The sequence below is a fragment of the Telopea speciosissima genome, chromosome 2, assembly GCF_018873765.1.
Source record: "Telopea speciosissima isolate NSW1024214 ecotype Mountain lineage chromosome 2, Tspe_v1, whole genome shotgun sequence".
NCBI lineage: Eukaryota > Viridiplantae > Streptophyta > Magnoliopsida > Proteales > Proteaceae > Telopea > Telopea speciosissima.
In genome coordinates, this window is record NC_057917.1 from 69,596,610 (window position 1) to 69,733,022 (window position 136,413).

Here is a 136,413-nt window from a genome sequence, read left to right on the forward strand (position 1 = left end):
TGGTAGAATGGTCTATTTGTCAAGGAGAACAAGCCTTTAATATCTTAAGTATCTTATGGTCAGATTTGAAGATACGAGGAAGTCTCAAAAATAGAAAGTCACCAAAAGAGAGACCATGGTTAAAGAACTCAGTCGAAACCAGTGGTTTCAACCGAGTATCTCGGTTTGCCAAGAAACCGAGTATCTCGGTTTCTCAAGAAACCGAGACAAAACTTACGAAACTTGGTACAAGTCAAGTTTCGACTGGTTTCGACCATATTTCGCACATTTCGGTAGTTTTGACCAATTTTGACCAGCCTAGTTTCGACAAGTTTTGACTAGGTTTTGACCAGTTTCGACCAGTTTTGACAGCACATGACATGTCGAGTTTTGCCCAAAAAAAAAACCAAGGCTCTATTACAGATTCCCCAAGGAAGAGAGGCACATTGTTGTTACCTGGGGCCTAGATTATTCTCTTTTACAGTCTCCTAGCCTGGCTTCCTAGGCTTTGAGACTTGTATAGTTTCCCCCCCCCCCCTCTCTTTCCTGTGTATTCCCCTCCCTCCTTTCTTTCCCTCCCCTTTGGGCCTTTGGTAATGAATTTTTTGTTCACCAAAAAAAAGTACCAAGTTTCGACCTGGTTTCACTCAAAACCTGGGAAATCTGGTTCCCTGGCTGGTTGAAACCAGACTCGGCACCGAGATGTAGAACCTTGGGAGAGACCAGAATTAGTAATTACCAGAAAATAGCAAGTAGGAACCAGATTTAGAACTCTGGTTCAAAGGGCACATTCCTCCGCAGAGCTTTACCGCTTGGTGTGCCCTAGCTAGCTGCCTCCCCACCCAAGATTTCCTCATCCATCGCCACATTCAAGTCTCACCCAGCTGCTGCCTTTGCTGGAATGGGCACGAAGATGTGGACCATTTGTTCTTCTCCTGCCCCTTTGCTGCCTCAATCTGGAACCGGGTGCTTCGCCATTGCTGGCCTGCTCGAAGATCGCCTTTGCCCCTGTCCCGAGAATGGGTTTGGATTGACATGACTTTCAAAGGCAATTCGATTTGTGACAAGGTTGGCAAAATTGCCTTTTGTGCCACTATCTCCCACATTTGGATGGAGCGTAACCTTAGAAGATGGACGTCCAACTCCCGCTCTTTCGACAGGATTTGGAAGGCCATCTTCTTTGATGTTTCATCTAAAGCTAGTTCCCTTCCCCTAGCTAGTGTTATGGACACCCCAAGGAACAGGCTCATTGTTGTCTCCTGGGGTCTCCCTATCTACATTTTGCGCCATAGCTAGTCTCTAGCTTTTGTTGTTGTTGGCCCTCGGGCTTGTATTTTCCCCCTCCTTTCTTTGTAATTAAATTTTTATTCATCCAAAAAAAAAAAAATAGAAACTAACACTAATATTGCATAGGCTTTAAATCCTTAATATTAAAAATCGACCCATTACAATAAAAAACCCAAAAATAGTCATCACATGACCCATATAACCCATAGGGCACTCAAAATTAAGTCTATTGGTCCATTTTTTGCCAGTTTGACCCAACCGATAGCCGAGTTTGCTGCTGTCCTTGTTCGTCTTAACTGAATCAAAAAGGTTAATTTTCAGACCAAGGTTTAAGACACCATGCTCCAATATCTTAAGAATAAAGATGTTTCAGAAACTCAAAGATCTAACTTCACTACCTTAGGAAACCATCAAGATTGAAAACATAAAGAACATTGAAAATCAAATGATCTCATTTTCTAAGACTTCTGACATTTAAGAAAGAAAAAAATTTCAGAGATTCAAATACACATGAAGAACTTGCATCACAAACTCATCAAAGGGATAATCTTGGCTTTTAGCTTGTTTCGGAATTCTCATGGAACATCAATACATTTTAATAAAACATTCAAATTTGTGGCGACGAAGCATTAAAAATGTAGGTTGCATAGTTGAGAATAATTTAAATTCTACCACTATCATCAGAATCATCAGACTGAATGAAATACAGATACTTGTCAATGAGGGTCACAAGTAGAAACTGTATACAGTTTTACATATAAATTCTAAACGACTTCATTTCAGTCAAGCTCTACTTTCAGTCGCAAAACAATAAATATACTATGGTCCAACATCCACTATAGTATCTACACTACATTGTCATACAAGAGTCGCATCAAGATATCATCTTCTTAATCTGGCGGAATAAATTAGACAGACGCGTATATATAATCACTAATCCTCACAAACATTATCCAATGGTAATTAGATTTACACAAATACACTTAAATTTTCTTATGTCTAAAAATATATTACTCAACCCAACACCCAATCCAAGGGCCAAATTCCAAACCATTGTCCACGTGAAGAAGAAAAGAATACTTTGGAGGTATTGGTGTCATCAGCTAACTTATGCACAACCCGCTTTCAGTCGCAAAACAAGAAATATATTATGGTCCAACATCCACTATAGTATCTACACTACATTGTCATACAAGAGTCGGATCAAGATATCATCTTCTTAATCTGGCGGAATAAATTAGACAGGCGTTGCATATATAATCACTAATCCTCACAAACATTATCCAATGGTAATTAGATTTACACAAATACACTTAGATGTTCTTATGTCTAAAAATATATTACTCAACCCAACATCCAATCCAAGGGCCAAATTCCAAACCATTGTCCATGTGAAGATGAAAAGAATACTTCGGAGGTACTGGTGTCATCAGCTAACTCATGCTCAAAGAAGTAGGACAGTTCCTCAATCCCACTACGAAGAACTGAGAACCATGCATGCTCTTTCTCCTTCAAAATGATAGACTTTAGGTGGCTGACATTGCAAATCTATTTCCCGAGCAGATAAGTTACAAAATACTCTCCATTTGGTTTCTTATTGAATCATTTCATGGATGTGCCCTCCATGTATTCATGGTTCACAACCCATTTAAGTTCCATGGTTAACAGAATATCTTACTGTTGTTAAAATGGCATACATTTTCTCCCGGAAGTCTCATCTTAATTGCTAAGTCAGACTTCTGAGATAAAACAATTAAAGACGTGAAAAACAGTAAAACACGCGAGAAAGAGTATTTCCCATTTTACAGAAAATTAAAAGATCATCTAAATCCACATCTCTAAAGTTGTTCATTTAAAATCCTTTAAGCCTACAGTTATAAATAACCCTAAAACAGAGAAAGAGTTTCAATTCCCACCATTGCATAATTTACTTGGGGTTGGGGATCGCCTTTTGAGCTTGATGCTACTCTCTATGCTTAAGCTCGATTAAAAACAAATGGAGATATCAAACTCATAGCAAAAGCATAATTATAACGATATAGAACTATCGAATAACGTAACCATAAAAGACACCCCCCAAAAAAAAAAGAAATACTAACAACAATCAAAATAATAGGCAAGATTACCGATTGCAAACAAAATAAAAACACAATTGTAGATTGATCAGAGCAGAAAAACACACAATTGAGAGAGAGGCGAACAAGTGAAATTGCTAGAAATGAAACCTGGTTGCAAGGAAGCCTGATTCAGTGATGTTTCAGCAAATGACCGGACATCTTGATTCGTGTCCAGTGTTGCATTCAAGCAGTTGAGCAGCCATTGCTGATCTTGATCAACAATATTTGCCATTACCACCAAATTTTTCAGTAGAAACGAGAAATGTCCCTCTAGTATTCTTCGTCTGCGTTTTCCCGCTAAAAAGCAGAATGCCTTGCGGAATCGAAGGGCGATGTCTTTAAATTTGGTTTACATATATATATATAGTTGTTCAGTGTGAGAGGCTCCAAGATTGCATTTGGCGGTCTGCGAAAAGAAACATAGATGTGTAGGGTTTGGACATCGTTTAGAGTGAACTTACAACTTTGCGCACATGGTGCGCAATGTATTAACCAGCACCATATGATTTGATATTTTTTTTATTTTTTTTTCGCACGGGGATTATTCATTTGATTGTTCTAACTAGAGTTATCAATGGATCAGATTTTTATGTGGATTTCGATTCAATAGGAGATTTATTGTTAAGGATCTAATTGATCGATCTCACCTTTGTAAACTCTTCTCTTATTTTTCCTTATCATTATTTCTCCAAATAAATAGATTAATTAGCCTGAATCATCACATATCAATATTAGAATTTTTTTATCTACATCAATCAATTTCACATGATCAAAAATTTGATTGAAATTTTTTAACAAATTTCTTTTATCAATACTAGCCGATACCAGAACTGATAATGCAAAACCTAGTCACTTTTGGCCGATTATGGATGATACAAATCGATTATGGATTATACGAATCGATATTACATAAGTATCGGCCAAGATCAATCCTAATCCAAGAATCGATACCTAAAACCATGCTCGTCATTCATCAGTCGTGAGTAAGGGTGTCAATTTTGGACAAGAATCAGGCACCTAACCAAATTTAAACTGTTACGAACTAAAATTGATTCACCCAATAGCTTATTGGTCTAATTCTAGATCTACCAATAAGTTAGTAGTCCAACTCCAGATCTACTAACTAGATTGTTGGTCTCTCAACGGTTCCAAAATCAATAGATCAATTAGGAACCCATGGAACTGAAACAAATCCATATTCTAACTCTATATATTATATAATTTTGAAGACTTAAGGTCACAAGAGCTAAGATTAACCCATTTGTCTTTTTAGTCATTCATTTTGACTGGTACCACTTGTCTTATATACTATTTTATTAAGTTTTGACTATTAATTTAAAGATCCATTTGAGAATACTAACTTAAAAACATATCTTAAAACAATCATAATTTACGCAGGTGGTGCTATTTTTACTTATTAATTGAAAAGACAAGAGGTAATATGAAAGTAGTTTCGAGATTTGAGGGAGGAAAATGAGAGTAGGTTGTATATCTCATGTGAATGAAATTAATATTTTATTATAATATTCTTAAATATATGTAGCATATGCTAAGGATTTTATTTTTTATTTTTTAGGTAATATTTTGGATTGTTTGAAACCATTTAAGAACTGGAATCGACCCATCCATTAGTTAATTGTCATGGATCTTACGTTTGAAATCGATTATCTTATTGATCTGGTTCTGATCTGACCCCTTAAGACCGGAACTGTTAAAGAACCGGACCAATTGAGACCCCTTCAAAGTTCAATCTGTATCCTGTTCTTCAACTTCCATCTCCTCCATCTCTCTTACCACAAACCTCGACCTTTGACCATCCAGAGCTCCGCCACGCTCGCTTCATCGATTGTGAAAGTGACCAAGAAGTTCACTGTCAAACTAGTGAAGGCGAGGCAGATATTGATAGCAGAGGTAACCCGACCGTTGAGGTTGATCTTGTTACTGATGATCTCTACCGATCTGCACTGCCAATGGAACTTCCACTGGGATTTACGAGGCATTGGAGCTCAGAGATGGAGACAAGAATGTTTATAGAGGAAAAGGTATTCTTAATGCCGTGAAGAACATTAATGAGGTATTGGCCCCGAAGCTGATCCATGTCGAAGTAAGCGGTTGGCTAAATATAATCAGGTAATCATTTCCTGTTTTTTCTTCTTGCTTGGTGCAATTAATGTCTGCTTTGTTGACTAAATGAGAAAAAGCCCAAGCTATAAGTGCTTTCGAGCATTGGAAAGAAACTAACAAATTCCTTCAAGGTTCAGAAATACAAAGACTTTTAGAACTGCCAAGACCTTTAATTCTTTTGATAACTTGAGGGCCATTGGATATGGATATGATATTTTGTAATATGATCCAAATTCTTTACAAGCTGTCGTTGGGACTTGGGAGTACAACGAATGAAATCTCAGCTATGCATCCAGTTATGGTCCTAAACACCCCTTACTGTAACACAATATACCTGCATTTTGCTTGTACTTCTTGTTGGGTGTTTGACCTAGGTGATCTCCTATCCCAAAGTTGTTCAGAAAGATGATCTAAAAATCCAATCTCTGGTATTTCTTGGTGGTTCAACAACAGGACAGCAATGTGTGTGTGCGTGTTGGGGGGGGGGGGGATATGATGACATGTGTATGACTAAGACTATCCATTTGGATTGGTCCTAGGCTTAGAATACTAAATATATGGCATGTATGGACTTCAAATTTCAAAGTATTTTGGAAATGTAATTTTTTTCCCCTAATGTGATGTCATCTGATGAAAATATTAGTGCTGGAAGCTAAGCAGCCTCTGATCAAAGAATTGAAGTAGTTTGTGAGACATGTTTATGTCCTCATTTCTCCTTCTTTATTTATGATTGAACCTAGGTACCTAAAATTTCACTTTGTGCTATCTCCCTATCCTCAATTTTCACCACCTCACTTTCAGCCCTATTGTTACTAAAGTTACACACCATATACTCTGTTTTTGTTTTACTTATCTTAAAATCTCTTGATTTCCATAATTCAAGCTCCAAATTTATCCCTGCTTTTGTTTCATACACCAAGACAACATCATCAACCAAAAGCATACTAGGGATCTGATCTTGAATGTTTCTAGTCATCTCATCCATGATTAGCTAACAAACAAATACATGTTTAGAGATTGATTATCTTTGATGTCATCCAATTGCAATTGGAAATTCACTACCCTACGTCCCATAGTCTTACACTAGTCACTACATCATTATACATATCTTTATAATCATGTTCACATATTTACTCGAAACACTTTTCTTCTATAACACTTGCCAAATTAACTCCCTAGGGACTCTATCATATGCTTTTTCTAAGTCAATGAAGATCATATGTAGATCCTTCTGATAATTTCTAAATCTTTCCATTAACATCCTAAGCAAATAAATTGCTCTTGTGGTTGATCTTCCTAGCATAAATCAAATTGATTATACAAAATATTAGTTTCTTGTCTCAGGTAGGTTTCAATTACTCTCTCCCATAATTTCATAGTATGGCTCATAAGTTTTATTCCTTTTTAGTTATTACAGCTTTGAATTCACCTATATTTTTATAAATCGGAACCACAATGTTTCTTCTTCATTCATCTGGCATATTTCTTGTGCTCATAATCTTATTAAGCAACTTAGTTAGCCAAGTTATTCTACTAATTCCTAAGCTCTTCCACACCTCTATTAGAATCTCATCTGGACCTGATGGTTTACCTATTTTCATCATCTTTAAAGTTTCCTTTACTTCGATAATATAACCTAATTTTCCCTAGATATCTAAGATTTGTGGTTTCTTGTTGGTTATTACAACCTTCTAAAGCACTATTTCTAGTATTGTTTTCATTTAATAAATTGTTAAAATTGATTTTCCATCTATCTTTAATCTCTTCATCACTTACTAATACATTATCATCTGCACTTTAATGCATCTAACATAGTTGAAATCTCTACTCTTCCGTTCTCTTATTTGGCTAGTTTATAAATATGTTCCCTCCTCTTTTGTGCTCAAATTGTTATAGAGATTCTCATATTTCTTAGTCCTTGCTTTCCCTACTATCTTCTTAATTTTTTTTCTAGCAAATTTGTACCTTTTATCTTCCCATTATTTCTGTATCAAAAAATTGTTTCGAGGGTAATATTATTCTACCATCATAGTTATGATCTTTGTACTTCAATTTTATTAATTTTCTTATGAGGTTCTTCATATTATCCGTTTTCTTGATCAACAGATATTTCCAGAATATTTTACATTTTTCCTTCTTTTTTTTTTAATAACCAAATGACTCATCTAAGCGTTCCTTTTTGTCCACAACTTTGATGCAGCTTCTGCGCATTGGAGAGGAACTTGGTAATGTGTGCTATGCTGGAGAAGCTTTCAGATCTCCATAGCAAGAAACAGGGTGAGTCAACAGTCTTAATGGAAATAAGCTACTGGTCAAATTGGCTCAATCTGTGGGGATGACATTTAGACTATGTAATGACTTGCAGGACCTTAACCATTGGTGGAAGTACATCTAGCGAGACCATGTATGTTATTGCTAGAATTAACTGCCTTAGTTAGCTTTAGAAGTGATTTTGTGTTCTTTGAGGTTGCATTTATTTTTAATGTATTTAAACTAATTTATCTTGTCATGTGGTTGGGAAATCTTGAAACTGGTTGAATCAATTTTCTTTTTCCCGCGTATAGACTCATTTGTAATTCTCAGGCTTCTATTGAAATTTCTTTTCCAGATCTAGTTGTGTTCTTTCTTAAGTTAAATTGTACTTCTAATCTTTTAATGTTTACCTTGTGGAAATGCTGACCTAAAAAACACCACCACATGGACACGTTTGAGTGTCAGAGTGCATTATTTAAAAGGGAAGGATGGTTAGTGATGTGGAGGAAAGAATTGCTTTTCACTCTAGTATTATTACATTAGCTCTGCCCACTGTTTGCTTTCCTGTACTTGTATTGCTTGTTCACAAGTGTCTCATAGTAGTTGACAATAATCGTAACTTGTGAGTAAAGGGCTAAAAGCTCTAGGGTACATTAGGTTAGAAGGTAAGTGAAATGAAATTTCATATGTAGAACTGAAGTGTAAGTACAATGGAAAAAGAAAATAATTTCTCCTGGCTGACTGGTTAGAAAAAGTGAAGTTATGTGACATTCATGTCAAACAATGAGTTCCCAGTATGAAAGAAAGAAATTTACTCCCAAATGTGTTGAAAATTTTGGCTGTCAAATGATAAAAAAGTTTTGGGAGGGGGGTAAAATTTAGAAAGCTTCACTATTTTTTTTAGCAAAATATGACGAAAACTATCATTCCAAGTTAAAAAAAATTATAGTAGTTTTTGCAATTTTCATTCACTTCACATCAAACCAAACGTACCCATGATGGCATCTTATCATAGTTGTCGTGGCGCTTAGGCGAACCACAGTGGTCGACCGGGGGGGGGGGGGTTCACACACACTAAGGCGACACCAACAAGGCACCAAAAAAAAGTAGCCAGGATGCCTAGACGACACCTTAATAATTATGCATCTAATGCAACTTAGGCTGGGTTGTACTGCACAGGCTGTTTGAAGCTGGGGTCTCAAGTCTAATCCACTCCACTGGTTAGGGGTGGGGAGAAACCAAACAAACAAACCCGGCAAGCCCACATGAGACCCGTTTAGCCTGGCTCAGATTCCACACCATACTGGGTCTCCAAATTGTTCAGGTGGATGTTTCCAAAGTCCAAACGGGTGGACTCATAGTCTTTCATGTAGTCACAACCCACTCCCCTTCTCGCCTCCCCCCTCCCCCCAACCCAAAAACAAAAAAACCATTCATGCATTGAACAGCAAAAGAAATTCTTGAATGTACATCAGCCAAGAAAGAGAACAAAGTCAACTGAGATGAACACACTTTGCCTCATTTGACACTGCTATGCAACTGTGCATGGAAAGCAGTGTCGAGAGTTATTAGTACTGTCAATTAGACTGTGGGGTGGTTAACAACACAATGGGAAGTCTTAAAATCGGGGATTTTTAGGGACATGAGTACATAATACATTTCTACAAACTATTATACATAGGGAATGAAGGTTCTTAACAATTTGTCAATATACAGAATCACAGAATTGAAAGTCCCTAACATGATCTCTTGATAGTTAACAACACCTTATTGGCATAATTGGCTACCTGTGAGGAATTGGGTGTTAAGTGGTCACTCCCATTTGCTTAGGATATGATGGGTGTGCCTAAAATCACAAGTTAGCAACAAAGTTCCATCTGATCTTCTTATGGCAAATCTCTCCACTAACACATAACAACCAAATTTTTTCCACCTATTTTCTCCTCTAAACACTTCCACCTTCTCTACCCTGGCCTCTCTCTCTTCTCCAATGACCCATTCTGCTTTTTCTTGCAACCATTTCATTTTCTCAACCATTGCTGAAGTCAACCCCACACCCACACCTCTTCTCTTATTGTTGGCAACTCTATAGGCTTTGAACCATGTAACCTCATCAACTCCACATTCCTTGATGGCTTCCATTCCAAAGATTGAAGCTACTTCCCTCTGTACAGTAACATTTATAACCACGACATTGCCTTCACTGCCATCATTCTCACATGCATATATCTCTTCCCACCACTGCTTAAGAGTAATCTCATATAACATAGATTTTTTCATCTGTCTTTTTAATCTTACCTCCTCCTTTATGAACATAAAAGGACAATACCATTTTCCCACAACAGCAGTTGCAGAACACTTATTAGATACTGAAAAATCAACTTCTGGAAGATTCATTCGGAGAGAGATGTCAAGGCCAGGGACCATGCCTAGTTGAAGCAATGTGAGGATGTATAAACCTCCCATCCTTTTCTTCTTAGAAACGATGGAGGAAAACCATCTGGTGCTACAGACTTTGCAACAAAACCTTCATGACATACATGGATTTCCATTTGTTGATATATGTCTCTGTGATCTAAGGCTCTTGGCTTTAAATCTTTAGAATAGCTGCTGCAACAGAAGGCTCCTATATCCGCTTCTCTTGTGCATATGCATGCTTTCCTTCAAAACCATTGAGTGTGAATTTAATTTGTAACCTGAAATTTATCTATAGTTCTGTACCAAAAATTATGAAGTTTCACTTGAATTCATTGTTTGAGGAATCAGAATCGGATCGTTGTTTCCAGCTGATCCGAATCGGAATTAAATGATACAGATCCTGATTCAGCATTATTTTCTCTGCTGATTCCCGTTAAGATTTATAGGGTTCATATGATTTTGGCCGGTTCCTGGCCATTTCCGTCCGAATCGGTGCAAAATCAGCAGAAGCCGATTATACATTACTAAATATGTAAGTGCAAAAGAGAATATCTATTTGGTCTTCTCCAAGTATGCCGTATGCCCCTCCCTAACCTGAGTTTTAGATGCTTGGATACATATGGCACATGCCAGTTGATGCAAACCGAGTCAATTATGGGATGAATATTTACTGCTTCTAATCAATTATTGCAACAAAAATGATTCTATAATGTGACTTTTCTTGACTGCCAACTAGTTTATACTCATAGTTGGGATTTTTCAATCATTATGTGATACTGTATTCTGTCTTCTAGTAATATTTCTGGAAGTGGAAACAGGGAGGGGGAGAGAGAGAGAGATTCATGCAAGTATTATGTTACTTCTGTTGAATTAACCTTTCAGTAAAGAGGAACATACCCTTTATGTTTGCCTGCTGCTCTTATAATGTAATATCGATTAGAAGACAACGGCTGATCAAAGACTGGAACAAACCACACCTTATGATGATGAGCTAATTGTTTTTCCACAATTGTTGATGGATGAACAATGGTCAAGATCTTGTTTTGGGGAAATGGGAGCTTCCTAACCTGCTTGTTCTTGCATGCACCCCAGCAATACGTATCTTGTTCTTCTGATTCTTCCGTCTGTTATTATGAGATAACCTGAATTTGGTGCTAGTGGTGGAGGTATTGATACGCTACTGAACTCCCTTCTGTACATAGAGAGAGGCCTTGTCACATACTTTTTTTTTTGGGTATGTTTGTTTTCTCTGAATTCTAAATCCTTATCACTCTTACAGTAGTTGGAAAGTCTCTATTGCTTTCGATATTAGTTATAGATGATGTGGAAAATGTCTCTTTTTCTATGATTGAGAAAATGGTGGTACCCATCAAAAAAGCAATGCTCGTGTCTTTAGCTAAGAGAAATTATTGTTAAAGTTATCTAATGGTTGCTTAGGAGTGAAGAATTGTTGGGTGTTTGCAATCATAAGGCTTTCAAGATTTAAGGACTTGTCACATACATTTTGTAACTCAAAATTCTAACTCTATGTACCTACGGTATTATGTGCTGAGGCACCCTTATATAATATAGTAGAACATACAGTGATTAGGTTAACTAGTGATTTCAGCAAAATCATAGACAAGGTCCTAGAGGTGCTTGGTCAATAAACTTGATTCGAATGGAACTTTACTTAAAGATGTGCATTGGTTTTTACCCATTATTTCTCAGCACATGAAAACTTTCACCCCATCTTTGAATCTTTCAACCTCTATAAACCAAGACTAACTAAAAACAAAATGAAAAAGCAAGTTTGAAAAGAGGGAGAACCTGCCTTCCCACCAAAATAAATAACTTAAACATGTCTGATGTAGAACGGATTGAACCCACCAAAATAGGTTTCTGGGAAAGAGATTGCAGGGACCAAACTCAGCATAATCAGATAATCCTTGAACGTTATATACTATTTTTGCAGCAAGCCCCATAACCTCTAATGCTCATCAAAGAAATTAGTTATCCAAACCATATATCATTCTACAACCGCTTTGACGAGCTTATCAGAGTTAGCAGCTAAACTGAGCTTTTTTTTATTCTATCATATCAAGTATCAAGCACGTTTCATCTTAAGAACAAACCATCTGAATCATGGATTAGAGCCGGAAAGACAGAAAGAGGAAACAGGGTCCATAGCCCAACAAAGCTACATTATTCACAGAAACTGTCCATTGAAGAGGATCTAAAACTGTCCTTAAACCATAAAAGAAGAAAAAGAAAGCAGACTAGAAGAATTATTGTCGCAAAAGGGGATCATCTAAACACTCCACTCAGAAGTCAGAACCACCACGGAGACGAAGGACAAGGTGAAGAGTTGATTCCTTCTGAATATTATAGTCAGCGAGTGTGCGCCCATCCTCGAGCTGTTTACCAGCGAAGATGAGCCTCTGCTGGTCAGGAGGGATACCTTCCTTGTCTTGAATCTTCGCCTTCACATTGTCAATCGTATCCGAACTCTCAACCTCCAATGTAATAGTCTTCCCAGTGAGTGTCTTCACGAAAATCTGCATTCCACCGCGCAGACGAAGCACAAGGTGAAGGGTCGACTCCTTCTGTATGTTATAATCTGCCAATGTGCGACCATCCTCGAGCTGCTTCCCGGCAAAGATCAATCTCTGCTGATCAGGTGGGATTCCCTCCTTGTCCTGTATCTTCGCCTTGACGTTGTCAATCGTATCCGAACTCTCCACCTCTAGTGTAATAGTCTTGCCAGTGAGGGTCTTCACGAAGATCTGCATTCCTCCCCTGAGACGCAGCACAAGATGAAGGGTCGACTCCTTCTGAATGTTGTAATCAGCCAATGTGCGACCATCCTCAAGCTGCTTCCCAGCAAAGATCAATCTCTGCTGATCAGGTGGGATTCCCTCCTTGTCCTGTATCTTCGCCTTCACGTTGTCAATCGTATCTGAACTCTCCACCTCCAGTGTAATTGTCTTGCCAGTGAGGGTCTTCACGAAGATCTGCATTCCTCCCCTGAGACGGAGCACCAAGTGAAGGGTCGACTCCTTCTGAATGTTGTAATCCGCCAAAGTGCGACCGTCCTCAAGCTGCTTCCCAGCGAAGATAAGCCTCTGCTGGTCAGGGGGAATGCCCTCCTTGTCTTGAATCTTGGCTTTGACATTGTCGATCGTATCTGAACTCTCGACCTCCAAGGTGATGGTCTTACCGGTTAGGGTCTTAACGAAGATCTGCATGCCTCCCCTCAAGCGAAGGACCAGATGGAGAGTAGATTCCTTCTGGATGTTGTAATCGGCAAGAGTACGGCCGTCCTCGAGCTGCTTACCAGCGAAAATCAAACGCTGCTGATCCGGGGGAATTCCTTCCTTGTCTTGGATCTTGGCCTTCACGTTGTCGATTGTGTCTGAACTCTCGACCTCCAAAGTGATGGTCTTACCGGTGAGGGTCTTAACGAAGATCTGCATCTGTAAAGTCCAATAGGAGATGTAAGCGATCAAATAAATTATAAATCCCTGCAGAAGAACTAGATCCACAAAATCCTAACCCCAAACCCTAGCGGAAAACAAGAACAACTAAAGAACGAAGATAATCCACATAAAAATTGCGATCTGGTTTCTACTATGGTATTTATTATTATTATTATTATTTTACTCGCATATAAGAAATCAGAGTAGGAACCAAAAGACTATTTTCCGTATGGAACCAAAATAAAAATAGCAATTGCTTCTTAAGAACATCGTATAGGAAAGAACAAGATAATTCCTCTAAGAGACCATACGCCCAGGAAAAGTAGAGGAGAGAATATTAATGGAGATTTGAGTGCAAACCTTGGCGGATATCTAAGGAGGCTTCTTATCAATAAGACGCAGAGAATGAGAACTTGAAAAGAGAGAGAATGAAGAAGGCAGAAGCGAGGGCTTCTATTTATATATGCGGTTTGCCGACTCAAACACGGAAAAGGATACGCCCTGTCGATTGCCGACTCAATCACGGAAAGTCTGACAGCCAATTCTTTCGGTTCAAGTTAAACCGATTAACCCAAAAGTATAAGAAGGGAGGAGACGTGGAACGGGGGAATTCACTAATATATATTTTTTTTGATAAAAAGAATTCACTAATATTAAGGTGACCATTTATTAAAAAAAAAAATAAATCCAAAATTTAGTTGTTCTATAACATTATTTTTAATAAATCATATATATATATTTTTTATACCTTTTTACTTACTTAAATTTAAGTAAGCAAATTGCTACTTACTTAAATTTAGTTGATGCATAACTGCATAAGTAGTCATCAAACATTATTTTCCTTCAAATTCTAATTATTTTATTTCCTACATATCTTTTTTTTATTTTTAGAAGTTTAAAAATCCCTATTTTCCATTAAGTTTAGCATTACTTAAAACAAATTAATAAACATGCAAAAACTCAAAATTTAGTTGAAAATGTATTTGGAATTAAGTTTTTTTTTTAATTCATAAAATTTTATTTTCATATAAATTTTATTTTTATATATTTTCACTATTAAAATAAGTATTTACTTGCCAAAAATAAATTAATAAACATGAAAAAACAATTTTTTATATATCATGCATTCATACACATCATGCGTAGACGGTAGATCCCCTAAATTTGCATGAAATTTTATTTTTCCATATTTTTTAGTTACTTAAAAATTCCAAAAAATCACTGTAATGCATTTTTGGTTTTTTTTTGTTGCTAAAAAGTCACTAAAATCAAAAGGTCCAATAATCAATGTTGCAGATCTCATTATAATCTACAAGATATTGAGAAATCAACCTCAAATTTTACTTTTATGTTACAATTTTTTTACTGAAAAATAAAAATACATTGAACAATACCAAGATGTTTTAACGTATACATATCAGCCAGTACTTATCGGACGTATACGTATCAAATATCAATGGATACGATACCAATTCCTAAATCCATGTTTTGGATAAGTTATTCCCTAGCCCATAACGAATCCTAAAAACCCAAATATAGTCCAGCCCATTCCCAGCGTAATCTGACTTTGGACATGGATCTCGATTTTCAAAACCAAAGCCACCGATTAAAGTTAAAACACCTCCCACAATAGTTTGAGGAATCGGTATAGGATCGGTCGTCTAATCTTTATTGTACTCTTTCCTGTGATTGCCGACCCCATTAAGTTGGGATATGACTGAAGTTTGTTGTAAACTTTTTCCTGTGATTGGATTGGATGTTTACCATTTATGATCGCAAGGTGGTGCTTGGGTAGAGGTATTCTCTAGGTTTTTTCGAATGTGACAGGGAAGCCGAGGACAAGGGTATCAATTTAGGACCAAAACCAAAAATTGGAATCGATCCAAACCAATAGGAACTGGAACTGGACCACCCAATAGCTTATTGGGACAAATTTGGTCCTAGTGATATACTATTGGTCTGGGTCTCCCAACGGTTTCAAAACCGATAACCCATTAAGGATCCAGTAGCACCAGAATTGTCTATTGAAACCAGATGATATGTAAACAAATCAAATGAGAAATAAAAAATCTGAAACCCTAAATAGGCTTTAAACCCTAACTTATGCATACTATTACATTGCTCGAGACTTTTAAGTGGCATTCTTTTATTGTTCTTTAAGTCATCAATATATGAGTTGAGTTTGAGATGGAAATCATGAGCTCTAAAAGTTGTCTACTTTTTTATATATGCATCAATGTCTTTATTTTGGGGTCTACAAGACTATCTATGAATGATGAAGCTCCCGTTTTCATAGAGAAAACTCTTATTGCCCTTGTTTTGGACTCAATAATATTTGGAACCGATTGGGAATTGAAACCAGACTACCTATTAGTTAACGGTCTTGGGTCTCAGATGTGGATTCGGTAAGCTTATTGGTCCGATTATGGTCTTGATACCTTAGAGTCAGAACTGCTAAGGATCCAGACCGATAGTCCAAAACCGGACCAATTGACACCCCTAGCCGGGAGGGACATAGCCGACTGAATCATTCCCCATCAATCACTTAATCGGATCGGCTAATTCGTATCGATATCGGTGGAAAGTGGAGACTGATACCAATTCATGATCGATTTGTATCGGTAGATCGGTACAGAAGAAGGGTAAAAATGCAGAAAAGAAAAATGGATTTTTTTTGAAGTATGCAGGGGTAAATTTGTCTGATATGGACCGATCTAGATCGGTTTCAGAGACAATCCTGCCGGCTGCCTCCCAAGTCCCACCCACAAAATAGAAAAAGAAAAATATATAATGTGAATTAAAAGGCCCCGTTTGTTTGATAGGGAGAATGGTGTGGGAATGTTGTGGGACTGAGTCCCATATTGTAGTGGGTTAGAGAACAGGGTAGGATTTTTACTTTTCATAACCAAAGTCTTTGTTTTTTGTGGGACACTTAAGAATCCAACCATCCACCCAATACTTAAAGAGGATAAAAAGATACCACTGCCCATGTTTTAATGGTTGGATTCTTAAGTGTGGTGCACTAGGCAGTGGATCGCGATAAAAATCCAACTTTAAATAGTAAAAGGGTGAGATTTTCAAGTGTCATATCCGCAAACAAAATATTTAATGCTATCCAAAAGGTTTTGTAAGTTTACCACCCCCATTAAAAAAACAAGGTTTCATAAAAAAAATTATAATGATAAAAAAAAAATTAAATAAACAAAATTAGAATAGGATTTTGAAATGCTCACTATCCCACCCCAGGACCCATCAAACAAATGGGGCCTATACATTGAATCCATTTCCATGGAAATTGAAAACTTGAGATGCAACATGGAATTGAGTAAGAGAGTTATAGTACAGTAGCTTACTCTCATGAGAAGAAGAAAGTATAAAGAAAGGAGTGATCAACACTGAATCACTATAATATTAATCAGAGCTCCATTTCACCAAAATATCTTTCTTCAGATCCCTGACAACCCAAGATCCAAAATTAAAAAAATTTTCTATTTATCTCATGAGAAGAGACATGCTTACAAGTTACAAAAACTTTTTGCACTTTTCCATTTGATTAATGATGCCTGAATACCCATCTCCATACTTTCAGGCTTTTGTTCCTCTTCTTTATCTCCTTCTCGTTAACTGTGATCCTGCACGAGCCTCCATTACTCCACAGTTCAGCTCCACTCGAATAACGAAAAGATTGACACCCATGTTTCGAGATACCACCAACTCTTAGACTGCTAAAACCATGGTCTGATTCAGAGAAACCATCCATCTTTATACCAGAGAGCTCTGTTTTTAATTCCGGCGACGAACCAATCTTCAAGTCAATAAAGCCCGATTCCTCCAAGTCACTGAAATCAGCTTCAGCTTCTACTGGGCATGAACTTCTACTATTTATAGCTCTAAAACTATTCTCAAATTTTAAATTCCCACCCTTCGAAGTTGAATCACTCTCTGATTTGAGAGAAAGACCATGACCAGCTGTCTTCACATCACTAACACCAGCCCCCTGTGATGGCTCTGATAAACCACTTAATTTGAAACTTTTAAGGCCACATGCTGAGAGATTTTTCTCACTAAACTCTGAAACCATATCTCCATTGCCTGAGACAGGAAGGCCATCGATGCCTGCTGGCTCATCAAGACTAGTCCTGAAACCACTAACAGACCTGGACCTAGACATACCCATATAATCAAAAATCCACATCTGACCTTTATCTTCAGATACAGCACTGTTTTTCTCTGAAATCTCCAGACTCTTTTCTTTTTTCTTCCTGAAAAACTTCCTAAACATCCAAAGGCCACTCTTTTTGACATCAATAGAGTTACTGCTGCTCCTCTTGAGGAGCACAACAGCTTCAGACTTCTTCTCATCACAGATTGGCTTCGAATTGGTACGAAACAAATCAGCCTTCTCGTTTTCAATAAGGAATGAAATCCGGCCAACACTACCAACCTCAACGGTGCAAGAATTGGGGTAGGAAGATATGTCAGAGCAGGAGCAAGAGGAAAGGCGTTGCTCTCCACAATCAGAGCATACAAGCTTTACCAATCGATCCTTGAGGCAGTAAGCGCAAATTCCAACTGCTGAGGAAGAAGGGTGTTTTCTGCAGGGAAGATCTGACGAAGAAGAGTACTCTGAGAACCAGTTACCGCTAGAGACTTCAACAGCTTTGCCTCTGTCTTTCATTGCTTCCTCTGTTCTTTTGCTTTCACAAATTGGGTTTAAAAGGGTCTGAAAGACGTTAGCAGAGGGAGAGAGTGAGAGCTAATTGAGCTGAGGGATCAAGTAACTACAGAAGAGAAGGGAAAGAGAGAGTGGCCATGAAAGTGGAGATCCTATCATTTGAGGACATCAAGAAAAGCGTATATATGTGAAGGAGAGGGAGAGGGAGAGGAAGGAGTCATCTTTACGTTACCAGAACAGTGATGACGAGTGATTAAAGCCACTAGAGTATGCTGGCGCGATGTATATCGTGTCTGCAAGGAGAAATTGAGTGAAAGAGTAGACAATCGTAATTAAAGCCACCACTGTTACTTTCTCCTTAATGGGTTCAACTAACATCTCAACCATAAGCTTTTCGTGTTTTTTTATTTCTTTTTACCCTGATCGAGACACCTAGTCCGAGAGAGAGAGAGTATAAGCTATGGCCTAGTTTTGCTAGAGAGAGGCTTAAAATGGCTCAGTAGATATTAGAGTATAATTAGATGGATATGCACGAGGACTTCTATCTATGCTACTCTAATGTCTAATCTCTTCCACTAGTCTTTTCTCCGCCCATCTCATGCTCTCAACACTCAACGTTCACTCTTCCCCACTATCACAGACTACTGGCACACTGCACAACTTAATCAAGCTTCCCTCCTAGGCTCTTTATTCATCTGAGCTTTCCCTGCATTTTATTTCAGATGAATATATATAACTACTCTCTTTAATTAGTAGCTCAAATTACATAAATTCCCTGCACTCATCGCTCACTTTTTGTTTCACTAGTCATTCACTTCGCTCCAACTAATTTTCACTTGTCGATAAATGACACACTTGAGCATTAATTCGAACATCTTATGTTCAATAGTCCTGCATAGTTTTCTTCCTTCATCACGCAAGATCTAAAGCCTGTTTTCATTTGTAGATCATTGCTTCATGAATCATGACCCACCTGGATTTCTTTTCAGTCCAGTCCTTCAATGGCTTTTAAGCTATTATCAATCATTCACCCAAAAAAACAAAAAAAAAGCTATTATCAATACTGACTCCTGAGTCCTGACCCCAAACACAAAATTGAACTGCTAAAAGAGATATCTGATTCTCTGTATACTTTGTTCCTTTTTTTTTTTGGAATGTGGAAGGACAGGGAAAATGTACTATTACATCAAGGATATAAATGTCAATTGAGACAACCCTTTTAGGGAGAATATTCTCTGTGCCGTAGCGCAGCCAATGCAGGGGGGCAGGGTGGTCATTGCACCCACCCCCAGGTGCCTAGGCGCAGGCTGCCCTGCGGCACAGAGAACAGCACCCCACCCTTTTATTAGCAAAACCGGTTCTATGATGGGCACACGCACACATTGTAACATTTGAAATTACAGCTTTCCTTTAAGCCATGGCAAGAGCTGGAGGTCCAACCCAGCAAAACAAGGGGGTTTTGGTCATTTCACAGGTGGCACCTACATGGGCCCACTATGAAATGACCATACCCCCCCTTGTTTTTGTTGGGTCGGACCCTTTGGTTCCCACCACCGTTGGAGGAGAGCCAGATCCCTACCCTGCCCCTATGGAAGACGAAATCCCATCTCCCAGATGTTAGTGTACGAGTTCATTGGCTGCCGTGCACACGTGGTCCCTACACACCCCCTTAAGTAATATATAATCTACTGGGCTAGATCTGGGTGTTAAGCTTCCTACCTTAGCGGCTAAAGCAATGACTTTCATAAAATTGGTGACCGGTGATCAAGATTTAATGATGCTCATATGCGGCGGAATGTGTGCGGTACAATTCAACCGGATGGATGCCTCGTGGGCGCTGGTTTCCCTGTAGAGGAGCCGGATCCATCGTTCCATGTCAAATAAAAGGTTGCCGAACTCGAGGTGTGTGCCCTTCAGATGCGCGTAAAGGGTTGGCATGCTGGAGGGAGAGAAACTGGGTCCTATGCTATGTTTTTAGTAACGGTAGAGAAAATCATGTGTTTGATGTTGAAGAGATGGAATGATTAGGAATAAATTGTGAAGTGAAATTGTAGGTTAGGAATAATGATGATGGGTTTGTGCAATGGTGTCGTGACATGGTTGGTGACAACAATAATATGGGCATGAAATGGAATTGAACCCAATGGATGCCTCATCCATTGCTTTCGTTTGCTTTACCTTTAGTCTGACAAAGTGATAAACCGGTAGGCATCGTAGCTGGACCCTCCAGGCTCTATGGGACATTCATCAATTTAAATTTGGAAGAGGGTTCTTTGCCTGGCAGCAAAGCCCCAGCGCCAGTGCAGACCAATCACAGCACATGGGTTATGGGTACACATAAAAAGGTTGGGGTGGTCATTTCGCTTTCCTTTTCGTCTGGATACAAGGGCACGCTATTGGGTTCTTTTTCCTTTCAAATTTTGTGCCTCGGTTTCTGTTTCCTTGGATGCAACTGGTTCAGAGTTTGTGTGAACTCGAGTTATCACTTGCTTTTGGGTTATTAAGGTTGGATCAGACACGCTAAATTGAGCTCGAGTTTGTGTAAAGAATCTGAATTCTTGCCAACGTTTTAAAAATCGGTTTGGAATTGACCAATCCTACAAGACTCTTTTCCATTCTCATTTGGTCTGGAGGCACGACGGGGATAGCTAGTCAAAATATCTTGATTCTTTGCTTATTGAGTTCAATTTGATTTCGACTGAGTCCAATCCACATATATGGGTCCTAAGGTATGTAGATTCTTACACTAACTCTCTCTCTCTCTCTCTCTCTCTCTCTCGTGTGAGTTATAAAACATTAATATTTTAAGTAACTGATCTCTGGAGTGGAGACAAACACAGAGAAGAATGGTGTGTACGAGAACCTGAACCATTCTCTTGGCTGTAGGTAGCGGATGATCTTGCTGCTGAGAATGGTTCTCATAAAAGTACACCGTATTATTGATACCTCTTCTTGTTGCTGTTGATCTTGCTGCCGCCACTCAGCACACTATTTCTATTTCGATGGGACTGGAGGATTGAATGTTGGTGCTTCTTCGAAGAAGCAATAATGGTGAATCACAACATAGAGGAGAGATGTGTTGGGTTACTAGGGATTTGAAGGAGGGAAGGGTGAAGGCACTGCAAGAACACCCCATGTATGATGGACAAACTACCTCAATTCCAAGGATTCTCTTCGCTGCAGGTAGCTGATGATCTTGCTCAAGAATGGTCTGCAGCTAATACACTCATGTAAAAACATCAATTCTTATGTCTTGGATTTTGAAGGTCTAATCCTGCTTTGCCCATGGAAAGAGGAAAACAAAATAATAAGGGAAAATTATATTGCCACCCCCTAAGGTTTGTATTAAATACAGAATGACCCCCTGTGTTTCTAAATTATACAACCACACCCCCTGAGTTTTGGTTAGTTATTACAGTCAGCCCAACTCCGTTATATCATTCCCATTAAGTGATAAGGTGTTGATAATTCATGACATAAAATGACTAATAAACCCCTATTAGGGGTGTGACCTTATCACCCCCTTCCTATCCTCTCATTACTCCATCTCCGTCGCTCACATTCTGCAGTTTTGTGATTCTCCATCTCCATTAGTGTCTCGCCCATTCCCTCTTTCTTTCTCTCGTTCACACCCTTTGCTATTGAAGCACAGTGTCTCTTGCAATTTTTTTATTCAACATTCTACAGAACAGAGATGTATAAATGAATACTTGCAACTCCATCGCTGACCTGCAACTCCTCGCAGAACAGAGGAGTCCCTCACCACTTCTCTCCCCTTCCCATCCTTTCATTACTCCATCTCCGTCGCTCACATTCTGTAGTTTTGATCCTTCACCTCCATCAGTTTCTCGCCCATTTCCTGTTTCTTTCTCTCGGTCACACCCTTTACTATAGAAGCATAGTGTCTGTTGTTGAGACTTGGGAGAAAAGCATAGTGTCCGTTGCAATTTTTTTATTCAAATGCATTCTCCTTTTTGATGAATCTGACCAAAAACCTTACCCTTCAACTGACTGATATCCTTCGGCGAAGTCTTCGGGGTTTTCAGATGGGAAATCTCAACTGGAATTAGCCAGAAGACAAGCGATTGTTTACTCATCAAATGCTCCGAAAGTTAAAAGCATCATGGAGTTGGAGAAGAACTAAATCTCTTCTGGTAATTCGATACTGCTCTTACGACTTCATTCCCTTACCCTGCCTATCGTCAAAAACTTTACCCCATGAATCATTATAAGACGAGTTTCTCAGATTAAGATTTTGGTTAGTAGAAGGGAAGAGGTGAGGTCTGGTGGGGGTGTTCTCATGTAGTGGAAGGAAAATGGAAGAAATAGAAAGAGAGAAGGAGAAGGTTCGGTGGTGATGATTGTTGGGAGTTAACGGGGGAAAGCAAAATCAGAGAGACGGACGGTGAGTGAGGTTCTTGTTAGTGGAAGGAAAGAGAAGAAGACTATAAGAAGGGGATGGATTAAAGGGTTCAATTAGTGGAAAGAAAGAGATGAAGTGGATCGGTCCAGAGGCAAAAGGAAAATAAGAGGTTTCGATTTGGACTGTGAAATAGAGAATGGGATTGGATGATTTCAGTTATGAAATGGAGATGGTGAATGACCGATTAAGTTTCAGAGGATGGATGGAGAAGTGAGATTGGAAGAAGATTTGGCTGGGATTTCAATTAGGTTTAGGTAATTGAATTTCACGGTCGTAGTTTGACCTGAAGATCAGGGCATCTAACCGGGTGAAAGAAGAGGGAATAACAGATTGGGTTTGTAGATTTTTTAGGGCTACTAGCGAATGAATGAGAACGGGAAAAAAAAATCCAAGAGAGAATAGAGGGAGAAGAGATGAGGGAGAGATGACATATGCATTGGAGTTGCAGGTCAACAATGGAGGCAACTTCAAATTTGGGGAAGAAGACAACAGTAAAAAGGGTTTTTCTATTTTAAAAGAGGGCAAAGTTGATATTTAAAATGTATAATTTAACACCGTCCACTCAAGGGGTGTGGCTGTATAATTTAGAAACACAGGGGGTCACTTTGTATTTAATATAAACCTCAAGGGATGGCAGTGTAAATTACCCTAATAATAATAATAATAATTTTCTAATTCCATGGGGTTACAAACATGGTTTGAGGTATTGGTATTATATCGCCTGTATCGGGTGGGCAAAACGTAAAGGTTTTGCTAACGTCAATCCCGACACCATGCCAATACTGTATCAATGATCCGGTATAGACAAGGGGTTAAACAGTCAAAATTCCTATTTTTTTAAGGGAAGTCAAGGGTAAATTTATCCGATACGATCGATCCATACCGATAATGTATCGGTTTTGTAAGTGATCGTACCCGACTCGATACAGTGCAATAAACCATGGTGACAAACCAAGTCCCCCCCCCCCCCCCAACACACACACACACACACACACCCCAAAAAAAGAAAAAAGGAAAAGGGAGACGACCGAAGAAAAAACATACCTCTAACTAAAATTTCCATTAAATCGAAACTCCATTCATGTTCCCATAAGATCATATTAGATCAGGGAGCTGTTGATTCAATAGGCAGAATCAGTTATTTATTTCCTTGGATCCCTCGGTAGAACTTTCCAAACCTTCCCCATAGAGCTGCTCACGCTCTCAGGTCAAGAATTTCTTTATTATCCCCATCATCTCGCTCCCTGGAAAGCGCCCAAGACAACCCTTTGCTGCTGCAATCTCATTAAATTCAGCAACTAAATCACCACCGAAAGCATTCTGCCTTGTGCATCTTCGTTCTCCTAAACTTGCATCTTTGAGGTCATCACCAGCTTCAACAGTCGGAAGAGGAAAAGGATCAAGTGAGGTTCCCATCACCATTGCCTCACCTCCTACAGCTTCCACAAAATCTTTTAATTTGCAAATTGTAAAAGGGACGGGTTCAAAACTATGATCTCCGTACTCAACTGGAGTAGAATGGTCTCCAGTGACACACACGGAATATTCAAAGTTTCCAGTTGATTCTGCCTGCCATAGGAGCCTGGCCAGCTGACCTATTGTTCTGTCAACGGCTTCCAAGGCTTTGACCTTGAAAATAACTGCCTTGTCGTGACCGGCATCATCTATTGCCTGTGATAGTCCCATCAAAAGAAATAACAGAAATCTTTTAGGTTCATGGAATTAAGTATTATTCTGGAAATCAATGATTCTAATAAACAAGAATATGAGGGCACTTAGACATCGGTTTGCATAAAGTGTTTATTTTTCTTCGAGGGCTACTTGTTTTAAAGAAGTTGAATGCAAGTAAAATACAAAAGGGAAAAAAGAAGAAGAAGAAATATTCAGCGCGTTACCACCTTGATGTGTAGGAAACCAAAATCATAGCCATCAGCTCGGCCAGGTTTGTGATCGTCCTGACCAGGTACAAAAACATGAGGGCTGGGCTGAAGAGGAGCTGAGAGTGCCTTGGCAATTGCTGTTGCTTTGGAAGTTAGGAGTGTTCGGTAGTCTCCAGTCGCTCCAGTCGCTTCTAGGATATCAATACCTAGTGACAGGCCAAGCCCTGCTATAATTTTAGTGGGAGCTACCATGCATGGCCATAACCCATGATTATTTTCAAATGGGGGAACCTGCATCACAAGGAAACACAGAGTAGATTTTCAAAGATTTCCTCCAAGTAAGCAAAACCAAATGTTTGAAATGGTTTTGTTCCTGGGGTTTCAAGTTATTCTTTCTTGGTTTGGAATCCATTCCTTGCTCTGAAAGATGTATTGCAACTACAATAAATCTCATTACCTAAACCATCATTTCATTGCATATATGAAAGAACAAGGAAGCACAGGGTAGGCATGAGGAGGGAGAAAAAAATCAGTAGTAATGTTTCTTTCTAAAATGAATCAAGTAATATATGGAAATGAAAATTTATGGAAATCCAACAATATTTCCTCTTTAAGTTTGACAGACCCACCAAATCATAAAAGCTTAAAAGACAAGGCACTACTTTTAAGAGCTTGAGGTAACTAACCTCAAGTCGTATACCACAACCTCGTAGAAGGACAACATTGGCAACATTCTTTCCTTCGGCAGCACGTTTTGCATTCAATGGATGAGAGACCAGAATCTTTGAGATTTCCTTGGAAAGTTCATTGACAACTGTTGCTGTGTGCTTTGCTTCATCAGTATTATCCAAAGCTTGAGCTTTCAAAAGTAAACGGTTATCTTTCAATGGATCTGTTCCTGAAATATTTCCACTTAATTTTGGACCTTTGACAACCACCCCACATCTGTGCTCTGTTGCATATCTGCAGGAAAAATATCATTTCAACCTTTTTCCTTCTAGAAATCTTGATGGACATCAACAAAATCTTTTTAATATCTTTTATTAATTTCAGTTTAAAGTAAGGTACTATGGAACTACATAGACCTCGTGACTGGGAAACACTAGAAAGCAGGAAGTACCTGTAAGTTACGATGGTATTATATATACCTGAAAACTGGGAAACAACAATTGAAAGCAGGAAGTATACATTACAGATTTTTTTTTTAGAGAAAGCATGTTGAGCTAGCCAATTGCATTCTTTATAAGATTTCTGACTATTTTTGACCACCTGATTAGATATTCCATCTGGTTAGATCTCAAAACTTCTGCAAAGTAGTATATGTTGGCTACAGTGATAAAGAGCATGGCTTTTTCTTGTTTATTTTTCGGAAAGCATATAGATAGAGTTTAGCTACTGAATTTGGTTCCTCATCAAGTAAAGTTTTGAGCCCCAACTTTGTAGAAAACTATTTGGAAATTTTTCGGGTCCCCTTGGATTTTGAAGTACTAGAACCTTCAGAATTAATTTCAGAAGTAGACGTCACACCAAATATCATATCAGAACCAATATCAATTGCAGCCCCAAATATAGAATCAAAACCAGATCAGAAATATATAGCAGACTTAGAAGCCAAATTCCAAACTGCAGGCAATAGAATACTCGCATCATGGGAGAAAAATCCAGATTTTAAGAGAAATCTGATAGAACCAAATCAACAGATCTGATCTTAGTAACTTTCTGATTGAAAGCTCAATTAAAAAATGTATAATAGCATACTAAAACTTCAGATCAATCCAATTGCTGGATGACAAGGTACTGCAGATTCCTACAGAAAGTAGGAAATCTCATAACAGGATACTACAGAGAAGAGAAATCCATATTCAATCAGAATAAACAGCCAAAGTAACTCATGTAAGATACATCAAGATCAGCAACCAACATCACATTCAGACCTCAAGTCAGAGAACCAGAATACCAGAACGGCAGCTAAGATAATATCCCGGATAGAAAAAAAACTAGAACCGCATGGATTCTAAAATTCAAGATTTGGGAAAAATACATATCAGAGTAACATCAGATCTGATCAGGTCAATCTCCTGGTCAAAAGTCCATTTAAAGATGGAAAACAGCCCTGCAAACTTTGGTGATAATTTGAAGGTTGGATTTTTAGATATGGAAGAATCACAGAAATAGAAGGTTTCCAAAACCTGCATCAAAAACAGATCTGATGATCCCTCACAGGATCAAAACACAGCCATAGCTTGATTATATCTCATAACACATCAAGCCTTGTTTCTGTATTTAAACAACAATGTAAAATATCATGAACACATGCAACAATGGTTGGTGCACACACCAGACGTGTTTCTTGAAGACTCTTAAACCAAAATCGATGAAGCTATATAACACTGGCTAGATGTGCTCTGATACCATGTAACGGAATCAGATCACAAAATAATCAGTATCTAAGGTTGCGCAGGAGAGGAAGAAGAAGAATAGAACATGTGACAATATAAGAATAAAAAACCAGTAACCAAAGTCGAGAGAATAAGGGGAAATTGAGGAAGAAGAGAGGAGAATGCTATAGGAAACTAACAGCCGATAATTGTAGTCTCCCATCCATATCATTATATAAGAATCAGGTTACATATAGTTTCCTAATCAAACTAGGAAAGTAAATCAGTAGCCTAATACAGAAACAAAGTATTCTAATCTAATAAGGAAACAACTAAAGAGATAATAAATCAACATCTAAGCAATCTAGAATACTACCGCTGGGATATATCAATAATGATCCATGATCCTATCATGGTATACAATAACATAACCAATCCCACGATTTAACACTCCCTCTCAAGATGGAGTATACATATCAAAGGCTCCAACTTTGACCAACAAGAACAAATATATTAAAGGCAGCACCAGTCTTGAATAACAATAGTAGACGCAATATCAGCTCAAGCATACAAATCATTAGCAACATCAGTAGATAATAATCTTTGTGTCGAATGAATCCAATCATCAACGAGCAAAACAAGTAGTAGTGAACACCAACCGCAATCCGCAATATCATAGTAGCAACAACAATATCAAAGGCACTTCTCAAAGAATGCAAGTAGTAGGTATTAATCTTCCCAAAGAAAGATAAAAGTCCAGCATCCAACAACTACATCATAAACGGGTAGGTAGTAGGCAATAATCTTTCCAATGAAAATAAAAGTGCAGCATCCAACAGCTAAATCATAAGCGATAGGTAGTAGGTAGTAATCTTCCTAATGAAAGATAAAAGTACAACATCCAACAACTACATCATAAGCCCTTCCCAATGAAGGCAAGTAGTAAGTAGTAACTCTTGAACCCCAAACAGAGATCTCAAATAAAACTCCACTAATTAAAATGCTATATAGGTTACTACGAACTAGGTAGCAACATCAGGTTGCTGAGGACCAAACAAAATCAAGTTGTTGTGAACCAGACAGCATTAGATTGTTGTAGACCAGCTAAAGTGCACTATTTCTGAATAAATAACCATCTTCAAAGATAAAATTGTTGTTGAGATCACGAATAATAAATAATAATAATCTCCAACTGATGACTTGAGGAGATAAGAACGATATAATCTTCAATCTCCCCCTCACGTGTAGCATTACACGTGGAAGAATAATGAACAATAATCAGCATCTCAAAGGATGAGCATCATAAAAAATCCAATAATCAAGAATAGCTGGAAATAATCTCAAGCAACCCCTCAAGGTAGCAAATAGAAGTCCAATAATAACACTTTCAAACCTCCCCCTCATGGTAGCCAAGAAAATACTAGGTAAATCAGTATGTTGGGCAAAGCAAATTAATCAAGCCTGATGGCAAATTTGTAAATAATCAAGGCAATCCCAAGTTGAAACCTAATTATTGGCCACACCTATGGGCCCACCCAAGCAAGATAAGACTTAAATCAAGAGCTTAGTGGCAAAGTAGTAACTATAGCAAATGCAGCAAAGGGGCTGGTGGCAGAATTGTAGCTATCAAGGCTCCATGGGTTACATGGGTGACATTGTAGACATGTGGGATAGGGGAAATAAGTAGGGCCGTAAATGGATAACCGAAAATCCGAATTCGATCTGCATCCGTATCCGTTTAGGGGCATCCGTATTCGATTAGAGATATCCGGCAGAAAATCCGAATACGCCGATAAAAATCCGAATCCGAATACTTAATTATAAAAAATTAAGTAAATAACGATCTTGAGGGTTTTTGAAGATTCAACAGGTTCTAGAATATGAGGAAAAGAGAATCATGATCTAAAACTATGTATTGAGAGTGAATTGTATCCACTAGGGGGAGGAAGGTTCAGGTTACACAAGGCAGAGCTGTAAACGGATGGTCGAAAATCCGAATTCGATCCGCATCCGAATCTGTTTAGAGGTATCCGTATTCGACCTAGAAATATCTGAATCCGATTACATCCGATCCGTATCCGAGCCGAATCCGATCCGTTTACAAGCCTAGAAATAAGTGACCAGGGGAACAAAGGGGATATGGGAAGGACAAATAAAGAAAATATCTAGCGTGACATCAACTAGGAACAAGTCATGGGAAATGAATTAAAAAAATAAAGAAAGGAACTAATGTTGTGGATGGGCTTTAAGTGGAGGGGCAATAATGGGAGAAGAGAATAAAAAAGATTAAAAAATTAAATCACAATAGAAGCGAAAACCAATGTTAATCTTGCAAGGCGGCATAGTTGTCATGGCGTCCTGGCCCTGGAGAGGGTTGCATGGCGACCTACGCCATGGCGTCCCTCTTTGATTTCTTCTTCCTGTCTCTCTTTCCCTCTTCGATTTCTTCTTCCTTTCTTCGATTTCTTCTTCCCTCTTCGATTTCTTCTTTCCCTCTTCAATTTCTTTCGATTTCTTCTTTCCCTCTTCGATTTCTTCTTTGATTTCTTCTTCCTGTCTTCTTTCCCTCTTCGATTTCTTCTTCGATTTCTGAATTTTCTTCTTAAAACTTGAGAAACAATAGAGAAAAAATAAAACATGGCTTGAGTATACATCTATTAACACATTAAAAATAAAGAAAATAAAAAATAAAACATGGTCGACATGCTCGCCATGGCAACGCCATGGCGGGCGACATGTCGATATATCGACGTGACACCCCTCCACCGACTTGGATCGCCGTGATGCCGTGACAACTATGCAAGGCGGTAACTTCAGGTAGAGGTCGCTGCAATCTTCAACAGTTCAAACAAACGAAAAGGAAGAAAAGCCCTTAGCAGAAAAATCGAAGCAAACAATACCAAGTAACCTGAAATTTCAGCAAATCGATATTCCTCAACAAATCTTCTGGCGGTAAATCGATTCCTCAACTATCGACAGCAAACATGATCGAAACCAGTGAATCAATTCAGTAATCTTCGACTCAAAAGTGAACTCGAGCAGCAGTTTACGATACCCATGGAAAATCGATCATAGCAGCAAATCGAACCAACAAATCAACAAATGCAGGTAAGCAGATTTCCCCCCCCCCCCCTTCATCGAAGGAGCAGAAACCCTTTCCCTTTTTTTTTTCCCAGACTTGCAGACACCTTCCCTCTTCTCAGACTTGCAGAATTTTCTTCTTCTTCTTCTTCGCTTTGATACCATGTGACAATATAAGAATAAAAAACCAGTATTACAGTCAAGAGAAGAGAGATAAATTGAGGAAGAAAAGAGGAGACTGCTAGACGAAACTAACAGTCGATAATTGTAGTTTCCCCTCCATATCATTATATAAGAATCAGGTTACATATAGTTTCCTAATCAAACTAGGAAAGCAAATCAGTAGCCTAATCTAGAAACAAAGTATTCTAATCTAACAAGGAAACAACTAAAGAGATAATAAATCAACACCTAAGCATTCTAGAATGATCCATAATGATCCACGATAGAGGGACTCCCCCTATCATGGTATACAATAACATAACCAATCCCACGATTTAACAAAACAAAATGAGGTTAAGTAATTACAAGAAGGAACATTATGTGTATTTACACATAAGCCCTTCATAACTATAGAACATTACAGAAACACCCCTACGGTTCATAACTTGTAACTCTTAACTCCCCCTATCGTGGTATACAATAACATAACCAATCCCACGATTTAACAAAACAAAATGAGGTTAAGTAATTACAAGAAGGAACATTATGTGTATTTACACATAAGCCCTTAATAACTATAGAACATTACAGAAACACCCCTGAGGTTCATAACTTGTAACTCTTAACACTGATAATGCAAGATTTTAACACACATGTAATGTGAAATTTCCAAAAAACGACAGGTACTCTTGATTGCCTAAAATATCACCAGCAATAAAACCAAAAATCCCATTAACAATTGTCAATATTCCCTTTTATTTTTACCAGTACCTGCTCCTTAGCCTAAGAAAAGCCTCTCCAAAATCAAATTAGAGAATAAAGACAAAAGAGAGAGAAGAATAAAGAATTAGGGGAAATGGAGAACTCATGAAAACCCTTCTTTTCTCCACGATTAGAATTATTTTTATTTATCCTAACTAGAAAGTATTTTTCACCTTACTCTGACTTCATATTCAGGAAAAGATGGCAGCTTCATTCCATCCAGTGCTGCACAAAGGATGGGCCCCTCTTCCTCGAAGTGCCGGTCAGCCCTCCTACTGGTAACAATTTCAGTTTTTTCATCCCATGTGGCAAAGTTTGACTGGAGGTCAAAAATAATAACCAGTTACAAAGTGAAACAGGAAACAACAGCAAAGATCAATCATTTCAGAATTCAAGGATCCAGAAAATTTCTACAGTAAGTTCACCTAAAAGGCAAACATGAGAAACATAATTGGAAGAACGAGAAACTTTTATTGGGAAAATTTCGATTTCCAATACTGCTCATTTAGAAGGCATGACAGTTAGTACTTAATTGCAAGCAATTTCAACTAAGGATACTCCTTTCTTGTCATTTTGATGGGAAGTGAAGTGCATGAAAGATTAATTGGCTAGAGGTATAATTAGAACTAGCTTTCATTTGATGAGCTTTAAGGACAACTTGTATATAATGCATGCTGTGGAAAAAAAAACCATAGATATAAAACATAAAGCCCAGCAAACCCTTTTTTATTTCCTTCATCTAAATCAAGGGAAAATGATAGTACAAGACAGGTTATGAGGCAAGCCATGGTACAAAAACCAACCAGACAATCAACAACGAAATACTGCAGTTTAGGATATTGAAGTTAGGGATAGATGCTTAAGAAATAAATTATTCACATAAAGGTGAAAAATCGTTTTGCTTTCTTTTTAGACAGAACTGCATTGGAGAGTTGCCTTGAAGTTACACTACTGTTGATAAGATTTTACAGTGGTTTCTTCTTTCTTTTCTCCTTTTCTAACAAGTAACATTCAATAAAATGCTTGAAAGACGAAAAGGGGAAATTGAAAAAACAGTTAGTCTTCCACCACAGTGCCTGCTATACCAAAAGAAATCACTTCGCCAGATCCACAATCAGCATCCCCCAACTATACTTCACAGAAGACTACCTGCAGATACCATGTTACGTGCCAATAAAATAGTTGGGCATTGTGATGTAGTTATCGTAGGTAAGTATGAGTCATTATTTTTAATATCATGAGTTGTTGTCGTATGAGTAGTTAAGAAATGTTGGGAACTTAGTTACCTAATATAGTAGGAGAAGTGGGGGAAGTTACTTAGTAGTAGTTGTAAGTTACGGTAATTGTACGTGGATTACCTTATTTATTGGATGATATTGAAAGAGATGACACAATGAATTATCCTAAATTATCTCTCTAGATTTATCTTGAGAAGAGGATCGGCGGCCTCCCAATTGCACTAGGACGTCCGGCGGCTTCGTCTGTAAAGCATCAAAACCCCTATCCCGTATTATATATCTCTCTCATCTCTTTCTCTCCCTATTATTCTTTCTTTTCTTTTTTTATTTTTCTAGATAATCTTGCACGTATCATACCAACCCTCCAAAATCCATCTCAAACACCAATCTACTCATACCCCCTGGAAATACACAAACAATTAGCATCTCCTAGGGCTACTACAACAATTTATTTTTCTAGTACATTCAGCAGAGCTAAAACTACGTAATCCACAACCCTATCCCCCAAGTTACAAAGGAATTCATTATAGGTGTTTTTCATAAAGAATCATTCACAAAATAAACTCACACCAAAACCAATATGTACCTATTAGTTTTGAAATACGGAAGGCCCCATTATGATACTGAATTGATGATACTCAAAACTTTGGTACATCCATTATGAACTTTACTCCCATTTTTCCATCTTTTCCTTTTTAATGTTTATTTTATCAGCCATTACTTATCTAATATTTCTTTGAGAACTAATGGGTAGGATGAAGCCCAACAAAGGTATCCGATATTTGTATGGCACCATCAAGATGTCATCCTCCAGTTTATTCCATATGCATATATCATCAGCAGACACACTCTTTGAACATAAAGTCTGTGAAGAAACATCTGATCGAAGAATACTCATTACCACGTGATGCAGAATGATCACCAAATAGGGCTTATTTCTTTAGAAATAGGCCTAGGGTTGGGTTATATCCATGTTGGGCCTTTGTTCCCAAGGGTTTTTTATGTAATAGGCCACTTTAATGAGCCTAAACTAGAGGTACTTAGGTTGCATACGGGATTAGCCCAATACTTAGTTATTTTTATGTTTTTAGATTGAACCGGTTTAAATTTGGTTGCATCCAATTGGTTCAATGGGTCTAATTTAAGTGAAGTGTTCCTATTGGTTAATAGGTTCTTTTATCCTATTGGCTAATATGGAATCTTCTTTTAATTAGTTGTTTTTAAGTTAGATTCTTTTATTTTAAGTTAGTAGGGGTAGTTAGGATATTTTAGTATTTTAAATTAGTAATTTGAATTTGATTAGATCCCTTTCACGATTTAAGTGAGGAGGAGATTAGATTGTATTAGGATTTGGCTTAGGCCTTTAATTATAAATAAAGGAATCGTGGGAGGCTCCCCCAGAACAGATTTGAAATTAAAAAAAGAGATTTTCATGGCTGCTTGCTGCTCCTTGCTCTCCAAGAGTGTGTGCATCCTTGTGGGCTTATCAAGGTGGAGGGGTGAGTGGAATCCTGCGACTCCTTACGCCGTGACGGCTGGGAGGATCCCTATTTCGAAGGTGGTTTCATCCTTCAACAATCCAAGCTGCTGCCAGAGGAATCCAGTGTAAGTTTGGGTTTTAATTTTCTGTTTTATCCTTTCTTTCCTTCCCCAATCAATCCCCTTTCTTTTCTGTCCTATTTCTCATAAACCCTAGATTGCTACATTTCGCCGAGATCTGAATCTCGTTCTGTCCAGATCTGCTTACCTATCAGAAGCCATCCAAATTCTGACCATAGCCTCCCCTCAACACCTTCCCTACTCGACCCAAGTTGCTGCCCCTTCCCATCACTCCAACCCTAATTTCTGTAAAAAGTTCTATTAGCCATTAAACCCTAAAATTACAGATCTCCCACTTCGGACCATCAAAACATGCCCATATTAGGATCGAACCTCCCTCCCACAGTGCCCTAAACCCCCATTAAAAACCCTAGTTTTGGCTATTTTCCTTAGTTTTAGAACCTGAAACCCTAACCCTAATTTCTGCAGGAAATTAAAACTGATTCAAATTCAGATATTTTTATACCATAATGACCCTCCAAACCTGCAGATTAAAACCCTATAAACCCCATTCCCATTCCCATCCTAAACCCTAATTTTGCCCTAAAACAGCCCCAAATCAGCCCTAAACAGAAGGCTTGACCAAAGCTTGATTCCAATTGGCTCCTAGTAAGATTATCACCTATTCTAGGACTACATTACCATGCAATTTAGATTTTACACTTTTATTTTAAAACTATTAAAAAACTATTCATTTTTATTATTTTAATCAATTCTTAAACAGCCTCTCCTGCGAAGAAGAGGGTAAGGCTGCGTGCATTTGCCCCTCCTAGACCCTGTAGTAGTGGGAGCCTCGGGCACTGGGACGCTCAATCAATTCTTAAACAACTCCCAACAGCTTTATACCATTTTCCTTTTCATATATTTTACCTTTTACCCAAGAAGTCCAACAGAATTTTGTATCAGGATCCACCAAAAATGTAAACATAGTGTTTTGGGATAAAACATGAATAGCCACTGAAACAAATTTTACAATACTTAAGTTGATACGAGCTGAAAAAATGCAATTAAAAGAGTAAAACGGATCAGGAGATAATTAAAATGAAAAAAAAAAAAAATCACCTTGAATGCAATATCCCCAGGGGACATAGCCAATCCAGCACCCATGGACTCAAAGGCACCTCGACCTCTGTAGTACACTCTTGGATCATAACCCAATAAAGAGAGGTGAGCTGTGTCGCTACCACATGCCAAGCCAGCTTCTACAGGGTCCATCAGCCCATTAACTCCAGCAGAAGCAATGGCATCCAAATTGGGTATTTGGCCCACCTGCAAAGGCGTCCGGTGTCCGAACTTCGGCAGTGAAACGTCTCCCAAACCATCTATCAAAATAAATGCTACCCTTCTCTTTGGATGCTCAGGATTACCCATCTTGATTTCTGTTCTTTCTTCTCTCCCCCTCGAGTGAAATTGATGAAACGTGCTAAATAACCAAATTTCCCCTAATGGATTCTTAATAGAGAGTTAACACAACACTGCACTCAACCATGGCAGGAAAAGATGGCTTTTAGTGAGGTAAAGAGAAGGGGGAGGGATGAATAAATCTTTCGCATAAGATCTAATCTGAAGCGAAAAACGAAAATAATGAAATAAACAAAGAGAGAAATGAAGTAGAATTTGATACTCCAATCCATTGATTTCCATTTATGGGTTATCCAGGATTAAATCCAGCAATTGATATGAATCCAGAAGTAGAGCAGAAAAACAAGATTTTTCTTCCAAAAAATTTACTATGGAACTCAATCGCAGAATATTACCTCTAAAAGCTCTGCGTGATTCTTCCAATTATCCTTGGTTTTCGAAGAACAAAACTCTTCTCAATTGTTTCTACTGTTACTTAGCTCATAAAACTTCACATCTCCCGTGGGTGGTGATAGTAATGAGCGTCGCCCCAAAGCAAAAGCCGAAAAGCATCAACAGATGCTCTCTGTGCTTTCCTCGCTTTCTTCGGTCCGTTTCTGCCTGTTTTCCTACGCATGGGCAGATAATGCTGCGGTTAACCGTGAACCTTAATCGGTCTCGAATCGCGAGTCGACTGAGTTTTACTCTCCTAGATCGTGTAGGCAATTCGGAGTTCCAAACTAGACAAGTAGGGTCAGCCGGTGACCCGGTCAGGGTTTATGGAATCGGAATCGTGTAGTATGGACTTGATGGATTCATGGATACCGATCCGATATCGATCTGCATCGCTCCATATCGATCAGGATCGGACAGTATCGATCCATTGATACAAGATCAGCTAGGTATCAGGATTAGGGACCGTTGATACCGATACGGATCGGACAATTCCTCCGATCTGCAACCAATTCCTAAAACCATGAGTGGGGTTTCCGGATTGGGAATGAAAGTTATTAAAATTAGAATTAGGATCAAATTGTCTTTGTTAATCATAAACATAAAAGAATAAATTACACATCACCCCCTGATTTTTAAATGAAACTCAAATCACCCCTTGAGTATGTCGCATTGCTGTGAAGGCACTGACGACTAGCAAATGGGGTTGTTACGATTAGCCAAACAGTGGTTCACTCCACTCTCTCTTTTTGGATGATGGAGGAAGTCATGATGGTCTCCACTGGTTCATCATCAACTACAGGTCCACTCTGCGGCGGGGCCAACAGGCCGACGTTCATTTATCTTTTGACCTCTTCTTTGCTTCCCTCACATGGAAGCAATGGACGGAGTTGTAACAGATAGTGGGTTAGCGACGCAGTTGTAGCTGTGGGAGGTCGCAAGTAGCGGGCACATTGCAAATGGGTTGTAATAGAGGGACGATCACAATGGATGGTGAAGGTGATGGGTAGGTGTTTGGGATACTCAAATTCTGGTTTAGAGGGGTAAAATTGAAAACAATTATAGTTTAGAACAAAACTTGTTAATAAGGAACCCCAAATGTCACTTTTCAAACTTAAGGTACCTTAAACATATTTTTTGTAAACTTAAGGCACCTCAGGTTTAATTTACCTTTGTAATTTTACGAAGAGTATCCCTATCCATTTAAGAAAAAGATGGCTACACTACCTTATACAGATTCCTTTATACCCTACACATAATAAATAGTGGGATCTACATTGACATTCTCTTTCATATTCTACCCACGTGGGGTCCATATGGATGATATCATTTTCCAATTCCTCATTGGTTGTAATATGCAGATTTCTTCTTACATTGTCCTTGTAGGAAACCCTCTTCCCACCCACATTTTTGCATCAAACAAAGTTCTATTATATTCAGGAGGATTTTTGTGAGGATGACGGGATATGGATTATATTATTATTGGGCAAGAGATCATTGTCTGATCGTTTTGCCCATGCACCAACGCGGAGGCAAGGAGAGTGCATGCAATGACATCAACATGGATGGGATTTTTTATTTCATAGGGGCGGGGTGGTAATTTCATGGGCTCCTGTGTCTTGGCACAAGATCCATACAATAATTTTTTTAGGGAAAAAGAACATTGCTTGGTTGTGTAGCCTGCAGCCAAACATAGCCCCCCTGAAACGATCACCCCACCCCCTTACAAAATGAAAAACCCCCTAATTGATGCCCATGTGCGTCTGTCTCTTCATTGGCCCCCGAGCTAGTGCCAGGGTCAAACAACTGAGCAACATTCTTTTTCCCATTATTTTATTATGGTACAAGAACTGGGGGGGGGGGGAGTGTGCGTGCTACACCTAGACATAGAGGGGATGAAATGACCACCCTGCCCCCATTATTCTTCCACGCAGACAAGGCCGCAAGGGCCATGCTCCCCCACAGGAAACACTGTCCCATTTTATTATTCCAGGTCATTATTTACTATCATTTCCTTTCCTTGCCTTTGTTGGCCCTTGCTCTCGTTACATATGGGCCTATGATTTTTCCTTTCATGGCGGCTTACTCTAAGAAACCCATCGAGTTTTTTTTTTTTGGTAATAATACTTTATTAACGCTCGAACAATGTTCCAGAACAGTCAGAGTACAAAGGAAGGTGAATACACGAAGGGGGAGAACCTTGCTAGACAGAAATTGCTTGAGAAGAAGCACCCAGTGAAGCCAAACAATCGGCAACAGAATTCGCTTCTCTAAGAGAATGAACAAAAACGACGATCTCAAAACATAACGACAAGATCCTACAGTCCGCTATTATAGGAGCAATTTTCCACGGGATAGAAAGCGTAGGATTTTTAAGAATGTTCACCACCAGCAGATTGTCACTCTCTAAGACCAACTTTGGGAGACCCATTTGGCTAGCTGTAGTCATGGCATATCTAATAGCAAGAGCTTCAGCCACCAGAGCATAGTTCCAACCAATACCAACTGAAACCCGTAGATGAAAGAAGCGCTTGATGACTTGCAAATGCCATTGATGCCAGCGTTGCCTGGATTACCTCTACTTGCACCATCAACGTTGAACTTAACAAAAGGGCTGATTGGAGGGATCCACTGGACCAGACGAATATTAGTTCTCATTGGATTCTGAAAATTATGAACTTGCTCCTTAGCATTAGCAATAATTCTTAGAGTAATGTCCCTTAGATTGAACGGAGAATGTCTGAAGATGAGATCCCAATATCCATTCCATATATGCCGAATAATGCTACAGAAGAGAGAAACTTTAAGCCTGTTGTCCCCGTTAAGCTGAGTGGGGATATTTGTTGCAGCTAAAATCCCAGACTTGATATTTTGGTTAGAGAAGAAATTGATTAGCCCAACTTGGTGCCAAATGCTCTTAATAACCGTACAATCGAAAAAAAGATGGGAAGTCGATTGGGCCTGATTTTGACAGATGAAGCAGATGGGGTTTAAATTGAACCCTCTAAGATTCAATAGATCAGGCAGAGAAAGTTTTTGGTGTAGGATCTTCCAAATAAGATGCGGAATTTTTGGCGCAGTAGGGAGGTGCCAAACTTTAAGCCACACAGAGCTAGAGGGGTGAGAACCTCCATTAATGGCTAGACTATAGGCTGAAGCCACGATGAATCTTCCCGATGAGGTACCTTGCCAAATCAGTCTATCATGACGAGGGAAAATGGGAATAGGGACGCATAAAATTAAAAAGGCAATGTCGGGAGGCCACCATTGAAATATCAGTTCTCTTATCCAAGAGTTAGAATGAGGATCAATAAAATGCTCAACTAAATTGGGAGCGTCCAGAGGAAGGGGAAAAGGAGCAACAGAAGGGGGGTAATTGGGGATCCAATAGTCAAGCCAAGGATTAATGGATTGACCATTCCTGACTTAAAAGAAAGAGCCTTGACGGAGAAGATCCCTCGTGGAACACACTGATTTCCAACCCCAAGAGGCAGTAGGACACTTAGCATGAAAAAAATTTTGAGGATGGAAAGTACTTCTCTTTCATAAGTCTAGCCCAAAGAGAACTAGGAGACTCGAGCAATTCCCAGCCTTTTTTAGCTAAAAATACAAGGTTCATTGGGGTTGAGAGTTTCACATTACGACCGCCTAGTCTTCTAGGAAGACAGATGGTACTCCACGAGACAGTAGGAACAAGAGAATTGTTATCCCTTGACCAAAAGAAGCTTCTACTGATAGAATCCAAAGACTTATGAATTGAGGCTGGGATCTTAAAGCAAGACATTGTGTAAAGTGGCATGGCCGATAGTGTTGATTGGACTAGCACAATCTTACCCGCCGGACTGAGAAATTGGGTTTTCCAGTGCTGCAGTTTCTTAAAAACCCTTGAAATGAAGTTGGCACAATGATTCTTTGATATTTTCCCATTGATAAAAGGGATTCCCAAAAATGAATCTAGAGAAGATGTGGGGATGATCTGGAATAACTCTCTTAATTGTCTTTTGATTACCGAATTCACATTGGGGCTGAACTGAGCTCTAGTCTTATTGAGATTGAGAGCCTAACCAGAGTACTTGCAATATGTTTCCAACACCTCGTTGAGAGCTCTAGCTTCATTCATGGAGGCTTCCCCAAACAGAATTAGATCATCCGCAAACCCCATGTGGGAGATCCATTCTCCACCTCTGCAGATTTGAAGGCCCTTGATCATGTTCTCTTGGAGAGGGATTGCAAGATTAGTTTATAGGACATACACACAAAGAACCAAGAGGTAAGAAGAAAGAGGATCCCCCTGTCTGAGGCCTCTAGTAGGTTTAAAGAAAGTGAGCAGGGAGCCATTCAGTAAAATACTTAGCTGAGTATTTTCAACACAAAACATCACCCGTTGAATCCATGAAGAATCGAAACCCATGTTGGAAAGAGTGCTCCTCAAGAACTTCCACTCAACTCTAGCAATAAGCTTTTGCATATCAACTTTAAGAAAAAAGTACTCCTTATTTCCTCTTATGGTGTTTTTTTATTTTGTGGAGTAATTCATGGCAGATGAGGACATTATCCTGAATATGTCGCCCTTTAATGAATCTGTTCTAACTGAAAGATATGATCCGATTGAGAATAGGACGAAGGCGATTAACGATGATTAAAAAAATGATCTTGTAGATAAAATTGCACGGACTGATGGGCCTAAACTCTGAAATTGAGGAAGGATGGTCTACTTTAGATATAAGAGCAATATACGTCTGATTGAAGGAGAGACAAAAGGTTCCTGTTGAAAAAAACTTTTGGATGCATGATGTAACCTCTCCTCCAATAATAGACTAAGAGCTTTGAAAGAACATCCCCGAAAAACCATCTGGACTTGGAGCTTTGTTGGAAGGCATAGACTTAACAGTGGAGCTAACTTCCTCATCTGTGACTAGTCTGTTGAGCCTGGAGTTATCTTCCAAGGTAACTTTCCCTCGAACATTCTCAAAATAGGAATCCTTCAAAATGGGATTAGAAGTAGAATAGAGATCCTTGTAGAAATTTGTGAATGCATTGCCCATTTGATGCTCATCTATAAGGGTGAGACCATCCACATTAATAAATCTAACTGCATTCCTGGCTCTTCTTTTTAAAGTTGAGAGATGAAATAATTTGGAATTGCGATCACCCTCTTTAATCCAATTTGCTCTAGATTTCTGCTGCCAAAGAATCTCTTCTTGATGTGCAAGTTTCTTCAAAGTGGCTAATTGGTGCTTCTCATTTAAGAACCACTGATCATCTCTCAAAAAAGGATTGATGTTGTAAAGTGTTGTTAACATTGCTTTAGTCATCTCTATATTCTGGAAAACATTGCCAACTTGATATCTATTCCAATCCTTCAGAGTATGTTGAAGAGATCTAAGCTTGTTGCAAACTTTGAAAGAGGGAGAACCATGAGAGCTGAATGAAGACCATGCCGAAGAAACCACTTCAGAAAACCCCGGTTCATGTAACCAAAATGCCTCAAAACGAAAAGGTCTTGCTGACCGGGATCTGTTCCTTTCAGTATGCAGAATTATGGCTTTGTGATCGGAGGAAGCAACTATTTCAGATGTAACCATGGCATTAGGAAACAGATTGAACAAGTCAGATTTTGAGAAAAACGATCTAGCCTTGCTTCAATTCTTCTATCCCCAAATTGCCGATTATCCCACGTGAAAAGATGATCCATTTGATGTATTTCTGATAGGCAAGCTTCGTTGACAAAATTATTAAGAGTTTGCAATTGGCTTTGGGATAGAGGTCTACCCCCTGCTTATCCTCCATGCAAAGATTTGAATTCCAATCCCCAACTAAAAGCCACGACTGATTGATGAAATATGAGATATTAATAATTGAATTCAATTGTGATCTTCTCAACTGTTCGAAGCAACTCATGTAAACAAAAGTCAGAGTCCAGCTTTGATTGATATCATTAAACAACATGTTTACATGTAAGCACCAATTACTCCTCCACAAGATGTTACAATCGATGCTGTTAGACCACATAAGCAACATGCCACTTGCTCCATTTATTGCCGGGATGCACTCAAAATTAGAGAAATTAAGAGACCTATAGAAGTAGAGCAAATTCGGGCTGGATTTTTTTGTCTCAGACAGGAAACAAACTTCAAGTCTATGTTTATGAACTAACTGGTGGATTTACCGCTTTGTCGAGGGGCGACCAATCCCTCAACAATTGAGAGCTAGGACTTTCATTTCCTTCCCTGTGATTTTTTGCGGCCAGTCACCATAGCCTCAGAGACGATCATCATTATTGTGGGTTTCGTAGCCATAGCAAATAGGGAAGATTCACTATCACCACCAGAAAACAGCTGCAATGGAAGAGGATCCTGAACTTCAATGTGCACACTAATATTCGGCAAGTCGAGCCTGGTAGAGAAGTCAATAACTAAGCACTCAGTAATAGCCGTGATGCCCGAACTATCACCCGAAGAAAGAAGAGAGAAAGAAGGAGAGTTTGGCTGCAAGTCGATGGAAAAGATACTTGCATCACACGACTTAATCACAGGAACCATCACATAAACCAGGAAAGTTGCAGGGATTGTTGAAGGTTTTGCAGAACTACCACCGAAACCGAAAAAAAGGAGATAAAAAAAAGCAGGGTGTATGCTTGAACAGGAAGACTATACTGACCCCATAGGAATAGAGTTCATGAATTCCAGATAGAACATAGCCATTAAGAAAAAGACCAACAAGATGATAAAAGACCCTCTGAAATATCTTGCAATATACATCAAATATATAGAAAAGAGAAAGAAGAGAAGCCCAAGCAGCATAAGCTTACAATCATGACAATCACTCAAAAGGCCAGAGGAGATAAGAAGACTCACAAGGAGATCGTAGAAAATGCTCATAACTGAGAACAGAGTGTTTCTTGGCTCATCTGGGGATACCTTGAAACAAACGAAAAGCCCCATAGTGCTGTAAACGATAAGTGAAGGGATCTCCTTTTAGGTGTCCTTCATCTTGGAGAATAAGGTACACTTGACCCAAACGAAGCTCTTGCTGTATATCCTTCAGTATGAAGAAAACTTCTAGGAACTGCAGAACTTGAAGCTGGAACGAAGGTAGTGATAGAAAAAATAGAGATTTGCCTTCGAATCATCGGATTTAGGCGAGGGTAGCGGTGGAGAAAGCCAACCTAGGTAACTCCGCTCACTAACCTTGTTATCTCCGCTCTCTCACTTTTCGATCCCATCGAGTCACACAAACAATCTACCACATTCAATCCGAGTAATCAAGGCGAGTTACTAGCAATCCAGATCCTCAACTGTTGAGCTGCCCAGTAGGACCGTACAGCCCAAACACAGTGAGGCGTGTAGTGACCACCTTGGCCCTGCCCAAACGCCTTGCCCGAGTGGGGGTAAGGCGGTCATTGTGTGCCTCACTGTGTCTGGGCTGCGTGGTCCTCCCGGGCAGCTCGACAGTAGAGGATCAGGATCAAGTTACTACGTGAGCAACTAATCGTGAACATGGTTTGAGGATTCGGTATTGGATCGTCCATATTGGGTGATTCGTATTGATATTAGTAGAGATCGATACCGATTCATGAACGACACGATACCGATCTAGGGGTATTGATCAAGGGTAAAAATATGAATAAATTTATTTTTATTAAAATTTTGGGGTAAAACCATCTGATCTAGGCCGATATAGACTGATCCAAATCAGTTTGGTATCGATATCGGCTGAGACCGATACCAATACCAATTGCCAAAACCTTATTCGTGAATGCTTCAGCCAATTTTGGAGTTGATTCTCCGGGTTTTAAAACTATGGGAGAGGATTCTTTGAGTAAGAGGGATGCGGGAGTGTGACCAATGATGTGTGACAAAATGATATTATAAATAGGAAAGTAGCAAGGTCATTCCAAATACAAAGGAGAGAGAGAGAGTGATAGACAGTAAAGGTTTTAGCGTACCCTGCCACAGCAGTTCACAGACTTTTCCCAAAACTATATGCTGTACGTGTAACGTCTTTCCCTCGTGTCCTTACCGTTAGGGGTTTTTTTCCTCCTCTTTGGCTCGGCACGTTTCTCTCCTTCATGAAGATGGCATCTCCTAGACGAAAAACGAGACTTTCATCTCCTCCGATCAGAATCAGGTAAGTGTTTTCTCTGTCACTTCGTTTAGAGTTTCCAGAAAAGATTTCACTTATGAGAGGTTGAAACCCCTTCCACCCCCACCCCCCCCAAAAAAAAAAGAACTCCACCGTTTTGGCGAAGAAGAAAACATAAAAACCCAGTTTTTTTTTTTCTTAGTTCACGATTAAACATTTGTTTTTAGTTAAAAAGATTACCCCTTTGATTTCCCTCTGTGGTAATGGGTCAATTGGAAGATAGGCCTGAAGATTCAATTCATTGCGCAGGCATGAGCAGGCCTTTACGTAGCTTTTCCTTCTTCCCTTTGTTTTTTGCTCGCTGGTTCCTTGTTATATAACTCAAGGCTTTAAACTTTTCATGGTACTAGGCATTTCAATTGGCATTCCTCATTGAATGTATTATCTATAACTTAAAATCCCCCCCCTGGGGGGTGTTTGGGAAATGGAATTAGATTTGTTCTTGTTATTCCCAGGTTGACACTGAGAGGGGGGGGGGGGGGGGTTGAATCAGTGTATTTAAAAAGTTTTATTCCGAGTACACCCTTGTCTACTGATGACATTGTTTCTCCAACTGATTCTGTTAATCACTACACTCCTGACATTAGTCCTAGCAACACTGATAGGCACACACACGAAAGCACTTTCTTACCAACACTCCTAGCACACACATAAATAATCACTGCGCTCCCAGCACCAGCACTGACATTGACACTCACACAAGCAATACTAACTGCACACCACTGTCTCAAGCTCAAACCTAACTGACTGGGGCATTCCCAAGTTTACTAGTCCACCACACTGTCAATCATGGCACATGCACACACAAAAATAATGACACAATTGTGTGATACACCTTGCCTCTCAATCACAGACCTACATATCATCTACCCCTGTGGCAAGGTCTACCCGGTGTGCACTCACATTTTGCAACAAACACACTCTAATATCCGTAACAATAAAGTAGTCACATGCACAAGACATCAAATACATGTGATTCGGCAATATGCCTACATCAGTACATCCACAGGGTAATACCCCAACCAGGGTTTTGTATTATACCCAATACGCTACACAATTTTGACTGTTGCAATGGTGCAAATGCTTCTACACCTCCTTCAACTCTTGCTTAACAAGAGCAAAGGCTTCAACCCCAAGATTTACACTGCCTCAATAATGACGTCGCTGCAACGCCTATTTGTCTAGCTGCAACTGAACACACCCAATTGCAGTAAAGTGGGCTTATATCAATGCCCTACAATGTAGCGCAATAGCAAATGCTAATCCCCCCAAATACACTAAACACATTCACATGGGCATGTTCACAAACACCTAGCCCACATGTGAAATACAATAAAATAGAGAAATGCGAAAGTGGATTACCTTAATCAGTGTAATCCCACAATCTCCAGAGATGCCGGTGATGGACGTCTCCATCACAGCCTTGCAATGCTCTCTTGTTTCTTTTCCTTCCTTTCCTGTTTTTTCTTACAAAAAACCCTCCTAGGTTGGCTTCAATGCTCATAGCTTCAATGGAGGCGCTTGAATGATGGTTTGATGGAGTTTAATATATGGGAGACTTTCTTCCTCTTCTATGGCAAAACCCTCACCATATGAATATCTATGCACACATACCTTGCTTGAGGTCTTCAATGGAGCCAAAGAACCACCAAGAATGCTTTCCAATCATCAATGTAGGTATCCACCATAACCGCCTCAAAGATTTAACATTTCAGCCCCCTCACTTTTTTCTCCTCCTTTTCTCTTCTAGGGATTTCTTCTTTTTGTTGTTGAAGAGATTGTGGAAATGAGCCCTAAAACTCACTTAAGAAGCCCAACAAAGGACTCAAACCCGAGTATGGTCCAACCATTCAGTTTGAACCGAAAACCAGTCTAACAAACTGACCTTTGCTCACTCTGGCAGGCATAGCTCCCTCTCTATAACTCTGATTGGGCTGATTCTTTTTAAATCTGGAAGAAGGCTTAAATTTTGATTACGACTTCTCTCTAAAATTGGATGTGCTGACTTAGTTTTGTGATTTTCTTTTCACTATCAAGGTGATCATTGTCATTCCTTTTTTCCTTGGTTATTTTTCAGGTAGATTGATCACTTTTGAAGTTCATTTGCTAGCATTTGCCTCAAATGGGAGAAATCTGTCTCAATAGTGAGCCATTGGCTGAAGATGGAGCAGATAAGCCAGATGCGGAAGAAAGAGATTGTGGAAAGTCGGAGTCCACCGGTGAAAACCATGTGAGGAATGTGCCACCAGCTTTAGGGATGGAGTTTGAGTCATTTGAAGATGCTTATGAATTTTATAATAAGTATGCTGAAAAAGTGGGATTTGGGGTTAGAATAAGAAGTTCTTATTTTAAGAAACAGAGTAAAGAAAAGTATGCTGCAGTTCTTTGCTGTAGTTGTGAGGGTTTTAAAAGATCACTACAGTCTCACAATAAAAGGCCAGAAGTAAGGACTGGTTGCCAAGCAATGATGAGGATCAAATTGAGGGAGTCCAAGGGATGGCAAGTGATTGAAGTTAAGCTTGAGCATAATCATGTGACTAATCCAGCAGGTTCACACTTCTACAGATCACATAAGGGTGCTGGTTCTGGAACTAAAGGAAAATTGCAATTGACTTGTGATGCAGGAATACATACATGTAAGTATCAGTCACTTAATGGAAAAGATGTTAGTATGTGCTCAAAGCTTAAAAAAGGAGATGCACAAGCTGTTTATGATTTCCTTTGCTGCATGCAACAAAAAAGTCCCAACTTCTTTTATTTGATGGATCTTGATGAAGATGGACGGTTGGGAAATGTGTTTTGGGCTGATGCAAGGTGTAGGGCTGCATGTGGATACTTTGGAGATGTTGTTGCATTTGATACAACATATCTCACGCACAAATATGATTTGCCATTTGCACCATTTGTTGGAGTGAATCACCATGGGCAGTATGTGCTGTTGGGTTGTGGTTTGCTTCTAGATAAAACATTTGAGTCATTTATATGGTTATTCAAGGCATGGCTTGCATGTATGTCAGGTCGCATTCCTGACGCTATAATAACCGATCAATGTAAAGTTTTAAAAAAGGCAGTTGTGGAGGTATTCCCTAGAGCCTGTCATCGACTTTGTTTATGGCACATCATGCAAAAAGTTCCAGAAAAGTTGCAAAACTTGCGTGAATATAGAGCAGTTAAAATGGCAATGGAGAGAGCAGTCTATGATTCGTTGAGAGTGGATGAGTTTGAATCAGCTTGGGAGGACATGATTCAGCAAAATGGAGTTGGGGATAATGAATGGCTTCAAACGTTATATGAAGATCGACATCAATGGGTGCCGGCTTTTCTCAAGGAAACAAATTTTGTAGGAATGTCAACCACCCAAAGAAGTGAAAGCATAAATTCATATTTTGATGGATTTGTGCATGCAAGAACCTCATTAAAGGAGTTCCTTGATAATTATGAGCTTGCTCTAGAGAAGAGGCGTTCTGAAGAATTCCAGGCAGATCTTTCATCAATCCACTCAAAGCCTGTGTTGAAGACAAGAAGTTATTATGAAAAACAACTCTCTGAAGTGTACACAATGAATATGTTTAAGAAGTTCCAAAAAGAGGTGGAAGAGATGCTTTCGTGTTTTAACACAACACAAGTACAGGTTAATGGGCCAGTCATAACGTACACTGTCAAGGAACGTGTTGAGGGTAATGAGAGTGAGATCAAGGATTATGAAGTTCTTTATAATACCGTTGAAGTGGAGGTTAATTGCATTTGCAATCAGTTTAACTTTAAAGGGTACTTGTGTAGACATGCACTTAGTGTCCTCCACTATAATGGAATTGAAGAAATCCCGTCTCGATACATTTTGCCTCGTTGGAGGAAGGATTTTAAATGTATTTATGTACTGGAAAATAGCTCAAATGATGTTGATTTTGATAACCCCGTGACATGGTATGATGAATTGTACAAACGTGCTATCCAAGTTGTGGAGGGAGGGGTGATATCTCAAGAACATTTCAAGGTTGCTTTGCAAGCACTAGAAGAGTCATTGGGTAAAGTTTATGATATAAGGGCTTTTGGCTCAAAAAAGGCATCCACAGTAAAAGAACCTTCACAAGTAAAGCGACGAGGTCGGCCAAAGCAAAATGGATCCCAATGTCTCACAGATACGGTATTTCATGGTTTTAAGAAATTGGACTTATCGTTGTTGATTCTTTTCATAAATTTATATATCAGGGTTCCTTTTTTGTATATGTTGGTTCTGCTTTAGTTGGTAGTTTTTATTTTTCCAATGTCTATTGTAGGGAAAAAGTACTCGAGGAGTACAAGAGGTTGACAACCTATGTGCAGAATCCAATTTTCAAGTACTACCAAATCTTGGCACCCCTATTAGTACGCCGGAGAGTATATTTCAACCAGTAAGTAGTCTTATTTATTTCAATACTGGTCAGTTTACAATCACTTTTCTCTTTTGGAAAAGGTTGTAGACTTGCTGGCATGCCCTCACCCACAAGGGTTTGCAGCACAAGCCTTGTTTTCCTTCCTTGTAGCATGAGTTTTGACAATTTGACCGTTGGATTGATGGAAGACCAAGCATAACCTTGAGTTAGAAACTAGATGAGGATTGATTCTAGTAAAGGAACTAGGTTAAACAGCAAAGGGAAGTAGAAGAAGAAGTAAAGGAGGAGGAAGAAGAGAGAAAGAAGAAAGAGAGTTGGGAGAAATCGATAGTGAGTTGGATGATTCTCCACTCACCTATTTCCTTCATTAATATATTCTAGTAATTACACATAACTCCCTAGGGAGGTAAAAAGAAAAAGAACACAAGATAAAATTACAACTTAGCATGGCTTATAATAAGGTAGTGCCCAAAGTACCCTTTACAATATAAACTCTAACACCTGTTACAGTTGTACTGCACTGTCTCTCTGGATTTCTATGGTCCCTGTTTCACAGCAGGAATTAGTTGGGTTGCATTGGGTTATAGGTTTCGGGTTTCATGGTTTCCATGTTACAGGTTGCAGGTTTCATGGTTCCAGGTGGTCTAATGTCTTTTTCTGGTGATCCTTCTCTCTCTCTGGGCATTTCCCAGCAACTCTCCAGCCAGCATAGTGGAAGCCCTTCCAGGTGAGGGTGTGTTAGCTACCAGTGACCTGTCTTGTATATAAGATGAATTATATATTTTACTTCTGACCTTGGCAAAAAGGAGAGGAAGAAAGAAACTAACACATGCACATTACAGGGACAATTTTCACTATCCAACCAACCCTCCATGGTCCACTTGATCTCATGCGTCATGACCAGATTTCTTGGTTGCGGTGGAGTGATCTCTAAATCTAATTGTTTTATCTTGGAAATTGAGTGAACTTGTCTTATGATATTGAATGCTATATTTAGATAATTTGAAACGTGGATGAAGGAAATCTTTAATAATGGTGGAAGCACAGATCATTGACCATTCAAATTTGGTTCTATTTTTGGGTCCTCCATGGAAGTCTAACAAGTGCATGTTCACAAACTGGAGATACTCATGGAAGCATGTGCTTGGTTGTTTGAAGAGTTTACCCTTTCTTTTAACCATCAGTTGTATAGGATTTTGGAGAAGTAGATTTGCCTTGTGTAGGGATCTTCAAGACAGCTTGTAAGACTAATTTTTTTTGTTGTATACCTTGTGTATAGCAGACAGATTATACACTGTACAGATCCTGCAAACTTTTGTTTTACCAATGGGATTGTCCCTTTCTTTAGTTACATCAATAGAAGCAGCTATGTTATCTACATTATCTTCCTTGGCTCTACAAGCACTGATCAATCTGTAGTAACAGACTTTGGAAAAAAATAAATTTGTAATAACAGTACTACACCTCTATATTATTCTATGGGCCAACAGTATTTGTAAGTAGTGGAAACAAATTCCATTTCAAAGTCCTTATCATCTACAGTGAATATGCACTTCCATCAGTTGGGACTGTATCTGTGAGAATCCCAAAACATGGGACTTTCATAAGGTGTTCTTTCGTCTCTACCTTGGTCCAAACCAAGTATGATGTTCTGGGTTTAAACCAACGGCATACATGTAAATTGGTAGCTTTCTCTCTTCCTTGATGCATTATATGATTTCTCATCAATTCTTTGTTTTACTTTTATGTGACATGAAGAAGAAAGAGCATAATTGGTTTTAATATTAGGGGATCTTGGTGGATTTGATCCATCAGCATCTTGGGGTTTGATGGAGAACACCCATTCCCCAAAGTGGATCCAATTTCAAAAATAAAGAAACCTCAGGTTGCTTGACACTCTTTTTAGTGTTCCCCATTAATCCATCTAGTCTTGGTAGAGGAAATAGTTCTTCTAATCACATTGATCTACTTGAGTCCCTCTATTTTATCTACTGATCTGTAGCAGGATGTATTTATTCTTCTATGTTGCTCCATCATGTCTCCATACCTTTATCTTTTCCCAAAGTTTGCCTTTCCTCCTTCAACCCCTCTTTTTTTGTATTCATAGTCTGGAGAAATGAATTATAAGTTTCCTTGAAAATAAGAACAAATTGTGCTTCCCACAATCACATCAGAGGTTTATGCCTTTATTCATGTGTCTCAATTTATTGGAAGCTAATTATCTCTGGTAAATTGCCTTATCTCTGATTTTAATTTTTCTTCTCACCGAAAATTTTGAACCATTTGCTTTGCGGGAACATAAAATCATTCCAACTGCAATTACAGTGCCGAATTGTTCCCCCAGTGCAAAAAAATCACCAAAATTACTCCCACAAAATGTTGTCAGAAAGTACTTTTGATCCATGAGTGTTTTTTTATTTTTATTTTTTATAATTCTGTTCATAGAGAGTAATTACATGGAATAGATTGCGTTAAGTAATCTGACAGGAAAATTGCTCTCGGAACAGAATAAAACAAGTTTAGTGGGCACTTAATGGAATCACTTCTAACACTTATCAAATTGCTAAAATCTTTAAACCAAGGGGTGTTGGCTAGACGAGCGGGGACAAGCCATAAACTCGAACGTCCTAAGTTCGAATCCCACTGCCCTCACCAATTCATCAGAGGGAGTCGAACATTTGTGCAATCCATGAGAGGGAATACTTTGATTCGTCTCTCACACGAAGAGAGAGTGAGGGAGTTGGGACTAAGGGGTGGGGGAAGTCATCAGCGTTTTTACAAAATTACTCATGAATTGTAAAAACATGAAAATTTTGCTGTCAGATATGCCTTTTTTTTTTTTTTTTGGGTTAAACTTTGTCAGACATGCTCAGTAGGTTCATTTTGAACAAGAACTGCTCTCTGTGGAAAAAAAAAAAAAAGAAAAAGAACGACGTTGATGAGTAAGAAATCAACGAAATCACTTCCACAGAGCTTTACCCAAGGCAGCCTAAGTTGTGTGAACTTTTCTAGTTTTTTTTTTAATTGTTATAATGGACTATGTTCTCTCAGGTACTAGAGAATGTTTTCCCCAAAAAGGTTGACTTTTCAAACTCCACTGCCACAATCCACATTAACAATCGTATGGCTAATCCTCATCATACAGGTGTCTCTAAAGTGGTTCAAATGTCATTAGCATCAAACCAATCATTGATGGATTAGTCAATGAATAATGCCATTTTCAATTATGACCAACCCATGGCCGGTCCATGGGTGACCCATAGGAGGGTGAAACCCGTTTAGTGAAAGAAATTGGCACATTAAGTGATAAGACACAGCTATAGTTTCTACTTTCTACTAAGAACTCTTGGGAGTGATCATCCCATTAACCTAAGCACCTCTGCGAGTGTTGTGAAGAAAGGGAAACTTAACTATGTATTAACAACATACCACAGACAATAGTTAAATCTCATGTCTCCAAGCCACACAAAGCTGTAGTGTTCAACCTAAAAAGGCCCCAAACAGGACCCACTTTCTCCATCTTAAGGATAGACAAAAATTCCAAATCAGAAAAAAATTCAATCACTGTTAGCAAGTGAGAGAGCTAAACTTGAATAGTGAACCCCTTATATTCATCCTTGATAACACACAGAGAATTTGGTGAGGGGATCACCTCCAGCCATGCATAATCTTCTTCCTTTCCATCAATTATGCCTGCTCCATCTGCAATTTCTGCAACAGTAGTCAATAATTCAGTCCACTACTCTCTTTGTAACATAGAAATATAATCTTCTCGAGTTTTAGTTATAGGCAACTTACGGAAGCTGGAATAAGGATATTCACGGTAGAAGGTACATGTCCTGCCAGCAGCTTCTTGGAAAGAAGGTGTGAGAATGTTGAATGCTGCACATGTGGATATTGCAGTGAAACAATGGATATTACCTCCAGATTTGGGGTACAAGACAGAGGTGCCACATGATGCTGTTTTAACTTTGTCCACTGCCAATTTTGCCAATCTAACTGTCGAGGAAAAGGGGAAGTTTTGTCAGAATTCACCTAATCATCTACATGAATAGTTTCAAAAGCAAGTCATATGAGCTACTGGATATTGTTGCAAGCCTTTGATGGCCATGAATCTCCAGACCACAAGATAAGGACCTTTGAAGAGGTAATTAACCAACAGTAAAAAAGCATTGATGCAATCATTGATTTGAACCATTTGTTATATGTGCCATAGGTAAGAGTCACACCAAAAGGACAGTAGCACTGCTTCATACTTCCTTTTGTTTGGGCAGTCCAAAAGGATAAGTGCAGAATACTCTACATAGGTTAGTCTGGAGGTAGTGTTAATGGTATGTATGGCCAATCTAAGTTCACTAATGGGTAACCAAACTAGCCAGTACCTAACAAGTTCACTAACAGGAAAACACCAAAAAGCAAGAGAGTTTATCTTTCAGCCTCTGTTTTTAGAGTTTTACGGCATCCAAGTCTCTGAGAAAAACTATAAAGCTGACTTTGGATCTTGAGAACTCAAACTCGAGATTTTAGGATAGGCAACTAGCAGATTACGATAAGGTAACATCTGAGCTGGTGGTTTATTTGAATTGAAGCTCCACAAATTTAGGCGGAAGATTCAACTTCTATGTAATGTATGACCGGATTAAGAGTAATCTAGTCCCAAATAACCCACAACAGTCAAGTAAACAACCAACAAATAACCCCAACAGCAGGATGCATACTAGGGCTGAAATTAGGCTTTAGGATTCAACTAGAACTCAGAGTTTACAGCCAAGAACAGGGGCTGTGATAGGGAACGAGTACAGGCCTAGATAGGCTGAACCAAGCATCCAAACTAGGGTTGATTTGAATGGTCAGAACACAATTATCCAACAGGTCATGAAATTAGAAAGTATGAAAGAGAGTGTAAAAATCAAACCAGCCAGTGGAATGCAACCAAACTCATGTTGAGTGGTGCTTGCATGGAGGAGAAACACTGCTGAAAATCTCACCTAGTTCTGATGGTTGAGTTGAGAGATATGAGGGTGACACCAAAATAGAAGGTTAAGGCCTACAGACAAACCAGCCAGCAACAGTGGCTGAAACTGGAGTCGAGTGGAGCCCTTGGTGGTGTGGTTCTGCTCTCCAAATCTCAACAGATTCTGATGGAGGGTTGTGAAGATATGGGACTCAAAAAGTTGCAGCAACACATCAACTTGCAGGAGCAGCAGCAGCCTTTGGTATCAACTGAGGATGGATTCTGATCTTCAGGTTGAGTTCTTAATGAATTGTTGCAGTCACAAACAGTAGCAGCAGTACTAAAGGAGATCGAGCAGAACAGGGAGAAGATAAAAGAAAGGGGATGCGGGAATGGCTTTTTCAGCCTGGGTCTCTCACCCACAGCTATAAAAGCTATCGAAACAAGGATATTCTCCCATAATCGATGGTTAGCATGGCCTGAAATTCTATTCTTCAAAATCTGTTCCTTCCTTACAATAGGGGCCTATTAATAGCTTAGGCAAGCTTACAATAAAAATAGAAACTAATTCGAAAATAAAAAAATAGGGAAATAGGAAACTACTAAAACCTCACTAAAATAGAAGGTAAATAAAATTAGAAACTACTAAGGCTTTATAGTTCAGCCAACATGCAAGGAACAAAATTAGAAACTAGTAAATTTAGTAACTACGAAAGGCTGCAGTCATGAAAATAGAAACTAAGGTGTAACAATCCTAGTTGACTTGGTCAATGGAAAAGGCTGTCAAAATCGTGGAGCATCTTTGGGCAGCTTCTAGAAGTCCAGATGGGGTGGCTCGAGCTGGTCAAATTCTGGCCCAAAAGGATCTGGTTCTAAGGGCCAGCTGGGTCTTGTTATTCTGCTTCTTCCTCTGGCCAGGATCTACATCACTATGGTTGCGGGAATCAGATCTGGGTGGTAGAAACATGCAATTCCCATGATACCAATCATCTTCATTTGATTCAATGTAACAGGTCATATTCCCAATGAATTGGATCCGGAAGATCCAAACCAAGCCTAACTGGAATTTGATTATCAGAGTGACTCGAGCTCTTCTCTTCTTTTTTCCCCCAAAAGTACTTTTGCAAATTGGGGCCATATATTGCAGAGACATTGTGGTTTCTCACCCCTTCAACTGATTCTTGTCAAAACAAAGGTATTTTCTCAGGTTCATTCATTCAACAGGACAAAAGAGGGCCATTCAAGTACAATTAAACTTCAATGAACTCGCGTCTTCATTGTGAAACAGGTTAATGCTTATCAGATCATGTATTCCAAGTTTCCAACAAACGGTACAAGGCAGATCACCTTAGACCAAGAGTTGGTCAGATTGAACGATGATTAGCAGCTGATGAATGTGCTCCTTCGCGAGACTGCAACACTCATTAATTGACAGAAATCCATGGTTAAACTCATTTGCTCAGAATGAAGTCAGATCAAACAGATCCCTTAGGCAGGGAATGTCAACTGAATTTTCCGTATTGATAAGAGTGGATGGCACCAATTCTGAATTCTGAGAGAGGATGGAATACCCAAACAATTGTATTATTGAACATCTTATTGTTTCAGATAATTTTTAAAGTAGGATATGCTAAAACTACCTCAGGCAATATAGAACAGAAGCTCTAGAAATTTGTGCTCATAATTTGAATTTTTTGGAAGCACACCTGGACGGCACCCTGGTCCCCTACTTTTTGGTATGCAAGCTGGCTCAACCCAGTCGTAGGCCTTTACATGCATGGACCCATAAAGAAGTTTGCTCAAGACAGTCATCCCTGGATGATCATGGAGTTGAAAAACAGTTGACTTTGGCATGCAGAATATAAACGTCTGCAAAACAAACACCACTCATGCTAATAATTAGAGAAATATAGTAGTCAGATATTGCAGAATCATATGGGAGTTTCAAGTTAGGATGACATTCTTTTCTTTGTTCCATTCTTTTCATAATGATCTTGCTTTATGGAACCTATTAACCACCCCAAAACAACAGAGCTTACCCTATTAAACTACTTCAGGCTCCTCCTAACTATAAGGTATTGGCTTGGGAGGTGATCCATGAAAAGGTAAGCACTTGTGACAGATTGCCGACGTGAGGGGGAAGGGACGAAGGGTTAAGGAATTTTATCTTTTCACAAGTTTGTACCATGTGTGTCAGGTGGGGAGACTATCGACCATTTTTTTACCCATTGTGCGTTTCTGAGAATTATCTGTGGCCACCTATTGACTTCCTTTGGTCATAACTGGAACCTCTCACAGGGGATCTGAGATCTGATGAATTTCTGGCAGTCTAACCATTTGGTAAGAGGGATTAATGTTGATGGAAGCTCAATGTCTACCCTAGGACCAGCCGGATAGATGGCGTCATTAGGATGGTGAGGGTCTCATCCGGCTTGTACTCTCCAACCCCATTGGCTGCAATTGTTCAGTTATTGCTGAGTTTAGAGTGGTCATTCAGGAGCTTTAGATAGCCATTTCCAGTGGTTGGTTGGACGTTATTGTTGAAGGAGGTTCTAAGTCCATGATTGGCTGGCTGTAAGATAGTAATAGTGGACCTTAAAGAGATACCCATCTCATTAGAAAGCCAGGTCGTTGTTGCTGCAAGCAAACTTTTCCTTCTCTTGGAGGCTTCAGTTGGCCAACTCTCTTGCTGATGAGCTTGCTAGGGAAGGGAATTAACTGGGAAATCCCATATACCAATAGGGACTCTGAGGGGTTAGTCCCTTGGGGTTCTTGTTCTTGGTATACTACTGCTCCTGTATATCTCTTTTCTCATTTCAATAAATTTTGTGTGTTGTCTCACCAAAAAATAAAAAGTTAGACAGGGAATTAATGAATTAACCAAATACTTCCTCATTTTTTCAATGTTGGATAAATGTAAAACCTTTCAAATTAAATTATCACATACAGTAAAACCCAGTGTCTACTTATGAATGCAGAGTTATGATTACTCTAACAAAAATGACTTTAAACCCAGATAATTTTTTTCCCCTTTAGAAGAGTACAATTCAGAATGACATTGGGCTCATAAACTTTTATGCAGTTTATTTTATTACCATTGACATGCTCAAATGAAAAGGATATTCAAATTGATACCTCTCCGGCTCTCCCTCTTTCACTTTGACTGACAGCAAATCGCAGATAATGTTTCAGTTATTCAACACTTTCAAGCCATTTCTTATAACATTTCAGATATGGTGTGATTAGTTTTGTGATAACAAGAGTCTACTTAAATTCCCCATGCATATATGCAGCATGGAGACAGGCATACCTTCCTAGACATTAAACTACATCTATGTACAATACTTATATTGAGCTCCAGTTGTTGGAAGATCAAAACCAAATGCTTATAAAAGGTCAGGTGTGAAGAAGGTGGTGAAACTTACTGTAAAGCTTTCAGTTTCAAATATTTGCAAGTATCTAATGGAATGAGCATATCGAGCTATCCTGTCGAAATCATCATCTGCATTGGGCCCGAAAAAACCATGGCTCCGATCTTCATCTGAGTTGTCCTCCTTGAGCCCAACATCAGCAGGACTAGTTTTATCTACAAAAAAATGATCATTTATCATCTGCCAGGCAAACATACAATCTGAAATATATGAGTAAAATGTATCACAAAATAATCAATCCCCTCACTAAACATCAAGAGAACATCCTTAAAAACAAGGAAGTCTAAAGACCTTTTGCCACTAATCCTTTTTATTTTAAAATGCAATCTCTCTCTTTTTCTAAATAATAATTTAGACTTTCTTTAACTCATATTCATATTCTTCACAATCCAAGTCACCTCCTAATTACTTGGGTTCGGCTAATTCATCCTATTTGTCCATTTCTTTCTATCCAGGGTCATAAGCATGAACTTCATAAAACATATTGGGACTCATTTGAAATGAATTCTACCACATCAGCTTCTCTAATGCTCCTCCTTGTTGATGTATACATTGACGCTGCCCTTCCCTAACAGTTTGAGCTTTTAGGTGAAACGGTAGCAAAGATGGTATCGGAGCAGGGAGGTTGAGTGTTCGACTCCTGAAAAGTGCATCGGAAGAGTTTTCCCGACATTTCTTCTCCTCCACATGCAAAGGACTACGGCATGCACGTGTGGGGGAGTGTTGACGTATACATTAGCGCTGCAATTCCTTAACAGTCAGAGCTTTTAGGTGAAACGGTAGCCAACACTCCTACCTTCTGCACTTAAGTTCCTTGAGCTACATTGATAATTGTATCCCTATATGGTCACACCCTCCTTGCTAAATTCAAGCTGTGACGAGGCATCACAATATGAATGTTGATTCTAGTGTAGAATGGTTCCCAAAGTGAACTCATAAGGAAGCTCTCATTCTCCTTGGTCTACACAGACCATTTTCTTTTGAACTATCTGAGTCTGTATGCACACCCTTGCTTTATTTATACGGTCCTGCTAAGCTTGGCAGGATGGGTAAGAGATTGGCCACATGGCAGCCAGGGTAGCACCCAGTAAAGGTCACACGTACCCCAGGTCACCAGGTACTCATATGGCAAGATTCAGCATGAATGAAGTTTGCCGCGTGGAATAATATGAAAAATGCTTGAAGAGTTGATCTATTAAAAAGTAGGTTGATGGCATACAGTTAAGGTGGGCCACCAAATTTGGCATGTGGCCAATTCAAAGGGTCCCCCTTATACAGATGAACTGATAGCTAAGCCATACCCTTTCCTCCCCGCCCTCCCTTCCCCGTCCCCCCCCCGCCCCCCAAAAAAAAATAAATGATGTCTCAAACTGATGGGCATCTTGGTAACCTTCGTAAGACAGTTACTCCTGCAAATATATTTCCTACAGATCCTCGAGAAAGGAAGCATTTCATGACACTTGCCTACCAAGGCTCCTCTTTGTTCAAGAATTTCCTTTTATCCTTAACAGTGTAGACACCTGATTTTGGTTTGACCAACTTGTTTGTTTTATTTTCTCTCTCTTCAAATATCCATCTCATTAAATAAGTGTAACTCCGGCAAGGAATGTGAAACAAAAATCTTGAAAGGAGACATCATGATTGGATTTCCTTTGTTAAACAGTTCAAACTCTAAAATGCCTTTTCTTTCCTCATTTCATATTTTTACACTCTTTCTTGACTTGGCACAACGGTTAAGTTGTGCTATAGCAACCATCAGGTTGCGGGTTCGACACATGCAAACAGCCTCTCTGCGAAGTGCGGGGGGGGGGTAAGGCTGCGTACATTTGCCCCTCCCAGACCCTGCAGTTGTGGGAGCCTCATACACTGGGACGCTCCTTTTTTTTCCCCTTGATTTGGGAGAACTTTCACTCCATCAACCAAATGGAAAATCCTAAAGACAGTGAAATGTGAAGACAGCCTATCCAAAAAAAGGGTCTTCAAAACCACCCAACATATGCATGCATTATATTTGCAGTTCTTAGGCTTGATAAAAAGGAGACTTCTTCAGCATTCTTTATTAAGGCTCAATTTTTTTTTTCACATAAAGCACCTGGACGTAAAATAAAATAAGTGATTTTTTTCACTTTTCCTGAATTATATTACAGATTTTGGCGTAAAATTGAGGGGCCATAAAACTTTGTATTTAAAAAGAGACCATTGGAAGACCTAAGGATAGGCATGGGAAAGTAAATTGTTAGTGATGAGTTTATTTATTTTGCATAGATAGTTACAGTTTTTCTTCTTTGTCAAGCTTCAAAGAACGGTAGAGAATCAATGAGTAGGGTGCCATAAGCACTTGGATGAATCATGCTTATTCCTCTATCTCATAGATGAACTTTCTTATGAGACCCATCGCCTGGTTTGGATGCCATGGAATAGGTATGTTGAAACTGTTGTGGTTTGAAAAGTTAATAATGCAGGACTGGTTTGGTCTAGATTTTAACTTTTCTGGTTCAAAATACAATTCAATTCATTGGGTGACCAGGTTCAATGAACCAGCAGCAGTTCTCCCATTGGGGGACCCATTTGAAGGAGGTTTTAAAGCTTGTGATTCTGGAATTCCTGAAAATCAGGAACTTTATCAACATACAGCTTGTGGGACCAGTTGGAGGTCATTTAAGTGGCTTACAGAATCCAAAATTCCAGGATTTCACAAGCTTATCTTCAGCTCAATCGTAGGCTAATTTTTAGGAGGATATTTTTCTTAGTTTTATTATTTTTAATTGTCTAGCAGTTTCTTTCTTTATTTAGTGTTATTAATGCATTGGGACACTCTATTCTTAGCCTATACAGCAAGAGGAGTTAGTTTTAGTTTTATTAATTATTTATGTTTCCTTTCTCAATCATGATAAAGTTTTATAGCTGGTTATAAAAGCATGTAAAGGGGAAACCCTCCTTACGATTTGAATGATGAATTTGAATTAGTTTGTTTGGATCGAAAGAGTTTTATCACTTCTCTCTCCTTTCTTCCCTCCCACGATTTGTGGGTTTTCCTTTTCCTTTCTTTTCTTTCTTCCATCCCTCCCCTCTTCTTCTTCTTCTTCCTAGCAGATCGAGCACCTTCTTATTCTCTTCCATCAATCAAAATTTTCCTTCTTGCGAATAGACCTGTTCTACATCCCAGCAGTTACTCCATTCTGTTACAGATCTGCATATACATTCAGATATCAGATCTAAATCCATGGGCCTATCCTGCGGTTGGGATTCACTTTTTCGTAACTGTGATTTGTGGATCCAGACTGCATCAGGTAATCTTATTGCCAGATAAAAAAACAGACTAAAGAAATGGCTACAATACTATTGAAGGCCAGTCATGGAACAAGAACTTGGCGAGATCTTGCCGAGATCTCGCTAATAACTCGGTTTTTTGAAATGGCGAGACGAGATGACTGGAGAAATGCATGTTTTAGGATATCTCGGCCAAGATCTCGGTCGAGATCGAGATCTTGGTTCACTTAATTATCTGGCCTATATGAAAGGTGGAGATCTTGATCGAGACCAGTCGAGATCTTGCTTCTCTTGCTGGTCTCGACAAAGAACACACAGAAAACCTAAATTGCATGGTTTTGCTCCCATTTTCCATTGAGAGTGATGATGGTGAAGATGATGGTGATGGTGATGACGATAATGGTGGTGGTGGTGGTGGCATGGCGAGTGGTGGTTATTATGATGATTGTCATGAGGGGATGCGTGAGCAGTAATAATACGAGTTGGGGATGGAGGCGGAGCCTGTGTGTTACACAGGTGAGAGTCAATTTACTCATGCCACACAGGATCAGGACCATGGTGCGCCCACTACGTACAAGAGACGCCCACGTCGCAGACAGTTAGAAGCTCAGGATGAGGACATGAGTATGAAGACCATGCTTGAAAGTTTCGGAAGCATGAGTATAGATACTACAAGTGAGCGTCAGTCATGGCATGCATCTGAGCCTCAGTATGATTATGAGTATGGCCATGAGAGCACCATAGTTGTCACAGCGTCACGGCGATCCAAGTCGGTGGAGGGGTGTCACGTCTATATATCGACATGTCGCCTGCCATGGCGTTGCCATGGCGAGCATGTCGACCATGTTTTATTTTTTATTTTCTCGATTTTTAATGTGTTAATAGATGTATACTCAATCCATGTTTTATTTTTTCTCTATTGTTTCTCAAGTTTTAAGAAGAAAATTCAGAAATCGAAGAAGAAATCGAAGAGGGAAAGAAGAAATCGAAAGAAATCGAAGAGGGAAAGAAGACAGGAAGAAGAAATCGAAGAAGAAATCGAAGAGGGAAAGAAGAAATCGAAAGAAATTGAAGAGGGAAAGAAGAAATCGAAGAGGGAAGAAGAAATCGAAGACAAGAAGAAGAAATCGAAGAGGGAAAGAGAGACAGGAAGAAGAAATCAAAGAGGGTCGCCATGCAACCCTCTCCAACGCCAGGACGCCATGGCGTCGCCATGACAACTATGGAGAGTACCGGTTCTGAATACAATGGCTATGGTCAGTTTGGGCAGCCACAGTCAGTACACTTTGCACATGAGTTTGACAGTCGAAGCACTGTATCAAGTTTTGTGGATGACATATTCACAGTCCCAACCCAGCCATACATGCCAATGGTAGTTTAACAGCTTGGTGGCAGTAGCAGTGGATCGATCTCACCGCAACTACCTCTTCCATACCCTAAGATAGGGCACCTTTAGTTAGTTGATGACAACACATATATGACTCGTGTGGAAGACTATGTGCGATTCTTCAGCACCACTATGACAAGGGAATCCTATGTGGCACATTCAGAGGAATACTTGATTCGGCAATATAGCTTGGAATGATAGATGTATATGTTAAGATTGATGCATTTTACACTTTTACATTTCTAATGCTTATTTAAGTTGTTTTATATTAATTGTATGCTTAGATTGCTTTCTATTACTAAATTATGTATGGAATAGGATCTAATGTTACATTGTAGCCTACCAAACTAGGGTCCGAAGTCAAACTCCTACTTGGACTTTGATTTTGGACAATCCGATAGTACCATTGTGTTTAAATGGCCCAAAATAGGCTGTATACCAAGTTTCATGACCAAACTTGGTCAAAAACCCACCGAAACCAACTACCGACTTAAAAAAAAATATGCACCAACTCGGTTTTTTGGCTGGGCGAAACCAGTACCGAAACTGAGTTCTCGAACCATGAGGCCAGTCAAACGGCTATGAATGAGTGCTCTACGTAAGTGGGCTTACTATACAAAGAAACTACTCTACTAGTCTACTTAACAGAAAATGTTATAAGTACCTGTATCTTCAAATGCTTCACAAATCCACAAATACCATCTTAATAATTAACTAATCTTTAGAAGCTTCATAATTACTAGCCTGAAAAAAAATACTAAGTCCTTTATATATAAGCCGGTTCCTATTCTTAGAATTCCTTTTGTTCCTTTCTTGCCGAAGCACCAAGAAATGCTGCAGGAAATAAGCTCCATGATTTACAGCAGTTGAAACCTAAGGCTGGAACGAAACTGGAAGTTTCACACAACCAACAAGTTTTCTGCATCACCCAAATGTCCTACCAACTAATCAAGGACAAATGGTGACTCCAAGAATATATTCTTTGCCATTTTTTCCCATAGTCAGATCTAAACTTAAATGAAAACATTGTCATTGGACAGCTGCATGATCATAGCAACATTTTTTTGGGCAGCCTTGCTTTGGCCAACTAGACTAACCTGAATTACTCCCTCCGTCCCACAAAGACTGTCTGTTCTGGAGTCTTTCTATACCCCAATTTGTTTGTGTATTATAACTTAAATACTTTAAACTTTTCTAACTTGCATATGCTACCCTTAGTGTGCATAATGCATTAAAAGAGGGAGAGAGGAAGGAGAATTTAATTCAATCGAATATATATGAAGCAAATCTTGGTGCAATGATGTGAGTGTAATAAAGAGAAAAGAGTGCTAAGTTGCATCAGGATGCGTTTCTTTAAGCAGGACTGGAAAGTTTCACAACCCATTCAGCCAGGTCACAACCACTTCCCTAAGTACTAACAACATCTGTACACCCTACCCCTCCTAAATTCATTTTCTTTCGTTACTGAAAGTTAAATCCCATCAACCATAATGTCCAGAAGGAAAACGAATCCAAAAGCTAGAGATTTCCCCATGAAGAAAAGAAAGGATACTAGCATTTAGAAATCGATCCACATCATAATACACTATATATGCTAGAATAGATAACTCAGAGATCATCCTTAATGTTAGATTATCAACCATATAGTCTTCGTAAAATGAATGTCAGGTCAGTGGCAGAGCAAGCGCGGGTCCTCTTCTAGAAACAGAGACGGAGTAGGAAAACAGGTATGGTGGAATGGGGATCAGCAGGCTCCTCCCAAACAGAAAAGAAATAAACAGTCAAGAGTCTTGAGTAATATCACACAAGCATCAGATAGTAAATCCTGCAATATATATTTAACCCTAATTGCACCATATTCATTATTACAAAAATAAATAAATAAATAGAGCCATTGCAGAAAGAGGGAAGATATGAGTGTGTTGAGGTCTCTAAGCTACAGAAAGAAGGTGACTAAATTTTTGAACACCGGCATAGCATCAGAAAAAGCAGTAATGTTAACAACATATAAGGTTAAAAAATTGTGTCACCATGCAATTAAACATTTGGTCCTTAGTAACCTATACCAGTTCAATCCCTCCAGAGATGTTTTAACGTGTCAGTACCAATACAAGCACACACAATGAAGACCTAGAAAAAGCTTTAAGTCCCATTACCCAGAGACTCGCACAAAATAATGTGGCAAAGCTTCCTCTTTGTTCTCTTCAATTAGAAAGTAATAAATTCTTTACACTTTTTATTAGTAATAGTTGTGTGAAACAACATAAATCTTTACAAGAGTCTTCAAGATATATATTTTGATTAAGAATGTATATAGGGGCAACAGGATGTGGGAACCATAGGTATTAGCAAGGAAATTGGGTTTCACGGTAACTATGATCCACAACATTGGGGCCCATCCTAATTCATAGAGCCACTCTGAGCACATACCATACATGAGAATGACATCATCAACATCCTGCACAGTTAACCCATTTCCATGATAGTACTAAGGGACTCTTCAGATAATAGACATAAATTCATGACTGTTCTCCCTCCATTAGCATCACTTACCTCAGTCTATCTCACAAAGTATCAAATTTTCAGAATGTTCAAAATCAACTGCCATACTACTTTGGCCAGTGATACCAGATACTTCAAGCTCCATCAGTCCATTTGTAAAGGTCAATCGATGTACACCATTTACAGCAATAATCTCAGTTCATCTCACCTAAAAAAATGTCAAAACTTCAGAATGAGCAAAATCAAACTGCCATACTATCTTCAGCCAGTGATACCAGATACTTGAAGCTCAAATAATCCACTTATGCTGTTGGTATTGGGGAACTAATCTAGAAGCATCCCAATTGAATGATAATGAAATAATATTCTTCAAAATCAGAACCATGAGGGCAGCGAAAATACTTGAATCGAAAATCAACAGAGTACAATTCTAAATATTAGGCACAAATTTAATGCGATCCCATGATTCAGATTCACCGTTTTCGCATAACCCACTTGCAGAATTCAATTGGATTCTAACTTTCTAAGCTAAAACTAATAACACTGAAAAGAAAGAGATGAAAGTCGATACCCATAAGAGAGGAAAGCTTTTGGATAACAACTTGACAAGGAGGAGGAATTCCTGAAGGGGTGCAATCCTTCTTGCACAGGTCGTAAAGAGCCTGAACTGGAGAGATCTTGGACATCGGAACGTGCTCTGTGTTGTAACTCTAAACACTGCCACTGCACAACTGTTCTTCCTTGCCACGTAAAAAAAGCCTTTTTATTTGTTCACTGTGAACAGAAAAGGACGACTTTGACTAAAACCAATAGGAACAGTTCTCCAAGCGAAGGAACCGAGGAAACGAGCGGAGTTCTCTAGGGAGGCCTTCTCCGTTGCTTTTCTTGCCTGAATCTCTTGATTCAAAGGCGTTTTCTCCTTAATCTCTTTAAGGCTAAGTGAAGCAAGGTTGTGTTACTCATTTTCTTCTTGAAACGGCTCATATTCAACCATTCAGCACCGAGCATGCCCCATTATCATCGATTTCTCCCTCATTTCTCTCTGTGAGTTTCTTCTTCTTCCCCTTCCTTATCCTGCTGGTTTGAGATTTGTTTTCCCTTTTATTATATTTGGTGTTTCCCTAGCTAGTCTCGCCATTTATGCTCACTGTATGTCATCACCAGCATCATTTACCCTATTTCTTCTTCATTATGAACTCTACAATTGTTGCTTGGTGGAAGCCTACTGGTTTTGTTGCAGTCATTCTTTATTTGTTCTATTTATGTTCGGATTTGGAGGAAGAGATGTCTAGCGGAAAATCCAACTAAGCACAGACCTGCAATTTGGTTTTGTTTTTTTGTCGGAAAGGAACAAGTCTAGTCCGAATCTTCATGGTTTTTGTCGTTCCGTATCATACTCTCATTTTGTATGTACGCCAGCAATCAATGGGGGCGAATTTTTTTCCTGTCATGTTCCTTCTCGTCTGGTTGTCCGGTTCTCTTATAGGGGATGGAAATGATGACCTGACTCCTTTCCAAACACATTGCCTGGGTGTGATTAAATTATCATTTCTATGCCCTATGAAAGGAACCGGACAATTGTACTGGATAGGGGACCTAAGAGGATACAAGTTGATCTTAAAAAAACTGGAGATACTCATGGAAATATATGCTTGATCGTTCGAAGAGTTAAAATTGGTCGTTCGAAGAGTTAAACTTTCTTTTAACCATCAGTTGTATAGGACTTTGGAAAAGTAGCTTTGCCTTGTGTAGGGATCTTCAAGACAGCTTGTAAGACTAATTTTTTGTGTGGGAGAATGTTCTCTGTGCTAGGGGCGCAGGCTGCTCCCAGACACATGGGGTGGGCACAAGGACAATTATCGTCTACGGTTCCTGATCGGTGCGGTTCCCTAGTTCCTCTCACAAGAGGGGGGTGGGACCCACCCAGGGCACCTGACTGAATAGTCTACCCAGGTGGGGTCCACCCTCCTCTTGTGAGAGGAACTAGGGAATCGCACCGGTTAGGGAACCGTACATGAAAAAAATTCTTGATCACCCTGCCCCCTGAGTGGCAGGCCCTTGTGTTTGGGCACAACCTGCGCTGTGGCACAGAGAACATCAGCCCTTTTTTAGTTGTATACCTTGTGTATAGCAGATTATAAACTGTACAGATCCTGCAAACTTTTGTTTTACCAATGGGATTGTCCCTTTCTTTAGTTACATCAATAGAAGCAGCTATGTTATCTAAATTATCTTCCTTGGCTCTACAAGCACTGATCAATCTTTAGTAACAGACTTTGGAAAACAAAAATCAATTTGTAATAACAGTACTACACCTCTATTTCATTCTATTGGCCAACAGTATTTATAAGTAGTGGAAACAAAATCCATTTCAAAGTCTTTATCATCTGTTGCGGGTGAAAACCTCCGATGCTCGGTTCACCCACGGATGAGCCTGCAAAAACCAAGCGATGAGCACAAGAGAGCCGATGTGGCTTCGGCCAAGGACTCTCCGATGCTCAAGTCAGGTCTCCAATGCAACAACGTAACTGCGTGGTGAAAGCAAGATGATGAATGATGCTCCATATCTGGGTATTTATAGAGTGAGGATGAGATGAGGCGGTTGAGAGAGTCCTAGTATGGTAGGAGTCCTTCTTTTGGAAGGCTCTCTCGTGTAAAGCGGAGTGGAGAGCTATTTTCGGGGCCGGACTCTTATTAAGATAAGAGTCCATGTAGAGTGTGACTTCGTATTGCGCTGGGATCGTGACTCGATTCTTATTCCGTGATTCTCGAGATGCGCTGACGTGGCCCCGCGATCCCCGGTGGGGCGCTATGGTGGCTTCCGTGGAGGAGGGCTCGACCTGGGAGGTCGGCTTAGGAGGTCGGCCTGGGAGGTCGGCCCGAGAGGTTGGTCTTGGCAGTCAGCTCGGCCAGGGGTTTATGGCTGACCTGTGTGAGCTCGGCTCAGAGCTTGGCCTCAGCCACCGACTAGCTTGAGCGAGTCCGGCTCTGTCAGGTGACTTATCGGAGATGGGGTCGGCCCGATTTCCTGCTCGGCTCAATTCGGTTCTCGGACTGAGGTCAGGTCGGTCATGTGGCAGCCTCTGATAGGTGGGGTGTTTTATGCCTCATCATCATCTACAGTGAATATGCACTTCCATCAGTTGGGACTACTGTATCTGTGAGAATCCCAAAACATGGGACCTTCATAAGGTGTTCTTTCTTCTCTACCTTGGTTCAAACAAATGGCATACATGTAAATTGGTAGTTTTCTCTCTTCCTTGATGCATTATATGATTTCTCATTAATTCTTTGTTTTACCTTATATGACATGAAGAAGAAAGAACATAATTGGTTTTAATATTAGGGGATCTTGGTGCATTTGATCCATCAGCATCTTTGAGGTTTGATGGAGAAACACTCATTTCCAAAAGTGCTGAACTGGTTTTAGCTAAAGATCCAATTTCAAGAATAAAGAAACCCCAGGTTGCTTGGCACTATTCTTTCCTCCCTCAACTCCACTTTTTTCCCATACATAGTCTGGACTCTGGAGAAATGAAACATAAGTTTCCTTGAAAAATAAGAACAAATTGTGCTTCCCACAATCACATCAGAGGTTTATGCCTTCATTCATGTGTCTCAATTTATTGGAAGCAAATTATCTCTTGTAAATGGCCATGTCTCTGAAAATTTTAATTTTTCTTCTCACAGAAAAATTTGAACCGATTGCTTCACGGGAACATAAAATCAATCCAACTGCAGTTACAGTTCTGAATTGTTCCTCCAGTACAAAAAAATCACCAAAATTACTCCTGCAGAATGTTGTCAAATGACACATTAAGTTGTTGAGGTTGCGTTTGGTAGCAATTCTGCTCTCAGAAAGTACTTTTGACCCATGAGTGTTTTTTTTTTCTGATTCTGTTTACAGAGAGTAATTATATGGAATAGATTGCGTTTGGTAATCTGACGGAAAAAGTGCTTTCAGAACAGAATAAAACTTAATGGAATCACTTCTAGCACTTTTCAAAGATCAGAAGGAAGAATGTGGGAATTAAAAGCAAAATGTAGGATAAAGAAAGAAAGAAAGAAGAGTGAATTCAGCCAAAGAAATTATCAAAGTAGAATCGGATTCAAAACCTCAATAATACCCAAGCCCATCAGTCTCACACACTGAAGATCCTTCGTACTCCACCAACCTCTGCAACTTCTCAAAATCACCTTACGCTGCTGCAATGTACACATCGTTCTGAAGATTCTCATTGCTTGCACCGATGGAGGTCATCTTCATCGAAAGTCCACTGTTCAAACCTGTCTGGATTTCTTCTTCATCAACAATCTCGATCTCAGATTCCATCTCTATTCATAGAGTTACACCAATTCATCAGAGGGAGTCCAACATTTCTGGAATCCGAGGGAGGGAATACTTTGATTCGTCTCTCGCACCACCACAAAATTACTCATGAACCGTAAAAAAATACTTTTTTGCTAACCCAGATTTTCAACTCCCTGGTTTGATGTGCGCAGACATATATATGAAACTTAACTAGAATTAACCGGTTGGGCATTTTGCATTTTTATAGCTGGGCATAATGTTTTAACATATGCAACGTGCCTATCAACTCACCACAAAATGAATGTTGAATTGTTTGGACTTCTGCAAGAGTGGAAACATGCTGCGAGGGCTAACATCAAACCCGAAGTTTTTTGATGCCATCATGAGGGCAGGACCTTTATCCGCTGTTGTAACTGTAGCGTTGCTGTGCGCATCATGTGGTGCAGTAGTGGCCATGTGTGCATAGTGTGACCTGCTGTACACACATGGCCGTTACTGCGCCACACGATGCGCACAGCAGCGGATAAAAATTCCATCATAAGGATATTTATCCTCTTCTACTCCCATCTCCTCAGAAAAATTTACTTAGGGCCCAAAAGCTCCCGGTTCGTGCATGGCGCCGGGGTCATGTACGAGCCCAGGGGGATGTAGTCGGCCTAAAGTTGGATACCCCTCCTGTCTCCCAAAAAAAAAAAATTACCTTGAAACATAATTAAACTTTTTTTTTTCAACTAGTAGATGAAATTGACAACTTCACTAAAGTTAAAGTTAAATGGTGTATGGATGAATCTGTTTCTAGTAGGATGAAAAACCTAGCCCTGAGTGCAATCTGGAATCATTGTAATATAGCGTACTCTAACCCGTCTATACATTTCTCCTTTTAAGTAATATTTTGCTAGTTTCATTAAAAAAAAAAAAACTATGCTCAGTAAGTACATTTTAGACAAGAACTGCTCTCTAAGAGAAAGAAAAAAAAAGCACAACGTTTCAAATACAATTCTGCTCACAATATGCTCTGGATGAATAAGAAATCAATAAAATCACTTTCAGAGAGCATTATCCAAGGCAGCCTAAATTGTGTAAATTTAGTTTTTTTTTTTTTTTTAAAAAAAAATTGTTATAATGGACTATGTTCTCTCCGGTACTATTTACACCCTATTTCGGTCATCTGACCGAAATACCATTCACCAATCATGCCCATCTTCGATCAACAGAGTTGAAAAGAAAAATTATTTATTAACCATTGCTCTACACCCAAAGGTGGTTACAACCCATGAGAGAGATGGGAGAGCATGAGAAGTTACTTAACCACCTAGTAACTACAAGAGATTTCCAACACCTATATAAGGTGTTAGCATATGAGCATTCCAATCCATTAATCTCAGAGGTTTAGATCTTACCTGAATGGAGTGGAGATGCAGCGGAAGGGATGATCAAGCACGGCTTGCAGTTACAAGCACTTCAAGATCATGATAGGCTTCTCTCCACGAGAAAACTCCACACCACAAAACCCTAGGCAACTGAATGAAAACCCTAGGAAAAACGCAGAACTTGAAAGAGAGGGAGAGAGATTCTATTTCTGATCTAATCTCTCCAGGGTTTTAGGCTGTCTATTTATAAAGCTATAAACCTTGGGCCAGCCACACGTTTGAATCCCATTGGGATTCTCCAAGCTAGATAGAGGCAAGAGGAGTCGGTCACTTAAAGTGACCGCCTCTCTCTTCCTTTTGCGAGGGTCTGGCCGGTGCCCCTTGTGGGCGGTCTAGACCGGGCCCGTGGCCCAATCGTTCTACATAAGTAATGCTTGCGATGAAGAAGGCACCCTAAAAACAATCAACACGACAAGTCTTTATCTTTTATCCTTTTCTTTTCCTTTTTAGATGTAGTTTTTGTTGGGGTTGGTCCCGATTCTAATGTCTCATTGGCCCGTGTTTCAATATCAGAATCCTTGAATGTTCATCATGTGCCATTGTCAAACTCCACTGCTCATTTTATTTGTCTGTTATTGGATTCAGTCTCAGCTTTTATGCTCAACAATCCACAATAACAATCATATGGCTAAATTTCTTTGATCTCTTTTTTTTTTTTTTGTGTGGGATTGGGAGCTTTTATATATATCTTTTTTTTAGGGGTGGGGGGAATAGAGAGGGGGAAGGTGCAAGCCAGGAGACTTGAACTCGAAACCTCCTGCTGAGCATGGGCATGAAGCGCACCACAACTCACCAATTGCACTAGGCAGCTATTGGGTATAGATAAACTGCATAAACAGTCAAGATGATCATTCTTCAAGATGATCATTCTTCAGAGAAAAAGCGAAAGGACAGTCCTCATCATACAGGTGTCTCTAAAGTGGTTCAAATGTCATTAGCATCAAACCAATCATTGATGGACATTTGTGCATTAGTCAACGAATAATGCCATTTTCAATTATGACCAACCAACCCATGGCCGGTCCAATGGGTGACCCTTAGGAGGGTGAAACCCATTTAGGGAAACAAATTGCCACATTAAGTGATCAGACAACTACTATAGTTTCTACTAAGAACTCTTGCGAGTCATCATCCCATTAACCTAAGAACCTCTGCAAGTGTTATGGAGAAAGGGAGACTTAACTATGTATTAACAACATACCACAGACAATAGTTAAATCTCATGTCTCCATGCCACACAAAGCTATAGTGTTCAACTTAAAAAGGCCCCAAACAGGACCCATTTTCTCCATTTTCAGGATAGACAAAAATTCCAAATCAGAAGCAAATTCAATCGCTGTTAGCAAGTGAGAGAGAGAGAGAGAGAGAGAGCGCTAAACTTGAACAGGGAACCCCTTATATTCACCCTTCTTCATACAGAGAGAATTTGGTATGGGGATCACCTCGAGCCATGCATAGTCTTCTTCCTTTCCATCAATTATGCCTGCTCCATCTGCCATTGCTGCAACAGTAGTCAATAATTCAGTCCACTGCTTTTTTGTAACATAGAAATTGAATCTTCTCAAGAGTTTTAGTTATAGGCTACTTACGGAAGCTGGAATAAGGATATTCACGGTAGAAGGTACATGTCCTGCCAGCAGCTTCTCGGTAAGAAGGAGTGAGAATGTCGAACGCTGCACATGTGGATATTGCAGTGAAACAATGGATATTACCTCCAGATTTGGGGTACAAGACAGAGGTGCCACATGATGCTGTTTTAACTTTGTTCACTGCCAATTTTGCCAATCCAACTGTCAAGGAAAAGGGGAAGTTTTGTCAGAATTCACCTAATCATCTACATGAATAGTTTGAAAAGTAGGCCATATGAGCTGCTGAATATTGTTGCAAGCCTTTGACGGCCATGAATCTCCAGACCCCAAGATAAGGACCTTTGAAGAGGTAATTTTTTTGGATAAAACTTTGAAGAGGTAATTAACCAACAGTACAAAAGCATTGATGCAATCATTGATTTGAATCATTTGTTATGTGTGCCACAGGTAAGAGTCCCACTAAAAGGACAGTTGCACTGCTTCACACTTCCTTTTGTTTGGGCATTCCAAAAAGGATAAGTGCAGAATACTCTACATAGGTTAGTCTGGAGGTGGTGTTAATGGTATGTATGGCCAATCTAAGTTCACTAATGGGTAAACAAACTTGCCAATACCTAACAAGTTCACTGACAAGAAAACACCAAAAAGCGAGAGAGTTTATCTTTCAGCCTCTGTTTTTAGAGTTTTACGGCATCCAAGTCTCTGAGTAAAACTATAAAGCTGACTTTGGATCTTGAGAACTCAAACTGCTCTCCAAATCTCAACAGATTCTGATGGAGGGTTGTGAAGATATGGGACTCGAAAAGTAGCAGCAACACATCAACTTGCAGGAGCAGCAGCATCCTTCAATCGATTGGTAGTAGCAGCAGCAGCCTTTGGTATCAACTGAGGATGGATTCTGATCTTCAGGTTGAGTTTTTAATGAATTGTTGCAGTCACAAACAATAGCAGCAGTACTAAAGGAGATCGAGCAGAACAGGGAGAAGATAGGAGGAGAAGATAGAAGAAAGGGAGTAGGGGAATGGCTTTCTCAGCCTAGGTCTCTCACCCACAGCTATCCCAGCTGTTGAAACGAGGATATCTCCCATAATCGATGGCTAGCCAATAGAAAGTAGGGAAATAGAAACTTACTAAAACCTAACTAAAATAGAAGGTAATTAAAATTAGAAACTACTAAGGCTTTATAGTTCAACCAACATGCAAGGAACAGAATTACAAACTAGTAAATTTAGTAACTACTAAAGGTTACAATCATGAAAATAGAAACTAAGGTGCAGCAATCCTAGTTGACTGGTCAAGGGAAAAGGCTGTCAAAATCGTGGTGCATCTTTGGGCAGCTTCTAGGAGCCCTGCTGGGCTGGCTCGAGCTGGTCAAGTTCTGGTCCAAAAGAACCTGGTTCGAAGGGCCAGCTGGGTCTGGTTCTTGTGCTTCTTCTTCTGGCCAGGATCTACATCACTATGGTTGCGGGAATCAGATCTGGGTGGTAGAAACACGCAATTCCCATGATACCAATCATCTTCATTTGATTCAATGTAATAGGTCATATTCCCAATGATTTGGATCCGGATGATCCAAACCAAGCCTAACTGGAATTTGATTATCAGAGTGATTCGAGCTCTTCTCTTCTTTTTCCCCCCTTAAGTACTTTTGCAAATTGGGGCCATGTATTACAGAGACATTGTGGTTTCTCACCCCTTCAACTGATTCTTGTCAAAACAAAAGTATTTTCTCTCAGTTTCATTCATTCAACATGACAGAAGAGGGCCATTCAAGTACAAATATACTTAAATTAACTCACGTCTTCATTGTGAAACAGATTAATGCTTATCAGATCATATGTTCCAAGTTTCCAACAAATGGTACAAGGCAGATCACCTTAGACCAAGAGTTGGCCAGATTGAACGATGATTAGCAGCTGATGAATGTACTCCTTTGCAAGACTGCAAGACTCATTAATTGTCAGAAATCCATGGTTAAACTCATTTGCTCAGAATAAATTCAGGTCTAACAGATCCCTTAGGCGGGGAATGTCAACTGGATTTTCCGTATTGATAAGAGTGGATGGCACCAATTCTGATAGAGGATGGAGTACCCTAACAATTGTATTATTGAACATCTTATTGTTTCAGACAAATTTTAAAGTAGGATATGCTAAAACTACCTCAGGCAATATAGAACAGATGCTCTAGAAACTTGTGCCCCAAAATTCATAAATTGAGTTTTGGAAGCACACCTTGAGGGCACCCTGGTCCCATACTTTTTCGTATGCAAGCTGGCTCAACCCAGTCGTAGGCCTTCACATGCATGGAGCCATAAAGAAGCTTGCTCAAGACAGTCATCCCTGGATGATCATGGAGTGCCATAACAGTTGACTTTGGCATGCAGAATATGCACATCTGCAAAACAAACGCCACTCATGTCATAAGAGTCCAAAATTCTTCCCAAACATTTGCTGACTAAGAAAATGTTAATAAATGTTTTGACCACAAGAAATAGCTCTATTTTGTATCTATAAGTGGTTGTACTGAATGATGCTGAGAAATAAGGAAATTTGGCATGTTATGAGCCAAGATGAACCAGTGTCAGTAGAACTCCAAAAGGTCAAATCAGAAAGAAGGCATTGGAAGTAACCCCCACCCTTTCCAAATCACCTTGTCAGCTTTCTCCTTCATCTGCCCTTCTTCTTGGAGGCAGAAAGCCTCCAACTTCAACCTGATATGCTGACACTGACGTTTAATAAGTTGATTGTTTCCACTTTCCACCCTTCCCCAAATCACCTTGTCAGCTTTTCTCCTTCATCTGCCCTTCTTCTTGGAGGCAGAAAGCCTCCGACTTCAACCTGATATGCTGACACTGACGTTTACTCGGTTGATTGTTTCCACCAACCAGCCTGGTGGATTTAATAGAATTGAGATTATTTCACTTCTAATATCATATCTTGTGCATCATTCGACTCTCCTTTAAAAAAGAAGGCATACCCAGTGCACGAGGCTCCCGCCACAGCAGGGTCTGGGGAGGGGCAGATACGTATGCAGCCTTGCCCCCGCTTCGAATTTCCTTAAAGATGCTAAAAATTAGAGAAATGTAGTAGTCAGATATTTCAGAATTATATGGGAGTTTCAAGGATGACATTCTTTTCTTTGTTCCATTCCCCCCATTGGAGTGCAAGCTGGAAGGAGACGGACCTTCCAGGTACATACTTGAGCCCACTGCCCTCCAATGAACCTTATGTGCACCTATGGATCCTCACAAATGAAGGTTCCTTTTCATAATGATCTTGCTTTATGGCACCTATTAACCATCCCGAAAACAACAGAGCTTACCCTATTAAACTACTTCAGGCTCCTCCAAACTATAAGGTATTGACTTGGGAGGTGATCCAAGAAAAGGTAAGCACTTGTGACAGATTGCAGACGTGAGGGGGAAGGGACGAAGGGTTGAAGGAATTTTATCTTTTCACAAGTTTGTACCATGCGTGTCAGGTGGGGAGACTCTCAATCATTTTTTTTACCCATTGTGCCTTTCCGAGAACTATCTGAGGTCACCTATTGACTTCCTTTGGTCATAACTGGAACCTCTCACAGGGGATTCGAGATCTGATGAATTTCTGGCAGTCCAACCATTTGGTAAGGGGGACCAATGTTGATGGATGCTCAATGTCTAACCTAGGGCCAGTGGGATAGGTGGCGTCATTAGGATGGTGAGAGTCTCACCCGGCTTGTATTCTCCAACCCCATTGGCTGCAATTGTTCAGTTATTGCTGAGTTTAGAGTGGTCATTCAGGGGATTTAGATAGCCATTTCCAGTGGTTGGTTGGACGTTATTGTTGAAGGAGATTCTATGTCCATGATTGGCTGGCTGGCTGTGAGATAGTAATAGTGGCCCTCATAGAGATATCCATCTCATTAGAGAGCCAGGTCATTGTTGCTGCAAGCAAACTTTTCCTTCTCTTCGAGGTTTCAGTCGGCCAACTCTCTTGCTGATGAGCTTGCTAGGGAAGGGATTAACTGGGAAATCCCATATACAAATAGGGACTCTGAGGGGTTAGTCCCTTGGGGATCTTGTTCTTGGTATACTACTGCTCCTGTCTATCTCTTTCTCATTTCAATAAATTGTGTGTTATCTCACCCAAAAAAACAAAAACAAAAAAAAAATCTAATTTACTAGACGGGGAGGATAATGAATTAACCAAATACTTCATCATTTTTCAATGTCGGATAAATGTAAAATCTTTCAACTGAAATTAACACATACAGTAAAATCCAGTGTCTACTTATGAATGCAGAGTTATGATTACTTTAACAAAAATGACTTTAAACCCAAATAAATTTTTTCCCTTTAGAAGAGTGCAATTTAGAATGACATTGGGCTCTTAAACTTTTATGCAGTTTATTTTCTTACCATTGACATGCTCAAATGAAAAAGATATTCAAATTGATACCTCCCTGGCTCTCCCTCTTTCCCTTTGACTAACAGCAAATCGCAGATAATGTTTCAGTTATTCAACACTTTCAAGCCATTTCTTATAACATTTCAGATATGGTGTGCCTAGTTTTGTGATAACAAGAGTCTACTTAAATTCCCCATGCATATATGCAGCATGGAGACAGGCATACCTTCCTAGACATTAAACTACATTTATGTACAATACTTATATTGAGCTCCACTTGATGGAGGATCAAAACCGAATGCTTATAAAAGGTCAGGTGGGAAGAAGCCGGTGAAACTTACATTAAAGCTTTCAGTTTCAAATATTTCCAAGTATCTTATGGTTTGAGCATATCGAGCTATCCTGTCGAAATCATGATCTGCATTGGGCCCAAAAAAACCGTGGCTCCGATCATCATCTGAGTTATCCTCCTTGAGCCCAACATCAGCAGGACTAGTTTTATCTACAAAAAAAATGATCATTTATTATCTGCCAGGCAAACATACAATCTGAAATATATGAGCAAAATGTGTCACAAAATAATCAATCCCCTCTCTAAATATCAAGTAAACATCCTTGAAAACAAGGAAGTCTAAAGACCTTTGCCACTAATCCTTTTCCATTTTTAAATGCAATCTCTCTCTCTCACTCTCTATAAATAATAATTTAGACTTTCTTTAACTCAGATTCATATTCTTCACAATTCAAGCCCCTCCTAATTATTTGGGTTCGGCTAATTCATCCTATTTGTCCATTTCTTTCTATCCAGGGTCATAAGCATGAACTTCATACAACATATTGGGATTCATTGAAATGAATTCTACCACATCAGCTTCTCTAATGCTCCTCCTTGTTGATGTATACATTGATACTGCCCTTCACTAACAGTTTGAGCTTTTACGTGAAACGGTAGCCAACAATCCTACCTTCTGCACTTAAGTTCCTTGAGCTACATTGATAATTGTATCCCTATATGGTCACACCCCTCCTCGTTATATTCAAGCTGTGACGAGGCATTACAATATGAACGCTGATTCTAGTGTAGAATGGTTCCCAAAGTGAACTCATAAGGAAGCTTTCATTCTCCTCGGTCTACACAGACCATTTTCTTTTGACCTATCTGAATCTGTATGCACACCCTTGCTTTATTTATATGGTCCTGCTAAGCTTGGCAGGATGGGTAAGAGATTGGCCACATGGCAGCCAGGGTAACACCCAGTAAAGGTCACATGTATCCCAGGTCACCATCTACTCATATGGCAAGATTCAGCATGAAAGAAGTTTGCCACGTGGAATAATATGAAAAATGCTTGAAGAGTTGATCTATTAAAAAGTAGGTTGATGGCATACAGTTAAGGTGGGCCACCAAATTTGGAATGTGGCCAATTCAAAGGGTCCCCCTTATACAGATGAACTGATAGCTAAACCATATACTCCCCCCCCCCCCCCCCCCCAAAAAAAAAAAAAAATGATGTCTCAAATTGATGGGCATCTTGGTAACCTTCTGATGCAGATACATCATCAAAAGAGACTTATTTTGATGGGAATAAGTTTAGGGTTAGGTTATATACATGTTGGGCCTTTGATCCAATGGGTTTTCTATGTAATAGGCCACTTTTATGGACCTAAAATATGGGTAATTAGGTTGCATACGGGATTAGTACCACTTAATGTAGTCCTAGATTGGTAGAAGACCAACTAGGAGCCAGTAAACCAGGATCTGTTATGAACAGGTGAATCGGCTAGGTCAAAATAGGGTTTTTAGTGAAATTAGGGTTAAGGTTTGGCTAGGGTTTCAGGTTTTGAAAAAGAGGAAAAGAAGGGGATCTAGGGTTTAGGATGGGAATTTGGGGCTAGGATTTGGATAAATTATTCCTAGTGTAGGGAATGAAATTAGATTTAGGTATGGTGTGTTTCTGATGGTTGGATTGGTCTATGAAGAATTTGGGTAATAAGATGATCTCCAGAAATAGGTGGGATGATGTGGTTTGAATCGGGTAATGGAAAACAACTTGGTTTGAGTATTCCAATTGGGCAGGAGATTACTCGATCCAATTATGTGAAGGTGTTGCTAGCTGAATGGTTTGTTAAGAATTTTGGGAGATGAGATGGTTTCAAGAGATGGGTGGAAAATTAGGGTTTTGGGGTGGTTTGGAGGATTAGGAGAAGAATGGGTATCGATGGGATAATTCAAACTTTCTATTGTTGCAAGGGCAGCTCAGTTGGTTAAAGGATCTTGAATAAATCTTGAATCCTGATCTCGAACTTGAAGGAGATCTTTAAAGAATTGAAAGAAAGCTTCAAAGAACCACCCGGGCTTCACACCGCAAGGTGTTGATTGGATCAAACACCAATCCCACCAATGAACTACCCGGGCTTCCCACCGCAAGGTGTCTATCGGATCAAACACTGATCCCACCAGCCTTGATCAAACACAAAACAAAAATCTTCCATGGAGAAGAAGAGCAACAAAAGCTTTTCATTAATATCAAAATTCGTGTTCAATGCTTGCCCACCTTACAATTTTATATAAAAGACTCAAAAATAGACTCCTACACTAAAAAGGAAAGGCCTAACCCAATCCTTAACCTATTTGGTAACTTAAATTGACTAGGAAACTGAAATTGACTCAAAACAGAGCCCTAATCCAACCCCACCCCACTAAACACTTAAATTGAACCATTGGTTGAACAGATTTAATTTATGAACAAAAATACCAAAATAAACTAAGTACGGAACTAAAACAACTGATCCCGTATGCAACCTATTTACCCATATTTTAGGCCCATAAAAGTGGCCTATTACATAGAAAACCCATGGGATCAAAGGCCCAACATGTATATAACCTAACCCTATACTTATTCCCATCAAAATAAGCCACTTTTGGTGATGTTTCTGCATCACCTTCGTAAGACAGTTTCTCCTGCAAATATATTTCCTACAGATCCTTGAGAAAGGAAGCACTTCATGACACTTAACTACCAAGACACCTGATTATGGTTTGACCAACTTGTTTGTTTTATTTTCTTATATATTAAAAGCAATTTCTCTCTCCAAAACTCCAACTTGTTAAATAAGTGTAACTCCGGCAAAGAATGTGAAACAAAAATCTTGGAAGCAGACATCATGATTGGATTTCTTTTGTTTAACAGTTCAAACTCTGAAGTACCTTTTCTTTCCTCATTTCATATTTTTACACTCTTTCTTGACTTGGCACAACGGTTAAGTTGTGCTATTGCAACCATCAGGTTGCGGGTTTGACACATGAAAACAGCCTCTCTACGAAGCGGGGGGTAAGGCTGCGTACATTTGCCCTCCCAGACCCCGCAGTTGCGGGAGCCTCATAAACTGGGATGCTCTTTTTTTTCCCTTGATTTGGGAGAACTTTCACTCCATCAACCAAATGGAAAATCCTAAAGACAGTGAAATGAGAAGACAGCCTATCCAAAAAAAGGGTCTTCAGAAGTTTAGAACCTCCAAACATAAGCATGCATTACATAAGCAGTTCTAAGGCTTGATAAAAAGGAGACTTCTTCAGCATTCTTTATTAAGGATCCATTTGTTTTAACATAAAGCACCTGGACGTAAAATAAAATAAGTGAATTTTTTACTTTTCCTGCATTATATTACAGATTTTGGCACAAAATTGAGGGGCCATAAAACTTTGTGTTTCAATCAGAGCCTATTGGAAGACCTAAGGGTAGGCATGGGAAAGTAAATTGTTAGTGATCAGTTTATTTATTTGCATAGATAGTTACATTTTTTCTTCTATGTCAAGCTTCAAAGAACGGTAGAGAATCAATGAGTAGGGAGCCATAAGAACTTGGATGAATCATGCTTATTCCTCTATCTCATAGATGAACCTTCTTATGAGACCCATCGCCTAGTTTGGATGCCATGGAATAGGTCTTTTGAAACCATTGTGCTTTGAAAAGTTAAAAATGCAGGACTGGTTTGGTCCAGATTTTAACTTTTCTGGTTCAAAATACAATCCAATTAATTGGGTGACCAGGTTCAATGAACCAGCAGCAGTTCTCCCAATAGGGGACCTATTTGAAGGAGGTTTTAAAGCTTGTGATTCTGGAATTCCTGAAAATCAGGAACTTTATCAACATACAGTTTGTGGGACCAGTTGGAGGTCATTTAAATGGCTTACAGAATCCAAAATTCCAGGATTTCACAAGTTTATCTTCAGCCCAGCCGTGGGCTAATTTTTAGGAGGATATTTTTCTTAGTTTTATTATTTTTAATTGCTAGCAGTTTCTTTCTTTAATTAGTGATATTAATGCACTGGGACACTCCATTCTTAGCCTATACAGCAAGAGGAGTTAGTTTTAGTTTTGGTTTGGGTTTTATTAATTTATTTATGTTTCTGTTGAATTATATAACCTGAAAGGGTATTTTGGGTATTTTTGGGTATTTTTCCCCATAGCCAGTATAGTTGGTTGGCTATATGCCTATATGGGGGGTTTATTTGTAATTCTGTCCTCTACTTGAGAGTTATAAATATATTGCTTGATGATCACATTGATCATTCAAGCCATTCCTAAATTTCTGTTTTGTTAACATGGCATCAAAGCCAAATCTCTGATCTAAGTTTTCAAAACCCACCACCCTCCCATCGTTTTTTCCTCCCTCCCCCTTTCCGTCGTTCTTCTCTCCTTTTGTTCTTGGTTCTCATCCTTCACCTTAGGTCAGCACTAATAAGGTGATCATATGATCTAGTTGCTGCCCTCAAACCTACCACCTTTTTCCATGACCTAACCTTTGCTTCTATTCGATAGGTGCTGCCCCTTTCTTTGCGATATTGGAGTTCTCCAATATTTTTTGAAGATCAAGCCTCTACTCTCTTTTTTTTTCCGGTTGATCTTCACTTGTTAGAGCTTCATCAGCAACCATCACCAGCATCTATCCACCTCTACAGTTTTTTTGAAGATCCCTAGCCCCAATCGATCTCTCTTTCAGGGTTTTCTAAAACCTTGACATCTATCGATTTTTGGGTTAGGGGCTGCTTGCTGTTGCGCTTTTTTTTTTCAGAGGAGTTTACTACCATCAAGGAGGCCACTCGACCTTGCTTTCAGCCTCTGGTTCTGAATTTTTGGCCACCATCAGGATTTCTTCAATATTTGGATCGATTTCTCTCTCCTATCAATTCCAAAATTTTTTCTCCTTGGCTGGCTGCGTCCTTCATTACTGCTTCAAGTGTTTAGTTGGCTGCAAGCATGACAGGCTCCGATTCTTCTTCTGCAACTTCTGGGATTGATGGACAGACCCGGACAGATTTCTTCCCCTTGCTGCTCCTATTAAGCTCGATGGCACTAATTATCTCATGTGGTCTCGGTCTACATATTTGACCATTGCTGGTCGAGGGCTTACTGGCCATATTCTTTGGAGTCACACCATGCCAGCAAATCCTGGTTCTCTACAAGACAGGTGGATGTCTCATGATGCTATGGTCATGTCCTATTTGCTTCACTCTATGCAACCGGACCTCTCCAGCAACTACTTACTTCTGGAAATAGCCCATCAAATCTGGAGCACTGCCAAGGAGATTTACGGGCAGGTCGGGAATGATGCTCAGGTGTATGAGATTCGCAAGAAGGTTCATGGCACCACTCAAAAGGAGCTGTTCGTATCTCAGTACTATGCTGCCCTCAAAAGTTTATGGCAGCAATTGGATCATTACTCCGATTTTCAGCCCTCTACTGCTACTGATATTGCTGACTATCGCAAACACGTCGACAAAATCCATGTGTATGACTTCTTGGTAGGTCTCAATGTAGAGTATGATCCGTTCGAGTGCAAGTTCTTAGCCGGCCTCCTTTTCCTACACTAAAGCAGTCCTTTGCTTTGGTTCATACCGAGGAGACTCGTCGGGCTGCTATGTTGACTTCTTCTACTGTTGAGCGATCTACCTTGCAAGCTGCTTCCAGCCCTTCTTCTCTTACCATTACTGATGGTGGTAATGCTGCCTCAAAAGAGCCCGTTAAGTGTGAACACTGCAACAAACCCTACCATACTAAGGCTCAATGCTGGAAATTACATGGGAAACTTGCTAACTTTGAGAGTAAACGTGGTCGTGGGAAGCCCAAATCCAAGGCTCATCATACTGAAGCTATTGTTGCTGCTACTGCTGCCCCTTCTACAGACGTTGGTCTCACTCTGGATGATCTTCTAGCTTTCCGTCGCATGATCCAAGCCTCTTCCGCTGCCTCTACTGCGGCTTTTGCACCTGCTGCCCATTCTGGTTCTCACTTTGCTTCAAGTATTCCAGTCAGTGGTTATTGTGCATCGGCTATCTCCAGTCCCTGGATTATTGACTCCGGTACTACTAACCACATGACTGGTTCCTTCCATATTGTTCACCAGTATTTTCCCTCTTCTGAGCAAGACACTATTCGAGTAGCTAATGGCTCCCTTTCTCCTATCTCTGGAAAGGGTTCCATTCGCTGCTCTCCTTCCCTTACATTAAATTCTGTTTTGCATGTTCCCTCCTTTTCTACTAATCTTCTTTCAATTAGAAGTCTTACAAAAAATTTAAATTGCAAGGTCACCTTTTTTCCTTCTCACTGCATCATACAGGACCTGGTGACAGCGATTGGTGGGGAAAAGGTACATGGTGGTCTCCACTTACTCGACACGGGTCAGACTTCTCTTCCTCCAGCTTCATCTCCAGGCCATCAGTTACTTTCAGCCACGTCTTCTGACCTCCATCTTTGGCATTGCCGGCTTGGTCATCTTCCCCTTAGAAATTTAGCTCTTTTATTTCCTCAGTTCGTCAAAGCTTGTAAAACGGACGAGTTTTTATGTGAAGCCTGTGTTTTGGCCAAACATACTCATTCCAGTTATTCCCCTTTTGCTTTAGTTCATACTGATGTGTGGGGCCCTGCCCGTCGTGTTTCTATTTCTGGTCATAGATGGGTTGTCTCATTTATAGATTGTTATACTCGTACTACCTGGGTGTACATGATGCAGCACAAGAGTGAGGTTTTTCACTGTTTTCGGCTCTTTCGTCGTATGGTTCAGACCCAATTCAATGCTACCCTAAAAATTCTGCAAAGTGACAATGGTCGAGAGTACATGAAGGGTCAGTTCCAAGCATATTTGGCTGAAAATGGCATTCTTTATTAGACCAGCTATGTTGACATCCTTACCGCTGCCTACCTCATAAACCGTATACCTACACGTGTTCTTGCTGGCCGTGCTCCTATTGACATTCTCCAGGGTCCTTCTTCCTTTGTGGTGCCACCAAAAATATTTGGCTGTGTTTGTTATGCTCGCAACCATCATCCTCATGGCAAGTTTGACCCTCGTAGCATTAGATGTATTTTTTTGGGCTATTTCGCTACCCAGAAAGGATACAAATGCTATCATCCTCATACTCGGCACACTCTGGTTATTATGGACATTGTCTTCCATGAGTCCCTAGCTTATTATTCTCAACCACCTCTTCAGAGGGAGCATGATCGAATATTTGAAGATGTGCCTGCTATACTACCGGTTCCCATTCAGGGGGAGCCATCTCCTCCAGTCCCCACTCCAGCATCTAGTTTGGTTTCTGTTCAGGGGGAGCGTAGACCTGTAAGTTAGATCCCTGTTGATAAAGTCTATACCCGGAAGCACAAGGAGCAAGTTGAGACTCCACCACTACTGTACCTCTTCTCCAATCGTCAGAACTTGATCCAGAGCCTGCTCCACCATCTGGTAAGGATCCTTCTCTTGAATTACCTAGTGCTGTTCGTAAAGGCATTAGGTCTTGTACCCAACATCCCATCTCCAATGTTGTTTCCTATGATTTCTTGTCTTCTTCCTATTGTGCATTTGTATCTTCTCTTTTCTTTGTTTTTATTCCACAAAAATGGCAGGAGGCAATTGCAAATCCAAAGTGGAAAGCAGCCATTATGGAAGACATGAAGGCCTTATCCAAAAATGAGACGTGGGAGGTAGTGGTTCTTCCTCTGGGCAAGAAACTAGTCGGCTGTAAATGGGTGTTTGTTGTTAAGCAAAAGGTGGACGGGACAGTAGATAGATACAAGGCCAGACTTGTGGCTAAGGATTTTACTCAGACCTATGGGATGGACTACCAGGAGACATTTTCCCCGGTTACAAAATTGAATATTGTTTGGGTTTTACTGTCATATGCTGTCAATCTAGGCTGGGATTTACAACAATTGGACGTGAAAAATGCCTTTCTCCATGGAGAGCTGGAAGAGGAAGTTTATATGGAGATTCCTCTAAGTTTTTCTTGTGACAAGACTCATGGGAAGGTTTGTAGGTTGAAGCGAGCATTATATGGGCTGAAACAATCTCTTCGGGCTTGGTTTGGCAGGTTCCATAAAGCAATGATCTCTGTAGGATACAAACAGAGTAATGCTAATCATACTTTGTTCATCAAGCGAAATGGAGATAAGATCACTCTTCTTATAGTCTATGTAGATGACATGGTTGTGACTGGTAATGATGCAGATGAAGTTTCTCACCTGAAGACTTTCTTGGGACGAGAATTTGAAATTAAAGATCTAGGATAGCTTAGGTACTTCCTTGGGATTGAAGTTACCCGTTCTGCCAAAGACATTTTTCTCTCCCAAAGGAAGTATGTTCTAGACCTACTCTCGGAGACTGGTTTGTTAGGATTTCATCCTTGTGACACTCCTTTGGAAGTTACTACTCGTCTGCAAGAGAAGGATGGTGATCCAGTTGATAAGGGTCGATATCAACGGTTGGTGGGAAAATTGATTTATCTCTCCCATACCAGACCGAACATTGCATCTGTAGTAAGTTTAGTCAGTCAGTTCACGCATGATCCCTACTCCACTCATATGCCTGCTGTTCTTCGTATTTTTCATTACTTGAAGTCAGCTCCGGGAAAAGGGATTCTCATATCTCCGCATGATCATCTTCGTATTGAGGCTTACATTGATGCTGACAGGAAATCCACTTTAGGGTATTGTACATTTGTAGGAGGCAATCTTATCATGTGGCGTAGTAAAAAACAAAATGTTGTGGCAAGATCTAGTACTGAAGCAGAATTCCGTGCTATGGCCCAGGGCATATGTGAGTTATTGTGGCTTCAGAGTTTACTCCAAGATATTAGTGTTTCTGTTCATTGTCTAATGATGTTGTACTGTGACAACAAAGCAGCGATCAGCATTGCCCACAATCTAGTGCACCATGACCGTACCAAGCATGTGGAGATTGACAAACACTTCATTAAGGAGAGAGTGGGCAGATTTGTATCCCTTTTGTGAAATCCAGTGATCAACTTGCTGATATCTTCACTAAAGGACTAAGTGAAAAATTGTTCATCCTAGTTTAGTCAAGTTGGGCATGTGTGATATCTATGCACCAACTTGAGGGGGAGTGTTGAATTATGTAACCCGAGAGGGTATTTTGGGTATTTTTGGGTGTTTTTCCCCATAGCCAGTATAGTCGGCTATATGGGGGTTTATTTGTAATTTTGACCTATACTTGAAAGTTATAAATATATTGCATGATGATCACAATGATCATTCAAGCCATTCCTAAATTTCTGTTTTGTTAACAGTTTCCTTTCTCAATCATGATCAAGTTTTATAGCTGGTAAGAAAAGCATGTAAAGGCGAAACCCTCCTTACGATTTGAATGATGAATTTGAATTAGTTTGTTTGGATTGAAAGAGTTTTATCACTTCTCTCTCCTTTCTTCCCTCCCACATTTTGTGGGTTTTCCTTTTCCTTTCTTTTCTCACTTTCCTCCCTCCCCTCTTCTTCTTCTTCTTCCTAGCAGATCAAGCGCCTTCTTATTCCCTTCCATCAATCTGAGCTTTCCTTCTTGGGAATAGACCTGTTCTACATCCCAGCAGTTAATCCATTCTGTTACAGATCTGCATATACATTCAGATATCAGATCTAAATCCATGGACCTGTCCTGCGGTTGGGATTCACTTATTTGTAACTGTGATTTGTGGATACAGACTGCATCAGTTAATCTTATTAAGGGCGTACCCAGTGCAAGAGGCTCCCGCCACTGCAGGGTTAGGGGAGGGTCATAATGTACGCAGCCTTACCCCTGCTTTCACAAAGAGGCTGTTTCCAGACTCGAACCAGTTACCACTTGGTCACAATGGAGCAACCTTTACCGTTGCACCAAAGCCCGCCCTCATCAGTTAATCTTATTGCCAGATAAAAATACAGACTAAAAGAAATGGCTACAATACTATTGAAGGCCAGTCAAAAGGCTATGAATGAGTGCTCTACGTAAGTGGGCTTACTATGCAAAGAAACTACTCTACTAGTCTACTTAACAGAAAATCTTACAATTATCTGTATCCAAGGATTTAAGTATCGGTATCGAGTATCGTATCGGTCGGGCGATTTTAAGAGACGTATCATATCGTATCGGAGATACGTATCGACCGGTGCAGCAACGCATGAAAATGATCAAAATACACATGGAAATACACTTTTGGACAATAAAAACAATATAAACAAGCAATTTGTGTCATATATCATGCATATATACTAAGAATTGTGAATAATCAATAACCAGACAAGTGCGGCACATTGAAATTGTTATAAAAGATTAAAAGATGAAATTTCTTAGATGTAGAGTCACTTTATTGCCATGAAGAATGTTGGGGTGGGTCAAAGTCATGTCTGTAAGGGTCTTCCACAATAGGAGCGACTATTGTGATAGATTTTAGGGTAAATATATAATCTTCTTGGAATGTGATAGATCTATACATAATGTAGTACATATATTATATACATTGGCATTTGTTTTAAATTTTAGAAGAAAATAAAAAAAAAATCATTTTAAAGAAGCAATTTTCGGTTTTGGGTAAAAAATGCAAAGAAACATGGATTTTGAACTCAAATCTTTGTAAATGTATACAAAGAATGCAATACTAAGTTAGTTTAACATATTCCCTTTGAATCATAGCAAAAAAAATACCAAAAATCAAAGATTTAAACAAAAGAATCAAGTTTTTTTCAAAAAACCTACCTTTCCCTTCAAGAACACCTTTTGATTTCGAATGTGGGCTGTTAGATGCAGCAAATGATGAGATTTCACCTCCTTTAGGATCGTTTTTGGCAAAGGAATCAAAGCACTCAACAAATCTTTGGCAAAAACCAAGTTTAAAGATGTTTTTTGATGGGTTTCTCAAAGCTGGAACTGTTTTTTTTCCGCCAGCCTGCTCCTGCTCGAGTTTTCTGTTCTGAGAAGACTTGGGCCCATGTGGTTTTTAAGTTGCCGATACGTATCGAGACGTCTCGGTATGTATCGATATGTATCGGTCGATACATATCGATACATACCGAGATGTCTCGATATGTCTCGATACGCATCGTTATTTCAAAAATAATAAAATAATGGTTTAAATCATGTCTCGTCAGTATCGATATGTATCGACCGTATCGTATCGTATCGATATGTATCGGTCGATACATACCGATACATTCGAGACATTTACATTTAAAAAAAAAAAGATACGTCTCGACCTGTCTCGTCTCGGCCACTACCGATACCGAGACGTATCGGCCGAGACAATACGATACGCTCCGATACTTAATTCCTTGTCTGTGTCCTCAAATGCTTCACAAATCCAGAGATACTATCCTAATAAACAACCAATCTTTAGAAGCTTCATAATTACTAGCCTGAAAAAAAAATACTAAGTCCTTTATATATAAGCCAGTTCCTATTCTTAGAATTCCTTTTGTTCCTTTCTAGCCGAAGCACTAAGAAATGCTACAGGAAATAAGCTCAATGATTTGCAGCAATTGAAACCTAAGGCTGGAATGAAACTGGAAGTTTCACACAACCAACAAGTTTTCTGCATCACCCAAATGTCCCTACCAACCATGCAAAGACAAATGGTGACTCCAAGAATATATTCTTTGCCATTTTTCCCCATAGTCAGATCTCAACTTACATGAAAACATTGCCATTGGACAGCTGCATATTCATAGCAACACTTTTTTGGCAGCCTTGCTTTGGGCAACTAGCCTAACCTGAATTACTCCCTCCGTGGCTCCGTCCCACAAAGACTGTCTGTTCTGGAGTCTTTCTATACCCTAATTTGTTTGTGTATTAGAACTTAAATACTTTGAACTTTTCTAACTTGCATATGCTACCCTTAGTGTGCATAATGCATTAAAAGAGGGAGAGAGGAAGGAGAATTTAATGTAGTTGAATATATATGAAGCAAATCTTTATGCGATGGTGTGAGTGTAATAAAGAGGAAAGAGTGCTAAGTTGCATCAGGATGAGCTTCTTTAAGCAGGACTGGAAAGTTTCACAACCCATTCAGCCAGGTCACAACCACTTCCCTGAGTACTAACAACATCTGTACGCCCTACCCCTCCTAAATTCATTTTCTTTCGTAACTGAAAGTTAAATCCCATCAACCATAATATCCAGAAGGAAAACGAATCCAGAAGCTAGAGATTTCCCCACGAAGGAAAGAAAGGATACTACCATTTAGAAATCGATCCACATCAATACTATATGTGCTAGAATAGATAAATCAGAGATCATCCTTAATGTTAGAATATCAACTATATAGTCTTCGTAAAATGGATGTCAGGTCAGTGGGAAAGCAAGTGTGGGTCCTCTTCTAGAAACAGGGACGGAGTAGGAAAACAGGTATGGTGGAATGGGGATCAGGCTCCTCCCAAACAGAAAAAGAATAAACAATCAAGAGTCTTGAGTAATATCACACAAGCATCAAATAATAAATGTTTAACCCTAATTGCACCATGTTCATTATCAAAAAATAAGTAATAAATAAAGCCATTGCAGAAGGATGGAAGATAATGAGTGTGTTGAGGTCTAAGCTACAGAAAGAAGGTGACTAAATTTTTGGACGCCAGCATAGCATCAGAAAAAGCAGTGAAGTTAACAACATATAAGGTTAATTTTTTTTGGTCACAATGCAATTAAACATTTGGTCCTTAGTAACCTAAACCAGTCCAATCCCTCCAGAGATGTTTTAACGTGTCAGTACCGATACAAGCACTCACAATGACCTAGAAAAAGCTTTAAGTCCCATTATCTTGAGACTCGCACAAAATAATGTGGCACAGCTTCCTCTTCGTTCTCTTCGATTAGAAAGTGATCAATTCTTTACACTTTTTTGATTAGTAATAGTTGAATGAAACAACATAAATCTTTACAAGAGTCTTTACGATATATATTTTGATTAAGAATATATATAGGGGAAACAGGATGTGGGAACCATAGGTATTAGCAATGAAATTGGGTTTCACGGTAACTATGATCCATAACATTGGGGCCCATCCTAATTCATAGAGCCACTTTGACCACATACCATACTTGAGCATGGACATCATCAACATCCTGCACAGTTAACCCATTTCCATGATAGTACTAAGGGACTCTCCAGATAATAGACACAAATTCATGATTGTTCTCCCTCCATTAGCATCACTTACCTCAGTCTATCTCACAAAGTATCAAAATTTCAGAATGTTCAAAATCATCTGCCATACTACTTTGGCCAGTGATACCAGATACTTCAAGCTCCAACAGTCCATTTGTAAAGGTCAATCGATGTACACTATTTCCAGCAATGATCACAGTTCGTCTCACATAAAAAATATTAAAACTTCAGAATGGACAAAATCGAACTGCCATACTATCTTCAGCCAGTGATACCAGATACTTCAAGCTCAAATAATCCACTTATGCTGTTGCTATTGGGGAACTAATCAATCTACAAGCATCCCAATTGAAGGATAATGAAATAATATTCTTCAAAATCAGAACCATGACGGCAGCGAAAAAACTTAATCGGAAATCAACAGAGTTCAATTCTAAATATTAGGCGCAAATTTAATGCGATCCCATGATTCAGTTTCACCGTTTTCCCATAACCCATTTGCAGAATTCAATTGGATTCTAACTTTCTAGGCTAAAACGAATAACACTTAAAAGAACGAGATGAAGGTCGATACCCATAAGAGAGGAAAGCTTTTGGACAACAACTTGAGAAGAAGGAGGAGGAATTCCTGAAGGGGTGCTAGCCTTCTTCAACAGGTCGTAAAGAGCCTGAACTGGAGAGATCTTGGACATCGGAACGTGCTCTGTGAGTCTGTGTTCTAATTCTAAACTCTGCCACTCCACAACTGTTCTTCCTTGCCACGTGAAAAAGGCTTTTTATTTGTTCACTGTGACAGAAAAGGACCACAATTCCCAAATTAGAAAGGGCAAAAAAAGAGGGAAATTTTCTTGAAAAAAGGGACCCTTTCTTGCTTCTCCTGCAACTTCTTAATCTTGGACGAGATTAGCCAGTGAGTAAAGTTAAAATTGCAGAATCTCGTAGATTATGTTTTTTTTCTCCAAGGATAGGCGTTTGACCACTTCCCTGAATGAGATCTGAAAGGTACATGTGGGACACGTGTTGCTGAATAGATATAGGTGCACCGGCTTATGGTCTATCTGTCAATATATGTTCTTCTGCTTCCGGGGCATACGTTACATATGTTTGAGCCACATATGCTTAGACTTCGGAGACTCTTCTCTTTTATGCTCCTTGCCTCCTTTACGTGCCATGTGTTATTCTCTTTCTCTCTCTCTCTCTGGGCTGTAAACGGAGAGTATGGAAACTGGTGCGGAAATCATGAGAATCTCGCAATAGGGAAGAGAACCTAGAACTCAGACTTTTTCTAAAGATTTCTTCCTCAGCACTCAAGCGCTTCTTCCCATCCCCATTGATTTGGTGTTCTCAATTCTCAAAGTTCTCAGAGACTCAGAAACGAATTAAGAAAAGGGAAAAAGAGAGAGGCAATGACGACGATCGTGTCACGCTTGCTCCCTTCACGGTCATCACTGCCAAGACTCTAGTAAGTTGTTTCATTTGGGCCGTTTAAGATTTCATGGCGATACTGCTCACCCATTCAATTGCAGCCTCATTATATGTTTTTTTTTTTTTTTTTTTAGTGGACCAGTATCCTATTAACAATCTAGGTTTCGATGAAATTTCACTTTTTTCTTTTGTTTGTTTTGTGTAAGTAATTGCTCGGAAAAGTTCTGTTGGATTCGTTTGTATCATGGGTTCTTCCTAGTTTGTACTGTGATAGATAAGATGGGTGGATCAGGGAAATGGGTCTCGTTCTTCTATTATTTCGAAATACCCAATATTCTACAATAGCTAATCTTATAGATTACCGACTCGGGAATGCTAAGTTGCCCAGTCTCAAAAACTTCTTGAAGATTTCCATTGTCATAGGTGAATTTTTGACCTTTCCTTTGGGCAGCACCTGAACAGGGACATGATGCAACCCTCCACAGGATTAGTAGCGTTACCCTTATTTACTTATAGGTAATAGTTGAACAGATTATAGCTTTCCATTTTTTTGGACATCAGAAGCATAAACAATAATTAATGTAGTTCAAATATGAATTTTTTCAGCATATAGTTTGTTTTCAAAACTGAATTGCATCATTTACGTTGCAATTTCATTGGTTTGTCTCTCAAATGTTTGAGGAATCTTATCACCATGGCACCAGCTGTCTCTCTCATTTCAATGTTGTGAATTATAGTTTATTCTTGCTTGATTAGTATTTGGAGTACTCTTATGATTGATTTTCTTGTTGCTGGAACAGTGCAATGGCTACTTCCAGACATGGAAGATTATTGACAACAGATTCTACCAAGTTAGATGAACCCTTCAAAGTTGAGGAAGCAGAGACAGTAGATGTGCCGCCACCTCCAACAGAGAAGGTACTTTGTGGTCTGGACCATCGTTAACATCCAATTGTTTGTTTATCTTCTACCTATAATGATGTATGCTTCTCAGCCTTTGTTGTTCCATATATTGAATTCTATTCACATTTGATCCAGTTACTTGTGTTGGGGGGAAATGGATTCGTCGGGTCACATGTTTGCAAAGAAGCACTGGATCGTGGTTTATCTGTGTCCAGCCTGAGCAGGTATTACTTTGCTCTATTGGCAAAAATTAGTTTGGAGGTTGAAATCTGTAACTTGTGCTCATTTTTCCTACTGGATTTGGTCCTAAGAAAATTTAAATTTATCATATCCTTTTGATTTTCAGATATATTCAGACATAAACTCTAGCATAGCAATTTGCAAGCATGTGACTGTGACTTTGTTTTCAATCGTCATTGTTCTGCAGTTTCTGCCTCTGTTATGTATATATTTTAAATATCAGCCTTAAAATTCTGTATTGGAACTTTTCTTACATCTCCTTTCATTTTAAATTCCTTGTGTTCCAAACTTTTTGATATCTGTAGTTGCCTATTATCGACTCAAGTGATGGGAATCAATGAATCATATACTCAAGATTCCATTCACATACCATTATCCCCCTTCCTCCTTTAATGCACCCTCTGGCTCCTATTGCAATTTGCAACAGACTGAAAATGAATCAATCAAGAAATTATAGACAATTCAAAATTCTATTGGTTTTATATGATCAGCATCTTCCATTTATTTTGTAAGTGCTCTAAGTTCCCTATGATCCTGTTTAATTCTTGACTTTATTATATTAATGTTTTTCTCCCCGTTCAATGTTTTTTGGCCCTTGTTTTGTTTCTATCTAAAGAATGTAAAATTTCTTAGGACCTGTGAAATTCTGAATTTAACCGAAAAGAAAAAATATGAATCAGGAATGTTGTCCTAATCATTCCACTCAGAAGGAATTCTATATTTTCTAGTTGCCTCAGAATGTTGTCCAAATCATTTCCCTTAGAAGGAAATTTTATATTGTCTACCTTCCTCATGATTGGATCATTGGTCATCTTTGGTATAGTATTAGATTGACATGTTATTCATATCGTTTTTTGCTTTTGGAGACTTCCTGGCAGAGATTCTCCCCTGATTAAAAATCATGAGGTCTCCTCCTTTCTTTAACTGTTTGGGAGTCACTACTAACTCTTATTTCTTTCAGGTCTGGAAGGTCATCTGTCCAGGATTCCTGGGCCAATAGCGTGGACTGGCATCAAGGTTTACTGTTAGTCTTTGTTCTTCCTCTCTTAATTACTACAACTGTTGACATTCTGACAAATGCAATGACATTCTTCTTCCACAGGAAATCTTCTTTCACCTGATTCATGGAAGGATGCTCTGAATGGAGTGACTGCAGTGGTTTGTCTTCCTTGCTACCTTAATGGAACTCCACTCAAACTATGATTAGTCCCCCCCCCCCCCAACCCCCCCAACCATCTTTTTGCAAGGAAATTAAGAGACAAGCTAGGACATATATGATATTGATTACAAATATGAGTGATTTTTTTTTTGGGGGTACAAATGGTAAGATACTCTTCTAAAATATCAAATACGTATTCTTTAGGAAGAATGAAATGTTATTGTATGTCACATAATTTGCTCCATGGTGTAGAGGATTCTCTTGACTTATTCAATAAGGGTGGGGTGAATGATGTGATCCCGGGTTCGAAAACCTTGTTTGGGTTCGCTATAGGGCCCACCCAAGTAAGAAAAGACTCAAATCAAGAGCATTAGTGGAAAAAGAGTAAATAAATTGAAGTTGCAAAGGGGGAGGGGCAATTTGATAATTAACCATAATATTAGAGGGGGTACTTGGTATGTAAAATGGGAAAAAGAAACAATTGGGTATTAAAATTTATTGTCTAGATATGGACTTGGAACAAAACACAAAATAAAGGACAATGGAAAATAAATATAAAGGGAGGGGTAATAACGGAAAATCAGAATTTAAGGTTAAAGAACACAACCCATGAATGTGACGTTGTCTTCAACCTCCATCCACGATAACACACAGAAACCATCAATAAGGAAAAGCTTGCGGGTGATGAATCTCTCTCTCTCTCTCTCTCGGGGACTTTGATTGGCTTGAAACTATGGCGCTCATAGAATAAGGGGTATTTGGCGACTGGGAACCTAGGGTTCAGGTCGCCCTAGGGTGGTGATCTTATGCCCAGAGTATGAGGAGGAAAGAAGAGGAGATGAGAGAGACAGTCCACAATCGTGAGAGATTGTGTGCCAGAACAGGGGATGGGGAAAAGGAAAACAGACAGGAAGAAGAAGAACGAAGGAAGAGAAGAGGGAAGTTACGATAGCCAGCAAGAGGGTATTGCTGACACTGTAACGCAGAACAGTAATGGGAACCAGATCACAGGGAAGAGGGGGAAGAAAGGGGACGACAGCCAAGCTGCCTAGGCCATGCAGGCTTCAACTAAAAAAAAAACTCAATTCATTTTTCAAATCTGAACATTCCATTTCAGTTACAGCTTATAAAAGAAATTATAACTCCTAAAAATTAGAAACCAACTCCAAATCGGAAACTGAAATCAATTAGGAAACTACTACCTCCCTACATCGCTATCTCCTACCAAAAAAAAATCAAATAAAATATGCATATCATCCTAATGAAGAAAACAAGTATCTAATTTATTTTACTAGAGCCAACTAGATCTGGATCCTGTTCTTGGTCGGGGTTTTTGATCGGATTCAGCCTGGTCCATGAAAGCATTGCTGCAACAGTGAAGTAGGGGGAAGAGAATGGGATAGTTTGAAAATTGTAAGCTGGAATTTATATGTCAACCACTGCGCGAGGCAACTCCTTACTTGTTTATCTTTTTACAAAAAGAAATCCTTGTATTTGGTCTTGATTCTTGATGTAGATGAGATATTTCAGTTTCCCCAAGTATCACAGCTAATAGCATGAATTATTACCTCGAAATCCAGATTTTATAATTTTGGCCCTCATTGTGGTGTCTTTGAGTAAGGAGTTATTGATCTGGGAAATCAATTTATAATATTTAAACATCAATCGAAAAAATTTCTCAGTACCCTGTTGTGGTGGTGGAACTTTTATACAGGACGTGTTTAGATTGTGTGGCTCTTTTTTATCCTTTTCTCAACCTGTACAACTCAACTCAACTCAACTAAGCCTTATGCCAACTAAGTGGGGTTATCTACAATGATCCTATTTCTCCATTCAACTCTTTTTGAACTATACTTGTTGTCAACCCTTATCCAGCTTGTCTTTTTTCAAAATGTCGTCCAAAGTCATTTTAAGCCTATCTCTTGCTCTTTCAGCTCCTCCTATCTGAATCATAGCACTCCTCCTTACTAGTCACTGATGCATTTAAATTTTAAGGATCTCCATTGCCCATGTTCATGATTTCTTCTCAATTTAACATGTATCAAAGCTATTTCTAAAGTACCTCCAATGTGTTCATTCATTATTTTATCTTTTCTAGCTTTTTATCACTCATCCATTTCAAAACCCTTGTCTCAACTACTATCTTTATCTATATGTTGTTTCTTCACCACCCAACATTCAGCTCCATGCATCATTGCTGGTCTTATAGGTCTCACCTATAAAACTTTCCTTTCAAATTTAAGTGGAATGCATTGCTCTCCCAAGACTCTAGAAGCACCTCTTCACTTCCTCAACCCTGCTTTGCTAAAAACGTGAGAGACTAAATACTCACATAGACTTCTTCTAAATTGTATAATTTTCAACTTAATAACCATGTCATAGGAAAATGTTTATGCACTTGTTCCCATATTTTCTTTGATTAATGCCACTACTATCATCAGTATCATCATCATCATAGGAAAATGTTTTGAGTACTGAGAAAGCTTCATTATGAGAAAAGTTTAAAAGATATCCCTCTTTTGGCCTAGCAGGATCAGTGCCTTGATTTGAGCCATGTCAAGGATGAAGATGCTAATTGAACCACATCATGGATGGAGCACCCTCTATACCATCTGTTGAAGTGTCCATTCAAGGTCCCAGAGTTAGTGATGTGGGATGGATACCAACACTATCTACATGTATTTTTTGTTCTGACATAATCAAGAAAGAGGGCTTTACTTCTAGGATGTGGGCATGTGGGAAAGGCCTTTTGGACTGAAAGTTGACTCTGAATATGGGACAAGGCCTATTTGTGCACAATTTGTCAATTTCTGGGTGCAACCAAAATTGCTAGATGGTAAATCTGGTACCCCTTCGCAAGCTTGGCAAGACCACTAGTCCTGTTAATCCTTATCATATATCTTCTTACAACAAAAGCTCAGCCTTATCCCAACTAAATGGGGCCGGCTATATGGATCCTTTTTCTGCAATCAGCTCTATTCAGAATCATACTTGTTACTAATGTAAGACTGTGTACTAAAGGTAACAGTCCCAAAATAATCTTCAAACTTCAATAAACTCAGGTGAGTAAACTCAGGCTAGGTAGAAGGAACTAAGCAATCAAATCTGAGAATAAAGCTTGAACAGGAAGAGGATTTAGATTACTCACAGCAGGGCTTCAAAGTAGAAGCAGCAGCTATTAGAAGGACTCAAAATAATAAGACTGAGGAAGAGAATCCTTAGTTGTCACAGGGGAATTAAAGTAGAAACTGCATCAGGTCAAAAAAAGGGGCCCAAAGGCCCCAAACCTTGCTCGAGTGGGGAGGTTGCAGAAGCAGCAATAAGAGCAGTAGATAGGGGCCACAACAGGGATCAAGTGGTCTTCTCTAAGGGTAGAACAAAGCCCCAAAACCCTGCAGAGAATAGATCCCAGAATAGGAATCAAAAGAGGATCGAGTTCTGCAGAAGAAGCCCAGGTTCAGCAAGGATTCGAATGGTCCAATCAGGCTTGAGAGCATATCTTCGGCAGCACATATATGGAGTCTTCTTGCACAGCAACAGGGACCAGCAGCAGACAAACTCGATAGACTAATGGTCTTCAAGAAGCAGCAGCAGCAGAGAACAAAAAGACAGAAGGAAGAGAGCTCGAGATAGAGGCAGGTGGGGATTGGGCTTTCTCAGCCCTGGGTCTTTCACTTACAGCTATCTCAGCTGTTGAACAGGGATTTTTCTCCCATAATCGAGTGCAAGGAATGCCTCCAAAATTCTTTCATTAATTCATTGTCAAGCTCTTACAAAGGCTGCCTATTTAATGACTTAGGCTAGCGTACAAAAATAGAAAGTAAAAATTAGCAACTACTAAAACTTAGCAACTAATGACAATAGGAACCGACTGAAAATAGAAACTACTAAAGGCTTCATAATCCAGCCTTCTAAACATGCAAGAATAGTCAAATTAGTAACTAATAAATCAGAAACTAAGCAACTAGGATTTGACTGGTCAAAGACCAGCCTTGTCAAAATCATGGGGCACAATCTTGGGTCTTCTAAAAGGCCTGCTGGGCTGGCTCGAACTGGTCCAGTCCTGGCCCATTAGAACCTGGTTCGTGTTAAGAATAGTTGTATCAGGGGTATATATGTACATAACCCCTCTTTTATGTATTCCTTATGTCATTTGTACAAGGTCAAGGGCCTGTGTATAATTATATATTCTTTTCAATATAAGCATATTAGTCTCTTGTTTTGAGACATAACACACCAAAACCAAAACCGTGGTTGCTCTCTTCAGCTTTCTTCTCTTCTCCTTCTTCCACTCTAAAAGCTAACATGGTATCAGAGCATTGATCCTGCTGTTTGCAAGTGTTCGAAGGAAGTTTGGAGAGTGAAGAAGGTTTTCTTTCACTTGGTTGCTGCTGCTGTTCGAAGGTCTGGTTAGGTTATCATCTACAACTTGTTTCTCTCTTGTTTGGAATCCAAATGGAGTGCTTCTTAGTGCTTTAGTTTCGTTTGGGGGTCCTCTTTGATCTCCTTGGCTCCTCTTAAGCGTTCTGCAAGCATCCATTCATCCACAAGAGATCTCGGTTTGGCTGTTCTGCCCAGAATTTCCGCCAGCTAGAGTCTAGATTGGCACCTGCTCTTCAATAGAGCCTTGTTAGGCCATTGTTTATGGTTCATTTGCATCATTTTTTGGTAAGGAGCATTACTCATCTTTACTCCGCTGCTGTTTGAGTATTTTCTGAAGATCTACAAGTGTTTCTAGCCTTTTTTGGCTATTGTTTGCCCTGTTTTGTGCTTACTGTTTTGAGAGAAATCTGTTTGCTTGAAGTGCTGCTGTTTACATCTTCTAAGTGGTTGATTTAAGATCAAATATGGGTGAGAAAAATGTTGAAACACCCTTGCCCCTTGTGGAAACAGCTCCATCTCTCCCTTCTTCCTTTGAGAGCCCCAATATCCAACTTCCTATTGCCAAGCTTGAGAACCACAACTATTTGGATTGGTCCCGATCCATGAAATTGATTCTTCGGTGTAGAGGGAAGATGGGATACATCAATGGCAGCATCAAGGCTCCTCTCCCTACCGAGCAAGGGTACTCCAAATGGGACACTGAGAATTCTCTTGTGATGGCCTGGCTTCTTTTCTCAATGAAGCCTGAGATTGGAAGAAGATTTATGGGCAAGGAGACTGCCAAAGACATTTGGGACAGTGTGGCCCGTATTTTTGATCGTGTTGGAGACTCTACAAAGGTGTACCAACTTCTCCAACAGATTGTTAGCCTGCGCCAGGGTGATAGAAGCATCTCTGATTACTATAGTCTTGTTGTGGGCCTATGGGAGAAGTATGATCACTATAGAGATCTTCAGTTGTGTCCTGATGATGAGGTCAAAGTGCACTGGTTGTTTGAGAAAGAGAGGGTCTTATTTCTCCTTGGAGGCCTTAATTCTGATTTTGAACCTCTTAGGATACAAATCCTTGGCCGCCCAAGTCTTCCCTCACTAGAGGAGGTGTGTGAATATCTACAGAGTGAGGAGACCCGTAGGGGTGCCATGGGGACTGCTTCCACTGTTGAGCACTTTGCTCTTGTTTCTTCCACCCCTCAGGACTCTACTAAGGGAGCTGATAAGGGGGCTGCTAAGGGAGCTGCGAAGGGCTGCTTCTTATGTGACCATTGTGGCAAATCTGGGCATACGAAGGACTTTTGTTGGGATCTCCATGGGAAGCCCCCTTCTGGTTCCTCTAGGGGACTGAAAGGGCAACGAAAGAAGGGGCCTAAGGCTCATGTTGGAGTCATTGAATCTGATCCCTCCTCTCTTTCCAAAGAAGACATTGCTGCATTTCACCGGATTGTGGCCCATCTGGATGGTTCCTCTGCTACTCCTACATCCACTACACTGCAGGCCTCTTCCTCCTTCGGTACTACACCTTGGGTCATTGACTCAGGTGTCACGGATCATATGACTAGTAGGTCTCAGCTGTATAATTCCTATTCTGTTTGTTCTGGGAAAGATAAGTTAAAAATTGCTGATGGTTCCTTCTCTTCTATTTCTGGTAAGGGAGATATCCAGGTTGCATCACTTTTACCCTTGAAGTCTGTCTTTCATGTTCCCAATTTTGCCACTAACCTTCTTTCAGTTAGCCAATTGATTAAATCTTTGAACTGCTTTGTTACATTCTTTCCTACCCATTGCCTTTTTCAGGATTTGGTGACGAGGAGGGTCATTGGCAGTGGTCGTGAAGCTAATGGCTTGTTTGTTTTGGAGACTGGTGCTTCCCCTGTTGTACAAGCTCAATCCTATGTTTGTGGGCAAGAAGGTGGATGTACTCAGGAGGATATTTTGCTTTGGCATCGTCGTTTGGGGCACCCTTCTTTTTCTGTTATGAGAAAATTGTTGCCACATTTATTTACTTCTTTTCCTGTCACTCATGTTTTTCATTGTAAACCTTGTCTATTTGCCAAAAGTTGTAAAACAGTTTATCCATCTACTGGTAATAGATCTACTTCACCTTTTCATCTTATTCATACTGATGTTTGGGGGCCTTCCCCTGTTGCTTCTTTGCATGGCTTCCGCTACTTTGTTTCTTTCATTGATGACCATTCTCGGGTTACTTGGGTTTACCTTTTGAAACATAAGAGTGATGTCTATGTTGCATTTAAAAATTTTATGAGTTAGTGTATACCCAATTTCACACTCGGATCCAAATTGTCCGCTCTGACAAAGGTGGGGAGTATATGTATAGTGGTTTGGAAACCTTTTTTCCTGACCATGGCATTATTCATCAGGTGGCCTGTGTTGATACCCCACAACAAAATGGGGTGGCTGAAAGAAAAAATCGCCATCTCCTTGAAGTGGTTAGATCCCTTTGGTTTACCATGCATGTTCCCAAAACCTTTTGGTCTGATGCCCTACTCACTGCTGTCTTTCTTATTAATCACATGCCATCTAGTGTCTTGAACTTCAAGGTTCCTCTTGATGTTCTACCCTCACGGTCTTCTTCGTTTTCTCTTCCTCCAAGGGTGTTTGGTTGTATTTGCTATGCACATATTAGCAAATCTGCCCGTACTAAATTGGATCCTAAGGCCCTAAAGTGCATCTTTCTTGGGTATTCCTCCACCTCCAAAGGGTATAAATGCTATCATCCTCCTACTCGTCGGTGGCTTCTCTCCAAAGATGTCCATTTCTTTGAAACCATACCGTATTTTCAGTCACCTCTTCAGGGGGAGTGTTCATCTCTTGGTGGTGGTGTTGAGGGTGAAGAGGTTCCCGAGTTTGTTTCATTTCCTTTCTCCTCTCTTGTCCCTATTTCCCCTTTTCAGATTGACAAAGGAAAGAAAAATTCTGTGGATACTGTTGTTAAGGGGGAGCCTCCTAGTGCACAGGAGATCAGAGAACAGGGGGAGCTACTGGTGTATACGAAGGACAGAAGAAATCCTTCTTCATGGCTTCCTATAAAGAAGACCTGCCAAAATCCTTCTTCGTCTCCTCATCCTGAGCCTCCATTCATCAAGACAGGTATACCTTCCTCTACTTCTACATCCTCGGACTTAGATCTTCCTATTGCTCACTGCAAGGGAACTCGGGCATGTACTAATCCCATTGCCAAGTTTGTTTCCTATGATTCTATCTCCCTTACAGGTATAGCCTTCACTGTGGCTATCTCATCCATCTCTATTCCCAAGAATGTAGCAGAGGCTATGACAGATCCAAAATGGAGAGAAGCAATGCACACAGAGATGTTGGCTCTTGAGAAGAATCACACTTGGGACCTTGTTGAACTCCCTAAAGGGAGAATCCCTGTTGGATGCAGATGGGTATTCACAGTCAAGTTCAAGTCTGATGGTACTGTGGAGAGGTATAAGGCAAGACTTGTCGCCAAGGGTTATACACAGGTGTATGGCATTGACTATCAGGAAACCTTTGCTCCGGTGGCCAAGCATAACTCCATTCGTGTACTTCTCTTAATGGCTGCAAATCTTGATTGGCCATTGTACCAGCTTGATGTAAAGAATGCATTCTTACCTGGTGACCTAGAAGAAGAAGTATATATACACTCTCCTCCTGGGTTCAAGCATCCTGGTGATAATGGAAAAGTGTGTCGATTTAGGAAGGCTCTCTATGGACTCAAACAGTCTCCTAAGGCTTGGTTTGAGAGGTTTAGACAAGCCCTCCTACAAAATGGATATACTCAAAGTCAAGCTGATCACACATTGTTTATACAAAGGAAGGGCAGCACTATTACGGCTCTCATTGTTTATGTTGATGACATTGTGGTCACGGGAAACAGTGAAGCTGAAATCTCAAAGCTTAATCTTTATTTGGCTCGGCAGTTTGAAATCAAAGATCTCGGTCCATTGAAGTATTTTCTAGGGATTGAAGTTTCAAGATCCAAGCAAGGGATCAATGTTTGCCAAAGGAAGTTTGTTCTTGATCTACTTACAGAGACAGGCTACTTAGGATGCAAACCAATCTCCTCTCCTATTGAGCAGAACCACAAACTAGGGGAAGATTGTGGTAAACCTCTTGTGGATGCTGAAAAGTATCAGAGATTAGTAGGTAAGCTAATCTATCTCTCCCTCACCTGGCCTGACATCACCTACGCTATTGGAGTGGTGAGTTAGTATATGCATGCACCCAAGATGAGACATCTTGATGCAGTTTACAGGATCCTCAGGTATTTGAAGTCATGCCCCGGAAAAGGCCTTCTCTTCTCTAGGAATGGTCACTTGCGAATTGAAGTATATACAGATGCTGATTGGGCCGGGTCTATTTCTGATAGAAGATCCACCTCTGGATACTGTACCTTTGTTGGGGGAAATTTAGTCACCTAGAGAAGTAAGAAGCAACCTGTGGTAGCTAGGTCAAGTGCTGAAGCAGAGTTTAGAACCATGGCTCATGGTGTGTGTGAAATCTTGTGGTTGAAGAAACTTGTTCAAGAATTGGGATTTGAGGCAACTGAACCTATGAGTCTATATTGCGATAACAAGGCAGCCATAAGTATTGCTTACAACCCAGTTCAACATGACAGGACAAAGCACGTTGAGGTTGACAGACACTTTATCAAGGAGAAGATAGACTCTAAGACTATTTGTACTCCTTTTGTGAAGACAAATGAACAAGTGGCAGACATCTTCACCAAAGGACTTAGCTCTCATCACTTTAGTTTTATGTTAGACAAGCTGGGCATGTGTGACATATACCACCCAGCTTGAGGGGGAGTGTTAAGAATAGTTGTATCAAGGGTCTATATGTACATAACCCCTATTTATGTATTCTTTATGTCATTTGTATAAGGCCAAGGGCCTGTGTGTAATTATATATTCTTTTCAATATAAGCATGTTAGTCTCTTGTAGACATAACACACCAAAACCAAAACCGTGGCTGCTCTCTTCAGCTTTCTTCTCTTCTCCTTCTTCCACTCTAAAAGCTAACAGTTCGATGGGCCAGGTGCTTGGTTCTTCTTCTTCTTCCTTTGGTAATGCTGGCCAGTCATGAGATCTATGTCAGTTACTAGTCCTAAGCTATGCATATCTTTCATCACCACTCGCTCATCTAGAGTCATTTTAGGCCTATCCTGGGCTCTTTTAGCTCCTTCGATCTGAATCAAAATCCCCTCCGTTGAACATGTCCATGCCACGTCAAACGACTTTCTCGCAACTTATCATGTATCAGGGCTACTCCTAGATTAGCTGTAATATGTTCATTTTCTAGTTTTACCACTCATCCATCTCAACATCCTCATTTCAGCTACACTTTGTTTATATATTGTTTCTTCACTGCCCAACATTCAGCTCCATACAACATTGCTGGCCATGTAACTGTCCTTCAAAATTTTCCTTTGTGTTTTGAAGGAATACACTGATCCCACAACCCTCCGAACTCACCCCTCCATTTCATCTACCCTAATCTAATTCTTTGTGCAACATCATCTTTTATTTTCCCTCCCTATTTATGATTGAACTTAGTGGGTGAACGTTGGCGCAACAGTTAAGTTGCGCTTTTGCAACCATTAGGTTGCAGGTTCAAAACAGGGAAACAGCCTCTCCGCAAAGCGGGGGTAAGGCTGCGTTCAGCCCCTCCCAGACCCTGTAGTTGCAGGAGCCTCATGCATTGGGATGCTCTTTTCTTATTTATTTATGATTGAACCCAAGTACCTAAAATTTTCATTTTGCGGTATCCCTCTATCATCAATTTTTACCACCCCGCTTTCAATCCTATTGTTACTAAAGTCACACACCACATACTTGCTTTTTGTTCTACTTATCTTGAAACCTTTTGATTCCAAGGTTGATCACTTGATCTCCATAATTCCAATTTGCATTTATCCCTGCTCTTGTTTCATCCACCAAACCATTATCATCAGCAAAAAGCATACACAAAGGGTTCTGATCTTGAATGTCTCTAGTCACCTCATCTATGATAAACCCAAACAAATATGGGCTTAGTGCTGATCCTTGATGTAATCCAAAATTCCAAATGTAATTGGGAATTCACTACTCTCTCCTCCCGCCGTTCTTACACTAGTCACTACACCATCATACATATCTTTAACTATGTCCACATATTTACTCAAAAACACTTTTCTTATCTAACACTTGCCAGCTTAACTTGTAAAGACTCTTATCATATGCTTTTTGTCAGTCAATAAATACCATATGGAGATCCTTCTTACGTTTTCCAAATATTTCCATTAGTCTCCTAAGCAAATAAATCTTTCTGGCCTAAAACAGAATTGGTTATCTGATATATTAGTTTCTTCTCTTAGGCAGGTTTCAATTACTCTCTACCATAATTTTATAGTATGGATCATAAGTTTTATTCCTCTATAGCTATTACAGCTTTGAATATTGTCTTTATTTTATAAATTCGAACCACAGTGCTTCTCCTTCATTCATCTGGCATTTTTTTATGCTCGTAATCTTATTGAACAACTTAGTTAGCTAAGTTATTCCACAAAATCCTAACTTCCTAAGCTCTTCCACACCACTTCTGGGATACCATCTGGACCGATTGCTTTACCTATTTTCATCTTCTTTAAAGCTTCCTTTACTTCAGATGTCCTAATTTTCTCTCTATATATATATAAGAGTATGATTTCTCTATTCTTCCTTTCCCTCATTTTTCTAGTTTATAGATATCTCTTCCCCTCTCCTTTGTGGCTAAACTGTTATAGATTTCCTCTAATGTCTTAGTCTATGCTTTCCCTACTATTTTCTTAGCTTCATTTTGAGCAAATATTTATTTTTTTAAATACTCATTTTTAGTCATTTGTCAAGTTTTAAAACTAGATTTCTTATCTTTAATGGCTGCTTGAACTTCCTCATCCCACCACAAAGTTTTACTGGAGGAATGCCACTTTTCTTTAGATTTGCCTAAAATGTTTGGATCTACATTTTTAATATAAATAGTCAATCTTGTTCCACATCATATTAGTGTCTTCATCGTAGTCCCACACCTTCCCTGTGTTATTAATTTGTTTGTAAATGTCTTCAAGTTTTCTCCTTTTAAGTTCCACCGTCTTACCTATAGTGAATAAACTCACAGTTCTTACAATTCATCATTTAAAAACCCGTGTCCATGACTATTAATCTATGTTGCATGGTTATGTTTGTTGAACTAAAAGGTCCATAGAGAGGAGGGTGAATCAGTGACACCAAAAAATTTCCTGTTAGGATGAATCGGTCAATTGCTTTGTCGGCGAGTCAACCATACAACCTCACAAATATATGCTCCACAATCCACAAGGAAAACAAACCACAAGTAAAGCAAGAACACAACACAAATATACTTGGTTCGCTAAGGTGGCTACGTCCGCGGTGCAAATGGCTTCTTGGGCTACAACCTAAGTCTAGTCCGGGTATAATGCACAATACAATGTTTAGTAGCACCCACCACAAGGAGCACCAGCCCCTAATTCTTGTAGCCCTCACTACAATGGAGCTCCTACTCCCCTATCCACGGTGCAAATGGCTATTTGGGTGCAAATGCCTACAAAATTCTTAAGATTATGCCTGTGGCATTTTATCAAACACTTAGCTTACAGTCTACTACACTTACATTTATGAAATGCAAACAAGAAGTTACTTACACCCAATGTTGCATCTCCTTCTCTTCTCCTACTGCCAAATTTCACCTCAACCCTTGGGGCTTCAACCAATGTCTATGAATAAATAAAACCCTCTTTGTGTTTTCCTCACAAACCTTAGGTTTGTAGAATAGCTCTTCTCCTCTTCTCTGCACTTGATTTTCTTTCAAATACACATGAATAGTCCTCAAAGCAAAGCAATATAGCTTAAATAGATGCTTGAAGGTAGTATTCTAGGGTTCTTCTCCTTGCGGCTCTCTCTTCTTTTCTTCTCTTGAGTGGAGTGAGTTCTCTCTAATTTTGAATGGCACTTGCCTCTTTTTATATGCCAAGAAGTAACTTGACACCACGTGTAGCCTCAGTTGACACTTGTTAGACTGTGGTTATCGGTCGATGAGGCTTAGTCGATGTCGACTGACTGTAGACTGACCCTTAGTCGCCATTGACACCACGCATTGAGCATCAACCAGATTATGTCGGTCAATTGTGTTAGGGGTCGACTTTGTGAGACATACATGAAAAGCCTCCGTTGACGGTTGATGGCCTTGTGTAGACACTTGGTGACCCTCAGTCGACGTCGACTTAGCATTGATCAGCAGCCAGTCGATGTCAACTCAAATATATTGAGCGTCGACTAGATTGAAATGGATGTTGACTTCTTCAGAGCTGCTGCACTCTTCATTTAAGCTGCAACTTCTTCTCTTCTATATAGCAGGCCATTCTTCCTCTTTTGCAATGGCAATTCATCCATCATTTGGTGAGTATGTTGTCTACAATTACAACACTTAGCTCAACAATCTCCCCCTTTGGGATTGTTGGCAACACACGGCAAGACACACAACACTCACACTCCAAAATGCTTTCATTAGCTGCATGTATCTCCCCCTGCATATAATTGTTGGCAACACATGGAAACACACTCAAGACTCACACTCCAAAAAGCTTCCATTTGCTGGATGTATCTCCCCCTACATATCTCTTCCCCTCTCATTTGCTGCATATATCTCCCCTTACATATGGTCCCTCTCCCCCTTTGACAACAATACCAAAGGGTGTAAAAATTGACTCCTCTTGAGTCCATAAGGGAGCAAAATATAACAATGAGACATGCTCCCCCTGCTAATATGTGCCTCTACACAATTCAGTGATTGGGAAGAGTAACCGCTTCCAACTTTTTGCGAAGGTATTCAAACACCTCCTTAGGCAATGGTTTGATGAAGATGTCTGCCGCCTGCTCTACTGTGGGGACTCAGTGTGACTTCTCCTTCAGTGACATCTCTCAAGAAATGATCTGGATGGCAATGTGCTTTTGTATGTGAGTGCATTACCGGGTTCTTAGAGATATTGATGTCACTTGTGTTGTCACAATACACTGGGATGGGCTTGCTAAGATGTATGCTCATTGCCCAAATCCTTCAACATCTATTTCATCCATAACACTTGGGTAAAACATGAGGTTGCTGCAATATACTCTGCTTCTGCTATGTATATAGAGACTGACTCCTGCTTCTTCTTATGCCATGCAACAAGATTGTTGCTAAGGTAGAATGCACCTCTACTGGTGCTCTTCTTATCATCCACACATCCTGCCCAATCTGCATCCGAGTACGAAGAGAGTGTGAAATCTTTGCTTCTAGGATACCATAAACCATGCTCAATGGTCCCCTTGAGGTATCTAATATCCTATTCACCGCTGTCCCATGTTACTCCTTTGGGCTTGCCTGGAATCTTGCTACCATGCATACAGCCTACAAGAGATCTGGCTTTGTAGCTGGTTAGTACAATAAACTTCCAATCATTGACCTGTACATGGTGTGGTCAACTGATGGAGACTCGTCATCTTTGCTCAACTTGCACCTAGTCACCATGGGATGGCTGACAGACTTGCAGTCTTTTATGGTAAACTTCTTCAATATTTCCTTCATATTCTTGATTTGAAATATGAAAATTCCATCCTTCAATTGATTTATCTGCAAACCAAGAAAATATGGTAGTTCACCAATCATGGACATCTCAAATTCCTTCTGCATCCTCTCTACAAAGTCTCTGAACTATTCATCTCTGTGGCCCCCCCAAAATGATGTCGCCAACATACACTACTACAATGATTTGGCTGCTGTACTCAGACGTGATATAGAGGTTGTTGTCCACCAGTCCCTTCCTGAATCCCAACTTACACAAGTAGGTTTCCAGACTTGAATACCATGCTCTTGGCGCTTGCTTCAATCTATACAAGGCTTTCTTCAGTTTGTACACCTTGTTGGGATCATCTCTTAATTGGAATCTGTCTGCTGCTCAATGTACACCTTGTCTTCAAGAGTGCCATTCAAGAAAGCTGATTTTACATCCATCTGAAACACTCTGAATTTTGCACTTGAGTGGATTGCATTCCACAAAAGTTTGAGCTTCAATTGAGCTGCCACATTTCAGATTTCCACATGCTTAGAGAAGCTTCTCTCAAATATTGTAATTAGGGAAACTAGTCCTGTTGTTGAATCTTCTTCATTTGTATGACTATCATATTTGTAAAGTAAGGCTACTTTTGTTATTCTTCCTTTTTCATCTTTGAAAGACAAGTGTGGTATTCCTTTAATTTAACCATTTTTTTTCTTAGACATATTTTCTGCAGAATATGGTTGTCTACGCCTTTAATTTGTTTGAATTTTGTAGATATCATGTGTGGGAGGTTTTGGCTCAAATTCATATATGTATAAAATAAACGGGACAGCAAACATCAATGCAATAAGAGCTGCAGCAGGACAAGGTACACCATACCAATTTTAAGATCCTTTTACAATTTTTGAGCATCAACATTTAGAGTAGTTGTTACTAGTTTTAATTGCAGAATCAATGAGTTAGGGGAGAAGTAGTTGGACAAGGAAGAAATAGTGAAACATACAATTAAAAAATTTGAGGGAGTGCTAAGACTCACAATGACTCCAGGTTATGTGCATTAGGGTTAAAGAGAGTTGACCTCAAAATGTAACTTCACATCACAAGGGGAGTAAGTTAATGTCTCCCATCTTGGAATGGGCCAAGGTTCTAAAACTCGAGTTTCGACTAGGTTTCGATCAGCCAGAAAACGAGTTCATCTCGATTTCGACCATATCTCGGTCGACACCTGGGACTTTCTCCAGGCTAACTCGAACCTTGGTTTCGAGGCCCAGAAGTTGTTCTTTTGCCCTGTTTCTTATTTTGTTGCCCATTCTAGACATTTTAAACTCAATCCATGCATTAGTTTCACATAGAGAACACTAAAAATATTACTTGTGGTTTTGATCCAAGTTTGATACTGTATATTGTTCTTGGACATGGTATCCAATAAGGTTTGACCGGAATATAACTCCTTCAATATAAATGAGATTTAAGCAATCTTAGATTTGTTAGAAAGCTTTCCAACAAGTCCAAGATTGCTTAAATCTGATTTATATTAAAGGAGTTATGTACCGGTCAAACTTAATTTGGTGTGAACGAAAGCTATCAAAATTGCTCTGACTGAAAATATTTTTTTGGACATCAAAACAAATAAATATTTTATCACACTTTTGGTTTTTAGCAATGTTTTACCATATTAAGGTTTATGAAATTTTTAGATTTGAGAAAAACCCTAGCACTAAAAAGTTGAAAATTGCACCTACCGTCGAAAATCCAATTTTTGTTCTTGAACTGGGGAATTGACTTTTTTTCCTTTTGGAATTTTATTTTTTAACTATTTTTATTGGATTCAAATAGAGGTTATTTGCTTATTTATGAATAATATCTTAAGTAAATGAAAATATTTACTTAAATGATACTAGGCATAAATAAGTGTCTGTCCTGGTTTCTGGCCTGGTAACTGGCATACTTAAGTATCTGTACTGGTTTCAAGTCAGGTTTCCCAAGTTTCGATGGGCACAAGTGTCGAAACTTGCGAAATTACCAACATCTCGATCGAAACTAGTCGAAACCATCGAATTTCGGTCGAAACCCTGGATTTTTTAAAATCACCCTTCAACTCGTCTCGGAAACCTGCGAAACCGAGTTAACTAGGTGGTTTCGACAGGTTTCGGTCGAGTTCTTCTTCCATGGAATGGGCAAACCAGATGGGACACAACAAACACAGTTATATGGGAATTGGCTTCATATATTCCTCTAATATGCTTTAAGCTATTAAAATTTTGGCTGTTCATGGAGGAGAAGACACTGTTGGTATCATAGACTTCTCTATACCTTATACATGTCCCAAAAACTTAAGGTATGAGTATTATGGAAAAGTAAAGCCTGCTAAACCCTCTGGAACCAATTTCCAGCCCTCCGTTTTCATACCTCAGTTCTTTAGCATCAATTTTTTAAAATTTTTTTTTTTGGGGGATGGTTTTCATGCACGGCTGCATAAGAGGGTGATGCAGATTCATCACCAAAATAGGCCTATTTTATTAGGAATAAGTCTAGGGTTGGGTTCTATACATGTTGGGCCTTTGATCCCATGGGTTTTCTATGTAATAGGTCACTTTTATGGACCTAAAGTATGGGTAATAGGGTTGCATTCGGGATTAGTTGTTTTAATTCCATACTTAGTTTTATTTTGGTTTTTTGTTCATAAATTGAGCTGGTTCAACCAATGCTTCAATTTAAGTGATTTTAGTAGTTTTCTTTTAAGTGTTTAGTGGAGCTGGATTAAGACTCTGATTTGAGTCTATTTAAGTTTCCTAGTCAGTTTAAGTTGTCTAATAGGTTAATGATTGAGTTAGGCCTTTCCTTTTTAGTGTAGGGGTCTATTTTTTAGTCTTTTATATAAGGTTGTAAGGGGAGCAAGTATTGAATACGAATTTTGATAATGAAAAAGCTTTTTGCTGCTCTCTTCCATTGAAGATTTGTCTTGTGTTTGATCAAGGCTGGTGGGATCAGTGTTTGATCCGATTGACACCTTGCGGTGGGAAGCCCGGGTGGTTCGTTGAAGGAATCGGTGTTTCATCCGATTGACACCTTGTGGTGGGAAACCCAGGTGGTTTGTTTTGGTTCTCTTTTGAAGTTCTCCATTATTGTTCTACTTGAATTTGACTCTGTGGTTGAGGTTGGCGGTAATTCTTATGCTAACAAAATCTATGATTTATTACCCCATCCCTAACCTAATATATTTGGGTTCCCATGGTTTTCTTGGTTTCCCCATATGTTTTATTTCCCATTGTTGTCCTGGTTTTTTACCATAAAACTGAGTCACCTTTTGACAAAGAATTGGTAAACCTAATACCTAACCACAACCCTAACCTCAAAGGCTCAAACCCTAAAAACCCCAACTCTAAATTAGCTATTTCCCCCTTGTTTTAACCCTAAATAGATTCACCTTTTGGTAAAAGATCCTGGTTTGCCTCCTAGTTTGACTATTCAAATCTAGGACTACATTAGAGGGGGAGTTTACGATGCGTCAAACGGGGGTGTTTTTAGTCATTTCGGGCCCCTATTGGCACATCCCACTGTTGGTGCTCGACTGCACCATTTTTTTATTTACATTTTTTTTTGGGCTTTCCAGGTTTTATCTTAGGCTTCTTAGCCAATCTAGTATTTGGATAAAAGTCATAAAACTTACTAGTACAGTGCTAAATGACATGGTTTTTTTTTTTAATAGGATTGAGTTGATATCATGAATGACAAGATTTAGATGCATTATGAGATAGTTTGGTTATTTGTCAATGTTAATATAGAGGGCATGCCAAAACACGCTGCATTTATAGTTTTATGGCATGACCTTATATTATACTGCTGTTTTAGCATGTGCTTGGGTCTAAATCGTGGATTTCCAGCACTTAAAGTTGTTGATTTGATTTTCAGTTTGGAATTTCACTGCTCTATTGAAGCCATGAGGTGAACTTTCTTAACCTTTGGATTCAAAGGGATTGTGTAATGTAAACTTTAATAGTACATTGTAGGGCATTGATCAATATGCAGCTAGAGCCTTAAAAATTTTCAGAGCTTAAGACTACTGGATCCTCTTCACTAATAAACTATGGGAAAAGTCTGGGCACGCTGCCAGGGTGCCCAGACCTGTGTCTCTCTCACCCCACATGGAAATCATCCCTTGCCCCTGTGTGTCCCATGCTCCCATTGGTGCACACCGCTAGCTTACAACAAGCGGGCAGCATGCCCAACCCTCTCCCTAAAACTATATATTTCTCTTTATTAGCATGAACCTCTTGGGAGACACTGAGACTAGTGGCTTCTCAAGGAAACACTTCTGGTGGAGCTGCTCTGCTTTGTGCAGTGCTCAACTTTTCTTGATGTTCTATATAAACAATTTCATGTGTTTCAAGTCCCCCACCCTCAGCAATCTACCTTGACTATTGCTGGTGTATGCATATGTATGGATACACAATGTTCAATCGCTGTGGTTTTTTCTCTTCCCCCCCCCCCCCCTCTTTTGTTGCTTTGGTAGTAATTGGGTCTTATCTAGTCATTTTCTATAGGATTTCAGTATTGTTTAATTCTGTTATGACCTTCTATACTACATGGAATCTTCTGCAAGATTGTTCATTTTGTTTCTCTCTCTCTCTCTTCCCCCCCCCCCCCGGTTTTGTTGCTTTGGTAGTAATTTGGTCTTATCTAGTTCATTTTCTTAAGGATTTCAGTTTTGTTTAATTCTGTTATGACCTTCTATACTATATGGAATCTTCTACAAGATTGTTCATTTTGTTTTTTAGGTTGAAATATGTTTAATAAAATATCATGGCAGAAGGAATCCACTGGAACCAAGTAGTTAGGGTAGGGCTTCTATATTGAGGATGCGCGAATGAACATTTGTGATGGTGGAAACTTCACTTATTGAATTCCTCCTGTAGTATCAACCTCTTTTGATGCTTGTTTTCTGCTTTTCTCTAATTTTCTATGCTTATGATGATTTAAAATCCAGTTGTTCGACTTATTTATCCTTCATTCATGTCGTTAGGTGTGAAAAGATTTGTTTATATCTCTGCTGCTGATTTTGGTTTCGTGAATTATCTGCTGAGAGGATATTATGAAGGGAAGGTACTTACATTCATTATCTTAACATAGTGTCAAATATGTTAGAATAATTACCTCCAAGGGATGGTTTAAAGGGTATAGAGATGAGAACTAACGGTAGTTCTATAGTCCCTCTCAATGAAAAAAATTATATGAGGGGGGAAATGAAACAAAATGAAATGGATAAGAATATGTGAATCATTCAGTACAATAGCATTTATCATAAACTTTCGGTTACTGGAGCACTAATATTTCTAGTGTCAGGATTTTCATTTGATTCTATCCTTTACTAATGAAGATTTTTTCCCTATAAATTTTAAATTATGCAGAAAGCTGCTGAAACAGAGTTGTTGACAAGATTCCCTTATAGAGGTCAGCTTTCTGATTCACACTGCTCTGAACTGTTCACTATTCTTATTGTTTTGTTGGCAGAAGATTCATTATTTGAATCTAATCTGCTAATGAGTAAAGAAGGATAATCACTTTGTTTATCTGAATTTGAGAACGTGATGATTTCTCATCTTGAACACAAAATGATGTTTCCTGAGACATTATGAAGTTTCCAGTTCGTCCCTCCCTTGTTTTTTTTCTCATAGATTCTTTTTACTTGGATTCCTTCTCTTTACACAAAATAAGACTGAAATTAACCAGAAAATAACCAGCAGCAGATTTAGTAACTCAGAAACTCAGATGGAGCTGGGGAACCAATCGAAGGTAGGTCTTATTGGGTTGAGTGAACCTTCAAAATCTCAGCTACAAGCGATGGCTAGATGCTGAGATATCAACAGATCTCAGAATTAGAAGGTTAAGTTCAGATTTAGAAACTCACAGATATAAATCATATAATCAAACCTGATCATTGGATTGGACTCAATTTACCATCGAAGGAAAGGTTCATTGAGGGTACTTCAGCCTCCAACTACCATCAACCGCTGATGGATGGATATGGAGATCAGAGAGCTTGAAGTTGCTGCAATAAAACTCAGATTTGCAGGTGTTCTAGAGCCTCCTCAAGCTGTATAACAGCAGCAACTAGTAAGAACTTGACAGAGGCTTGATTCAGGTCTTCAAAGTATACTCTCACAGTGATTAGTTGCAGTCGCAGAAAATAGCACAGCAGTGTTGATCGAGTAGGGAAGGGAGGAGAAGAAGAAGGCGGTAGGGGATGGCTTTCTCAGCCTGGGTCTCTCACCCACAGCTATCCCAGCTGTTGATACAAGGATATTCTCCCATAAACAATGGCAACATGGCCTGAAAATTCTGATCTCCAAAATCTGCTCCTTCCTTACACTAGGGGGCCTATTAATAGCTTAGGCAAGTTTACAATAAAAATGGCAACTGTCCAAAATAGAAACTAACTGAAAATAGAAAGTAGGGAAATAGAAACTATTAAAACCTAACTAAAAGAAAAGATAACTAAAATTATAAACTAGGGCTTTATAGTTCAGCCACATGAAAGAATAACTAAAATAGAAACTAATAGATTTAGTAACTAAGTACTGCTAAGAGGATAGTAATGGAATAACACCAGCTCTTCAAGTCTTCTAGCAGACGATCCTCTTTCTTGTCAAAGCTTGGATTCTCTTCTGGTCCCCACCAGTGATCTTCTAATAATTTTCTCACCAAGGCAAAATAAGGGGCTGTGACACTGTTCACGTGAACAGTGTTTTGGCCTCTTTTTCTTCATGTTTTGTCCTACATCACTTTGATGCACCAGAATAACTCTCTCTCTCTCTCTCTCTCTCTCTCTCTATATATATATATATATATATATATATATTGACAACCCACAAGGAAGCAAACACAACTTGGAACTGGCAAATATTCTTTGATGAATATTTTCATTTTGACCAACATTGGTGAGCCTCTGTTAATGATACTGAAGCATGATGCTATCCTGCAATATTACTTAGATCTTCTAGATCCCTCTGTTTCTTTATTTTGATTCAGTTGCATCCAAAGGTTAACATGTGATAGAATTTTTTTTTGGTCAAGCATGTGATAGAATTGGAAGTAACAAAACTCCTTAAATACAAACAGAAATATCATGTTCGTTCGATCTATATTCCCTTTGTCATTGGTATGACAGAACCTTGGAGCATTTTTAATATATATTTAGAAAAGAATTTGCATTTTCTTCTCCAGGTGTCATTCTTAAGCCAGGTTTTATCCATGGGACTCGCCAAGTTGGGAGCATTAAACTACCTCTAGGAGTTATTGGTTCTCCATTGGAGATGGTAAGATGTATTTGCTTAATTCACAATATTTTCTCACCATCATATGAAGCTAGGTGGTCTGAAGTTTGTATTGTATTGAGGTTATGCTGGGCTACGAAATGAACTCTCTGCTTGATTTTTTTCAAATAAAACTTTGTTTTATTAAAAAAAAAAAACTGTTATGGGCACCTGATAGCACCTATTCAAAATCTTGCAAAACCTTAGCCCAAGCTTAGTGCAGTTACTCACAATCAAAACCGTGTAGGAAACTACTCAAAGTGTCAAATCAAGGAGCTAGTAAAATTTGCTAATCAATTGTATTAACATCAGCTTGTGGCAGACAATGCTCTATATACACAGGAGAGTCTGGCGTCTATTCAACAAAATCAGGGGTGCTAAAGCCCACATTTGTTCCAAAAAATTAATGATAATAGCCTGGATTATTGGAGGAAATTCCTCCAACTTCTTGTAACATAAAACTATTCTTTAGTTAGTAGATCAGCAGTCGAAGATGGATCTTGATCGCAGCTTGTCAGATTTGAATGCTTATATTTTAGCATGTAATATTCACTGTATTCAATATTTGCAGGTTCTTCAACATGCAAAACCACTCACTCAAGTGCCACTCGTAGGGCCACTATTTACGCCTCCTGTAAGTGTGCTTTCAGTCGCCAAGGTTGCTGTCAGAGCTGCAACAGATCCTGTATTCCCTCCTGGCATTGTAGATGCTTATGGCATACAACGTTATAGTCAACACAAGTGACTTGAGTCAACTAGATGTTTTGCCTCCTACTTTCTTCTGCATCAAATAAGAGAAGAAAAATCCTCGGCGATGGAACTTGCTTCTTTCAGTATATAGAGAAAATCCATTATCCTTTTCACTAGCTGATAAAAGCACAATATCCTTAGAACCAATGCTGTATTCACTGTTAGCTAGATTGAAGATTGAGGCTTTTGCTACCTCCGTGAGACAATAATATCTATTGCAGCTTGTATTTTTGTTCTTGCCTTCTTGGTTGTTTGCGCAATTGTCAGCTGATGTTACTATAGGAAGTCAAAAACAATTCAAGAATAGGGAGAGGGTTCTCTGAAGGAGAGCCATGGCTGTATGCATTCATATAAGCTTTTTCCTTAACTTGAATGTGTGATGCAGGAGCTTGTCTGTATGCTCATCAAAGACGATCCGAGCTGCAAATCCCCATTCTGCTCTATAAATGAGACATCCTACCTAAATGTAATGCCAATGGAAGATTGCTCATACTTACTCTGCCTTGGAAAAAAAAAACAGAGGAGAGTGTTACCCGAAACCAGCCCAAAATGAGCTGAGGGGGACCAAGGATGGAAACAGTCAACTGATGATAGCCTGATTACAGTTAATGGCTACAGAATGGTTAGTGAAGCTTATATGTTGTGATCACTGGCTTCCTTGCTCTTTAAAAATGGCCTTGCTAGAGTGTGAGTAGTAGTGATTTTGATTGATATCCGGCCACTGCAACTGTTCTTCCCGCATAATCTTGCTGAAGCCTACAGTTTTTACTGTCAAAACAAGTTGTGCACACGAATCTTTCCTTCTAATTTTTCCAATTTTCCTTTTAGGAAACAATTATGATATGCTCTGTATTTTTTACAAAAATAAAATTATATATTGTAAGTAGATTTACTATGTATGTCAGTATTGCCTCTACGTACATTGTATCTCATGCAAACACATGTGATCTTATTTTAATGCTCTAGGTTAATGATTCTGTGACAGATAATAAAAAAAAAATTGGATGTAAAGATCCTCTCTTCACCCATGGTGAAGAGAAAGACATTCGGTCATTTACCAAACATAGATGTATATAATTCCCTAGAGGTATAGACCATTGTTCCGTTTTAAACGCGTTTCCATTTTTAATCGTTTTAAATACGTTTTTTCCTGTATGTTTGAATGGGAAAAAACAGCAAACGCCATTTCTGTTTTAAATGTGTTTAAAATACGTTTCCATTTCTTTTGCATTTTTTAAGATCTTAGACTTGTTGAACAATGTCTTACGCAACTGATCATATTTGTTTCTCCCCAACTCTGATCAACCTGATTCTTTCATCGACATAATGATGATTTGAAGGGCTATATTTTTCGTGATATCACCTTCAGCTCAAGGTCAATGCACATATCCAAAATTGAGCTGCAGACTGATGCATCTATTAAAATAAAAAGGGTTTCTAAAACGATGACTCCCAACTCCAATTAAACATGCATCATTACATAAGTGTGTTGGCTGTGTTGACAATAATGAGTAACACTATAGCCAAATCACATTGCTTAACTTTCCACATTATGATGTATGAATTGAGAATTGATATTGGATGATATTAGATGACATGTCTTAGAACTTTCAATGGATTGTGGAATATATATGGATTAATTTTTTTATGTTATAATTGTTTTTAGCATTAGAAGCATGTATTTCAAATAAAAGTTCCTCAACTTATTTGAGAATAGTGCCGTTTTTTTTTTGGAAATATAAGCATTTAAACCTCATCTACTTGCCTTTTTTATTGTTATTTGTTTTTTTTATCGTCCATTTACAGTTTTTTACCGTTTAAAACCTATACCGTCCGTTTCCATTTTTCGGTCTTATCCGTTTTTGCTAACTATGTACTTTAGCGAATAGTATTTCAAAATTCGGAATCGGATTGAATCGGCCAAGTCGTATGAGAATTGGCACTGACCGATCCGGACAACCCACAACGAATCCTGTCAATTTTCAACCGATTCGAATCGGTGATTGGCACTGGACGATTCGATTGGCACTTACGATATAAACCCTGTTGGCGGGAAAGGAGGATTGCGGTGAAAAATTAGAACTCGTTTGATCACTCCTCATTTGCAGAGAATTCGTCTGTTCGCCTCTGCTACTTCAGAATAAGTTCTCTTTGCGATCTCCCAGAGAGTTCATTTGAGGGGATTGGGCACAAAGACTTACCAATGGAAGACAGCGAAAACGAGGCCAGTTTCGATGCTTTCAATTTGAACCCTCAACTCTTTGTAAACGAAGTGCTCAACGCTGTTGATGATATGGTCGATGGGGCGTTTGAGTTCTACGATCAGTATGCTCTTCTTTATCGCCTTTTCCCCAAATCAATAATTCCTTTTTCTTTTTGTGGTTATCTCTTTCTGTTGATTCACACATTTCTTCTATATGCATCTTCAGGGAGGCATTAAAACTTTTGGCTAGAACGGGCGCAGACCGATCAGATGAGCTAAAGAAGGTAGTGTTTTCGATTTACTGATGTTTCTGTTTCCCTTGTAGATTTGCTGTTCAAATGAGAATGCTTTGTCCAGTATAACCGTCTGTTTTTTGTTTCGTTGAGCTTTGAGAACCTGATACCGAATGGCATAATTACGATTACAAGGGTTGAGGGTTTCAGAATTTCTTTTATGACAAAAATGATGTAACCAGCGTTTTAAAACATGGAATCAGATATCGCATCAGTCCCTGTATGGAATCGTTCCAAGAAACCCTAGAAGTGGCCCTCAGATCTGAAAACTCACCGATTCTAGGGTTCCTTGGCATGAATGGGCCATCGGATCAGCCAGAATAGGGATCTGTCACAGCTGATTCTGATCTGAAAAGGCCGATTCACCCTTTTTTTAAACCCTGGATTTTTTTTGCTGACGAGGAAACCCTTGAACCTGCCCGGGTTTATGGTTCACAGCCAAGGGGAAACCCCGGTTACACGAATCATGGATGTAAGTTCATAATGTTAACAAAATGCTGAAGTAGCTAGAGTATAGTAGAGAATTTTACAGGTCATGAGGAATAGAGGAATCAGTTGCATTGGTAGATTACAAATAAATAAAATTTAACAAGAGTCTGACAGAAAACTGATAAAAATTAGGCACGAGCGTGTAATAGCAAGTTGAGTTTCTTATTTTGGATTGAGTCTCTTATTTGTTATTTGTTTGTTGTACTGATGACGATAATCTATATCTAAATTCCGTAATCTTCTTATTTCCTATTTGGCTCTGTTGAAGCAGAGGCTATGATGGTAAATACTGGGGAATTTGATTTGTCTTTCAAGATGTTATATCTCCCCCCCATTCCAAATAAACGTGCTGGGTTTTTTTTCTAGGAGGTGGTAGGGAGGGGGGGAGGGGCCAGGGATATAATGAAATGAAGGGACAGCTGGATGGAACTTTCTCAATAGAAAGCAAAGGGAAAGGGTTGTAGCTTATAAGCAGGATTTGGTCCAGGTCTTTGATGAAGTAAAATCTACCAGATGAATAATTTTAACTAGCTCAAAGCTTAAATTGAATTTCCTTTTTACGCACTTGGAATTTCAATAGTTGCACAGTATAAAGTCAACTCCAACCACAGGCTGCATGGAAAAATACAGGTGGCTTTTTTTTCTCCCCCCCCCCCCGCGCAAATTGTGTCATGATATCGTGAAATTTATGTTGTCTTCATTTATACTGTTGTGTTTAGTGTTCATATCTATTATACTATATCAAGTTTTCAACCAATGGATCTGGCTCAACACTTGTAGCTAGGAAACTAAACACTGGCGGTATTATTTTGCTGAACAAGAGAAAAATAATGTGACAAATATACTCCTAACTTCTTGGACCTTATGGTTTGTTTTTCTAGGGTATTTCTTCCATACATTGTATGATTCAAGCAGTTTTAGATAAGAGACTTGGTATGTGGGAGAAGTACTGCCTTTGGCACTGCTTTGCTGTTCCTGAAGGATTCTCAATGCCGAGATCTGTATGTTCTCTATCTTTAGGCATGTTGTGATGTTACTAGCCACTTGTACATTTCAAATTCACCCTAAATAGTTCAGATATGTGTATATCGTATATCAATTGCAGCAACTGCACTCACTATTCGCTTAGAGAATTTAATCTTTTTGAGATGATCAAGGACTCTTATTCTGATATCAAAGTTCAAATTACAGTTCACCAAATTTTATTTGAACGGCAGTTCTGTTAGTCGTTGGAGACGATCAATCTGTTAATACTTAGCATTCTGGCTTCACTTTCTCCTTCTTGCATTTATGTATAATCCTAATATGAGAGTGCATTATAGCCCACCGACTTTCCCAGAAGCTTGACTATCAAACCCCTCCTCCAAGGCGACCATAGTTTCTTCATATCAGTACGAGGAACTACCAATCGAGGCCATGGACTCTGTTTTATCTCCTCAGAGATTTCAGGTAGGGATGGGGGGGTTTGGGGGGACCTCCCCCAAATAGCCGGCTAATCGATTTCTGTAATGATATTATGACCACAAAACACACAGTAGATTTCAGACTGGTAAGGCTTTGAGTGAAAGTTGTGGAAGGTATCTTTCTGCATAAATTACTATTGGGATCTCAGGTGTTCAGGCTCATACTTGTAGTATGTAGGTCCTTTTAGTATTACAAATGCATTTCTGAATGGCATTGATTATAAAAACAGGTATTTGTTTTGTGAATTGACTGACAATCACTAGATCCTGTTTACACCATATGCATGATGCAGCCGTGTTTGTGACTGGACTGGCATGAGCTGATCTGGAAAACCAGACTGAGACGAACCAGAACCAAACCAGGCTTTTGCTCTAAGTTATGACGGTCTCAATAAATCCTAATTTGAGTTTTTCTCCCTAAATAGGGAAGGGAGGGGAGTTTTCATGATGGATGGCATCAAAGAGGAGCTAGACTACCCCTGAAAATAGGCCTGGTCCTCAAAGAAAGTAACGTGCCTTGACACATACATCTTGTGAGAAGAGGGATCATATTGTTGTTTCTTTTCTGATTCAGAATACCTCTTATCCCTGTTACCAATGCGTTTCTACTCCCATGGAACTTCCAGCTCGGAAACACTCCCGCAGAGCTGAAGTGTTGCGAACGGGCTTAGTTACTAGGGAATTTAGCTAGCTTTTCATAAATGCTTTGTATTTTCAATACTATAAATGCATCCAATGAAAATGTGAGTGGCTGACTGCCATGTTGCCAGCATATCAGACGTCTTTCAAACATTACATTCATTCGGTCAAAGGGTTATATCTTGTCTCCTCATCTCTTTAGTTATATATTAGATTTATAATTTTGGCTAAAAATCAGAGTGCTATATATTATTATCTTTTTTTCCCCATCTTGTCTTATTATGTGGCACAATGCATGAAATTCTCAATGGAGGAACTTTCAAGAAGTTGAAAAAAAAAGGCAAGAGATCACTGTCTGGTCGTGTAGTCCCTGCAGCAGTGGTGGGGGGTGGGGCAATGAGAGTGCAAGCAACAACATCAACAAGGGTGGGATATTTGATTTTATGGAGGGTGGGGCAGTAATTTCAGCCGCTCGTGTTGAAGGCACAGGGACCATGCTACCAGGTAGCGTTCTCTTTCCCCAAAAGAAAAAGAAGAAAAAAAGGTAAAAGTTACTACAAGGATGCCTCAGTTTGTGAACTATTGAGTGCATGCACTATTTTTCTGTGCCCTACTACTTGCACGTAAGATCTGACAATTAGTTCAGCAGATATTTATAATGATCAGGTTATGATTGATTGTTATTTCCTTAATTTATGTCTTGTGAAGCACTCACCTGATGACACTTCAATGGATCAAGATGGACCATCGGATGCAAAACTTGATTCTCAGTTAGATTCTTTGAAAGAGAAGCTTTATGTGGTAAATAGCACCATGCAGATAGCTTTTTCCTTTTTTGAAAATGGCTCTCCTTGTGATTCTAAGTGGGTATCCAGGTCGGAAATGAGTCTGTTGAGCTGCAGAGAGAGCTCCAGGCACTTGAGAAACAGTCTACTATAAGCAATAGTTATGCGGGGTCTATCAATGCGGCATTGCAATTATTTGAACAAAACTCTGTGTATGAGACATCACAAGGTACTATTATGGTTATAGCTACTACATTGTACTTCTTCAGTGGGCTCTTTAAAGAGCCCGGTCATATAATATAGGTCTTTACAGCTATCACTAGGTCCCAAGGTTTAATTATGAGAGAGATTTGTGACTCGGGCACAAATCTCTCTCATAATTAATTAGTTGAATAAAGCTTTTCCAAAGGGACGGGTTAAATTATGGTTTGTTGTGTGAGTAGACCATCACTGAAACCAACGAGTCATATGGTTCTGCGCTTGCTTGGATAGTCATTCTGATGAAATTTTCTATGGACAAATCAGTAAAGTTGCTCACAATCAAGTGACTTGTGTTTGTAATCCCCCTCCCCCCACCCCAAACAAAAAAAATATATGAAATAAACTAGTTGAGGTCTGAGAATGATATAATGCAGTGTTTCTGCTTTTCTTTAGATATGGTTACAGAATTTTTGTACTTTAACACTACACATGGAATTGAATTCAATGGCTCAAAAGTTGAAATAGAAATTTTGCACCTTCATTATTTCATGCAATTACAAAAACCATCTTTGCATTTTGAAGAGATCATTGTTCCTACAGAGATCAGAAGAATTGCATCTGAACTTCGCAACAGAATGGAGAAACAGAAGATCAAAAGGAATGAAGAGAGCGAACATATCAGAACAGAAAGGATATCTAATCCAAACAGTGATCAGTCTCTGATGTATTATAGCAAGGGTAATTTTCCTTCAAGTGTGTTTATTTTGGTTGCTGCAATCTCAGTTAAAAGAAAAGGAGTAATTGGGTTGGGTATTTATGTTGTGAAGCTCTAATTTGTTCTATAGGTGTCTCCAATGCTGACCTGGAATATCTTCATGAGCTTGCAGCTGATATGAAGAACTTGTGAATTTCACTTCCGTTATAGCATGGGATCATTTGTTCTAACTGATTGTAAAGTGCAGTTGATGCTCTGTAACAAGTATGATCAAAATCTCATCCTGCTGAACATGGTTCTGCTTTTAGATGGATACTGAAGATATGGTAACAGAGGAGAAACAGGTGAACCCATTCGGGCCCACCATCTTAGCTGCAATATTTGTCGGTAACATAAAAAGAGACTTTATGCCCATTCTCTACCAGCTCAGCCAGACATCTCAGTGGCAATATTTGTTGGTAAAAAAAAAGCAGACTCTGTCCATTATCTACCAGATCAGCCAGACACTTGGTTTTGCATTATAAAAACTTGAAAGGAGCTGAAGGCACTAATCATTCTGATAGCTGAATAAATGGATATTCCCTGTGACATTTCAAATATGGTGACCTTTCTCAACCTTGTGATCATTATGGATATATTTTTTTTCGCTAAGGGAGTTCGGTTCCTACATGCCCAAATTAAAAGCCAATAAATACCACATGGAAGAACATATGAGGTCCAAATTTTGTGAGCGGGTATGACTCTTAGGGTGCCTACTCACATGTCAAATTTCAGACTAGCCAGAGTTTTACATATGGTAAAACATAGATTTGAAAACCAAAGATCATGAAAGAGTACACATGGCTAGTCCATACCATGACCTCTATCCAACCATTAGAACAACCGTATCATCTGTCCACACAACGGAGTGTGTAGAAAAGGCTAATGAAATAATTTAACTCAAAACAATGGCCACAAGGGTTATACGTATTGTGGATAAGGCGGAGTTTCAACTGAAAGAAATTCTTTTTGAAAAATATTGTTTTCTTGAAAGCCTGGTTCCTACTTTGGAATCTCTCTCAACTTGCTGAGTTATCTAATCATATTTTTTGGATTTTAGAGGCAGAAGAAGTATTTTGATTGCAAAAATGAAGGGTATCATTTTTTATGCGGGGGAAATAGAAATGCTAGGATTTTCCATACTAAGACTCATAGTAATTTTAGGAGATGAAGTATTAAGTATATTTTGAATGATGTTGGTGAAAATTTTTTTGACCTTATACGATGGCCAATATTTTTGCTGAGCATCTCAATTCTATTTTTACTACTTATAATCTGCTAGATCATTCTTTCATTGAAAGTCTTTCCGAATCAGTTATTTTTTAGAGTGATAATCTAGTTTTAACTACTCTTCCTATTGAGGATGATATTAGTAACTCAATGTTTAGTATTGGAGCTCTTAAAATCAATGATAGTCATGGTATCTTAGTTGTTTTTTATTCAAAAGTGGCGAGATTATATAAAATATGACGTGTGTTTCTTTATGCATAATTTTTTTTCTCTTAATGTTAATCTTCCCTTTGGTTCTAACCACACATTCCTTTCCTTAATTCCAAAAAAAGATAATGCTGAAAGGGTAGAGGATTTTAGACTCATTAGTTTATGTATTGTTACCTCTAAAATAATTATTAAATTCTTGCGACTAGGCTGAGATCAATTCTTGATAAAATTATTTTGCCTTTTCAAGTTGTTTTCAATAAGGGAAGACAGATTACTAATAGTATAGTTATTGCCTATAAAACCTTTGATTTTCTTAGGCGTCACAACGGTAGACATGGCTGGATGACCCTCAAATTAGGTATGTCTAAGGCTTATGATAGGTTGGAGAGGGTTTATCTTGGAGCCATTTTTTATTTTCTGGGTTTTAACCATCAGGTGTAATATGATTAGCTGCCTATTGTTCACATGTTCATATTCTATTAAATTTCAAGGCAATAACTTTAATTTCGTTAAACCCTCCAGGGGAATTTGTCAATGTTGTCCTCCAATCCCTTATTTGTTTTAGCCATGGAGGATCTTTCTAAACTTCTTCATGTTCATCATGAGCTCAATTTGTTTAAAGATATTAAGTTTGGTCGAAATGCCATGGAAATCACACATTTCTTTTTTGTTGATGATACTTTGATTTTTTTGTAGAGCCACTAAACATGATGTCTCGCCTATATAATCTATTTTCAACGTATTCAAGACTTGTCTAGGCAAAAAATCAAAATTTTCTAAGAGTAGTGTCTTCTTTGGTATGTATACTTCTTTGTATAATACAAATAAAATTTTTAATATTCTTGGTGTCTCTCCTATGAAAGAGGGATATGCTTATCTTGGAACTCCCTAGGCGGCTAAAGAATATAAGAAAGTGATTTGAAATAAACTTACATTGTGGAAAGCCCCTCTATTGTCTCATACTGGAAGATCTATTTTGGTTAATATTCTTGGTGTCTCTCATATTTTGGAAATGCCTTTTTCATTTCCTTATTTCGGTATTCCCAGGTAGACTCTATTAGTGCAAGATTTTGGAGGAGATGGAATCATGATCATCAAAGTTGGTCTCTTATCTCTTGGAAAGTGTTGTGTCTTCCCAATCTTTTAGGAGGGTTAGGTTTTAGAAGTTGTATTATTCATAATAAGGCATTGTTTGTCAAATCAAACTAGCTTGGAGGTTATTAAATCAATCTCATGATTTGGGGGTTAGAGTTATCAAGGCTAAGTAATAAATACCTCAAATCGTCTTTGTTTGACCATGATGTGTTGAATAAAAAGGAATCTCTTGTTTATCTAATAGATTTTCAGATCCAGATTCTCTATGGCACGCTGCTCGTAGTGGCCTGAGAGGCACAGACTGAGCCACTCGAGTAAAGACTGCCTTACCCCTCCCAAATGCCTTGCCCCAGCGGGGTTAAGGCGGTCATTGCGCATGCGGCCCAGTCTGTGCCACACAGGCCGCTACGAGCAGCTACGCCGTAGACAATCTGAATTGTAGATTTTCTTGTGTGAATGAATAAGTAAATGGAGATCATTGGAATGTAGGTCTTGTGCATTAATTACCTATATTTCCCCCTTACATTGCCAAGGCTATTTGTGAAATCCCTACTTTTGCTAATCTACATGTTAGCAAGTGGACTTGTCCCATGTCTCATACCGGTACATTGACCCTGGCTCTTCTCCAGCCATGGCGGGGGCTGGAGGGTCCAGCTTAGCATAAACAGGGGGTATGGTCACTTTATAGATGGATCCACTTGGGTCCCACTTGTGAAATGATCAAAACCCCCCTTATTTTGCTGGGTTGGACCCTCCAGCTCCCACCACGGCTGGAGGAGAGCTAAATTGATTGACCATTTGGATGGACGTTTAGAATCGTATTGAAAACTATTTTAATAGTACATGCCATCGAATTCGGAAATTTGTGTGGAAACTTTAGATATACCCTTAGTTCAAGGAGTTTTTTTGGAAGGTTTTAACGGGTGGTCTAACCAGTAGAGATAAGCTTGCTAAACTTCTAGATGTGGATACTTCTTTCCCTTTGTGTAGAATTGAAAATGAATTAGTTTGGCATTTATTATTTTTCTTCCACTATTTCTAAACATATTTGGTTAGCAAGGTCATTGGGTTACACATAAAATATCTAAGGGTGTCAATTGGTTCGGTTCATACCATGATGGTGTGATCTGAAACCAAATCGAGAATCGAATCGGTTCTGAAGTGGAAACCGAATCCAAATCTGTTCAGTTCGATTAGGGTTCTAATTCGGTTTTCTAATACGGGTCTAATTCAATTCTCCAATATAATTCCAATTCGATTTTCCAATACGATTCCATTCTGCTAGACTGCCAATTGTTGTTGTCTTGCTTTGTTCTCAAGAAACTCCATTTGTAATGATAAATTGCTCACAAAATCTTAAAGGAACCAGAAATATTAATAAATAAATAAGAATCCCAAGTGAGTTCTCCACTTTCAGATCTTATCTTTCAGCTTACTCATCAATAAAGTCAGAGAAACACATCAAAATTATAGTCCCAAAAGAAAAAGCAACACCATAGAAAAATAAAAGATATAGGGTTTTGGATTTAAGTATGGTATTCGATTCGATTTCAGTTCAAACCGATGTTTTTTGAACTAAAATTGAAACCAAATTAAATGCTCATATACCAGAACCAAAATTAAACCAAATTTATTCGATTCGATTAATTCAGCTCGGTTTCATATTTGATATTCGATTTCGGTTCGGTTTTGACACACCTTCATCTTTGTTAGATCTTTTTGAATCTATGATTTGCTGATCTACTCTCTCCTGTTTAGATTTGTCTCGTGTTTTATCTGTTTCGATTATAACTATGTGCTTCATTAATTTTCAGAACCAAGCCCCTTCTCTCTCTCTCAAATTATCAGACGTATTCACAAGTGGGTTGCTGATCTTGGTTTGTCATTTGATCCTTTGCCTTTACCTGGACTATAGATATTATGTCCCTTGCTAAATATCAAATATTACCATTTGGGGATTACTTGATTAATATTTGTATGGATCTCTGGTCTCCTTTTTGTAGTGGTTGGGTTTGTACTATTTAAAAGGGGTGGGAAACTTGTGAGGGTGGTCCCACATGTTGTGGGTTGGATTGACAAGAAAAGGAAAGGAAAAGAAAAGAAATAATGGAATATGGAATTTATAGTGGGGTGGGATTTAGTGGGAGAGAGAAGAAATGGACATAGGGTGGGATTCCATGCGAAAGAAAGAAAATAGGAAAAGGAGAGAGTTGGATGCAAAACTAACTAAACTTTTTCTATAAATAGTGCCAAATACTTTGAAAATGAATGAGGTGGGAAAAATAGGGGTGTCACCTCATCAGACAACAATAAATGCATTTACACACATATCCTTTTTACCCAAAAACGTGTGTGTGTGTGTGTGCACGTGTGACACACATTTAATATTTTGTAGGAAAATAATACATTTTTCCCTACCCTTTTTGCCTATCCCACTTTTATCTGGCAAACAAATGGGCCCTTATGGTTTTTCAAGAAGTGTAGTGACTTCAAAGACCAGAGGTGTCTTACAAGATTTGCACCAAATAATGACAAAAAACTCCTTGTATATCCACAATAGCCACAGCCCTTGTGGCCATGGTTAAAGTTCTTGGTATCTTGCATGGTATCAGTCATTGCCGATATCTACCTCGGAAAGGCATGTATCTGTGGGAGTGGATAATTTCACCCCTAATTTTCCTCTAAGTTCGATTTTTTTTTTTATTTTACCTTTTTTATCCTTGGTCTATACTGTTACACCGATTATGAGATCAACCAAAAATTGGAATCGATCGATGCAGATAACGATCCTACCGATTCCTCAATCCATGCTTGTGGCTCATTCATGTCACCAAAGTCCCAAACTGGCATATGCTCTGTACTTCACAAAAGTAACGACCACACTACATGTAGCACTGGTGGCATGGTTTGAGGAATTGGTATTGAATCAACCGATAGGTAGAGATCAATATTGGTTCCTAGTCGATCCCATATCGATAAATAGGCGATCAAGGATAAAAATGTAAAAAAAAGGGGTAAATTTATTCGATCTAAATCGATACAGACCAATCCAGATTAGTATCAGCCAAGACCGATACCAATCCTGATTACTAAAATCTTGACTAGTGGTGGTGAACTCCTCACTTGAGAAAACCTAGATGGGGTCATCTTTCTAATAAAAATAGAAAAATGGGAAAAAGAACTCTGTCTGGGAGTGTGGCTTATGCCAGCACTCCCATAAATCTCTCTCTCCTCCCCATCTGAAAAGATATCTCTGCCCCTTGTTTTGACGAGAAAAGATACACACATGGGAATACTGACATAGGCCACACTTCGGACAGAAAACTGCTTTCCAAAATATAAAGAAATAGTCAACCTTTAGCTCCTTTTTAACTTGTGAATTTTTCTTACCATCGTTCGTGTAAAATAACGATCTAGTGAAAGAAATAATATAATAATTAACTTTATAAATATCTTTCTGAGGTTTCGTATTTTCTAAAATACCCTTCAAGATTCTTTTTTTTTTTGCCACTCGTGTTACAGTAAAATTTACACTAAATTTCATGATCCACTTGTCATCCATTCATGCATTGAGAGGATGGAAATTTATACTACCACCAGTCATAGTAGGTATTTATATGACGGTGGCAATGGTAAAACACTTCTTATTCAGTCAACCAACTGTGTTGACGTCGACAGCATTTCTCTTTGCTGACACCCATTATGACCAAAGATCTCACAAATTAGCCCTTGATTTATCCCCTTTTTACGAAACTACCATTCCAAGCCACGTCGGCACCTCTATAATAAGATTAGAATAGCTCTCCATTCCCTCGCAGAACAGAGAAAGCTTTCTTCAGGGAGAAAAGTTTGTTTTTGGTTTTCGATTCAGCTTTTGTTTCTCAGAAGAAGAAGAAGTTGCCGAAGAAGAAAGACAAGAAAAAGGTTTTTGAACATTTGATGGCGATTCGGTTCTCTCCAAAGCTCCTCCGAAATCTCCCCTGTTTCAGCAGATCCTTGAATTCCTCTTCATCATCTCTCTCTGCCGCCACCATTTCTCCGATAACAGAGGAGGAAGAGGTGGTTCATGTGGTGAAACAACCAGAATTTTCATCTTCTTCAGCAAAAAATTCTTCAATTTTAAATTTCGACGATGTGGAGAGGTTGTTCTCGTCGGTCTCAACAGTTAAGTTGATGAGATCATCGCTGAACCTTCACATGGCGGCGTTTGATCCGATGATGGATTTTGGGACTTGGCTTATGAAGTCAAGACTGGTGGAGACTGTAATCTTTAGAGAGATCATCTTGGCGGTTGTAAAACACACGTTTTACGAGCATTTCTGTGCAGGGGAGAACGTAGAAGAGGCTAGTCGGACGTTGCAGAGGCTTTGGGATGATGGACTGCGTGGAATTTTGGATTATGGATTGGAAGATGCCGTTGATAATGAATCTTGTGATCGGAATTTGCAGGAGTTTCTTAACACAGTTGAGTCCACCAAGTTGCTTCCATCTTCCTCTGTAAGCCTTTTTTTTCCCCAACTCTGTTTTGCTTCTTCTCCTCCATTTAGCCACCATTCCTTTTTCTTTTTCTAGTTTTTCCTTACCATTAATTCAGTTAGTTAAACTTTACTTGATCTCTCTCTGGATCAAATATTGATTTCTTGGTATAAGAACTCATGTCCTGCTTGCAAGAAAATCAAATCTTCTCTGTTCTTTTCTTTTTTCATATAATTTTAAATCCTCTCTGTACTTACTATTTGTATAATTAGGAATTTAGAACTGAAAATCTCTAACTTTCATCTATTTTAGTATCCTCAGTTTTAAAGTCGATCATAGCTAGCATCTTAAGAAATTTAAAATATCCGTTCTTACCATATATGGAAGATTATATATATCTGTTGCATTGATCTCTTTGGTGGGTCCAGCTCATGGGATAGAATCGTTTGAAATAATTATAACATCAACAACAAAATTAATGAGTTTAATGCCAATGAGTTTTATTTATTATTTGTTACAGGTTAGTTTTGCATGCGTGAAAATCACTGCAATCTGCCCAATTAAGCTGCTTGAAAGAGTAAGTGATTTACTCAGATGGGAACAGAAAGATCCATCTCTTCATCTTCCATGGAAGACTGAGACATTTCCATTGTTAAGTGAATCTAGCCCTCTCTACCATACCCTTAAAAGACCAAATCCATTGACAGCAGAAGAAGAACAAGAGCTACAATTAGCTCAACAAAGACTAACGAGTCTCTGCCAGAGATGCCTTGAAACCAATCTTCCATTACTCATCGACGCAGAATACACATCGGTGCAGCCTGCGATCGACTACTTTACATACACAGCCGCACTCAAATTCAACAAAGATGAAAACCCAATTGTTTTTGGGACAATTCAAGCTTATCTGAAAGATGCAAAAGAGAGGATTGTTCAAGCAATGGAAGCTGCAGAGAAAAAGGGGATTTCAATGGGTTTCAAATTGGTTAGAGGAGCTTATATTTCTAGTGAGAGACAAATAGCTTCTTCACTAGGCTTTGCTTCTCCTATTCATGGGAGCATACAAGAGACACATGCATGTTACAATGACTGCACTTCGTTTATGCTTGAGAAGGTTGCTAGGGGCTCTGGAGCAGTTGTGATTGCTACCCATAACCTTGAATCAGGTAATCAACTAACTCTCCTTGGTGCCTACCTCTTCCCCCAAAAAATAAATATTTCAAGGGAAAATGTTCTTTGTCCTCCTTACATAAGATGATGTTTTAATGGTGGATTTGATGATATAGGGAGGGTGGCAGCAGCAAAGGCACAATCTTTGGGCATTGGAAAGGCAAACCAAAAGGTGCAGTTTGCTCAGCTGAAGGGGATGGCAGAAAGCCTTTCCTTTGGATTGAGAAATGCTGGGTTTCAAGTGAGCAAGTACTTGGCATTTGGTCCTGTGGAGAAAGTCATTCCTTTCCTTCTTAGGAGAGCTGAAGAAAATAAAGGTCTTTTGTCTTCTTCAACTTTAGACAGGCAATTGATGAGGTATTTCTCAAATTTCTACTTAAAGATAATTTTTATTCATTTATTGATTGTTAATTTCCACTTTTTTTTTTAATCTATATTTTTGTTGACAATTTATTTTTTCGTCCTTTCTTTGATGGATATGTGCAGCATGGAGTTGAAGAGAAGACTAAAAGTGGCAATCTTGGGAAAGGATATGGAGTAAAATAATTGTACTAAGATCTCCATCTATACATAAAGTGGTTTTCTTATTGGTATCCTTTAAGGTGTCAAATGATTTGTAATTTTACTCTTTTACCCTCTTAATGTAATATATCTTTTATTTTTAAGAAAAAAAAAGGTAAATATTATCATTTTACATGTATAATTGAAAAATGTGTCAGGCAATGCCTCTTAAGTTACTTTAAATTATTTTTAAGAACCCTTCTATATCTCTAATTTAAAGGTCCTTTTGGGATAAGACAACGGATAATTAAATGAAGATGTCAAGTTCTAAATACATGTATAGGCATAGTATGACTCATTAGTTTTATGTCTCGATAGTTATTGTAGCTTTGGCTATCACCTTTATTTTTTTAAATTAGAATCACGATGCTTCTCTTTCATTCGTTTGGCATATTCCTTGTGCTCATAATTTTATGGTAATTTTATTAAGGGAAGCAGTTTTCTGTATGGGAGTGTGGCTTATGCCAGCACTCCCATGTGTCTATCTCTCTCCTCCTTAAAACAAAGGGGCAGAGGTGACTTTTCACATGGGAAGGAGAGAGATAGACTCATGGGAGTGCTGGCGTAGGCCACACTCCCGGACAGAGAACTTTTTCTCTTTTATTAAATAGCTTTGTTAGTCAAGATAAAACACAGATTCTTAAGCTCTTCCAAACTTCTATTGAGACACCATTTGGGGTTTGTACCTTGCCTATTTTTATCCTCCTTAAACCTTCTTTTACTATTTTTAGTGTTTCCCTCAATGTCCCACTTTCATTGTTTGGTCACTTCATCAATATGATTTCAAAATATCTCCTTTTAAGTAAATGTTAATTATATTGACAACTTTTTTCTCCAACACAAACTTGATGGATATACTCCCATCTCCGAATCTTTAAACATCCACCACAACAGTCTTTAAATATTTATCCACCACTATGGTCATTCCACTTCTATTACTTTTATCCCCTGTATACCAAAGTTTAAAGATATCCAACTCCTTAACTTTTTTACCTTCTGTCTAGTTTCTTGAATACAAGCTATGTTAATCCTTCTTCTTCTCATTACATTTATCAATCTTACTTGTTAAAGATCCATTGTTCCAAGATGCTAATATAATCTTACACTTTTAAACTAGTATCATTACCAGCATCCGTCCATGGTGCAAGAACCCTTGTCTACTTATCACCATATCCGGACATTGACACGACATGTCGCTTAGATGGGATGCCCTAGCTAACCCTTGCTGACTTTTCACTACATTGGGGCCATAGTGTAGTGCACTGCTTATTTTATCAGGAAACACCCTAACATAATATATATAATATAAGGTTGTAGAATCCAAATAAAAAGGTTTAACTGGATTTTTTTTGGGTGTCGGTGGCCGATTTCAATATATATAGCTCCTGCTCGCGTAGAGATCAATGAAAGCATGCATGAAAACATCAACAGGGGTATAATTTTTTCTTTTAATGAGGATAAAATCTAGTAATCACTTTTAAATTATTTATAAAAAAAAACTTATTTTTATCCTGGACTTAAAAGTATTTTTAGAATAAGATAAAAGATTACATGTTCTAAATATATCTATAGAAGTGTCATTCATATATATATGCTTAATTCAAGTTGCAATGGAGTTTGTGAGGTCTGGCATCCTTATCTGAGTTCTCCCCTTTGTCTTCTTCCATCTTGTGTGCATATAATTCATCCTCTCTTTTTTGGGTCAAAGCGTATGCATACAATTTATTAACAGCACTATCATCACCCCCATTAGAGAAAAAAAAAATCAATTTGAAAGACTAATCCTAGCCATTAGAAAGAGACATGTTTTTTTTTTGTTTTTTTTTTTTTGTGGGTAATAAGAAAGTGATCATGTCCGGCTACAGAGTTTCATGAATCTCCAATGGTCTTGGGCCTCTTTAACTCAAAAATCTGAAAACCCATTAAGCCAATGAATGTAACAGTAAAGTTCCGTGGGCAGATTATTAAGAGTTGTCGGGTCTTTTGCATGTGCGTCTGCGTGTACGTGATAATATATTTTATCTCCAACTTGTTAATTGTCGCTTTTTACCTATAAAAAAAAAAAATAAATAAATATTTTTATTAGGTGTCGCTGAAGAGACCTTAAAGGAAATGGATAACGGCTGACGAATAAATGATGTGGAATAAATGATGTGGAAGTAGCATCCAAACAAATTTTTTTTTTTTTTTGGCAAAGATCCAAATAATCTTTTTAAGACAAAATTGTTGTAGTGTGAAGTTTGAACCATTAAAAAACTAAACTTGTCCTTATCAACATCACGTTTAATAGCAGAAGGCCAAAGTAGTATAATATTATTACTATAAAAATAAATGTAGTTGTATTAAACGTTTTTAACACGCTAGGGTGTGCAATAAAGCTCTATTTCACATGTCATGTCTTCGATATTTCTATACAATTTTGACTTGTCGGAAAAAAAAAATAATGTACTCACACTCTAGTCCAACTTTGAAGCGTCGGGGTTCTCTATTGTCGAACTGCCGTTACTGTCACGTGCATTTCAGACACAATAAGATAGTGAAAAGACTGTTTTACCCTTACCTGAGCGAAAATAGGAGCAGCTCGAAAATAGAGAATTCAGTTTCAACTTTGAATTACTTAAAATCAAAGGCAAATCGTATAAGGTGGATAGTACTTTCACATCAAAATTTGACGTGATAAATATGGGAAAACCCATAATATATTCTTTCTCTCTTTACTCGGCTAGTTTTTTTTTTTTTTTTTTTTCATCCAAAAAAAAAAAAGTGGGAGAAAATTCTTTGTCCGGGAGTGTGGCATATGCCAGCACTCTCATGAGTCTCTCTCTCTCCTTTCCATTTGAAAAGATACATTTGCCCCCTTGTTTTGAGGAGGAGAAAGATAGACACATGAAAATGCTGGCGTAGATCAGACTCCCAGACAGAAAACTACTTCCCAAAAAATAAAAACACAAGGAACCATAAAGGGAACCTTCACTCTCCTTACTCTCACGGAACAACACTCAAGATGAGAATAAAAAGATTTTCTCAAAACCATTTATATCACCGAATAAGATCCTCTCCAGCGTTCTACCACCAAAAAAAAAAAAAAAAAAAAACATGCCAGCCCCTCCTGCCCAGCCAACGACAACGCCCCTCTCCCACTTTAAAAAGTAAAACTGCAGTGATAAAATGTGAGAGCGTGAGAGAATCAAACTCACTTCTCCGACTCGACTCTTTAACCGCCTTACCTCTTTGTTAGGAGATCCCAACAGAATCAAAAGACAGGAATCTAAATAGTTTTTTTGGGTAATAAGAGGAATCTATAAGTAGTGTTAGGTATCTTGGATGACCATCCAAGGTATCTTTACGTCCAACCACATATCATATCCCTCTTCTTGTTAGAAGAACAAAGGAACACTTAAAAGCAAAGCATATGGATTAAGACAGGATTGAAAGTGAAAGCCCACTTTCTCGCTCAAGTCATTCCCTACTGCCAAGGAGTGAAAATGGTGGTGTTCAACTTGATGGATCCCACCAAATCCCAGCCCAACTGGATGTCTATATATGGTGATCTATCACATGTTGTGTTACGTACCTAATTATATGGTTATTTATATATATTAATAATTATTTTATATTTATTAATTATTATATTTGTGTTGTGCGTGAGTTAATATTGAGTGTGAGTTAGTTAAGATAACTATCAGTGTTAGTGGGTTAGTTATTCAGATGTGGGAGGAGTCATGAGTTGTAAGTTATGTAACGGCTATTCAGTCATATTTAATAGTGATTATGAATGAAAAGGCTAGCAGATTATTATCCCCTAAATTACCTCTTAAGAGTTATCTTAAGAAGAGGATTGGCAGCCTCCCAATTATGCCAAGACGCCCAGTGGCTTCGTCTGTAAAGCCCCAAATTTATCTCTCTTCCTCTATTTCTCTCTCTATAATTTCTTTTTTATTTTATTTTCTCTTTCAGATTATCTTGCACGTATCATGTTGCCATCAATGCTGGAGAGCATTTGGGCACACTCTCTCTCTCTCTCTCTCACAAAAGTCATTCCCCACTAGTTAAAGGGAAAATGGGGGGTTTTCAACTTGGTGGATCCCACAAACTCACAGCCCAGTTGGATGTGTATGGTGATCAGATGTTTCAAATCAAAGATGGAGAACATTCTTTTGGAGCCACTGGCCGGGCATATTGGAATGATGATAGTGTGATTAGAACTGGATTGAATAGATTGTCTTCCATTTAAACCTCCACCAATAAAGTTGCTTTCGCATTTTGCTTGTATGATGGAGCCCTTATATGTTGTCTTTGAATCTTCTTTCTCTCAAGTCATGGACCGAAGTTTCCTTGCTCTCTACATCAGTAAAGCCGTATAAGGAATGAAAAGATAAAAGAAGAAGGATCGAGTTTCCCTCCACCCACAGTCCCATTCACTGCGGGGCAGGAAAGGGTATCGGAAGAGTACTTTGAAACATACTAAAACCCTAGGATGGAGGTGAACCATCCTCTACGGGTGGAAAGAAACTTAGTTCACAGAAAAATATACTTATGGGAAAAAGAAGTGTGCCTTTGCACTTAGACATAGTAGCGTGTAGAATTACTGCAGATCAGTCTCTGTTGAAATAACAAATGTCATTTGTGTTGATGCTCCTGCACGCATTTTCATTGATTCCCCGTGATGGTACAAGGATTACATGATGGAGCAGCGATCTCTTGCCTTATATAGGAAAAAAGCTCTCTGAGCCTAAGGCATACATTACACCTTCTCACATTCATTATAATATTAATTGCTTTAAGGAGAGAAAAACAATGATTTGAGTAAAAAAATGTGAGAGGGTGTAGTGTACTCTGCTTGCTAACAAGATTTGTAATCTTACTTTAGCTCTTGTTTTATTTTCAAGAGTTTTTTAATGTAAGGGTAAAAAAAGATGACCATTTAATGCAACATTTAATACAATTTTTATGCGAAACACCAAATTTACCCTCATTGAAAAAATTACATTAAATGCTTTTGGGAATAAGACAATGAAAAATTATATGAAAATCTCAAGTTCTAAATACACCAATAGAAGTATCATTTACACACTTCCTAGAAATAAGGAATAAGTTTTCTTTCACCGTTGAATAGAAAAATCTCCTCTCCATTGGTGTTATGATCATGTGATTGGACTCCTCACTCCTGTGTCATTAGTGAACTCCACTCCCCCATTTTACAGGGTCAAAAATATCCTTCACCATACTAATCCAAAGGGTTAGATGTCATGGTGGGAACTGGAGGATCCATCCTAGCAAAAACAGGGGGAGGAGGGTTTGGTGATTTCACAGCGGGGCGCACCTGTGAAATGACCCAAACACCTTTGCTGGGCTGGATCCTCCAACTCCCACCACGGTTGGATGAGAGCCAAATTGCCCAACCAGGGTTTCAAAAATAGGTTAAACGGATTGGGAATTAGCCGGGACTGAGTTCAATTTTTACTATTTTAAATCAGGGTATTCATCCAGAGATTCCCCCAATTGATGCCTTTCCTTTCCAAGCTGATTTTAGGGTTAATCGGACGGATAGGCCAATTCCGATTCATTTTGAATCTGAACAGCAGGGACCGATTCCATCCCATTCCCTTCAAAATCCCATTGCTTTTGGCGGGACTCTTGGGGTGGGGTGGGGTGGGGTGGGGTGGGGTGGAGACGAGGGAAACCCTCCCATGGACCTCTCTCTCTCTCCCCACTCTTATCTACTTCTCCAATAACAATACGAACTTGCGCATAGCATCCTAAGTGCCCTCAATCTGCAAATGGAGAAGAGAATTTAAAGCAAGCTCAGAATTATGAAGCCAGTAATGACCAACCATCCATCCTTCGTTTAGATTGCCAGCTGCGCCCTTCTTGAGCCCCTGAGCTGGTACAATCATTCAACATATCGACAATACAAAGCGATCACATCCTTCTTGAATCCTTGCGAAGGGATTGAAGAGAAGTAGCAAGGAAGGTTACAGTGGTAATTCTTTCTACGAGTGTTCAGCCTTAGAGGTTGAAGAGGAAGTACAAATGCCCCAAACGGTCATCACCATGAGAAGAAGAGCTCTGCAAATCGATTCAGCAATGAAAACTAAGGAGAGAAAACACCATTCTATCTACTCTGCCCTCTTGTAGGTCACCCACCTAACCTCGGGTACACAATTAGATCTGCCACAGGTGAAGATGATTCAGCAATTTTGACCATTGGATATCTAAGGAATGGGTTAAACTGGCCATGTGTCAAATCTCAAACTCAAAGACA

General features: G+C 39.1%; 10 protein-coding genes, 2 long non-coding RNA genes and 1 pseudogene across 22 annotated transcripts in view; 5 read left to right on the forward strand and 8 right to left on the reverse strand.

Annotated features, from left to right (window-relative positions):
• LOC122651684 (importin-9) overlaps window positions 1-3,811 on the reverse strand; it is a 55,802-nt gene extending 51,991 nt beyond the window's left edge. Inside the window, exon 1 of one of the 3 annotated variants that reach the window (XM_043845175.1) lies at window positions 3,492-3,806. In XM_043845175.1, coding sequence (XP_043701110.1) covers window positions 3,492-3,615 — 124 coding nt within the window. In that variant the 5' untranslated portion in view covers window positions 3,616-3,806. Of the gene's footprint in view, window positions 1-3,491 lie in introns of all 3 variants that reach the window. The other 2 variants (XM_043845174.1, XM_043845177.1) reach the window with 2 other exon arrangements.
• Window positions 3,812-9,189: 5,378 nt separating this feature from the next.
• Window positions 9,190-11,548, reverse strand: LOC122651055 (annotated as a pseudogene).
• Window positions 11,549-12,394: 846 nt separating this feature from the next.
• Window positions 12,395-13,660, reverse strand: LOC122649630 (polyubiquitin 4). The gene has a single exon (XM_043842861.1). It carries the CDS (start codon window positions 13,631-13,633, stop codon window positions 12,482-12,484), a length of 1,152 nt encoding a protein of 383 aa, XP_043698796.1. The 5' UTR covers window positions 13,634-13,660; the 3' UTR covers window positions 12,395-12,481.
• Window positions 13,661-17,132: 3,472 nt separating this feature from the next.
• LOC122649631 lies at window positions 17,133-18,437 on the reverse strand. The gene is made up of 2 exons (XM_043842862.1): window positions 17,625-18,437; window positions 17,133-17,537 (listed from the first exon to the last, which is right to left on the reverse strand). The coding sequence occupies exons 1-2, from the start codon at window positions 18,312-18,314 to the stop codon at window positions 17,190-17,192; spliced, it is 1,038 nt and encodes a 345-aa protein (XP_043698797.1). The 5' UTR covers window positions 18,315-18,437; the 3' UTR covers window positions 17,133-17,189.
• A 5,382-nt stretch (window positions 18,438-23,819) lies between these two features.
• Window positions 23,820-35,783, reverse strand: LOC122649629 (probable 2,3-bisphosphoglycerate-independent phosphoglycerate mutase). 2 transcript variants are annotated; one of them, XM_043842860.1, is made up of 6 exons: window positions 35,597-35,783; window positions 34,897-35,314; window positions 31,171-31,316; window positions 25,301-25,577; window positions 24,633-24,905; window positions 23,820-24,405 (listed from the first exon to the last, which is right to left on the reverse strand). In XM_043842860.1, the coding sequence occupies exons 2-6, from the start codon at window positions 35,203-35,205 to the stop codon at window positions 23,938-23,940; spliced, it is 1,473 nt and encodes a 490-aa protein (XP_043698795.1). In that variant the 5' UTR covers window positions 35,206-35,314; window positions 35,597-35,783; the 3' UTR covers window positions 23,820-23,937. The 2 variants fall into 2 exon arrangements, with proteins under 2 accessions (XP_043698795.1, XP_043698794.1); XM_043842859.1 differs by having other exon boundaries at window positions 34,897-35,309; window positions 35,592-35,783.
• A 7,905-nt stretch (window positions 35,784-43,688) lies between these two features.
• Window positions 43,689-49,503, forward strand: LOC122651693 (protein FAR1-RELATED SEQUENCE 6-like). Of its 6 annotated transcripts, none has more exons than XR_006331489.1 (5): window positions 43,689-43,758; window positions 45,851-47,917; window positions 48,051-48,164; window positions 48,706-48,879; window positions 48,989-49,503. XR_006331489.1 is itself a non-coding variant. In XM_043845189.1 (5 exons), exons 2-4 carry the CDS (start codon window positions 45,896-45,898, stop codon window positions 48,875-48,877), a joined length of 2,250 nt encoding a protein of 749 aa, XP_043701124.1. In that variant the 5' UTR covers window positions 43,689-43,758; window positions 45,851-45,895; the 3' UTR covers window positions 48,878-48,879; window positions 48,989-49,503. The 6 variants fall into 6 exon arrangements, 4 of the variants coding, with proteins under 4 accessions (XP_043701124.1, XP_043701122.1, XP_043701125.1 ...); XR_006331488.1 differs by having other exon boundaries at window positions 48,706-48,873; XM_043845189.1 differs by having other exon boundaries at window positions 48,764-48,879.
• Window positions 49,228-65,478, reverse strand: LOC122651697. The gene is made up of 2 exons (XR_006331491.1): window positions 65,387-65,478; window positions 49,228-49,312 (listed from the first exon to the last, which is right to left on the reverse strand). It is a non-coding gene; the product is annotated as an uncharacterized LOC122651697 (long non-coding RNA).
• On the reverse strand, window positions 51,535-89,790 carry LOC122651695 (plant cysteine oxidase 3-like). Its single transcript, XM_043845191.1, has 7 exons — window positions 89,559-89,790; window positions 82,136-82,143; window positions 64,262-64,378; window positions 56,526-56,686; window positions 54,807-54,969; window positions 51,945-52,145; window positions 51,535-51,857 (listed from the first exon to the last, which is right to left on the reverse strand). The coding sequence occupies exons 3-7, from the start codon at window positions 64,374-64,376 to the stop codon at window positions 51,730-51,732; spliced, it is 768 nt and encodes a 255-aa protein (XP_043701126.1). The 5' UTR covers window positions 64,377-64,378; window positions 82,136-82,143; window positions 89,559-89,790; the 3' UTR covers window positions 51,535-51,729.
• Window positions 65,369-65,889, forward strand: LOC122651696. The gene is made up of 2 exons (XR_006331490.1): window positions 65,369-65,476; window positions 65,803-65,889. It is a non-coding gene; the product is annotated as an uncharacterized LOC122651696 (long non-coding RNA).
• LOC122651056 (plant cysteine oxidase 3-like) lies at window positions 70,793-75,933 on the reverse strand. Its single transcript, XM_043844392.1, has 4 exons — window positions 75,754-75,933; window positions 73,256-73,418; window positions 71,022-71,246; window positions 70,793-70,933 (listed from the first exon to the last, which is right to left on the reverse strand). The coding sequence occupies exons 1-4, from the start codon at window positions 75,931-75,933 to the stop codon at window positions 70,806-70,808; spliced, it is 696 nt and encodes a 231-aa protein (XP_043700327.1). The 3' UTR covers window positions 70,793-70,805.
• A 352-nt stretch (window positions 89,791-90,142) lies between the features above and the next one.
• Window positions 90,143-114,809, forward strand: LOC122651343 (uncharacterized protein At1g32220, chloroplastic). Its single transcript, XM_043844691.1, has 10 exons — window positions 90,143-90,297; window positions 91,061-91,178; window positions 91,299-91,387; window positions 92,365-92,420; window positions 92,506-92,561; window positions 107,291-107,384; window positions 111,540-111,619; window positions 111,925-111,967; window positions 113,741-113,832; window positions 114,401-114,809. Exons 1-10 carry the CDS (start codon window positions 90,242-90,244, stop codon window positions 114,572-114,574), a joined length of 858 nt encoding a protein of 285 aa, XP_043700626.1. The 5' UTR covers window positions 90,143-90,241; the 3' UTR covers window positions 114,575-114,809.
• A 1,891-nt stretch (window positions 114,810-116,700) lies between these two features.
• On the forward strand, window positions 116,701-121,683 carry LOC122651344 (protein MIS12 homolog). Of its 3 annotated transcripts, none has more exons than XM_043844692.1 (7): window positions 116,705-116,904; window positions 117,009-117,066; window positions 118,446-118,565; window positions 120,375-120,467; window positions 120,542-120,680; window positions 121,253-121,390; window positions 121,498-121,683. In XM_043844692.1, the coding sequence occupies exons 1-7, from the start codon at window positions 116,783-116,785 to the stop codon at window positions 121,557-121,559; spliced, it is 732 nt and encodes a 243-aa protein (XP_043700627.1). In that variant the 5' UTR covers window positions 116,705-116,782; the 3' UTR covers window positions 121,560-121,683. The 3 variants fall into 3 exon arrangements, with proteins under 3 accessions (XP_043700630.1, XP_043700627.1, XP_043700628.1); XM_043844693.1 differs by having other exon boundaries at window positions 116,706-116,904; window positions 120,378-120,467; XM_043844695.1 differs by lacking the exon at window positions 118,446-118,565 and having other exon boundaries at window positions 116,701-116,904.
• A 6,112-nt stretch (window positions 121,684-127,795) lies between these two features.
• Window positions 127,796-130,134, forward strand: LOC122651341 (proline dehydrogenase 2, mitochondrial-like). The gene is made up of 4 exons (XM_043844690.1): window positions 127,796-128,438; window positions 128,938-129,583; window positions 129,704-129,944; window positions 130,074-130,134. Exons 1-4 carry the CDS (start codon window positions 127,881-127,883, stop codon window positions 130,126-130,128), a joined length of 1,500 nt encoding a protein of 499 aa, XP_043700625.1. The 5' UTR covers window positions 127,796-127,880; the 3' UTR covers window positions 130,129-130,134.
• The last annotated feature ends 6,279 nt before the right edge of the window (window positions 130,135-136,413 follow it).

What these genes read in the sequence shown, in the direction of transcription:
- LOC122649630 (XM_043842861.1), bottom strand. Translation starts at nt 13,633, where the DNA reads ATGCAGATCTTCGTTAAGACCCTCACCGGTAAGACCATCACTTTGGAG.
- LOC122649631 (XM_043842862.1), bottom strand. Translation starts at nt 18,314, where the DNA reads ATGAAAGACAGAGGCAAAGCTGTTGAAGTCTCTAGCGGTAACTGGTTC. An exon ending in AGCCATCACAGGGGGCTGGT is followed by an intron (nt 17,538 to 17,624) that starts GTTAGTGATGTG and finishes TTAAAATTTGAG; the next exon opens with AATAGTTTTAGAGCTATAAA.
- LOC122649629 (XM_043842860.1), bottom strand. Translation starts at nt 35,205, where the DNA reads ATGGGTAATCCTGAGCATCCAAAGAGAAGGGTAGCATTTATTTTGATA. An exon ending in CTGGGGATATTGCATTCAAG is followed by an intron (nt 31,317 to 34,896) that starts GTGATTTTTTTT and finishes TTTGACCTCCAG; the next exon opens with TCAAACTTTGCCACATGGGA. An exon ending in GAATATGAAGTCAGAGTAAG is followed by an intron (nt 25,578 to 31,170) that starts GTGAAAAATACT and finishes TTTTTCCTGCAG; the next exon opens with ATATGCAACAGAGCACAGAT.
- LOC122651693 (XM_043845187.1), top strand. Translation starts at nt 45,896, where the DNA reads ATGGGAGAAATCTGTCTCAATAGTGAGCCATTGGCTGAAGATGGAGCA. An exon ending in CCCAATGTCTCACAGATACG is followed by an intron (nt 47,918 to 48,050) that starts GTATTTCATGGT and finishes TGTCTATTGTAG; the next exon opens with GGAAAAAGTACTCGAGGAGT. An exon ending in CATAGTGGAAGCCCTTCCAG is followed by an intron (nt 48,874 to 48,988) that starts GTGAGGGTGTGT and finishes TGCACATTACAG; the next exon opens with GGACAATTTTCACTATCCAA.
- LOC122651695 (XM_043845191.1), bottom strand. Translation starts at nt 64,376, where the DNA reads ATGTCCAAGATCTCTCCAGTTCAGGCTCTTTACGACCTGTGCAAGAAG. An exon ending in TTGAAACTGAAAGCTTTACA is followed by an intron (nt 54,970 to 56,525) that starts GTAAGTTTCACC and finishes TTTGTTTTGCAG; the next exon opens with ACGTTTATATTCTGCATGCC. An exon ending in GGGACCAGGGTGCCGTCCAG is followed by an intron (nt 52,146 to 54,806) that starts GTGTGCTTCCAA and finishes TTTCCTCGACAG; the next exon opens with TTAGATTGGCAAAATTGGCA.
- LOC122651056 (XM_043844392.1), bottom strand. Translation starts at nt 75,933, where the DNA reads ATGATCATTTTTTTTGTAGATAAAACTAGTCCTGCTGATGTTGGGCTC. An exon ending in TTGAAACTGAAAGCTTTAAT is followed by an intron (nt 73,419 to 75,753) that starts GTAAGTTTCACC and finishes TTTGTTTTGCAG; the next exon opens with ATGTGCATATTCTGCATGCC. An exon ending in ATATCCTTATTCCAGCTTCC is followed by an intron (nt 70,934 to 71,021) that starts GTAAGTAGCCTA and finishes CTACTGTTGCAG; the next exon opens with CAATGGCAGATGGAGCAGGC.
- LOC122651343 (XM_043844691.1), top strand. Translation starts at nt 90,242, where the DNA reads ATGACGACGATCGTGTCACGCTTGCTCCCTTCACGGTCATCACTGCCA. An exon ending in TCATCACTGCCAAGACTCTA is followed by an intron (nt 90,298 to 91,060) that starts GTAAGTTGTTTC and finishes TTGCTGGAACAG; the next exon opens with TGCAATGGCTACTTCCAGAC. An exon ending in TAGCGTGGACTGGCATCAAG is followed by an intron (nt 92,421 to 92,505) that starts GTTTACTGTTAG and finishes CTTCTTCCACAG; the next exon opens with GAAATCTTCTTTCACCTGAT.
- LOC122651344 (XM_043844692.1), top strand. Translation starts at nt 116,783, where the DNA reads ATGGAAGACAGCGAAAACGAGGCCAGTTTCGATGCTTTCAATTTGAAC. An exon ending in TGTGTATGAGACATCACAAG is followed by an intron (nt 120,681 to 121,252) that starts GTACTATTATGG and finishes TTGTTCCTACAG; the next exon opens with AGATCAGAAGAATTGCATCT. An exon ending in TCTGATGTATTATAGCAAGG is followed by an intron (nt 121,391 to 121,497) that starts GTAATTTTCCTT and finishes TTTGTTCTATAG; the next exon opens with GTGTCTCCAATGCTGACCTG.
- LOC122651341 (XM_043844690.1), top strand. Translation starts at nt 127,881, where the DNA reads ATGGCGATTCGGTTCTCTCCAAAGCTCCTCCGAAATCTCCCCTGTTTC. An exon ending in AGTTGCTTCCATCTTCCTCT is followed by an intron (nt 128,439 to 128,937) that starts GTAAGCCTTTTT and finishes TATTTGTTACAG; the next exon opens with GTTAGTTTTGCATGCGTGAA. An exon ending in TTAGACAGGCAATTGATGAG is followed by an intron (nt 129,945 to 130,073) that starts GTATTTCTCAAA and finishes GGATATGTGCAG; the next exon opens with CATGGAGTTGAAGAGAAGAC.